The sequence below is a fragment of the Scyliorhinus torazame genome, chromosome 1 (genome assembly GCF_047496885.1).
Source record: "Scyliorhinus torazame isolate Kashiwa2021f chromosome 1, sScyTor2.1, whole genome shotgun sequence".
Lineage (NCBI taxonomy): Eukaryota > Metazoa > Chordata > Chondrichthyes > Carcharhiniformes > Scyliorhinidae > Scyliorhinus > Scyliorhinus torazame.
Window position 1 is genome coordinate 2005525 of NC_092707.1, and position 144179 is coordinate 2149703.

The following is a 144179-nucleotide window of genomic DNA, read 5'->3' on the forward strand; positions in this document are numbered from 1 at the left end:
GGGAACCCCCCCCTGCACCCGGGGAACCCCCCCCTCCAGGGAACCCCCCTCCCGGGCAACCCCCCTGCCCCCGGGGCACCACTCCCTCCGGGGAACCCCCCCCCCCCCGGTTTACCCCCTTGCCCCCGGGGAAACCCCCCCTCCGGGGAACCCCCCCCCCAGGAACCCCCCACCACGGGGAACCCCCCCCCCGGGAACCCCCCTGCACCCGGGGAACCCCCCTGCACTCGGGGAACCCCCCTGCACCCGGGGAACCCCCCCACCCCCCGGGGAACCCCCCCCCCGGGGAACCCCCCTGCCCCCGGGGAACCCCCCCCCCGGGGAACCCCCCCCGGGGAACCCCCCCCCCCCCCAGGGAACCCCCCTGCCCCCGGGGAAACCCCCCCCCGGGGAACCCCCCCCGGGGAACCCCCCCCCCTCAGGGAACCCCCTCCCACGCAGCCTGGTGGGCTCGGTTCACATTGAAATGGATGGATTGAGCTGCCTGGGCACACGGGGCCACTGGGCTGATACACCCGTCCGCCGAGCTCTGTGAGACCCGGACAGATCCCCCCCCCCCCCCTCTCTCCCCCTCAGCCGCCACGGCGCCAGATTCACGATTTTTAAAAGTGAGCCGCGCCGTCAGGACCTCGCCCCATCGGAGAATCAGGGAGACCCCGGGGAATACCGGACCGGCGCACCGCGTTCCAGAACGGGGCGACGGGGAATCGGCGGCGGCTGTGATTCCAGCCTCGGCCAATTGAGAACCCCGCACAGAGTGTGGGCTAAATCATTGAATAGCCGCAGAACAGGCGGGAAACTCCCTGGAAAACTGGGCACAAATTCTCTTGGAAATGTTTGGGGAGAATGTCAGGAACGGAGAATTCTGCCGTCTGTGATTGGTCGTGGTGACATTACCAGTGTCAACCTGCTGGTGGTGCCACTGAGCAAGGTGGTCTTTGATCTTTGGTCTTGTGGTCACTGATAGTACTGCAGAGTTTGAGATTTGCAGCAAATTTAACCAAGTCCCAGTTGTAATTTAATAATAAGAATCTTTATTATTGCCACAAGTGCGCTTACATTAACGCTGCAATGAAGTTACTGTGAAAAGCCCCTAGTTGCCACACTCCGGTGCCTGTTCGGGGACACAGAGGGAGAATTCAGAATGTCCAAATCACCTAACAGCACGTCTTTCGGGACTTGTGGGAGGAAACCGGAGCCCCCGGAGGAAACCCACGCAGACACGGGGAGGATGTGCAGACTCCGCACAGTGACCCAAGCCGGAATCGAACCTGGGGCCCTGGGGCTGTGAAGCAGCAGTGGATTATTATTACCTGTGGTCACAAAGTGCCCGGTTGATCACTTCTCACAGACCAATGCAATCAGCAGATTTAGAAGATGACTGTTCCGAGCACTCCAACATCACTAACGATCTGCTTAGAAATCTCTGGCTGCGAATCTCCAGAAACATTTCTAAGTGTGGTAGCGAGCGGAAATTGGAAGATAGAACAGACAGTGCAAAAGGAGGCCATTCGGCCCATCGAGTCTGCACCGACCCATTTAAGCCCTCACTTCCATCCTATCCCCATAACCCAGTAACCCCTCCTAACCTTTTTGGACACACTAAGGGCAATTTATCACGGCCAATTCACCTAACCTGCACATCTTTGGACTGTGGGAGGAAACCGGAGCACCTGGAGGAAACCCACGCACACACGGGGATGCGCAGACTCCGCACAGACGGTGACCCAAGCCGGGAATCGAACCTGGGACCCTGGAGCTGTGAAGCAACAGTGCTAACCACTGTGCTACTGTGCCGCCCTCCTGCGCGCTTACTTTCAGCGACTGATGCACGAGGACACCAAGGTCTCGCTGAGTGTCCGCCTCTCTCAATTTATACAGATTTACCGCTTTGGATACTGTTGAGGGGAACGGCCTCTCAGGAGAAAACAGCAACAGCCAAACTCATGGCACCACGGTTGGTTCTGCTGCAGAGGGGAGGGGGGATAAGTGTGACAGCGCAATAGTTATTGGGGATTCAATTGTAAGGGGAATAGACAGGCCTTTCTGTGGCCGCAAACAAGACTCCAGGATGGTATGTTGCCTCCCTGGTGCTAGGGTCAAGGATGTCTCGGAGCGGGTATAGGACATTCTGAAGGGGGAGGGTGAACAGCCAGTGGTCGTGGTACACATCGGTACAAACGACATAGGTAAAAAAAGGGATGAGGTCCTAAAAGCAGAATACAGGGAGCTAGGAAGGAAAGGTAGTGATCTCAGGATTACTACCGGTGTCACGTGCTAGTCTGAGTAGAAATGACAGGATATATAGGAAGAATACGTGTCTGAAGAGATAGTGTCAGGGGGAGGGTTTCAGATTCGTGGGGCATTGGGACCGGTTCTGGGGGAGGTGGGACCTGTACAAACTGGATGGGTAACACCTGAGCAGGACTGGAACTGATGTCCTAGGGGGGCTATTTGCTACAGCAGTTCGGGAGGGTTTAAACTAATATGCCAGGGGGATGGGAATATATGCAAGAAGTCAGAGAAAGAGGGAACAAGGACAAGCAAACGGTAGAAAAGTGATAGGTGGAGAAACCAAGGGCAAAATTCAAACCGGTCAATAGAGAAAAATATTGGGAGCGAGCCGAGCAGTGAAAAACATAAAGGCTCTGTGCCTTAATGCACGGAGCATTCGCAAAAGTGGATGAACTAATCGCGCAGATAGATATAAATGGGTCTGATACAATTGGGATTACGGAGACATGGCTGCAGGGTGACCGGGTATGGGAACTGAATGTCCCAGGGTTCTCAGTATTTAGGAAGGACAGGCATAAAAGAAAAGGTGGTGGTGTAGCCCCGCTGGTTAAAGAGGAAATTAACACAGTAGTAAGAAAGGATATTCGCGCCGACAATGTGGAATCTGTTCGGGTAGAGTTGCGAAATGCCAAGGGACAAAAAACATTAGTGGGTGTCATATGTAGACCCCCAAACTGCAGTGGTGAGGTTGGGAATGGCATTAAACAAAAAATTAGAGATGCCTGTAATGGAGAGTGAAGTAGTCGATTCGGAGACTAGGGTGCTGTTGACCGTGATAGATTGGGGAGAGTTACTTAAAGGGATGACAGTGGATAGACAATGGCAAACATTCAAGAAACGAATGGAGGAACTACAGCAACTGTTCATTCCTGACTGGCACAAAGGCAAAGGGGGTAGGAGGGCCAATCCATGGCTCACAAAGGAAATTAGAAATAGTATCCGCCCCAAGGAAGAAGCGTACAGATTGGCCAAGAAAAACACTAGGTGGAATTCTCCGACCCCGCCACCGGGCCGGAGAATCGGCACATCGCCACACGGCTCGCACCCCCCCGCCGGGCCGGAGAATCGGCACATCGCCACACGGCTCGCACCCCCCCGCCGGGCCGGAGAATCAGCACAGCGCCACACGGCTCGCACCCCCCCGCCGGGCCGGAGAATCGGCACAGCGCCACACGGCTCGCACCCCCCCGCCGGGCCGGAGAATCGGCACAGCGCCACACGGCTCGTACCCCCCTGCCGGGCCGGAGAATCGGCACAGCGCCACACGGCTCGCACCCCCCCGCCGGGACGCAATTCTCCACAATGCGGAGTGTCGGTGCCAGTCGGGCTATGCTCCGCCTCTCTGGCCCCGGGCCGGCACGCTGGTTCTCCGGGCCGGATGGGCTGAGTGGCCATCAATAAAACTCCGAGTCCCGCCGGCGGCGCTCTAACATCCTCTGAGCCGGCGGGACCTCGGGGTGGATGGGTCCGGGGGCGGCCTCTGGGGGGGACGGTGGGTCTCTGTAGTGGCCTGGCCCGCGATCAGGGCCCACCAATCGGCGGACCGGCCTCTGTCGGGGGGGGCCTCCGCCTGGGTCCTGTAGCCTGGCGCCATTTGGAGTCAGGGCCGGCGCGGTGGAGAAGGCCACTGGACATGTGCAGACCCCACGGAGCCCCGCTCAGGCCGCGGTCAGCAGCTGGGGTGACGGAGGCCGCTCCAGCATCGTCCTAGCCCCTGTGGGGTCTCGGAAAGGGCAGCGATGCCGGAGTGAAACACTCCGGTTTTTACTCCAGCGTCCACACTTAGCTGCCCGTTGGGAGAATCCCACCTTAGGTCTGAGGATTAGGAGCAGTTTAGAATTCAGCAAAGAAGGACAAAGGGATTGATTAAGAAGGGGAAAGTACAGTACGAAAGGAAGCTTGCAGAGAACATAAAGACTGACACTAAGAGTTTCTACAGATATGTGAAGAGAAAGAACATAGAACATAGAAAATACAGCACAGAACAGGCCCTTCGGCCCACGATGTTGTGCCGAACCTTTGTCCTAGATTAATCATAGATTATCATTGAATTTACAGTGCAGAAGGAGGCCATTCGGCCCGTTGAGTCTGCACCGGCTCTTGGAAAGAGCACCCTACCCAAACTCAACACCTCCACCCAACACCAAGGGCAATTTGGACATTAAGGGCAATTTATCATTGGCCAATTCACCTAACCCGCACATCTTTGGACTGTGGGAGGAAACCGGAGCACCCGGAGGAAACCCACGCAGACACGGGGAGGACGTGCAGACTCCGCACAGACAGTGACCCAAGCCGGAATCGAACCTGGGACCCTGGAGCTGTGAAGCAATTGTGCTATCCACAATGCTACCGTGCTGCCCTTAAGAACAAATAAATCTACACTATATCATTTTACCGTAATCCATGTATCTATCCAATAGCTGCTTGAAGGTCACTAATGTTTCCGACTCAACTACTTCCACAGGCAGTGCATTCCATGCCCCCACTACTCTCTGGGTAAAGAACCTACCTCTGATATCCCTCCTGTATCTTCCACCTTTCACCTTAAATTTATGTCCCCTTGTAATGGTGTGTTCCACCTGGGGAAAAAGTCTCTGACTGTCTACTCTATCTATTCCCCTGATCATCTTATAAACCTCTATCAAGTCGCCCCTCATCCTTCTCCGCTCTAATGAGAAAAGGCCTAGCACCCTCAACCTTTCCTCGTAAGACCTACTCTCCATTCCAGGCAACATCCTGGTAAATCTTCTTTGCACCTTTTCCAGAGCTTCCACATCCTTCCTAAAATGAGGCGACCAGAACTGTACACAGTACTCCAAATGTGGCCTTACCAAAGTTTTGTACAGCTGCATCATCACCTCACGGCTCTTAAATTCAATCCCTCTGTTAATGAACGCGAGCACACCATAGGCCTTCTTCACAGCTCTATCCACTTGAGTGGCAACTTTCAAAGATGTATGAACATAGACCCCAAGGTCTCTCTGCTCCTCCACAATGCCAAGAACTCTACCATTAACCCTATATTCCGCATTCATATTTGTCCTTCCAAAATGGACAACCTCACACTTTTCAGGGTTAAACTCCATCTGCCACTTCTCAGCCCAGCTCTGCATCCTATCTATGTCTCTTTGCAGCCGACAACAGCCCTCCTTACTATCCACAACTCCACCAATCTTCGTATCGTCTGCAAATTTACTGACCCACCCTTCAACTCCCTCATCCAAGTCATTAATGAAAATCACAAACAGCAGAGGACCCAGAACTGATCCCTGCGGTACACCACTGGTAACTGGGATCCAGGCTGAATATTTGCCATCCACCACCACTCTCTGACTTCTATCGGTTAGCCAGTTCGTTATCCAACTGGCCAAATTTCCCACTATCCCATGCCTCCTTACTTTGTGCAGAAGCCTACCATGGGGAACTTTATCAAATGCCTTACTAAAATCCATGTACACTACATCCACTGCTTTACCTTCATCCACATGCTTGGTCACCTCCTCAAAGAATTCAATAAGATTTGTAAGGCAAGACCTACCCCTCACAAATCCGTGCTGACTATCCCTAATCAAGCAGTGTCTTTCCAGATGCTCAGAAATCCTATCCTTCAGTACCCTTTCCATTACTTTGCCTACCACCGAAGTAAGACTAACTGGCCTGTAATTCCCAGGGTTATCCCTAGTTCCTTTTTTGAACAGGGGCACGACATTCGCCACTCTCCAATCCCCTGGTACCACCCCTGTTGACAGTGAGGACGAAAAGATAATTGCCAACGGCTCTGCAATTTCATCTCTTGCTTCCCATAGAATCCTTGGATATATCCCGTCAGGCCCGGGGGACTTGTCTATCCTCAAGTTTTTCAAAATGCCCAGCACATCTTCCTTCCTAACAAGTATTTCCTCGAGCTTACCAATCTGTTTCACACTGTCCTCTCCAACAATATCGCCCCTCTCATTTGTAAATACAGAAGAAAAGTACTCATTCAAGACCTCGCCTATCTCTTCAGACTCAATACACAATCTCCCGCTACTGTCCTTGATCGGACCTACCCTCGCTCTAGTCATTCTCATATTTCTCACATATATGAGAAAAGAGATTGATGAAGAGAAATGTCCCCTACAGACAGAAACAAGGGAATGCATAATAAGGGACAAAGAAAGGGCTGAGCAATTGAATACAAACTTTGGTTCTGTCTTCACAAATGAGGACACAAATCAGATCCCAGAAATGTTGGAGAATGAAAGGTTTAGTGAGAGGGAAGAACTGAGGGAGATCAACATTAGTAGAGAAATGGTGCTGGGAAAACTGATGGGATTGAAGGCGGATAAATCCCCAGGGCCTGAGAATCTGCATCCCAGAGAGCTTAAGGAGGTGGCTCTGGAAATAGTGGATGTATTGGTGGTCACCTTCCGGGATTCTATAGACTCTGGAACTGTCCCTGCAGATTGGAGGGTAGCTCACGTCACTCCGATATTCAAAACGGGAGGTAGAGAGAAAGCAGGGAATTATAGACCAGTAAGCCTAACATCGGTAGTGGGGAAAATGCTTGACTCCATTATCAAGGACTTTAGAGCGGAACATTTAGAAAGCAGTGGCAGGATCCGTCAGAGTCAGCATGGATTTATGAAGGGAAAATCATGCTTGACAAATCTGCTGGAATTCTTTGAAGATGTAACCAGTACAGTCGACAAGGGGGAGCCAGTCGATGTGGTATATTTGGACTTTCAGAAGGTGTTTGACAAAGTCCCGCATAAGAGATTATTGTGCAAAATTAAAGTGCATGGGATTGGGGGAAATGTATTGAGGTGGATAGAAAACTGGTTGGCAGAGAGGAAACAAAGAGTAGGGATGAAGGGGTCCTTTTTGGTCTCCTTACTTGAGAAAGGACGTACTGGCGCTGGAGGGTGTGCAGAGGAGATTCACTAGGTTAATCCCAGAGCTGAAGGGGTTGGATTACGAGGAGAGGTTGAGTAGACTGGGACTGTACTCGTTGGAATTTAGAAGGATGAGGGGGGAATCTTATAGAAACATATAAAATTATGAAGGGAATAGATAGGATAGATGCGGGCAGGTTGTTTCCACTGGTCGGGGAAAGCAGAACTAGGGGGCATAGCCTCAAAATAAGGGGAAGTAGATTTAGGACTGAGTGTAGGAGGAACTTCTTCACCCAAAGGGTTGTGAATCTATGGAATTCCTTGCCCAGTGAAGCAGTAGAGGCTCCTTCATGAAATGTTTTTAAGATAAAGATAGATAGTTTTTTGAAGAATAAAGGGATTAAGGGTTATGGTGTTCGGGCCGGAAAGTGGAGCTGAGTCCACAAAAGATCAGCCATGATCTCATTGAATGGTGGAGCAGGCTCGAGGGGCCAGATGGCCTACTCCTGCTCCTAGTTCTTATGTTCTTATGTTCTTTTCAAATTGGCAGGCAGTAACCAGTGGGGTACCACAGGGATCGGTGCTGGGACCCCAGCTATTCACAATACATATTATCGCCGCATTATAGGAAGGATGTGGAAGCATTGGAAAGAGAGCAGAGGAGATTTACCAGAATGTTGCATGGTATGGAGGGAAGATCTTATGAGGAAAGGCTGAGGGACTTGAGGCTGTTTTCCTTAGAGAGAAGAAGAACAAAGAACAAAGAAAAGTACAGCACAGGAACAGGCCCTTCGGCCCTCCAAGCCCGTGCCGACCATGCTGCCCGACTAAACTACAATCTTCTACACTTCCTGGGTCCGTATCCCTCTATTTCCATCCTATTCATATATTTGTCAAGATGCCCCTTAAATGTCACTATCGTCCCTGCCTCCACCACCTCCTCCGGTAGCGAGTTCCAGGCACCCACTACCCGCTGTGTAAAAAACTTGCCTCGTACATCTACTCTAAACCTTGCCACTCTCACCTTAAACCTATGCCCCCTAGTAATTGACCCCTCTACCTTGGGGAAAAGCCTCTGACTATCCACTCTGTCTATGCCCCTCATAATTTTGTAGACCTCTATCAGGTCACCCCTCAACCTCCTTCGTTCCAATGAGAACAAACCGAGTTTATTCAACCGCTCCTCATAGCTAATGCCCTCCATACCAGGCAACATTCTGGTAAATCTCTTCTGCACCCTCTCTAAAGCCTCCACATCCTTCTGGTAGTGTGGCGACCAGAATTGAACACTATACTCCAAGTGTGGCCTAACTAAGGTTCTATACAGCTGCAACATGACTTGCCAATTCTTATACTCAATGCCCCGGCCAATGAAGGGAAGCATGCCGTATGCCTTCTTGACTACCTGCTCCACCTGTGTTGCCCCTTTCGGTGACCTGTGGACCTGTACACCTAGATCTCTCTGACTGTCAATACTCTTGAGGGTTCTACCATTCACTGTATATTCCCTACCTGCATTAGACCTTCCAAAATGCATTACCTCACATTTGTCCGGATTAAACTCCATCTGCCATCTCTCCGCCCAAGTCTCCAAACAATCTAAATCCTGCTGTATCCTCTGACAGTCCTCATCGTTATCCGCAATTCCACCAACCTTTGTGTCGTCTGCAAACTTACTAATCAGGATTCAGGGTAAACCATTTCGGACAGAGATAAGAAGACATTTCTTCACCCAAAGAGTGGTGAGCCTGTGGAATTCATTACCACGGGCAGTAGTTGATGCTAAAACTTTGGAATATATTCAAGAGGCGGCTGGATATAGCACTTGGGGAGAATGGGATCAAAGGCTAGGGGGAGAAAGCAGGATTAGGCTATTGAGTTGGATGATCAGCCATGATGGTGATGAATGGCGGAGCAGGCTCGAAGGGCCAAAAGGCCTCCTCCTGCTCCTATCTTCTATGTATTTATGTATCTATGTATTTCCTTCTTAAATATATTCAGTGACTTGGTCTCCCCAGCTTTCTGTGGTCAAGGATTCCACACTTTCACCACCTTCTGAGTGAAGACGTTTCTCCTCGTGTCAAGTTCCAAATGGCTGACTCGGTATTCTGAGACTGTGACCCCTGGTTCTAGATGCCCCCAAACACAGGAAACGACATCCCGTCCCCAGTCAGTGCTGCCCGTCACAATGTCAGACCTTTCACATCCCTCATCTTTCTAAATCCGTGTAAACAATCCGCTGTAATAAAGATGAAATCTGTTGGTTGTGGACCAGATCCGGTAAGATCTACCCACCACCCAATCAGATCCAACTGCCGTCCAATCAGAGCCACCCAATCAGATCCAACTGCCGTCCAATCAGAGCCACCCAATCAGATCCACTCACTTGCCAATCAGATCCGCCCACCACCCTATCAGATCCACCCGATCAGATCCACCCCCCCATGCCCTTTTTCTGCAATGAGATGTGAAAGATTTGTCTACAGTTGTGATACTTTCTGAGTTCTGAATTATTTCGTTAATCTACAATTGGCTCCTTCGGATTCTGAATGTGGTGATTCCGGGGAGCGAATAACATTTTCCAATTTCAATAATTACACAAAGCAGATTAATGAGAGCCTGTGGACAGAGGTCATGAACCCGCAAAGCTTCCTAAGAATGGACGCTTGGTACGTGGCAGACTGGGGGGTCACAGGTCCTCCATGTAGATGAGGCACGGATTCGCTCTGTCCACAGTCTGTAGCTGGACACTGGAGATGAAGTGTTGCTGCCGGCTGGCCGCATTGTAGTTCAGCGTAGTTCTGTAAATGTTCTTGACATGTTTCGGGAAGATGATGGTCGTGCTCGCAAAGCGGACAGCTTTCGGTCTTGGCTCAAACCGGAGTTGTGATTTATAATTTCTCCAGGTGCAGTTGGGGATGATGGTGACTGTCTCGCTGTACGAGGTGACTGTTGGCATTGTTTGGTAATCGACACAAGCCCGATAGTGTTTGTCGGAATTATAATTCACGAGCGAGTTCCACCTGTAAACACACAATGAACACGGTGTATCCCGCTGTGAGATACACCTTCCTTAAATAGTCACGAGTCAGATAACATAACCTGGGGGAAGGACAGCGAAGATTCACCTGAATAATATCCTGGCCTCAGAGTAAAATTACAATGAATAATTACACAAACTGGGATTGTACTGCCTGGAACACAGAAAATAGGAGCAGGAGGAGGCCATTCGGCCCTTCCAGCCAGTTCCACCTTCATTATGATCCTGGCTGATCATCAAGTTCAATACCCTGATCCCACCTCCCCCCATATCCCTCGATCACTTTATCCCCAAGAGCTGTATCTAATTCCTTCTTGAAATTACACAACGTTCTCCTCAGCTACTTTCTGTGGGTGTGAATTCCACAGATTCCCCGCTCTCTGGGTGAAGAAATTCCTCCTCCCCTCAGTCCTAAAAGGTTTCCCCCTTATCCTCAAACTATGACCCCTAGTTCTGGACGCCCCCCACCATCGGGAACGTTCTTCCTGAATCTACCCTGTCTAATCCTGTTAGAATTTTGTAAGTTTCTCTGAGATCCCCTCTCACTCTTCTAAACTCCAATCAATATAATCCTAACCGAGGGACACTCAGAGCGAGGGTGACTCAGAGCGAGGGTGATTCAGAGCGGGGGTGATTCAGAGCGAGGGACATTCAGAGAGAGGGTGAGCCAGAGCGAGGGACATTCAGAGAGAGGGTAACTCAGAGCGAGGGTGACTCAGAGCGGGGGTGATTCAGAGCGAGGGTGAGCCAGAGCGAGGGTGACTCCAAGCGAGGGTGATTCAGAGCGAGGGACATTCAGAGAGAGGGTAACTCAGAGCGAGGGTGATTCAGAGCGGGGGTGATTCAGAGCGAGGCTGATTCAGAGTGAGGGACACTCAAAGTGAGGCTGATTCAGAGTGAGGGACACTCAGAGCGAGGGTGACTCAGAGCGAGGGTGATTCAGAGCGAGGGTGATTCAGAGCGAGGGTGAGCCAGAGCGAGGGTGACTCCAAGCGAGGGTGATTCAGAGCGAGGGTAACTCAGAGCGAGGGTGATTCAGAGCGAGGGTGAGCCAGAGCGAGGGTGACTCCAAGCGAGGGTGATTCAGAGCGAGGGTAACTCAGAGCGAGGGTGATTCAGAGCGAGGGTGAGCCAGAGCGAGGGTGACTCCAAGCGAGGGTGATTCAGAGCGAGGGTGATTCAGAGCGAGGCTGATTCAGAGTGAGGGACACTCAGAGCGAGGGTGACTCAGAGCGAGGGTGACTCAGAGCGAGGGTGACTTAGAGCGAGGGTGATTCAGAGTGAGGGTGATTCTGAGCGAGGGACACTCAGAGCGAGTGACACTCAGAGCGAGGGTGATTCAGAGAGAGGGACACTCAAAGTGAGGCTGATTCAGAGTGAGGGACACTCAGAGCGAGGGTGACTCAGAGCGAGGGTGACTCAGAGCGAGGGTGACTCAGAGCGAGGGTGACTCAGAGCGAGGGTGATTCAGAGCGAGGGTGATTCTGAGCGAGGGACACTCAGAGCGAGTGACACTCAGAGCGAGTGACACTCAGAGCGAGTGACACTCAGAGCGAGGGTGATTCAGAGAGAGGGACACTCAAAGTGAGGCTGATTCAGAGTGAGGGACACTCAGAGCGAGGGTGACTCAGAGCGAGGGTGACTCAGAGCGAGGGACATGAGAGCGAGGGTGACTCAGAGCGAGGGACACTCAGAGCGAGGGTGACTCAGAGCGAGGGTGACTCAGAGCGAGGGTGACTCAGAGCGAGGGTGATTCAGAGTGAGGGTGATTCTGAGCGAGGGACACTCTGAGCGAGGGACACTCTGAGCGAGGGACACTCAGAGCGAGGGTGACTCAGAGCGAGGGTGACTCAGAGAGAGGGTGACTCAGAGCGAGGGACACTCAGAGCGAGGGTGACTCAGAGCGAGGGACACTCAGAGCGAGGGTGACTCAGAGCGAGGGTGACTCAGAGCGAGGGTGATTCAGAGTGAGGGTGATTCTGAGCGAGGGACACTCTGAGCGAGGGACACTCAGAGCGAGGGACACTCAGAGCGAGGGACACTCAGAGCGAGGGTGACTCAGAGCGAGGGACACTCAGAGCGAGGGTGACTCAGAGCGAGGGTGACTCAGAGCGAGGGTGATTCAGAGTGAGGGTGATTCTGAGCGAGGGACACTCTGAGCGAGGGACACTCAGAGCGAGGGACACTCAGAGCGAGGGACACTCAAAGCGAGGGACACTCAGAGTGAGGACCGGCTGCTGCCTCGCGGTGAATTTACTGACTTTACATTTGATGCGGATTCTGTGCCGAGTTGGAGATAAACATTCTGATGAACAATGACCGTTTCCCCCTGGCTGCTAACGTCGCCGGATAGTGTGGCTGTTTACTGAGTGTCCTTTAATAGCCGCTCACTGCGTCAGCCTGAACATGGAGTGGAATTTTCACGGTCAAAACTGTTGTGTTTCTGTGTCTGAGTGAGTGACGGCTCAGATCGAAATTGGCTCAAAAACATTTCACTTGTGTCTTTGTCCCCTTTAAGAGGCAATCTTAAGAGGGGGAAGTTGCTGGTAACCAATCAGTGACCAGGGTGGGGATCGCCGGGGAAAGTTTACTCACAGACACAAGGCTCTGTCTGTAGTTATTGTAAATAAACAGAGAGTTATTTACCGAGCTGGTGAACAGGAAACATTACATTGGCGACGAGTATAAACAAAAAAACTGGTCCTAAGATGGTGAGTATTATTATCGGATTCGGACGGACACTCGGATTCGGACGGATACCCGGATTCGGACGGACACTCGGATTCGGACGGATACCCGGATTCGGACGGACACCCGGATTCGGACGGACACTCGGATTCGGACGGATACCCGGATTCGGACGGACACTCGGATTCGGACGGACACCCGGATTCGGACGGATACCCGGATTCGGACGGACACTCGGATTCGGACGGACACCAGGATTCGGACGGACACTCGGATTCGGACGGACACCAGGATTCGGACCCGGATTCGGACGGACACTCGGATTCGGACGGACACTCGGATTCGGACGGACACTCGGATTCGGACGGACACTCGGATTCGGACGGACACCAGGATTCGGACGGACACTCGGATTCGGACGGACACCCGGATTCGGACGGACACCCGGATTCGGACCCGGATTCGGACGGACACCCGGATTCGGACGGACACTCGGATTCGGACGGACACCCGGATTCGGACGGACACTCAGATTCGGACGGACACCCGGATTCGGACGGACACCCGGATTCGGACGGACACCCGGATTCGGACGGACACTCTGATTGGACGGACACTCGGATTGGACGGACACTCGGATTCGGACGGACACTCGGATTCGGACGGACACTCTGATTGGACGGACACTCGGATTGGACGGACACTCGGATTCGGACGGACACCCGGATTCGGACGGACACCCGGATTCGGACGGACACTCGGATTCGGACGGACACTCGGATTGGACGGACACTCGGATTCGGACGGACACTCGGATTCGGACGGACACCCGGATTCGGACGGACACCCGGATTCGGACGGACACTCTGATTGGACGGACACTCGGATTGGACGGACACTCGGATTCGGACGGACACTCGGATTCGGACGGACACTCTGATTGGACGGACACTCGGATTGGACGGACACTCGGATTCGGACGGACACCCGGATTCGGACGGACACTCGGATTCGGACGGACACCCGGGGCGTCATTCTCCGACCCCCCGCCGGGTCGGAGAATGGCCGTTGGCCGCCGTGAATCCCGCCCCCGCCCCCGCCGAAGTCTCCGCTCCCGGAGATTGGGCGGGGGCGGGAATCCAGCCGCGCCGGTTGGCGGGACCCCCCGCTGGATTCTCCGGCCCGGATGGGCCGAAGTCCCGCCCAGGAATTGCCTGTCCCGCCGACGTAAATCAAACCTGGTATTTACCGGCGGGACCAGGCGGCGTGGGCGGGCTCCGGGGTCCTGGGGGGGGCGCGGGGCGATCTGACCCCGGGGGGTGCCCCCACGGTGGCCTGGCCCGCGATGGGGGCCCACCGATCCGCAGGCGGGCCTGTGCCATGGGGGCACTCTTTCCCTTCCGCCTCCGCTACGGCCTCCACCATGGCGGAGGCGGAAGAGACCCTCCCCACTGCGCATGCGCGGGAAACTTTCAGCGGCCGCTGACGCTCCCGCGCATGCGCGGGGAAACTGACAGCGGCCGCTGACGCTCCCGCGCATGCGCCGCATTTCCGCGCCAGCTGGCGGGGCAACAAACGCCATTTCCGCCAGCTGGCGGGGCGGAAATCCCTCCGGCGTCGGCCTAGCCCCTCAATGTTGGGGCTAGGCCGCCAAAGATGCGGAGACTTCCACACCTTTTTGCCGGCGCGATGCCCGTCTGATTGGCGCCAGTCGGCGGGCATCCCGCCGTTGGGGGAGAATTTCGCCCCCGGATTCGGACGGACACCCGGATTCGGACGGACACCCGGATTCGGACCCGGATTCGGACAGACACTCGGATTGGACGGACACCCGGATTCGGACGGACACTCGGATTCGGACGGACACTCGGATTGGACGGACACCCGGATTCGGACGGACACCAGGATTCGGACGGACACTCGGATTCGGACGGACACCCGGATTCGGACCCGGATTCGGACAGACACTCGGATTGGACGGACACCCGGATTCGGACGGACACTCGGATTCGGACGGACACTCGGATTGGACGGACACCCGGATTCGGACGGACACCCGGATTCGGACGGACACCCGGATTCGGACGGACACTCGGATCGGACGGACACCCGGATTCGGACGGATACTCGGATTCGGACGGACACCCGGATTCGGACGGACACTCGGATCGGACGGACACCCGGATTCGGACGGATACTCGGATTGGACGGATACCCGGATTCGGATGGACACTCGGATTCGGACGGACACTCGGATCGGACGGACACCCGGATTCGGACGGATACTCGGATTCGGACGGACACTCGGATTCGGACGGACACCCGGATTCGGACGGACACCCGGATTCGGACGGACACTCGGATTCGGACGGATACTCGGATTGGACGGATACCCGGATTCGGACGGACACTCGGATTCGGACGGACACACGGATTCGGACGGACACTCGGATTCGGACGGACACCCGGATTCGGACGGACACCCGGATTGGACGGACACCCGGATTCGGACCCGGATTCGGACGGACACTCGGATTCGGACGGATACCCGGATTCGGACGGAGACCCGGATTCGGACGGACACTCGGATTCGGACGGATACTCGGATTGGACGGATACCCGGATTCGGACGGACACTCGGATTCGGACGGACACTCGGATTGGACGGACACCCGGATTCGGACGGATACTCGGATTCGGTCGGACACTCGGATTGGACGGACACTCGGATTGGACGGACACTCGGATTGGACGGACACTCGGATTCGGACGGACACCCGGATTCGGACGGACACCCGGATTCGGACGGACACTCGGATTCGGACGGACACCCGGATTCGGACGGACAACCGGATTCGGACGGACACTCGGATTGGAAGGACACTCGGATTGGACGGACACCCGGATTCGGACGGATACTCGGATTGGACGGATACCCGGATTCGGATGGACACTCGGATTCGGACGGACACTCGGATTGGACGGACACCCGGATTCGGACGGACACCCGGATTCGGATGGACACTCGGATTCGGACAGACACTCGGATTGGACGGACACCCGGATTCGGACGGACACCCGGATTCGGACGGACACTCGGATTCGGACGGACACTCGGATCGGACGGACACCCGGATTCGGACGGATACTCGGATTGGACGGACACTCGGATTGGACGGACACTCGGATTGGACGGACACTCGGATTCGGACGGACACCCGGATTCGGACGGACACCCGGATTCGGACGGACACTCGGATTGGACGGACACTCGGATTGGACGGACACTCGGATTGGACAGACACCCGGATTCGGACGGACACCCGGATTCGGACGGACACTCGGATTCGACGGACACCCGGATTCGGACGGACACCCGGATTCGGACGGACACCCGGATTCGGACGGACACTCGGATTCGGACGGATACTCGGATTGGACGGATACCCGGATTCGGACGGACACTCGGATTCGGACGGACACTCGGATCGGACGGACACTCGGATCAGACGGACACCCGGATTCGGACGGATACTCGGATTGGACGGACACTCGGATTGGACGGACACTCGGATTCGGACGGACACCCGGATTCGGACGGACACCCGGATTCGGATGGACACTCGGATTGGACGGACACTCGGATTCGGACGGACACTCGGATTCGGACGGACACCCGGATTCGGACGGACACCCGGATTCGGACGGACACTCGGATTCGGACGGACACCCGGATTCGGACGGACACCCGGATTCGGACGGACACTCGGATTGGACGGACACTCGGATTGGACGGACACTCGGATTGGACGGACACTCGGATTCGGACGGATACTCGGATTGGACGGATACCCGGATTCGGACGGACACTCGGATTCGGACGGACACTCGGATTCGGACGGACACTCGGATTCGGACGGACACTCGGATTCGGACGGATACCCGGATTCGGACGGATACCCGGATTCGGACGGACACCCGGATTCGGACGGACACCCGGATTCGGACGGACACCCGGATTCAGACGGACACTCGGATTCGGACGGACACCCGGATTCGGACGGACACTCGGATTCGGACGGACACCCGGATTCGGACGGACACTCGGATTCGGACGGATACTCGGATTGGACGGATACCCGGATTCGGACGGACACTCGGATTCGGACGGACACTCGGATTCGGACGGACACTCGGATTTGGACGGACACTCGGATTCGGACGGACACCCGGATTCGGACGGACACCCGGATTGGACGGACACCCGGATTCGGACCCGGATTCGGACGGACACTCGGATTCGGACGGATACCCGGATTCGGACGGAGACCCGGATTCGGACGGACACTCGGATTCGGACGGATACTCGGATTGGACGGATACCCGGATTCGGACGGACACTCGGATTCGGACGGACACTCGGATTGGACGGACACCCGGATTCGGACGGATACTCGGATTCGGTCGGACACTCGGATTGGACGGACACTCGGATTGGACGGACACTCGGATTGGACGGACACTCGGATTGGACGGACACTCGGATTCGGACGGACACCCGGATTCGGACGGACACCCGGATTCGGACGGACACCCGGATTCGGACGGATACTCGGATTGGACGGATACCCGGATTCGGACGGACACTCTGATTCGGACGGACACCCGGATTGGACGGACACTCGGATTCGGACGGACACTCGGATTCGGACGGACACTCGGATTCGGACGGACACCCGGATTCGGACGGACACCCGGATTGGACGGACACTCGGATTCGGACGGACACCCGGATTCGGACGGACACCCGGATTGGACGGACACCCGGATTCGGACCCGGATTCGGACGGACACTCGGATTCGGACGGTACTCGGATTCGGACGGACACTCGGATTCGGACGGACACCCGGATTCGGACGGACACCCGGATTGGACGGACACCCGGATTCGGACCCGGATTCGGACGGACACTCGGATTCGGACGGTACTCGGATTCGGACGGACACTCGGATTCGGACGGACACCCGGATTCGGACGGACACCCGGATTCGGACGGACACTCGGATTCGGACGGATACTCGGATTGGACGGATACCCGGATTCGGACGGACACTCTGATTCGGACGGACACCCGGATTGGACGGACACTCGGATTCGGACGGACACTCGGATTCGGACGGACACTCGGATTCGGACGGACACCCGGATTCGGACGGACACCCGGATTGGACGGACACTCGGATTCGGACGGACACCCGGATTCGGACGGACACCCGGATTGGACGGACACCCGGATTCGGACCCGGATTCGGACGGACACTCGGATTCGGACGGTACTCGGATTCGGACGGACACTCGGATTCGGACGGACACCCGGATTCGGACGGACACCCGGATTGGACGGACACCCGGATTCGGACCCGGATTCGGACGGACACTCGGATTCGGACGGTACTCGGATTCGGACGGACACTCGGATTCGGACGGACACCCGGATTCGAACGGACACTCGGATTCGGACGGATACCCGGATTCGGACGGATACCCGGATTCGGACGGACACTCGGATTCGGACGGATACCCGGATTCGGACGGACACCCGGATTCGGACGGACACTCGGATTCGGACGGACACTCGGATTCGGACGGACACTCGGATTCGGACGGACACTCGGATTGGACGGATACCCGGATTCGGACGGACACCCGGATTCGGACGGACACCCGGATTCGGACGGACACTCGGATTGGACAGACACTCGGATTCGGACCCGGATTCGGACGGACACCCGGATTCGGACGGACACCCGGATTCGGACGGACACCCGGATTCGGACGGACACCCGGATTGGACGGACACCCGGATTCGGACGGACACCCGGATTCGGACGGACACCCGGATTCGGACGGACACCCGGATTCGGACGGACACTCGGATTGGACGGATACCCGGATTGGACGGACACTCGGATTCGGACGGACACTCGGATTCGGACGGACACTCGGATTCGGATGGACACTCGGATTGGACGGATACCCGGATTCGGACGGACACCCGGATTGGACGGACACTCGGATTCGGACGGACACCCGGATTCGGACGGACACCCGGATTCGGACGGACACCCGGATTCGGACGGACACCCGGATTCGGACGGACACTCGGATTCGGACGGTACTCGGATTCGGACGGACACTCGGATTCGGACGGACACTCGGATTCGGACGGACACCCGGATTCGGACGGACACCCGGATTCGGACGGATACCCGGATTCGGACGGACACTCGGATTCGGACGGACACTCGGATTCGGACGGACACTCGGATTGGACGGATACCCGGATTCGGACGGACACCCGGATTGGACGGACACTCGGATTCGGACGGTACTCGGATTCGGACGGTACGCGGATTCGGACGGACACCCGGATTCGGACGGACACCCGGATTCGGACGGACACTCGGATTCGGACGGACACCCGGATTCGGACGGACACTCGGATTCGGACGGACACTCGGATTGGACGGATACCCGGATTCGGACGGACACCCGGATTCGGACGGACACCCGGATTCGGACGGACACTCGGATTCGGACGGACACTCGGATTCGGACGGACACTCGGATTGGACGGACACTCGGATCGGACGGACACTCGGATTCGGACGGACACTCGGATTGGACGGACACTCGGATTCGGACGGACACTCGGATTCGGACGGACACACGGATTGGACGGATACCCGGATTGGACGGACACTCGGATTCGGACGGATACTCGGATTCGGACGGTACTCGGATTCGGACGGACACTCGGTATCGGACGGACACCCGGATTCGGACGGACACTCGGATTCGGACGGACACTCGGATTCGGACGGACACTCGGATTCGGACCCGGATTCGGACGGACACCCGGATTGGACGGACACTCGGATTCGGACGGTACCCGGATTCGGACGGACACCCGGATTGGACGGACACCCGGATTCGGACTCGGATTCGGACGGACACTCGGATTGGACGGACACCCGGATTCGGACGGACACCCGGATTCGGACGGACACCCGGATTGGACGGACACTCGGATTCGGACGGACACTCGGATTCGGACGGACACTCGGATTGGACGGATACCCGGATTCGGACGGACACCCGGATTCGGACGGACACTCGGATTCGGACGGACACTCGGATTCGGACGGACACTCGGATTCGGACCCGGATTCGGACGGACACCCGGATTGGACGGACACACGGATTCGGACGGTACCCGGATTCGGACGGACACCCGGATTGGACGGACACCCGAATTCGGACCCGGATTCGGACGGACACCCGGATTCGGACGGACACCCGGATTCGGACGGACACCCGGATTCGGACGGACACCCGGATTGGACGGACACTCGGATTCGGACGGACACTCGGATTCGGACGGACACTCGGATTGGACGGATACCCGGATTCGGACGGACACCCGGATTCGGACGGACACTCGGATTCGGACAGACACTCGGATTCGGACGGACACTCGGATTGGACGGACACCCGGATTCGGACGGACACCCGGATTCGGACGGACACCCGGATTCGGACGGACACTCGGATTCGGACGGACACTCGGATTCGGACGGACACTCGGATTCGGACGGACACCCGGATTGGACGGATACCCGGATTCGGACGCGGATTCGGACGGACACTCGGATTCGGACGGACACTCGGATTCGGATGGACACCCGGATTCGGACGGACACCCGGATTCGGACGGTACTCGGATTCGGACGGTACTCGGATTCGGACGGACACTCGGATTGGACGGACACTCGGATTCGGACGGACACTTGGATTCGGACGGACACTCGGATTCGGACGGACACCCGGATTCGGACGGACACCCGGATTCGGACGGACACTCGGATTCGGACGGATACTCGGATTGGACGGATACCCGGATTCGGACGGACACTCGGATTCGGACGGACACTCGGATTGGACAGACACCCGGATTCGGACGGACACTCGGATTCGGACGGACACCCGGATTCGGACGGACACTCGGATTCGGACGGACACTCGGATTCGGTCGGACACTCGGATTCGGACGGACACCCGGATTCGGACGGACACTCGGATTGGACGGACACTCGGATTGGACGGACACTCGGATTCGGACGGACACTCGGATTGGACGGACACTCGGATTGGACGGACACTCGGATTCGGACGGACACTCGGATTCGGACGGACACTCGGATTCGGACGGACACTCGGATTCGGACGGACACCCGGATTCGGACGGACACTCGGATTCGGACGGACACCCGGATTCGGACGGACACTCGGATTGGACGGACACTCGGATTGGACGGACACTCGGATTGGACGGACACTCGGATTCGGACGGACACTCGGATTCGGACGGACACCCGGATTCGGACGGATACTCGGATTGGACGGAGACCCGGATTCGGATGGACACTCGGATTCGGACGGACACTCGGATTCGGACGGACACTCGGATTCGGACGGACACTCGGATTCGGACGGACACCCGGATTCGGACGGACACCCGGATTCGGACGGACACTCGGATTCGACGGACACCCGGATTCGGACGGACACCCGGATTCGGACGGACACCCGGATTCGGACGGATACTCGGATTGGACGGATACCCGGATTCGGATGGACACTCGGATTCGGACGGACACTCGGATCGGACGGACACCCGGATTCGGACGGATACTCGGATTCGGACGGACACTCGGATTGGACGGACACTCGGATTGGACGGACACTCGGATTCGGACGGACACCCGGATTCGGACGGACACCCGGATTCGGACGGACACTCGGATTCGGACGGATACTCGGATTGGACGGATACCCGGATTCGGACGGACACTCGGATTCGGACGGACACACGGATTCGGACGGACACTCGGATTCGGACGGACACCCGGATTCGGACGGACACCCGGATTGGACGGACACCCGGATTCGGACCCGGATTCGGACGGACACTCGGATTCGGACGGATACCCGGATTCGGACGGAGACCCGGATTCGGACGGACACTCGGATTCGGACGGACACTCGGATTCGGACGGACACCCGGATTCGGACGGATACCCGGATTCGGACGGAGACCCGGATTCGGACGGACACTCGGATTCGGACGGACACTCGGATTGGACGGACACCCGGATTCGGACGGATACTCGGATTCGGTCGGACACTCGGATTGGACGGACACTCGGATTGGACGGACACTCGGATTGGACGGACACTCGGATTCGGACGGACACCCGGATTCGGACGGACACCCGGATTCGGACGGACACTCGGATTCGGACGGACACCCGGATTCGGACGGACAACCGGATTCGGACGGACACTCGGATTGGACGGACACTCGGATTGGACGGACACCCGGATTCGGACGGATACTCGGATTGGACGGATACCCGGATTCGGATGGACACTCGGATTCGGACGGACACTCGGATTGGACGGACACCCGGATTCGGACGGACACCCGGATTCGGATGGACACTCGGATTCCGACAGACACTCGGATTGGACGGACACCCGGATTCGGACGGACACCCGGATTCGGACGGACACTCGGATTCGGACGGACACTCGGATCGGACGGACACCCGGATTCGGACGGATACTCGGATTGGACGGACACTCGGATTGGACGGACACTCGGATTGGACGGACACTCGGATTCGGACGGACACCCGGATTCGGACGGACACCCGGATTCGGACGGACACTCGGATTGGACGGACACTCGGATTGGACGGACACTCGGATTGGACAGACACCCGGATTCGGACGGACACCCGGATTCGGACGGACACTCGGATTCGACGGACACCCGGATTCGGACGGACACCCGGATTCGGACGGACACCCGGATTCGGACGGACACTCGGATTCGGACGGATACTCGGATTGGACGGATACCCGGATTCGGATGGACACTCGGATTCGGACGGACACTCGGATCGGACGGACACTCGGATCGGACGGACACCCGGATTCGGACGGATACTCGGATTGGACGGACACTCGGATTGGACGGACACTCGGATTGGACGGACACTCGGATTCGGACGGACACCCGGATTCGGACGGACACCCGGATTCGGATGGACACTCGGATTGGACGGACACTCGGATTCGGACGGACACTCGGATTCGGACGGACACCCGGATTCGGACGGACACCCGGATTCGGACGGACACTCGGATTCGGACGGACACCCGGATTCGGACGGACACCCGGATTCGGACGGACACTCGGATTGGACGGACACTCGGATTGGACGGACACTCGGATTGGACGGACACTCGGATTCGGACGGATACTCGGATTGGACGGATACCCGGATTCGGACGGACACTCGGATTCGGACGGACACTCGGATTCGGACGGACACTCGGATTCGGACGGACACTCGGATTCGGACGGATACCCGGATTCGGACGGATACCCGGATTCGGACGGACACCCGGATTCGGACGGACACCCGGATTCGGACGGACACCCGGATTCAGACGGACACTCGGATTCGGACGGACACCCGGATTCGGACGGACACTCGGATTCGGACGGACACCCGGATTCGGACGGACACTCGGATTCGGACGGATACTCGGATTGGACGGATACCCGGATTCGGACGGACACTCGGATTCGGACGGACACTCGGATTCGGACGGACACTCGGATTTGGACGGACACTCGGATTCGGACGGACACTCGGATTCGGACGGACACCCGGATTCGGACGGACACCCGGATTGGACGGACACCCGGATTCGGACCCGGATTCGGACGGACACTCGGATTCGGACGGATACCCGGATTCGGACGGAGACCCGGATTCGGACGGACACTCGGATTCGGACGGATACTCGGATTGGACGGATACCCGGATTCGGACGGACACTCGGATTCGGACGGACACTCGGATTGGACGGACACCCGGATTCGGACGGATACTCGGATTCGGTCGGACACTCGGATTGGACGGACACTCGGATTGGACGGACACTCGGATTGGACGGACACTCGGATTCGGACGGACACCCGGATTCGGACGGACACCCGGATTCGGACGGACACTCGGATTCGAACGGACACCCGGATTCGGACGGACACTCGGATTCGGACGGATACTCGGATTGGACGGATACCCGGATTCGGACGGACACTCTGATTCGGACGGACACCCGGATTGGACGGACACTCGGATTCGGACGGACACTCGGATTCGGACGGACACTCGGATTCGGACGGACACCCGGATTCGGACGGACACCCGGATTGGACGGACACTCGGATTCGGACGGACACCCGGATTCGGACGGACACCCGGATTGGACGGACACCCGGATTCGGACCCGGATTCGGACGGACACTCGGATTCGGACGGTACTCGGATTCGGACGGACACTCGGATTCGGACGGACACCCGGATTCGGACGGACACCCGGATTGGACGGACACCCGGATTCGGACCCGGATTCGGACGGACACTCGGATTCGGACGGTACTCGGATTCGGACGGACACTCGGATTCGGACGGACACCCGGATTCGGACGGACACCCGGATTCGGACGGACACTCGGATTCGGACGGATACTCGGATTGGACGGATACCCGGATTCGGACGGACACTCTGATTCGGACGGACACCCGGATTGGACGGACACTCGGATTCGGACGGACACTCGGATTCGGACGGACACTCGGATTCGGACGGACACCCGGATTCGGACGGACACCCGGATTGGACGGACACTCGGATTCGGACGGACACCCGGATTCGGACGGACACCCGGATTGGACGGACACCCGGATTCGGACCCGGATTCGGACGGACACTCGGATTCGGACGGTACTCGGATTCGGACGGACACTCGGATTCGGACGGACACCCGGATTCGGACGGACACCCGGATTGGACGGACACCCGGATTCGGACCCGGATTCGGACGGACACTCGGATTCGGACGGTACTCGGATTCGGACGGACACTCGGATTCGGACGGACACCCGGATTCGGACGGACACTCGGATTCGGACGGATACCCGGATTCGGACGGATACCCGGATTCGGACGGACACTCGGATTCGGACGGATACCCGGATTCGGACGGACACCCGGATTCGGACGGACACTCGGATTCGGACGGACACTCGGATTCGGACGGACACTCGGATTCGGACGGACACTCGGATTGGACGGATACCCGGATTCGGACGGACACCCGGATTCGGACGGACACCCGGATTCGGACGGACACTCGGATTGGACGGACACTCGGATTCGGACCCGGATTCGGACGGACACCCGGATTCGGACGGACACCCGGATTCGGACGGACACCCGGATTCGGACGGACACCCGGATTGGACGGACACCCGGATTCGGACGGACACCCGGATTCGGACGGACACCCGGATTCGGACGGACACCCGGATTCGGACGGACACTCGGATTGGACGGATACCCGGATTGGACGGACACTCGGATTCGGACGGACACTCGGATTCGGACGGACACTCGGATTCGGATGGACACTCGGATTGGACGGATACCCGGATTCGGACGGACACCCGGATTGGACGGACACTCGGATTCGGACGGACACCCGGATTCGGACGGACACCCGGATTCGGACGGACACCCGGATTCGGACGGACACCCGGATTCGGACGGACACTCGGATTCGGACGGTACTCGGATTCGGACGGACACTCGGATTCGGACGGACACTCGGATTCGGACGGACACCCGGATTCGGACGGACACCCGGATTCGGACGGATACCCGGATTCGGACGGACACTCGGATTCGGACGGACACTCGGATTCGGACGGACACTCGGATTGGACGGATACCCGGATTCGGACGGACACCCGGATTGGACGGACACTCGGATTCGGACGGTACTCGGATTCGGACGGTACGCGGATTCGGACGGACACCCGGATTCGGACGGACACCCGGATTCGGACGGACACTCGGATTCGGACGGACACCCGGATTCGGACGGACACTCGGATTCGGACGGACACTCGGATTGGACGGATACCCGGATTCGGACGGACACCCGGATTCGGACGGACACCCGGATTCGGACGGACACTCGGATTCGGACGGACACTCGGATTCGGACGGACACTCGGATTGGACGGACACTCGGATCGGACGGACACTCGGATTCGGACGGACACTCGGATTGGACGGACACTCGGATTCGGACGGACACTCGGATTCGGACGGACACACGGATTGGACGGATACCCGGATTGGACGGACACTCGGATTCGGACGGATACTCGGATTCGGACGGTACTCGGATTCGGACGGACACTCGGTATCGGACGGACACCCGGATTCGGACGGACACTCGGATTCGGACGGACACTCGGATTCGGACGGACACTCGGATTCGGACCCGGATTCGGACGGACACCCGGATTGGACGGACACTCGGATTCGGACGGTACCCGGATTCGGACGGACACCCGGATTGGACGGACACCCGGATTCGGACTCGGATTCGGACGGACACTCGGATTGGACGGACACCCGGATTCGGACGGACACCCGGATTCGGACGGACACCCGGATTGGACGGACACTCGGATTCGGACGGACACTCGGATTCGGACGGACACTCGGATTGGACGGATACCCGGATTCGGACGGACACCCGGATTCGGACGGACACTCGGATTCGGACGGACACTCGGATTCGGACGGACACTCGGATTCGGACCCGGATTCGGACGGACACCCGGATTGGACGGACACACGGATTCGGACGGTACCCGGATTCGGACGGACACCCGGATTGGACGGACACCCGAATTCGGACCCGGATTCGGACGGACACCCGGATTCGGACGGGCACCCGGATTCGGACGGACACCCGGATTCGGACGGACACCCGGATTGGACGGACACTCGGATTCGGACGGACACTCGGATTCGGACGGACACTCGGATTGGACGGATACCCGGATTCGGACGGACACCCGGATTCGGACGGACACTCGGATTCGGACAGACACTCGGATTCGGACGGACACTCGGATTGGACGGACACCCGGATTCGGACGGACACCCGGATTCGGACGGACACCCGGATTCGGACGGACACTCGGATTGGACGGACACTCGGATTCGGACGGACACTCGGATTCGGACGGACACTCGGATTCGGACGGACACCCGGATTGGACGGATACCCGGATTCGGACGCGGATTCGGATGGACACTCGGATTCGGACGGACACTCGGATTCGGATGGACACCCGGATTCGGACGGACACCCGGATTCGGACGGTACTCGGATTCGGACGGTACTCGGATTCGGACGGACACTCGGATTGGACGGATACCCGGATTCGGACGGACACTCGGATTGGACGGACACCCGGATTGGAAGGATACCCGGATTCGGACGGAGACCCGGATTCGGACGGACACTCGGATTCGGACGGACACTCGGATTCGGACGGACACCCGGATTGGACGGACACCCGGATTCGGACCCGGATTCGGACGGACACTCGGATTCGGACAGACACTCGGATTGGACGGACACCCGGATTCAGACGGACACCCGGATTCGGACGGACACTCGGATTGGACGGACACCGGGATTCGGACGGACACTCGGATTCGGACGGACACCCGGATTGGACGGACACTCGGATTCGGACGGACACTTGGATTGGACGGACACTCGGATTCGGACGGATACCCGGATTGGACGGACACTCGGATTCGGACGGATACCCGGATTGGACGGACACTCGGATTCGGACAGACACTCGGATTGGACGGACACCCGGATTCGGACGGACACCCGGAATCGGACGGACACTCGGATCGGACGGACACTCGGATTCGGACGGACACCCGGATTCGGACGGACACCCGGATTGGACGGACACCCGGATTCGGACCCGGATTCGGACGGACACTCGGATTCGGACGGACACTCGGATTGGACGGACACTCGGATTGGACGGACACTCGGATTCGGACGGACACCCGGATTCGGACGGACACTCGGATTCGGACGGACACCCGGATTCGGACGGACACTCGGATTCGGACGGACACTCGGATTCGGACGGACACTCGGATTCGGACGGACACTCGGATTGGACGGATACCCGGATTCGGACGGACACTCGGATTCGGACGGACACTCGGATTCGGACGGATACCCGGATTCGGACGGACACTCGGATTGGACGGATACCCGGATGCGGACGGACACTCGGATTCGGACGGACACTCGGATTCGGACGGACACTCGGATTGGACGGACACCCGGATTCGGACGGACACTCGGATTGGACGGACATTCGGATTCGGACGGACACTCGGATTCGGACGGACACCCGGATTCGGACGGACACTCGGATTCGGACGGACACTCGGATTCGGACGGACACTCAGATTCGGACGGACACCCGGATTCGGACGGACACTCGGATTCGGACGGACACTCGGATTCGGACGGACACCCGGATTGGACGGACACTCGGATTCGGACGGACACTCGGATTCGGACGGACACTCGGATTCGGACGGACACTCGGATTCGGACGGACACTCGGATGGGACGGATACTCGGATTCGGACGGACACCCGGATTCGGACGGACACCCGGATTCGGACGGACACCCGGATTCGGACGGACACTCGGATTCGGACGGACACTCGGATTCGGACGGACACTCGGATTCGGATGGACACCCGGATTCGGACGGACACTCGGATTCGGACGGTACTCGGATTCGGACGGACACTCGGATTCGGACGGACACCCGGATTCGGACGGACACCCGGATTGGACGGACACCCGGATTCGGACCCGGATTCGGACGGACACTCGGATTCGGACGGTACTCGGATTCGGACGGACACTCGGATTCGGACGGACACCCGGATTCGGACGGACACTCGGATTCGGACGGATACCCGGATTCGGACGGATACCCGGATTCGGACGGACACTCGGATTCGGACGGATACCCGGATTCGGACGGACACCCGGATTCGGACGGACACTCGGATTCGGACGGACACTCGGATTCGGACGGACACTCGGATTCGGACGGACACTCGGATTGGACGGATACCCGGATTCGGACGGACACCCGGATTCGGACGGACACCCGGATTCGGACGGACACTCGGATTGGACGGACACTCGGATTCGGACCCGGATTCGGACGGACACCCGGATTCGGACGGACACCCGGATTCGGACGGACACCCGGATTCGGACGGACACCCGGATTGGACGGACACCCGGATTCGGACGGACACCCGGATTCGGACGGACACCCGGATTCGGACGGACACCCGGATTCGGACGGACACTCGGATTGGACGGATACCCGGATTGGACGGACACTCGGATTCGGACGGACACTCGGATTCGGACGGACACTCGGATTCGGATGGACACTCGGATTGGACGGATACCCGGATTCGGACGGACACCCGGATTGGACGGACACTCGGATTCGGACGGACACCCGGATTCGGACGGACACCCGGATTCGGACGGACACCCGGATTCGGACGGACACCCGGATTCGGACGGACACTCGGATTCGGACGGTACTCGGATTCGGACGGACACTCGGATTCGGACGGACACTCGGATTCGGACGGACACCCGGATTCGGACGGACACCCGGATTCGGACGGATACCCGGATTCGGACGGACACTCGGATTCGGACGGACACTCGGATTCGGACGGACACTCGGATTGGACGGATACCCGGATTCGGACGGACACCCGGATTGGACGGACACTCGGATTCGGACGGTACTCGGATTCGGACGGTACGCGGATTCGGACGGACACCCGGATTCGGACGGACACCCGGATTCGGACGGACACTCGGATTCGGACGGACACCCGGATTCGGACGGACACTCGGATTCGGACGGACACTCGGATTGGACGGATACCCGGATTCGGACGGACACCCGGATTCGGACGGACACCCGGATTCGGACGGACACTCGGATTCGGACGGACACTCGGATTCGGACGGACACTCGGATTGGACGGACACTCGGATCGGACGGACACTCGGATTCGGACGGACACTCGGATTGGACGGACACTCGGATTCGGACGGACACTCGGATTCGGACGGACACACGGATTGGACGGATACCCGGATTGGACGGACACTCGGATTCGGACGGATACTCGGATTCGGACGGTACTCGGATTCGGACGGACACTCGGTATCGGACGGACACCCGGATTCGGACGGACACTCGGATTCGGACGGACACTCGGATTCGGACGGACACTCGGATTCGGACCCGGATTCGGACGGACACCCGGATTGGACGGACACTCGGATTCGGACGGTACCCGGATTCGGACGGACACCCGGATTGGACGGACACCCGGATTCGGACTCGGATTCGGACGGACACTCGGATTGGACGGACACCCGGATTCGGACGGACACCCGGATTCGGACGGACACCCGGATTGGACGGACACTCGGATTCGGACGGACACTCGGATTCGGACGGACACTCGGATTGGACGGATACCCGGATTCGGACGGACACCCGGATTCGGACGGACACTCGGATTCGGACGGACACTCGGATTCGGACGGACACTCGGATTCGGACCCGGATTCGGACGGACACCCGGATTGGACGGACACACGGATTCGGACGGTACCCGGATTCGGACGGACACCCGGATTGGACGGACACCCGAATTCGGACCCGGATTCGGACGGACACCCGGATTCGGACGGGCACCCGGATTCGGACGGACACCCGGATTCGGACGGACACCCGGATTGGACGGACACTCGGATTCGGACGGACACTCGGATTCGGACGGACACTCGGATTGGACGGATACCCGGATTCGGACGGACACCCGGATTCGGACGGACACTCGGATTCGGACAGACACTCGGATTCGGACGGACACTCGGATTGGACGGACACCCGGATTCGGACGGACACCCGGATTCGGACGGACACCCGGATTCGGACGGACACTCGGATTGGACGGACACTCGGATTCGGACGGACACTCGGATTCGGACGGACACTCGGATTCGGACGGACACCCGGATTGGACGGATACCCGGATTCGGACGCGGATTCGGATGGACACTCGGATTCGGACGGACACTCGGATTCGGATGGACACCCGGATTCGGACGGACACCCGGATTCGGACGGTACTCGGATTCGGACGGTACTCGGATTCGGACGGACACTCGGATTGGACGGATACCCGGATTCGGACGGACACTCGGATTGGACGGACACCCGGATTGGAAGGATACCCGGATTCGGACGGAGACCCGGATTCGGACGGACACTCGGATTCGGACGGACACTCGGATTCGGACGGACACCCGGATTGGACGGACACCCGGATTCGGACCCGGATTCGGACGGACACTCGGATTCGGACAGACACTCGGATTGGACGGACACCCGGATTCAGACGGACACCCGGATTCGGACGGACACTCGGATTGGACGGACACCGGGATTCGGACGGACACTCGGATTCGGACGGACACCCGGATTGGACGGACACTCGGATTCGGACGGACACTTGGATTGGACGGACACTCGGATTCGGACGGATACCCGGATTGGACGGACACTCGGATTCGGACGGATACCCGGATTGGACGGACACTCGGATTCGGACAGACACTCGGATTGGACGGACACCCGGATTCGGACGGACACCCAAAATCGGACGGACACTCGGATCGGACGGACACTCGGATTCGGACGGACACCCGGATTCGGACGGACACCCGGATTGGACGGACACCCGGATTCGGACCCGGATTCGGACGGACACTCGGATTCGGACGGACACTCGGATTGGACGGACACTCGGATTGGACGGACACTCGGATTCGGACGGACACCCGGATTCGGACGGACACTCGGATTCGGACGGACACCCGGATTCGGACGGACACTCGGATTCGGACGGACACTCGGATTCGGACGGACACTCGGATTCGGACGGACACTCGGATTGGACGGATACCCGGATTCGGACGGACACTCGGATTCGGACGGACACTCGGATTCGGACGGATACCCGGATTCGGACGGACACTCGGATTGGACGGATACCCGGATGCGGACGGACACTCGGATTCGGACGGACACTCGGATTCGGACGGACACTCGGATTGGACGGACACCCGGATTCGGACGGACACTCGGATTGGACGGACATTCGGATTCGGACGGACACTCGGATTCGGACGGACACCCGGATTCGGACGGACACTCGGATTCGGACGGACACTCGGATTCGGACGGACACTCAGATTCGGACGGACACCCGGATTCGGACGGACACTCGGATTCGGACGGACACTCGGATTCGGACGGACACCCGGATTGGACGGACACTCGGATTCGGACGGACACTCGGATTCGGACGGACACTCGGATTCGGACGGACACTCGGATTCGGACGGACACTCGGATGGGACGGATACTCGGATTCGGACGGACACCCGGATTCGGACGGACACCCGGATTCGGACGGACACCCGGATTCGGACGGACACTCGGATTCGGACGGACACTCGGATTCGGACGGACACTCGGATTCGGACGGACACCCGGATTCGGACGGACACCCGGATTCGGACGGACACCCGGATTCGGACGGACACTCTGATTCGGACGGAGACTCGGATTCGGACGGACACTCGGATTCGGACGGACACTCGGATTCGGACGGACACTCGGATTCGGACGGTCACTCGGATTCGGATGGTACTTGGATCGGACGGATACCCGGATTCGGACGGACACCCGGATTCGGACGGACACTCGGATTGGGCGGACACTCGGATTCGGACGGACACCCGGATTCGGACGGACACTCGGATTCGGACGGATACCCGGATTCGGACGGACACCCGGATTGGACGGACACCCGGATTCGGACGGACACTCGGATTCGGACGGACACCCGGATTCGGACGGACACTCGGATCGGACGGACACCCGGATTCGGACGGACACTTGGATTCGGACGGACACTCGGATTCGGACGGACACTCGGATTCGGACGGTCACTCGGATTCGGACGGTACTTGGATCGGACGGATACCCGGATTCGGACGGACACCCGGATTCGGACGGACACTCGGATTCGGACGGTACTCGGATCGGACAGATACCCGGATTCGGACGGACACCCGGATTCGGACGGACACTCGGATTCGGACGGACACTCGGATTCGGACGGACACTCGGATTCGGACGGTCACTCGGATTCGGACGGACACTCGGATTGGACGGTACTTGGATCGGACGGATACCGGATTCGGACGGACACCCGGATTCGGACGGACACTCGGATTGGACGGACACTCGGATTCGGACGGATACCCGGATTCGGACGGACACTCGTATTCGGACGGATACCCGGATTCGGACGGACACCCGGATTGGACGGACACCCGGATTCGGACGGACACTCGGATTCGGACGGACACCCGGATTCGGACGGACACTCGGATCGGACGGACACCCGGATTCGGACGGACACTTGGATTCGGACGGACACTCGGATTCGGACGGACACTCGGATTCGGACGGTCACTCGGATTCGGACGGTACTTGGATCGGACGGATACCCGGATTCGGACGGACACCCGGATTCGGACGGACACTCGGATTCGGACGGTACTCGGATCGGACAGATACCCGGATTCGGACGGACACCCGGATTCGGACGGACACTCGGATTCGGACGGACACTCGGATTCGGACGGACACTCGGATTCGGACGGTCACTCGGATTCGGACGGACACTCGGATTGGACGGTACTTGGATCGGACGGATACCGGATTCGGACGGACACCCGGATTCGGACGGACACTCGGATTGGACGGACACTCGGATTCGGACGGATACCCGGATTCGGACGGACACTCGTATTCGGACGGATACTCGGATTTGGACGGTACTCGGATTCGGACGGTACTCGGATTCGGACGGACACCCGGATTCGGACGGACACTCGGATTCGGACGGACACGCGGATTCGGATGGACACCCGGATTCGGACGGACACCCGGATTCGGACGGACACTCGGATTCGGACGGACACCCGGATTCGGACGGACACTCGGATTCGGACGGACACTCGGATTCGGACGGACACTCGGATTCGGACCCGGATTCGGACGGACACCCGGATTGGACGGACACTCGGATTCGGACGGTACCCGGATTCGGACGGACACCCGGATTGGACGGACACCCGGATTCGGACCCGGATTCGGACGGACACTCGGATTGGACGGACACCCGGATTCGGACGGACACCCGGATTCGGACGGACACCCGGATTGGACGGACACTCGGATTCGGACGGACACTCGGATTCGGACGGACACTCGGATTGGACGGATACCCGGATTCGGACGGACACCCGGATTCGGACGGACACCCGGATTCGGACGGACACTCGGATTCGGACGGACACTCGGATTCGGACCCGGATTCGGACGGACACCCGGATTGGACGGACACTCGGATTCGGACGGTACCCGGATTCGGACGGACACCCGGATTGGACGGACACCCGGATTCGGACCCGGATTCGGACGGACACCCGGATTCGGACGGACACCCGGATTCGGACGGACACTCGGATTCGGACGGACACTCGGATTGGACGGATACCCGGATTCGGACGGACACCCGGATTCGGACGGACACTCGGATTCGGACAGACACTCGGATTCGGACAGACACTCGGATTGGACGGACACCCGGATTCGGACGGACACCCGGATTCGGACGGACACCCGGATTCGGATGGACACTCGGATTGGACGGACACTCGGATTCGGACGGACACTCGGATTCGGACGGACACCCGGATTGGACGGACACCCGGATTTGGACCCGGATTCGGACGGACACTCGGATTCGGACGGACACCCGGATTCGGACGGACACCCGGATTCGGACGGTACTCGGATTCGGACGGTACTCGGATTCGGACGGACACTCGGATTGGACGGATACCCGGATTCGGACGGACACTCGGATTGGACGGACACTCGGATTGGACGGATACCCGGATTCGGACGGACACCCGGATTCGGACGGACACCCGGATTCGGACGGACACTCGGATTCGGACGGACACTCGGATTCGGACGGACACCCGGATTGGACGGACACTCGGATTCGGACCCGGATTCGGACGGACACTCGGATTCGGACAGACACTCGGATTGGACAGACACCCGGATTCGGACGGACACCCGGATTCGGACGGACACTCGGATTGGACGGACACCCGGATTCGGACGGACACCCGGATTGGACGGACACTCGGATTCGGACGGACACTCGGATTGGACGGACACTCGGATTCGGACGGATACCCGGATTGGACGGACACTCGGATTCGGACGGATACCCGGATTGGACGGACACTCGGATTCGGACAGACACTCGGATTGGACGGACACCCGGATTCGGACGGACACCCGGATTCGGACGGACACTCGGATCGGACGGACACTCGGATTCGGACGGACACCCGGATTCGGACGGACAGCCGGATTGGACGGACACCCGGATTCGGACCCGGATTCGGACGGACACTCGGATTCGGACGGACACTCGGATTTGACGGACACTCGGATTCGGACGGACACCCGGATTCGGACGAACACTCGGATTCGGACGGACACCCGGATTCGGACGGACACTCGGATTCGGACGGACACTCGGATTCGGACGGACACTCGGATTCGGACGGACACTCGGATTGGACGGATACCCGGATTCGGACGGACACTCGGATTCGGACGGACACTCGGATTCGGACGGATACCCGGATTCGGACGGACACTCGGATTGGACGGATACCCGGATGCGGACGGACACTCGGATTCGGACGGACACTCGGATTCGGACGGACACTCGGATTGGACGGACACCCGGATTCGGACGGACACTCGGATTGGACGGACACTCGGATTCGGACGGACACTCTGATTCGGACGGACACCCGGATTCGGACGGACACTCGGATTCGGGCGGACACTCGGATTCGGACGGACACCCGGATTCGGACGGACACTCGGATTCGGACGGACACTCGGATTCGGACGGACACCCGGATTGGACGGACACTCGGATTCGGACGGACACTCGGATTCGGACGGACACTCGGATTCGGACGGACACTCGGATTCGGACGGACACCCGGATTCGGACGGACACCCGGATTCGGACGGACACTCGGATTCGGACGGACACTCGGATTCGGACGGACACTCGGATTCGGACGGACACTCGGATTCGGACGGTCACTCGGATTCGGACGGTACTTGGATCGGACGGATACCCGGATTCGGACGGACACCCGGATTCGGACGGACACTCGGATTGGACGGACACTCGGATTCGGACGGATACTCGGATTCGGACGGACACTCGGATTCGGACGGACACTCGGATTCGGACGGACACCCGGATTCGGACGGACACCCGGATTGGACGGACACCCGGATTCGGACCCGGATTCGGACGGACACTCGGATTCGGACGGACACTCGGATTCGGACGGACACTCGGATTGGACGGACACTCGGATTCGGACGGATACTCGGATTCGGACGGACACTCGGATTCGGACGGACACTCGGATTCGGACGGACACCCGGATTCGGACGGACACCCGGATTGGACGGACACCCGGATTCGGACCCGGATTCGGACGGACACTCGGATTCGGACGGACACTCGGATTGGACGGACACTCGGATTCGGACGGACACCCGGATTCGGACGGACACCCGGATTCGGACGGACACTCGGATTCGGACGGACACCCGGATTCGGACGGACACTCGGATTCGGACGGACACTCGGATTCGGACGGACACTCGGATTGGACGGATACCCGGATTCGGACGGACACTCGGATTCGGACGGACACTCGGATTCGGACGGATACCCGGATTCGGACGGACACTCGGATTGGACGGATACCCGGATGCGGACGGACACTCGGATTCGGACGGACACTCGGATTCGGACGGACACTCGGATTGGACGGACACCCGGATTCGGACGGACACTCGGATTGGACGGACACTCGGATTCGGACGGACACTCGGATTCGGACGGACACCCGGATTCGTACGGACACCCGGATTCGGACGGACACTCGGATTGGACGGACACTCGGATTCGGACGGACACTCTGATTCGGACGGACACTCTGATTCGGACGGACACCCGGATTCGGACGGACACTCGGATTCGGGCGGACACTCGGATTCGGACGGACACCCGGATTCGGACGGACACTCGGATTCGGACGGACACTCGGATTCGGACGGACACCCGGATTGGACGGACACTCGGATTCGGACGGACACTCGGATTCGGACGGACACTCGGATTCGGACGGACACTCGGATTCGGACGGACACCCGGATTCGGACGGACACCCGGATTCGGACGGACACTCGGATTCGGACGGACACTCGGATTCGGACGGACACTCGGATTCGGACGGACACTCGGATTCGGACGGACACTCGGATTCGGACGGACACTCGGATTCGGACGGTCACTCGGATTCGGACGGTACTTGGATCGGACGGATACCCGGATTCGGACGGACACCCGGATTCGGACGGACACTCGGATCGGACGGACACTCGGATTCGGACGGATACTCGGATTCGGACGGACACTCGGATTGGACGGACACCCGGATTGGACGGACACTCGGATTCGGACGGACACTCGGATTCGGACGGACACTCGGATTCGGACGGACACCCGGATTCGGACGGACACTCGGATTGGACGGACACTCGGATTCGGACGGTCACTCGGATTCGGACGGTACTTGGATCGGACGGATACCCGGATTCGGATGGACACCCGGATTCGGACGGACACTCGGATTGGACGGACACTCGGATTCGGACGGATACCCGGATTCGGACGGACACTCGGATTCGGACGGACACTCGGATTCGGACGGACACTCGGATTCGGACGGATACCCGGATTCGGACGGACACTCGTATTCGGACGGATACTCGGATTTGGACGGTACTCGGATTCGGACGGTACTCGGATTCGGACGGATACCCGGATTCGGACGGACACTCGGATTCGGACGGACACTCGGATTCGGACGGACACTCGGATTCGGACGGATACCCGGATTCGGACGGACACCCGGATTCGGACGGACACTCGGATTCGGACGGTACTCGGATTCGGACGGATACCCGGATTCGGACGGACACTCGGATCGGACGGACACTCGGATTCGGACGGACACTCGGATTCGGACGGACACTCGGATTCGGACGGTACTCGGATTCGGATGGATACCCGGATTCGGACGGACACTCGGATTCGGACGGATACCCGGATTCGGACGGACACTCGGATTCGGACGGTACTCGGATTGGACGGATACCCGGATTCGGACGGACGCTCGGATTCGGACGGACACTCGGATTCGGACGGACACTCGGATTCGGACGGATACCCGGATTCGGACGGACACTCGGATTCGGACGGTACTCGGATCGGACGGACACTCGGATTCGGACGGACACTCGGATTCGGACGGTACTCGGATCGGACGGATACCCGGATTCGGACGGACACTCGGATTCGGACGGACACTCGGATTCGGACGGTACTCGGATCGGACGGATACCCGGATTCGGACGGTACTCGGATCGGACGGATACCCGGATTCGGACGGACACTCGGATTCGGACGGTACTCGGATCGGACGGACACTCGGATTCGGACGGACACTCGGATTCGGACGGTACTCGGATCGGACGGATAGATCCTTGTGAAGCCTCTGTGGAGAACTGGATGCAACATATTGAATTTTTGGACCATCTTTTTCAGGCCAACGAAATAGAGGAGGAGGAGAAGTGAAAGGCACCCCTTGTGAGCGGAGTCAGTGACAGAGTCAGTAACTACGGGCCAGATTCACCCATTCTCAGGCCAAGTGCGAAGAATCTGTGGCGTTTTACGTGGAGGCAAATCGGCGGTGGCCCCTCCCCGATGCTGCGACTGGTGAGGGGCGAACAGCTGTGCCACCAAAAACCTCCGGCCTCCATGAAATAAACCTGCCGGAGAATTGCCGGGTCCGTGGCCGCGCAAGACGACAACCTGCAGCGGTCGCGCTGTACAACGTGGCACCGGCCTTGGTGTTGCAGCGGAAATTTGCAAACCTCCGTCGTGGTCACCCTAACTTGAAGGTGGTTTGTGGAGGAGCTGTTGTCAAGTGACACTTAAACCCGAAACACTTCTTCAGTGTTTCCCTCCCTACCCCCTCCTCTAACCCAAAAAAACCAACCGCTGTGAAGATCAAGAGGGAGGCTCGAGGTCAGTGGCTGGTAAGTAGTGTTTCAGTTTTCTTTTCATTGGTATATTGATATATTTTTTTCTTCGTTGTTTATTTATTTATTTAATTTTTGGGGGTGAATTGTAATTGTTCAAGTTAACCAAAGGTTTAAGACATGGCAGGAGATCTCAGACCCGTGTCATGCTCCTCGTGTGCGATGTGGGAGCTCAGGGACACGTCCACTGGCTCCTTCATGTGCAAGAAGTGTGTCCAGCTGCAGCTCCTGTTAGACCGCTTGACGGCTCTGGAGCTGCGGATGGACCCACTTTGGAGCATCGCGATGCTGAGGACGTCGTGAATAGCACGTTTAGCGAGTTGGTCACACCGCAGGTGAAAGGTACTAAGGGAGATAGAAAATGGGTGACCAAAAGACAGAGCTAGAGGAGGAAGGCAGTGCAGGTGTCCCCTGCGGTCATCTCCCTGCAAAACAGATATACCGCTTTGGATACTGTTGAGGGAGATGGCTCACCAGGGGAAGGCAGCAGCAGCCAGGTTCATGGCACCGTGGCTGGCTCTGCTGCGCAGCTGGGCAGGAAGAAGAATGGCAGGGCTATAGTGATAGGGGACTCAATTGTAAGGGGAATAGACAGGCGGTTCTGCGGACACAATCGAGACTCCAGGATGGTATGTTGCCTCCCTGGTGCAAGGGTCAAGGATGTCTCGGAGCGGCTGCAGGGCATTCTGGGGGGGGAGGGTGAACAGCCAGCTGTCGTGGTGCACATAGGCACCAACGATATAGGTAAAAAACGGGACGAGGTCCTACAAGCTGAATTTAGGGAGTTAGGGGTTAAACTAAAAAGTAGGACCTCAAAGGTAGTAATCTCAGGATTGCTACCAGTGCCACGAGCTAGTCAGAGTAGGAATGTCAGGATAGAGAGGATGAATGCGTGGCTCGAGAGATGGTGCAAGAGGGAGGGATTCAAATCCCTGGGACATTGGAACCGGTTCTGGGGGAGGTGGGACCAGTACAAACCGGACGGTCTGCACTTGGGCAGGACTGGAACCGATGTGCTAGGGGGGGTATTTGCTAGAGCTGTTGGGGAGAGTTTAAACTAATGTGGCAGGGGGATGGGAACCGATGCAGGAAGTTGGAAGGTAGTAAAACAGAGACAGAAACAAAAGGCAGTAAGGGGGAAAGTGTAAGGCAGAGAAGCCATAGTCAAAAATCAAAAAGGGCGACAGTACATGGTACAGTGACTGAGGGGAGCTCAGTGAATAGGACCAGGAATACTAAAAGGAATAAAACGGGAAGTGAAAACATTAATGGTAAGCGACGCGGCAGGTTGTTACATGAAGATATGGGTTCAACGACAAGAAAAATTAGGAGAAAAGTTAAGAGGAAATATAACTTACGAGAGGTTACTGATCGAGGTGTTAAGATTCAGAACAGAGGTAAAAAAGCCAACATAAGTGTACTTTACCTGAATGCTCGTAGTATTCGGAATAAGGTAAATGAGTTGATGGCGCAAATCATCGTGAATGACTATGATTTAGTGGCCATTACTGAAACATGGTTAAAGGATGGTCACGACTGGGAGTTAAATATCCGAGGGTATCAAACTATTCGGAAGGACAGAGTGGATGGTAAGGGAGGTGGTGTAGCTCTGTTATTTAAGGATGACATCCGGGCAACAGTAAGGGATGACATCGGTGCTATGGAGGATAAGGTTGCATCCATTTGGGTGGAAATCAGGAATAGTAAGGCGAAAAAGTCACTGATAGGAGTAGTCTATAGGCCACCAAATAGTAACATTATGGTGGGGCAGGCAATAAACAAAGAAATAACTGATGCATGTAGAAATGGTACAGCAGTTATCATGGGGGATTTTAATCGACATGTCGATTGGTTTAACCAGGTCGGTCAAGGCAGCCTTGAGGAGGAGTTTATAGAATGTATCCACGATAGTTTCCTAGAACAGTATGTAATGGAACCTACGAGGGAACAAGCGGTCCTAGATCTAGTCCTGTGTAATGAGACAGGATTGATTCAGGATCTTATAGTTAGGGATCCTCTCGGAAGGAGCGATCACAATATGGTGGAATTTAAAATACAGATGGAGGGTGAGAAGGTAAAATCAAGCACTAGTGTTTTGTGCTTAAACAAAGGAGATTACAATGGGATGAGAGAAGAACTAGCTAAGGTAGACTGGGAGCAAAGACTTTATAGCGAAACAGTTGAGGAACAGTGGAGAACCTTCCAAGTGATTTTTCACAGTGCTCAGCAAAGGTTTATACCAACAAAAAGGAAGGACGGTAGAAGGAGGGAAAATCGACTGTGGATATCTAAAGAAATAAGGGAGAGTATCAAATTGAAGGAAAAAACATACAAAGTGGCAAAGATCAGTGGGAGACTAGAGGACTGGGAAATCTTTAGGGGGCAACAGAAAGCTACTAAAAAGCTATAAAGAAGAGTAAGATAGATTATGAGAGTAAACTTGCTCAGAATATAAAAACAGATAGTAAAAGTTTCTACAAATATATAAACCAAAAAAGAGTGGCTAAGGTAAATATTGGTCCTTTAGAGGATGAGAAGGGAGATTTAATAATGGGAGATGAGGAAATGGCTGAGGAACTGAACAGGTTTTTTGGGTCGGTCTTCACAGTGGAAGACACAAATAACATGCCAGTGATTGATGGAAATGAGGCTATGACAGGTGAGGGCCTTGAGAGGATTGTTATCACCAAGGAGGTAGTGATGGGCAAGCTAATGGGGCTAAAGGTAGACAAGTCTCCTGGACCTGATGGAATGCATCCCAGAATGCTAAAAGAGATGGCTAGGGAAATTGCAAATGCACTAGTGATAATTTACCCAAATTCACTAGACTCTGGGGTGGTCCCGGCGGATTGGAAATTAGCAAACGTGACACCACTGTTTAAAAAAGGAGGTAGGCAGAAAGTGGGTAATTATAGGCCAGTGAGCTTAACTTCGGTAGTAGGGAAGATGCTGGAATCTATCATCAAGGAAGAAATAGCGAGGCATCTGGGTGGAAATTGTCCCATTGGGCAGACGCAGCATGGGTTCATAAAGGGCAGGTCGTGCCTAACTAATTTGGTGGAATTTTTTGAGGACATTAACAGTGCGGTAGATAACGGGGAGCCAATGGATGTGGTATATCTGGATTTCCATAAAGCCTTTGACAAGGTGCCACACAAAAGGTTGTTGCATAAGATAAAGATGCATGGCATTAAGGGGAAAGTAGTAGCATGGATAGAGGATTGGTTAATTAATAGAAAGCAAAGAGTGGGGAGTAATGGTGCTTCTCTGGTTGGCAATCAGTAGCTAGTGGTGTCCCTCAGGGATCAGTGTTGGGCCCACAACTGTTCACAATTTACATAGATGATTTGGAGTTGGGGACCAAGGACAATGTGTCCAAGTTTGCAGACGACACTAAGATAAGTGGTAAAGCAAAAAGTGCAGAGGATACTGGAAGTCTGCAGAGGGATTTGGATAGGCTAAGTGAATGGGCTAGGGTCTGGCAGATGGAATACAATGTTGACAAATGTGAGGTTATCCATTTTGGTAGGAACAACAGCAAAAGGGATTATTATTTGAATGATAAAATATTAAAACATGCTGCTGTGCAGAGAGACCTGGGTGTGCTAGTGCATGAGTCGCAAAAAGTTGGTTTACAGGTGCAACAGATGATTAAGAAGGCAAATGGAATTTTGTCCTTCATTGCTAGAGGGATGGAGTTTAAGACTAGGGAGGTTCTGCTGCAATTGTATAAGGTGTTAGTGAGGCCACACCTGGAGTATTGTGTTCAGTTTTGGTCTCCTTACTTGAGAAAGGATGTACTGGCACTGGTGGGTGTGCAGAGGAGATTCACTAGGTTAATCCCAGAGCTGTAGGGGTTGGATTACGAGGAGAGGCTGAGTAGACTGGGACTGTACTCGTTGGAATTTAGAAGGATGAGGGGGGATCTTATAGAAACATATAAGATTATGAAGGGAATAGATAGGATAGATGCGGGCAGGTTGTTTCCACTGGCGGGTGAAAGCAGAACTAGGGGGCATAGCCTCAGAATAAGGGGAAGTAGATTTAGGACTGAGTTTAGGAGGAACTTCTTCACCCAAAGGGTTGTGAATCTATGGAATTCCTTGCCCAGTGAAGCAGTAGAGGCTCCTTCATTAAATGTTTTCAAGATAAAGATAGAGAGTTTTTTGAAGAATAAAGGGATTAAGGGTTATGGTGTTCGGGCCGGAAAGTGGAGCTGAGTCCACAAAAGATCAGCCATGATCTCATTGAATGGTGGAGCAGGCTCGAGGGGCCAGATGGCCGACTCCTGCTCCTAGTTCTTATGTTCTTATGTTCTTACACGGACCCGACCTACCAGACAGTACCCCCCTGGACACCCCCTGGACACCCCTCACCACCCCCTCCCACCCCACACCAATCCCCCCAGCTCTTACCAAAGCCCCCCCCCCCCCCCCCCGGGCAGCCACGCCAGAGCGAAGGTGGGTCCATACGCCTCCTGCGCCGTCGGGAACTCAGCTCATCGCGGTAGGGCCTTCAGGTGATGGCCTGAGGCCGTCCCACCGCCGCGATGACACCTTCAGAGTGGGCGGAGCATACAAAACCTGCCTCAAACAGGCGCCGCCCCCGATTCCATCCTAAAAATGGATTCTCTGCCCGATCACCGATTACGAAATCGGTGTTGGAAACGGAGAATCTTGCCCAGAGTCAGTGACAGAGACATAACTGAGTCACAAGTGTTTACGATGGAAGGGTCTAGTACTATGGATTTAAATATTCACTCCTTGTTCAACGTGAAGGCGGTAAAGTCGCCCTATCTATCTGATGTTTTTGGTAGGTGGTGGGCCCTTAAAGATAGAAGTTCACACGGGAGCTTCTGCCATGGTGAGAGAACACGCATTTTAATAATTACAAGGAGGTGTACGGGCATTGGGTTTGAGGGGTACCGCAACAAAACTAACTTACACAGGAGAAGCCATTATGATAAAGGTTACTAACACAGTATCTGTAAACTAGCAGCAACCGTCCACTCAGTTCCCAATAATTATACTATCAGGCCAGGAGACAAGTCATTTGGACTCTGATTGACTCAATGTAATCAGGTTAAACTGGGTGGAGATTTTCCAAGTACAGGAATAGGGACTGTTTAAGTTAATGAAGTAGTATGAGAACGTTTTTCACAATTAATTTGGTAAAATAAAGGGCCTTCAGGTGAAAATCTATATAGATCCAGAGGCAACTACTAGTTTTTTAGTGCGAGACCGATACCATCGGCTTGCAAGAAAGGTTGGACATGGAATGGAAGAAATTGGGAGCACTGGGTATTATCCTGCCAGTTCAATTTGCAGAGTGGGCAGCACCCACAGTCCACGTGATAAAACCTGACAAGACCGTGCTGTGGAGACTACAAATTAACAGTTAATCAGTCTGCGAAGTTAGATAAGTATACACTCCCCAAGATTGAAGACTTGTACGCAAAGCTGGCTGGAGGTTAGTCTTATACAAAGCGGGATGTGAGCTACACATATAAGCAACTTGAGTTAGATGAGGCTTTATTTTACGATAAACACGCACAATGGTTTGTTTTAGTATACGCGCCTAACCTTTGGTGTGTTGTCAGCATGTGTTATTTTCCAGAGAACAATGGAACGTCCATTGCCAGGTCTGTTGTGGGTTGTAGTATTCCTGCAGCATCTTTTGATATCTGAATCATCACAAGCTGAGCACCCAGATAACTTAGAGGATAAGTGAGCACCGTGGTCACCTATCTGGGGCATCGCGTGATTGACCAGCAGGAAACCGCATGGAAGGCAAGGTTGCAGCAGCAAAGGAGGCACCGGCTCCCAGTAACACATCTGAACTCAAGTCATTCTTCAAAATGGTTTAATTACTTTGGCTGTTTTCTAACAAATTTGTCCACATAATTAACCTCTTTGCATTTGCCCCTCAATAAGTACTAACGTTAGGTTTGGAACTTTCCCCCAAAAGAAGTTTTTAAGAGAGTAAAACAATTGTTACATTCATCAAGTTTAGTGTAGCATTCCGACCCATCGAAGGAATTGGTTTTAACCTCTCACATTCTCCCTATGGCACCGGAGTTGTATTGTCCCACAGGGTGGATTGTCCCACAGGGTGGATTGTCCCACAGGATGGATTGTCCCACAGGATGGATTGTCCCACAGGATGGATTGTCCCACAGGATGGATTGTCCCACAGGGTGGATTGTCCCACAGGATGGATTGTCCCACAGGGTGGATTGTCCCACAGGATGGATTGTCCCACAGGATGGATTGTCCCACAGGGTGGATTGTCCCACAGGGTGGATTGTCCCACAGGGTGGATTGTCCCACAGGATGGATTGTCCCACAGGATGGATTGTCCCACAGGGTGGATTGTCCCACAGGATGGATTGTCCCACAAGGTGGATGACGGAGCTCAAAGGCCAATTGGGAATTTCTCGAGAAGCCTATCAGGAGGCTGAAAAAGGCAACGTGTCAATAGTGTGTGGGGTGAAGGGGGCGACGTGTCAATAGTGTGTGGGGTGAAGGGGGCGACGTGTCAATAGTGTGTGGGGTGAAGGGGGCGACGTGTCAATAGTGTGTGGGGTGAAGGGGGCGACGTGTCAATAGTGTGTGGGGTGAAGGGGGCGACGTGTCAATAGTGTGTGGGGTGAAGGGGCGACGTGTCAATAGTGTGTGGGGTGAAGGGGCGACGTGTCAATAGTGTGTGGGGTGAAGGGGTGACGTGTCAATAGTGTGTGGGGTGAAGGGGCGACGTGTCAATAGTGTGTGGGGTGAAGGGGTGACGTGTCAATAGTGTGTGGGGTGAAGGGGCGACGTGTCAATAGTGTGTGGGGTGAAGGGGCGACGTGTCAATAGTGTGTGGGGTGAAGGGGTGACGTGTCAATAGTGTGTGGGGTGAAGGGGCGACGTGTCAATAGTGTGTGGGGTGAAGGGGTTCCACCAGAGGGTATATGGCAGACATTTTACCATTGTTACGGACCACCTTGCTATTCCACCTTGGGTGTTAATTCTATCTCCACGAATATGCATTGAAACACCCTCCTGGAAACCCAAATCCAAATGTGGAGGCGGTTAGTCTCGTGCCTTTACCAGAGAGCTTAGCCCTCCCCAGCACCGCAGGAAATTGGTGGATTTCTCGGTCACGTTGCCAGTTTAGGGCAGCAAATCAAATATTGGAGGAGCAGGAGCCCGCTGTTGTCCAAAGTTAAGCCCAGGACAGAGGCTGGGCCAGTTTCTGAAGAGATACTTACCGTATTCCCTCAGTCCTTACCGTATTTCTCCCAGTCCTTACCGTATTTCCTGTGTGGATTCACAATTGACTTCAATGCTTTCACCAAAGAGCACAGGGTGCATTCTGGGCCTTGGTTCCAACGGGGCAGAATTCAGAACGATATAGGGAATCTGGAATCAAATCACAGCACATTAGCAAGAATGGCTAGACATCCCCAGAACACACCTAGACACCCCCAAAAGGAGGATAAACCACCTGGGTCGGATGGACTACACCCCAGGGTTCTAAAAGAGATAACTGAGGAAATTGTGGAGGTCTTAGTGATGATCTTTCAGGATCACTGGAGGCAGGAAGGGTCCCAGAGAACAGGAAAGTGGCTCATGTAACACCGCTGTTTAAGAATTGAGGGAGGCAGAAGGCGGGAAATTATCGGCCGGTTAGCTTGACTTCGGTCCTTGGTAAGATTTTAGAGTCTGTTATCAAAGATGAGATCGCGGAGTACTTGGCAGTGCATGGTAAAATAGGACTGAGGCAGCACGGCTTCGTCAAAGGGAGGTCGTGTCTGACAAATCTGTTAGTTTCTTTGAGGAGGTAACAAGGAAGTTAGACAAAGGAGAACCAGTGGACGTGATTTATTTAGATTTCCAGAAGGCCTTTGACAAGGTGCCGCATAGGAGATTGTTAAATTAGTTAAGAGCCCATGGTGTTCAGGGTAAGATCCTGGCATGGATAGAGGATTGGCTGACAGGCAGAGAGTGGGGATAAAGGGATCTTTTTCAGGATGGCAGCCGGTGACTAGTGGTGTGCCTCAGGGGTCGGTGCTGGGACCACAACTTTTCACAATATACATTAATGATCTGGAAGAAGGAACTGAAGGCACTGTTGCTAAGTTTGCAGATGATACAAAGATCTGTAGAGGGACAGGTAGTATTGAGGAAGCAGGCAGGCTGCAGAAGGATTTGGACAAGCTAGGAGAGTGGGCAATGAAGTGGAAAATGAAAAACAATGTGGAAAAGTGTGAGGCACTTTGGAAGGAGGAATTTAGGCATAGACTATTTTCTAAATGGGGAAAAGTTTAGGAAATCAGAAGCACAAAGGGACTTGGGAGTCCTTGTTCACGATTCTCTTAAGGTTAATGTGCAGGTTCAGTCGGCAGTTAGGAAGGCAAATGCAATGTTAGCATTCATGTCAAGAGGGCTAGAATACAAGACCAGGGATGTACTTCTGAGGCTGTATAAGGCTCTGGTCAGACCCCATTTGGAGTATTGTGAGCAGTTTTGGGCCCCGTATCTAAGGAAGGATGTGCTGGCCTTGGAAAGAGTCCAGAGGAGGTTCACAAGAATGATCCCTGGAATGAAGAGCTTGTCGTGCGAGGAACGGTTGAGGACTCTGGGTCTGTACTCGTTGGAGTTTAGTAGGATGAGCGGGGGGGGGTCTTATTGAAACTTCCCAGTAAACAAGGCCGATTTCCCAGTGAACCAGCCTCCATTTCTGAGGGAAGGGGAGAGTTTGAGGAAAGTGGAGCAGATAAGGGAGGGAGAAAGGTAGAGGGGCGAGAGGGGTTGAAAGAGGGGGAGGTTGAGGCCGAGGGTAGGTGACAGTTGGGGGAGGGGAAGGTTTGAGGTTGGGTGCTGTTTTTTCAAAAATATTCTTTTATTGTCACAAGTAGGCTTACATTAACGCTGCAATGAAGTTACTGTGAGAATCCCCTCGTCACCACACTCTGGCACCTGTTCGGGTACACAGAGGGAGAATTCAGAATGTCCAATTCACCTAACAGCACGTCTTTCGGGACTTGTGGGAGGAAACCAGAGCGCCCGGAGGAAACCCACGCAGACACGGGGAGAACGTGCAGACTCCGCACAGACAGTGACCCAAGCCGGAATCGAACCTGGGACCCTGGTTGAGGGAGCAGAGAGGTTGAAAGGAGGGATCGAAATAGAGAGAAGTTGAATGAGGGAGAGGGGTCGAGCGTGGGGGGCGGTTGAGTAATAGGAAGGGGCAGACGGAACGGGGAGGGGTGGAAGAAAAGGAGGAGTCGAGAGTGAGAGAGAGAGAGGGGAGGGGGAGTGGTCGATTGAGGGAGGAGGGTTAAAGGAGAGGCAGAGGTTGCGTCTGAGGGAGGGGTAGAGGGGTTAAGGGACGGATTGGAGGTTGAGGCAGAGATTGAGGGAGGGGTGGAGGTTGAGGGAGGGGTAGAGGGATGGGTTGAGGTCGGGGTAGAGGTAGATGTAGAGAGGGGTTGGAGGTTGAGGGAGGGGTTGAGGTAGGGGTTGGAGGTTGAGGGAGGGGTTGGAGGTTGAGGGAGGGATTGGAGGTTGAGGGAGGGGTTGGAGGTTGAGGGAGGGGTTGAACATAGAACATAGAAAACATAGAAAATACAGCACAGAACAGGCCCTTCGGCCCACGATGTTGTGCCGAACCTTTGTCCTAGATTAATCATAGATTATCATTGAATTTACAGTGCAGAAGGAGGCCATTCGGCCCTTTGAGTCTGCACCGGCTCTTGGAAAGAGCACCATACCCAAACTCAACACCTCCACCCAACACCAAGGGCAATTTGGACACGAAGGGCAATTTATCATTGGCCAATTCACCTAACCCGCACATCTTTGGACTGTGGGAGGAAACCGGAGCACCCGGAGGAAACCCACGCAGACACGGGGAGGACGTGCAGACTCCGCACAGACAATGACCCAAGCCGGAATCGAACCTGGGACCCTGGAGCTGTGAAGCAATTGTGCTATCCACAATGCTACCGTGCTGCCCTTAAGAACAAATAAATCTACACTATATCATTTTACCGTCATCCATGTACCTATCCAATAGCTGCTTGAAGGTCCCTAATGTTTCCGACTCAACTACTTCCACAGGCAGTGCATTCCATGCCCCCACTACTCTCTGGGTAAAGAACCTACCTCTGATATCCCTCCTATATCTTCCACCTTTCACCTTAAATTTATGTCCCCTTGTAATGGTTTGTTCCACCCGGGGAAAAAGTCTCTGACTGTCTACTCTATCTATACCCCTGATCATCTTATAAACCTCTATCAAGTCGCCCCTCATCCTTCTCCGTTCTAATGAGAAAAGGCCTAGCACCCTCAACCTTTCCTCGTAAGACCTATTCTCCATTCCAGGCAACATCCTGGTAAATCTTCTTTGCACCTTTTCCAGAGCTTCCACATCCTTCCTAAAATGAGGCGACCAGAACTGTACACAGTACTCCAAATGTGGCCTTACCAAAGTTTTGTACAGCTGCATCATCACCTCACGGCTCTTAAATTCAATCCCTCTGTTAATGAACGCGAGCACACCATAGGCCTTCTTCACAGCTCTATCCACTTGAGTGGCAACTTTCAAAGATGTATGAACATTGACCCCAAGATCTCTCTGCTCCTCCACATTGCCAAGAACTCTACCGTTAACCCTATATTCCGCATTCATATTTGTCCTTCCAAAATGGACAATCTCACACTTTTCAGGGTTAAACTCCATCTGCCACTTCTCAGCCCAGCTCTGCATCCTATCTATGTCTCTTTGCAGCCGACAACAGCCCTCCTTACTATCCACAACTCCACCAATCTTCGTATCGTCTGCAAATTTACTGACCCACCCTTCAACTCCCTCATCCAAGTCATTAATGAAAATCACAAACAGCAGAGGACCCAGAACTGATCCCTGCGGTACGCCACTGGTAACTGGGATCCAGGCTGAATATTTGCCATCCACCACCACTCTCTGACTTCTATCGGTTAGCCAGTTCGTTATCCAACTGGCCAAATTTCCCACTATCCCATGCCTCCTTACTTTGTGCAGAAGCCTACCATGGGGAACTTTATCAAATGCCTTACTAAAATCCATGTACACTACATCCACTGCTTTACCTTCATCCACATGCTTGGTCACCTCCTCAAAGAATTCAATAAGATTTGTAAGGCAAGACCTACCCCTCACAAATCCGTGCTGACTATCCCTAATCAAGCAGTGTCTTTCCAGATGCTCAGAAATCCTATCCTTCAGTACCCTTTCCATTACTTTGCCTACCACCGAAGTAAGACTAACTGGCCTGTAATTCCCAGGGTTATCCCTAGTTCCTTTTTTGAACAGGGGCACGACATTCGCCACTCTCCAATCCCCTGGTACCACCCCTGTCGACAGTGAGGACGAAAAGATCATTGCCAACGGCTCTGCAATTTCATCTCTTGCTTCCCATAGAATCCTTGGATATATCCCGTCAGGCCCGGGGGACTTGTCTATCCTCAAGTTTTTCAAAATGCCCAACACATCTTCCTTCCTGACAAGTATTTCCTCGAGCTTACCAATCTGTTTCACACTGTCCTCTCCAACAATATCGCCCCTCATTTGTAAATACAGAAGAAAAATACTCATTCAAGACCTCTCCTATCTCTTCAGACTCAATACACAATCTCCCGCTACTGTCCTTGATCGGACCTACCCTCGCTCTAGTCATTCTCATATTTCTCACATATGTGTAAAAGGCCTTGGGGTTTTCCTTGATCCTACCCGCCAAAGATTGTTCATGCCCTCTCTTAGCTCTCCTAATCCCTTTCTTCAGTTCCCTCCTGGCTATCTTGTATCCCTCCAATGCCCTGTCTGAACCTTGTTTCCTCAGCCTTACATAAGTCACCTTTTTCCTCTTAACAAGACATTCGACCTCTCTTGTCAACCATGGTTCCCTCACTCGACCATCTCTTCCCTGCCTGACAGGGACATACATATCAAGGACACGTAGCACCTGTTCCTTGAACAAGTTCCACATTTCACTTGTGTCCTTCCCTGCCAGCCTATGTTCCCAACTTATGCACTTCAATTCTTGTCTGACAACATCGTATTTACCCTTCCCCCAATTGTAAACCTTGCCCTGTTGCACGTACCTATCCCTCTCCATTACTAAAGTGAAAGTCACAGAATTGTGGTCACTACCTCCAAAATGCTCCCCCACTAACAAATCTATCACTTGCCCTGGTTCATTACCAAGTACTAAATCCAATATTGCCCCTCCTCTGGTCGGACAATCTACATACTGTGTTAGAAAAGCTTCCTGGACACACTGCACAAACACCACCCCATCCAAACTATTTGATCTAAAGAGTTTCCACTCAATATTTGGGAAGTTAAAGTCGCCCATGACTACTACCCTATGACTTCTGCACCTTTCCAAAATCTGTTTCCCAATCTGTTCCTCCACATCTCTGTTACTATTGGGGGGCCTATAGAAAACTCCTAACAAGGTGACTGCTCCTTTCCTATTTCTGACTTCAACCCATACTACCTCAATAGGGTGATACTCCTCGAACTGCCTTTCTGCAGCTGTTATACTATCTCTAATTAATAATGCCACCCCCCCACCTCTTTTACCACCCTCCCTAATCTTATTGAAACATCTATAACCAGGGACCTCCAACAACCATTTCTGCCCCTCTTCTATCCAAGTTTCCGTGATGGCCACCACATCGTAGTCCCAAGTACCGATCCATGCCTTAAGTTCACCCACCTTATTCCTGATGCTTCTTGCGTTGAAGTATACACACTTCAACCCATCTCCGTGCCTGCAAATACTCTCCTTTGTCAGTGTTCCCTTCCCCACTGCCTCATTACACGCTTTGGCGTCCTGAATATCGGAAAGGTTGAGGGAGGGTTTGGAGGTTGAGGGAGGGGTTGGAGGTTGAGGGAGGGGTTGGAGGTTGAGGGAGGGGTTGGAAGTTGAGGGAGGGGTTGGAGGTTGAGGGAGGGGTTGGAGGTTGAGGGAGGGATTGGAGGTTGAGGGAGGGGTTGGAGGTTGAGGTAGGGGTTGGAGGTTGAGGGAGGGATTGGAGGTTGAGGGAGGGATTGGAGGTTGAGGGAGGGATTGGAGGTTGAGGGAGGAGTTGGAGGTTGAGGGAGGGGTTGGAGGTTGAGGGAGGAGTTGGAGGTTGAGGGTGGGGTTGGAGGTTGAGGGAGGGGTTGGAGGTTGAGGGAGGGATTGGAGGTTGAGGGAGGAGTTGGAGGTTGAGGGAGGAGTTGGAGGTTGAGGGAGGGGTTGGAGGTTGAGGGAGGGATTGGAGGTTGAGGGAGGGGTTGGAGGTTGAGGGAGGAGTTGGAGGTTGAGGGAGGGGTTGGAGGTTGAGGGAGGGATTGGAGGTTGAGGGAGGGATTGGAGGTTGAGGGAGGGGTTGGAGGTTGAGGGAGGAGTTGGAGGTTGAGGGAGGGGTTGGAGGTTGAGGGAGGGGTTGGAGGTTGAGGGAGGGATTGGAGGTTGAGGGAGGAGTTGGAGGTTGAGGGAGGGATTGGAGGTTGAGGGAGGGATTGGAGGTTGAGGGAGGAGTTGGAGGTTGAGGGAGGGATTGGAGGTTGAGGGAGGGATTGGAGGTTGAGGGAGGGGTTGGAGGTTGAGGGAGGAGTTGGAGGTTGAGGGAGGGATTGGAGGTTGAGGGAGGGATTGGAGGTTGAGGGAGGAGTTGGAGGTTGAGGGAGGGATTGGAGGTTGAGGGAGGAGTTGGAGGTTGAGGGAGGGATTGGAGGTTGAGGGAGGAGTTGGAGGTTGAGGGAGGGATTGGAGGTTGAGGGAGGGATTGGAGGTTGAGGGAGGGATTGGAGGTTGAGGGAGGGATTGGAGGTTGAGGGAGGGGTTGGAGGTTGAGGGAGGGGTTGGAGGTTGAGGGAGGGGTTGGAGATTGAGGGAGGGGTTGGAGGTTGAGGGAGGGATTGGAGGTTGAGGGAGGAGTTGGAGGTTGAGGGAGGGGTTGGAGGTTGAGGGAGGAGTTGGAGGTTGAGGGAGGAGTTGGAGGTTGAGGGAGGGGAAGAAGGTTGAGGGAGGGGTTGGAGGTTGAGGGAGGAGTTGGAGGTTGAGGGAGGAGTTGGAGGTTGAGGGAGGGGTTGGAGGTTGAGGGAGGAGTTGGAGGTTGAGGGAGGGGTTGGAGGTTGAGGGAGGAGTTGGAGGTTGAGGGAGGGGTTGGAGGTTGAGGGAGGGGTTGGAGGTTGAGGGAGGGGTTGGAGGTTGAGGGAGGGGTTGGAGGTTGAGGGAGGGGTTGGAGGTTGAGGGAGGGGTTGGAGGTTGAGGGAGGGATTGGAGGTTGAGGGAGGGGTTGGAGGTTGAGGGAGGGGTTGGAGGTTGAGGGAGGGGTTGGAGGTTGAGGGAGGGATTGGAGGTTGAGGGAGGGGTTGGAGGTTGAGGGAGGGGTTGGAGGTTGAGGGAGGGGTTGGAGGTTGAGGGAGGGGTTGGAGGTTGAGGGAGGGGTTGGAGGTTGAGGGAGGGGTTGGAGGTTGAGGGAGGGGTTGGAGGTTGAGGGAGGGGTTGGAGGTTGAGGGAGGAGTTGGAGGTTGAGGGAGGGGTTGGAGGTTGAGGGAGGGGTTGGAGGTTGAGGGAGGGGTTGGAGGTTGAGGGAGGGGTTGGAGGTTGAGGGAGGGGTTGGAGGTTGAGGGAGGGGTTGGAGGTTGAGGGAGGGATTGGAGGTTGAGGGAGGGGTTGGAGGTTGAGGGAGGGGTTGGAGGTTGAGGGAGGGGTTGGAGGTTGAGGGTATGGCTGCGGGGGATGTCCTGGATGGCACGGTAGCACAGTGGTCAGCACAGTTGCTTCACAGCTCCAGGGTCCCGGGTTCGATTCCCGGCTTGGGTCACTGTCTGTGCGGAGTCTGCACATCCTCCCCGTGTCTGCGTGGGTTTCCTCCGGGTGCTCCGGTTTCCTCCCACAGTCCAAAGATGTGCAGATTATGCTAAATTGCCCTAATTGTCGAAAAAGGTTGGGTCGTGTTAATGGATTGCGGGGTTAGGGTGGAAGTGTGGGCTGCTGGTGCGGATTCGATGGGCTGAATGGCCTCCTTCTGCACTGTAAATTCTATGATTCCTGGGGCCATTTTACACCAAACCCGGATCTGGGGTCACAGAAGCAGCCACAGAGGACGTGTTGGGAATGAAAGGTTTATTTACACAGCGACAGGTCCCAGGGGGGAATCACCCACTCCCAGAGCTCTCTCGGCCCAGTATTTATATTCAGGTGCCCTCGCCCGCTGATACGGAGGGTCTCGACCCCTCACAGGAGGCCCCGCCCCTCACAGGGGGCCCCGCCCCTCACTGGGTGCCCCGCCCCTCAGCGTTCATCATCCGCGTCCCAAGGTGGCGTTCCTCCACAAGAGGGCCTGTCATCGTGACTGGTCCTGCCCTGTCCTCCTTGGACAACCCCAGCAGCAACTTGTGATTGGCCAACACTGTGAACCAATGCCTGTAGACGTACTGGTGCAACTTGTTTATGGTGAAGACCACGGCCAGACCCTCCTCTATCAGCTGCGGCCAGCGCCCACGAGGCGACTGGCTGATCCTTGCCATCGGCCGTCCATTGAGACAACACGGTGCTGATGCGTATGGCGTGACAGGTGACCCAGAGCGATTGAACGGGATCAAAGTGGTCAGCAGCGGAGCAGGAGTGAGCTACCCTCAGCGAATGCCGCCTCTTACAGTGCCCTCCAAGCCCACTCTGGTTCTTTGAGTAAATCCTGTAGGGGCCAACATAGTCACACGGCCGGGGAGGAATTTCCCAGAGTAAGTACGAGCCCCAGGAGCAAATGGAGCTCTGTCACGCCTCCCGGCGCGGGGGCTTGTCGGATGCTCACCACCTTGTCTTCAACCAGGTGGAGGCCCTCCCGATCCACACAATAACCCAGATCGGACACGTCTTGGGCGTGAAGGACGCTGTTCTCTCTGCGGCGACGCACACCGGACTCCTCAAAGGGTCGGAGCACCTCGTCCTCGTTATTCAGGTGGTCCTGTTCAGATGTTCCCGTGACCGAGACGTCATCCAGATAGACTGCCATGAGTGGTAGCAGAATATTCTCCATTACGCGCTGGAAAATAGCGCAGACCGACAATGCACCAAAAGGCAACCTCACACAACCCCCGACGTGTGTTCACCTTCACATACCCGCGAGGCTCCGGGTCCAGCACCAACGGAAGGTACCTCGCGGCTCAGGTTGAGCTTGGTGAACGAGTGCGACAGGTCCTCAATTCGTGGCATTGGATACGGGACCAGCTGGGAGGCTGTGTTCACCGTCAATTTATAATCACCGTAGAGGCAAATTGTGCCGATGAGCTTTATGAGAGGGATGACCGTGCTGCCCAATCCGCAAACTTCACCAACGGGATGATCCCCAGGTCTTCAAGCTTCACCGCTACTTCAGCAATGCTGCCTCGGCACCAGAAGTTAGGCTCTTATTTTACCTTCTACCGAGAGTTGGTAGCCTGATTGGTTGGAGGTGCCAAAAATACGACTTTGTGGCCAATTACACACGCGAATACCGTTGAATAAGATCTGAATCAAAACTTAGAAACAAAATATCAAACAAATCATAAAATAGTCAAGCACATGGCAAAAAGCATAAAAGAAATCACTTTAACACAAACAAACAGACAGATGATTCACAAATTCAGAAACAGATGGATGTCTGATACTGAGAGGATGATTTGTTAATCAAACATTGGACCTTACTTAAGATTGACTGGTGCCTATTGTCACGTGAGAGTACCTTTAAGAAATGGGTGTTTAAGAAATGTACCTTTAAGAAATGGGTGTTTATCAGTGATGTCAGAGAGTGGGTGGAGCTGAGCTGTCTGTCAGCTTTTTACTTTCGTTTTAGGCTGTTTGCTGCAGGGTGTGTTTTAGTTTCATTTTCAGTGTTGGAGCTGAAGCCAGACAGAGCAGGTGTACTGTTGTTCTCTCTGCCATCAAAAGACTATCTCTTGATCATTTGGTGAATTGAGGATTATAAATATTATCAGAAGTGAATGTAAACCTGATGTGCTTCTGGTAAAAGGTGTTTCTTAAGTCAAAAGGACAGCTTACGGATTACTTCGTCTTGTATTCTTTGGAGGTTCTATTTGAATTAATGGTTGCTAAGATGTTCACTGTACGTTTAAAAAGGTTAACTTGAGTTCATAGAATAAACATTGTTTTGCTTTAAAAAATACTTTTCCATTTCTGCTGTCCCACACCTGTAGAGTGGGCCGTGTGCTCCCCACACCACAATCTAGTAAAAGTTGTGGGTCAGGTGAACTCCATGAAACACTTTGGGGTTCTCTAAACCCTGGCCCATAACACTATCAAAACTAGTTTAGTGTCTGCATGCGCAGCCTTCGCAAAATTACTGCATATGTTTCCCACGCTTGCGATGTTTTCTTCAAAATTGAGAGTACCCAATTCATCTTTTTCAATTAAGGGGCAATTTAGCATGGCCAATCCTGCACATCTTTGGGTTGTGGGGGTGAGACCCACGCAGACACGGGGAGAATGTGCAAACTCCACACGGACAGTGACCCAGAGCCGGGATCGAACCTGGGACCTCGGTGCCGTGAGGCAGCAGCGCTGCCCAATGCTTGCCATGTTACACAGCGGAGACCTTACTGTGATGATTGTTGTTGAGATAGAGAACAATGCAGTAGTGCTGAATGCGCTGGAATACAATGGTTAATTCATTATGTGAGACAATGACTGGATTCCTAGACTCAAGACACTTTTAATAATTTTACCTCTCAGCCACATGAACTCAACTAGCACCGAAAAGAATAAACTATGAATAAATCAATACGGTATCACCGGGTTGTCACGGATATACCTCGGTTGCACCATAGGGTCCACATGGATCTTTGCCATGGAACGACGGGTCAGCCCGTCTTGAAGCTTGGGTACTTTGCCAGCACCACATTGAGGCTCCTGAACCCATTCACAGAACCTGCTGCCCGTCATCGTGGAGGCGCTCTGACCAGTAGCGGCTGAGAAAACCGGGGCCGTCACCTTTCACCTTTAACCACGATCAGGTGCTGCCCGGCCAGCTGGTCCCGAGCCTCAATGTCCCGTACGGAGCTGCACTCCCATCCGGAATCCCTTAGAAATGTGCCGACTGACAACTGAGATGGCGACACCAGTATCTAACTCCGTTAGTAATGGGTGGCCAATCACCCGAACGGTGACCCGAATGGGGGGCACTTTGGCAATGAAAGACCATTCAGCTGCAGACTATCCTCTGTGGGTCCTTCCACAAAAAAGGTTTGGGACTGGGGCAGACGGATCATCCCGTGATCACCGTCCCCTGTGGCCTCTCCGACCACACGTCTCACAATGCCCAGTGTTTTCCTCATCCGGATCGGGAAGGGGTGGACCCCCAATTAGCGGGGTCCTAGGCCACCAGCCTGACCCCTGGCAGGCTGCTGCCCACGGCGGAGAACCAGGGTGATCTGGCCGAGGGGTGCGGCACTCCAGGGAGGGGTGCGGCGCTCAGGGAGGGGTGCGGCGCTCAGGGAGGGGTGCGGCGCTCAGGGAGGGGTGCGGCGCTCAGGGAGGGGTGTGTCCTAAGCTGAGCACTTCCATTATTGTCATTCCTGGATGTCCTGCTTTGCGCTGTCCTGTGACAGGGCGACTTCCACAGCTCGTTTGAGGTGCGGCTGAGTCTCACCGAACAACCTCCGCCAGGTCACCGTGTTACGCATGCCGCAGACCATTCTATCCTGTAACATCTCAGAGAGGGCAGCACCATATCTGCAGAATTCCGCAAACTTCCTGAGAGGCATCAAGAATTCCAGGCGTCCTCTCGGCCATATTGATAGCAGTAGCGGTGGACAATGACCGAATGGTTCAGGGCTGAAATGATCTGCTACAAGCACTGCCAATCTGCGAACGTCTTCGAATCCAGGGCGGCGGGTATGTCGGGTATCCCACAGGCCGTCAAGAGAAAAACTAACCCATCCACTCCACATATTGTGACTGATCTTCAATACCGGCATCAAATGTGTTCAACTTCCCAAAGTGCAGCATCGCTGTGACAGGCGAACCAACCTCCAGAGGTCAGTGGAGAGCGGACTGAGTCCAGCGAAAATGGCATCGTCTGCAGCTCCACTAAATCCTTGTTGCCAGTGTTGAGTTCACAGAGAAGGCACTTGGGAATGAAAGGTTTATTTACACAGCTACAGAAATATTCGGGTCCCAGGAGGGACCCCCACTCGTGCAGCACACTCGGCCGGGAGATTACATTCACATTTCCTCCCCCACTGATACGAGGGGGCCTCGAACCTCGCGGGGAAGCTTGTCCTCCAGGGGGCGCCTCGCCCCTCACGGGGAAGCTCGTCCTCCAGGGAGGCCTCATGAGAAGTCTAATTGGCCCGGCCCCCCCCGGACCCCAGCCCCCCCGGACCCCAGCCCCCCCGGACCCCAGCCCCCCCAGACCCCAGCCCTCCGGCCCTGTGCAGGTTACAATATTCAAAATGCCAGAATTGTGAAACTCCTCCACCACCTCCTCTCCCTTCCCCCATCACCGATCAATTAAATGTTCTTCCTACCAGTTTTCCCCTTGGGCTTGGTGCAGCAATTGCTGGGTTAACTCCAGAGATTCCTGGGCTTCCGTTATCCTCCGGAATCCTGGGACAAAGTGTGAAGAAAGGCAGGCTGGGACTCGGTGGAAGGCCAGAGTCAGGACTGTCCAAAAAACTCTCCCGGTTCTTACATTTCATTTCAAAGTTCTCCTGCATTCCTGCCAAGTTGAGTTGACCCACCATCGCTGGGTTGGAGCAGATTAATCTCAATGGTTAATCAGAAGCCAGAGCTCCAGACAGATCCGGAATCTCAATCAGCAGTCTGCAAATAGAGGACAGAATGAGAAAAAACTGCAACCCAACTTTCTGAGGGAGCTGGGAAGAGAGGGGGAAAGAAATAGAGAGACAGACAGAGAGGGAGACAGAGAGAGAGGGAGGGAGACAGACAGAGAGAGAAGGAGACAGACAGAGAGGGAGACAGACAGAGAGGGAGACAGACAGAGAGACAGAGAGAGAGGGAGACAGACAGAGAGACAGAGAGAGAGGGAGACAGACAGAGAGGGAGACAGACAGAGAGACAGACAGAGAGGGAGACAGACAGAGAGACAGACAGAGAGGGAGACAGACAGAGAGGGAGACAGACAGAGAGACGGAGACAGACAGAGAGACGGACAGAGAGACAGACAGACAGGGAGGGAGACAGACAGGGAGACAGACAGAGAGGGAGACAGACAGAGAGGGAGACAGACAGGGAGACAGAGAGAGAGAGGGAGACAGACAGAGAGGGAGACAGACAGAGAGGGAGACAGACAGGGAGGGAGACAGACAGGGAGACAGACAGACACAGAGAGAGACAGACACACTGCGGTAAACCACTGTTAGTACTTTATATGTATTGTGGTAACCTGTTACTGTACTACATGTATTGTGGTAAACCACTGCCAGATGGCTCCGCCTCCCCTGGGGCTCGGTATAAAGGTGGCTGACCTCCAGCCTGCCCCAGTTCAGGATCAGAGGTCAGGAGGCTTCCTGTTTAGCTATAATGATGCTTAGAGATTAAACTGTAAAGAAGGCTTTATTAAGCTAATAACAATGCTACAGATTTGGACGAGAGCTGACTGCTATACAGACCATGAGGCAGGCCTTTATGTATGGCTCCCAGATGGGCGGAGCCAGAGGCGGAGTCCCCAGGGTTCCAAGCCTGGTCTTAAAGGGGACATCACCTTACATGATGATAAGGCAGTAACCGTTCATCACATTCACCCCCTGTTTAAAAAGGAGTCCGGCGGGGGTGAAGTGCCATCATAGGTCCCTCCGTCTCGGCGGCCGGATCGTCCTCCTCGATCTCCTCAGTTCGGGCGGTGGTGCGGCGGGCACGGACGTCCCGGTTGAGGGCACATCCGGGAGCACAGCGGTCAGAGCTTCGGTCCGGGTCGGGGCAGAGGAACTAGGCAGGGCCGGGGGTAGCGGAGCCGGCGCCGGCGGGGTGTGTAAAGGGGGGGCACACGGTAGGAGCTCACCAACGGGTGGTAGGGCCGGAAGGGGGTGTGTTGTAGGGGGCGACGGGTCCTGCAGGGGAGCGGCGCGGGAAGGGGCGTCTGTGGTGGAGGATCCAGCGGGCGCCAGATCCCGGAGGGAAACCGTATCTTGCCTGCCGTCGGAGTACTCCACGTAGGCGTAACTGGGGTTGGCGTGGAGCAGTCGGACCTTTTCAACTAGGGGGTCCGTTTTATGGCTCCTCGCGTGCCTCCGGAGAAGAACAGGTCCCGGAGCCGTCAGCCAAGGTGGAAGCGAGACCCCGGAGGTAGACTTCCTGGGGAAGCGAAACAATCGCTCATGAGGGGTCTCATTTGTGGCCGTGCAGAGGAGTGACCTAATGGAGTGTAGGGCATCGGGTAGGACCTCCTGCCAGCGGGTGGTTGGGAGATTTCTCGACCGCAGGGCCAGAAGGACAGCCTTTCACACGGTCGCGTTCTCCCTCTCCACCTGCCCGTTTCCCCGTGGGTTATAGCTGGTCGTTCTGCTTGAGGCGATGCCTTTGCTGAGCAGATACTGACGCAGTTCATCGCTCATGAACGATGTACCCCGGTCGCTGTGGATATAAGCAGGGAAACCGAACAGGGTGAAGATGCTGTGCAGTGCCTTCATCACCGTGGCTGAGGTCATGTCGGTGCAGGGAATGGCGAATGGGAAACGGGAGAACTCATCGATCACGGTGAGGAAATAGGCATTGCAGTTGGTGGACGGGAGGGGCCCCTTGAAGTCCACGCTCAGTCGCTCAAAGGGGCCCGAGGCCTTCACGAGCCGAACCTTGTCTGGCCGATAGAAGTGCGGTTTGCACTCCGCACAGACCTGGCAGGCCCTGACCATGGCCTTGACCTCCTTGGTTGAGTAAGGTAGGTTGCGGGACTTGATGAAATGGACGAGCCGGGTAACCCCCGGGTGGCAGAGGTCATTGTGGATGGCTTGCAGGCGGTCCTCCTGCGCGTTGGCGCATGTGCCGCGGGACAGGGCATCTGGGGGCTCGTTGAGCTCCCCTGGACGATACCTGATATCGTACGTGTAGGTGGAGAGTTCGATCCTCCACCTCAAAATTTTATCATTTTTTATTTTGCCCCGTTGCGTGTTATCGAACATATAGGCGACTGACCGTTGGTCGGTGACGAGGGTAAACCTCCTACCGGCGAGGTAGTGTCTCCAGCGCCGCACAGCCTCCACAATGGCTTGTGCCTCCTTTTCGAATCTCGGAGGCGGTGAGGGTCCAGGAGAAGAATGCTACTGGTCTGCCTCCTTGATTGAGGGTAGCAGCCAGGGCGATGTCTGATGCATCGCTCTCTACCTGGAAAGGGATGGTTTCGTCCACCGCGTGCATGGCGGCCTTGATGATGTCGGCCTTGATGCGGTTGAAGGCCAATTGAGCCTCGGCCGAGAGGGGAAAAGTGGTGGTCTTTAGGAGTGGGCGGGCTTTGTCCGCATACTTGGGGACCCACTGGGCGCAATAGGAGAAAAGCCCCAAGCACCGTTTGAGGGCCTTGAGTGTGCGGGGGAGAGGGAGTTCATTAAGGGGGAGCATGCGGTCGGGGTCGGGACCTAGGACCCCGTCTTCCACGACATAGCCGAGGATGGTGTGGAAAACGCATTTGCCCTCGTTATAGGTCAGGTTAAGGGCTCGGGCGGTCTGGAGGAACTTTTTGAGGTTAGCGTCATGGTCCTGCTGATCATGGCCGCAGATGGTGACATTGTCCAAGTACGGGTATGTAGCCCGCAAACCGTACTGGTCCACCATTTGGTCCATCGCCCTTTGAAAGACGGAGACCCCATTTGTGACACCAAAGGGGACCCTGAGGAAGTGGAACAGCCGGCCGGCTGCTTCGAAGGCAGTATAGAGGCGGTCTTTTGGTCGGATGGGGAGCTGGTGGTAGGCAGATTTGAGGTCGACCACTCACTCACACACTCACTCACACACTCACCCACCCACTCACTCACACACTCACTCACACACTCACCCACTCACCCACTCACCCACTCACAAACTCACACACTCACTCACCCGCTCACACACTCACCCACTCACTCACCCACTCACTCACCCACTCACCCACTCACAAACTCACACACTCACTCACCCGCTCACACACTCACACACTCACTCACTCACACACTCACACACTCACCCACCCACACACTCACACACTCACACACTCACTCACTCACTCACCCACTCACCCACTCACACACTCACACACTCACCCACCCACACACTCACACACTCACACACTCACTCACTCACACACTCACACACTCACCCACCCACACACTCACACACTCACACACTCACTCACTCACTCACCCACTCACCCACTCACACACTCACACACTCGCTCACACACTCACCCACTCACACACTCACACACTCACACACTCACCCACTCACACACTCACCCACTCACACTCTCACACATTCACACACACATTCACACTCTCACACACTCACCCTCTCACACACTCACTCACTCACCCACTCACACACTCACACTCTCAGACACTCACCCTCTCACACACTCACACTCTCACACACTCACACTCTCACCCACTCACACACTCACCCACTCACCCACTCACCCACTCACCCACTCACACTCTCACACTCTCACACTCTCACACTCTCACACTCTCACACACTAACCCACTCACCCACTCACCCACTCACACATTCACACTCTCACACACTCACCCACACTCACACACTCACACACTCACCCACTCACCCACTCACCCACTCACCCACTCACCCACACTCACACACTCACCCACACTCACACACTCACCCACTCACACACACACACACTCACACACTCACCCACTCACACACTCACACACTCACACACTCACCCACTCACCCACTCACACACTCACCCACTCACCCACTCACACACTCACACACTCACACACTCACACACTCACACACACACTCACACACTCACTCACCCACTCACCCACTCACACACTCACCCACCCACTCACACACTCACTCACACACTCACCCACACACTCACACACTCACCCACTCACACACTCACCCACTCACACACTCACCCACACACTCACACACTCACTCACACACTCACTCACCCACTCACACACTCACACACTCACACACTCACACACACACTCACACACTCACTCACCCACTCACCCACTCACACACTCACCCACCCACTCACACACTCACTCACACACTCACCCACACACTCACACACTCACCCACTCACACACTCACCCACTCACACACTCACCCACACACTCACACACTCACTCACACACTCACTCACTCACCCACTCACTCACTCACTCACACACTCACCCACTCACCCACTCACCCACTCACACATTCACACATTCACACTCTCACACACTCACCCACACTCACACACTCACACACTCACCCACTCACCCACTCACCCACTCACCCACACTCACACACTCACCCACACTCACACACTCACCCACACACACACACACACACTCACACACTCACCCACTCACACACTCACACACTCACACACTCACCCACTCACCCACTCACACACTCACACACTCACACACTCACCCACTCACACACTCACACACTCACACACTCACACACTCACTCACACACTCACTCACCCACTCACCCACTCACACACTCACCCACCCACTCACACACTCACTCACACACTCACCCACACACTCACCCACTCACCCACTCACACACTCACCCACTCACACACTCACCCACACACTCACACACTCACTCACACACTCACTCACTCACCCACTCACTCACTCACACACTCACCCACACACTCACACACTCACTCACACACTCACTCACACACTCACCCACTCACTCACCCACTCACCCACTCACAAACTCACACACTCACTCACCCGCTCACACACTCACCCACTCACAAACTCATACACTCACACACTCACCCACTCACACACTCACCCACTCACACTCTCACACACTCACCCACTCACCCACTCACACATTCACACATTCACACACACACTCACACTCTCACACACTCACCCTCTCACTCACTCACCCACTCACACACTCACACACTCACACACTCACACACTCACACACTCACACACTCACCCTCTCACACACTCACCCTCTCACACACTCACACACTCACACACTCACACTCTCACACTCTCACACTCTCACACTCTCACACTCTCACACACTAACACACTCACACACTCACACATTCACACACTCACTCACTCACTCACTCACCCACTCACCCACTCACTCACGCACTCACTCACACACTCACTCACTCACTCACTCACTCACTCACTCAACCCACTCACTCACACACTCACTCACACACTCACACACTCACACACTCACACACTCACACACTCACACTCACACACACTCACACACACACACTCACACTCACACTCTCACACACCCACTCACTCACTCACACACTCACACACTCACACACTCACCCACTCACCCACTCACCCACTCATCCACTCACACACTCACCCACTCACTCACCCACTCACCCTCTCACCCGCTCACCCGCTCACTCGCCCACTCGCCCACTCACCCACTCACCCACTCACCCACTCACCCACTCACACACTCACACACTCACACACTCACACACGCACACACGCACACACACACACACTCACACACTCACACACTCACACACTCACACACTCACCCTCTCACACACTCACACACTCACACACTCACCCTCTCACCCTCTCACCCTCTCACCCTCTCACACACTCACCCACTCACCCACCCACTCACCCACTCACCCACTCACCCACTCACCCACTCACCCACTCACCCACTCACCCACTCACACACTCACCCACACACACACTCACTCACCCACTCACCCACTCACCCACTCACCCACTCACCCACTCACACACTCACACACTCACCCACACACTCACACACTCACACTCACACTCACTCACCCACTCACCCACTCACCCACTCACTCACTCACACTCACACACTCACATACTCACACACTCACACACTCACACACTCTCACACACTCTCACACACACACACTCACACACCCACTCACTCACTCACTCACCCACTCACCCACTCACCCACTCACTCACACACTCACACACTCACACACTCACACACTCACCCACTCACACACTCACACACTCACACACTCACTCACTCACCCACTCACCCACTCGCCCACTCGCCCACTCACACACTCACACACTCACTCACTCACCCACTCACTCACTCACCCACTCACCCACTCACACACTCACCCACTCACACACTCACACACGCACACACTCACTCGCACACTCACCCACTCACCCACTGACCCACTCACCCACTCACACACTCACACACTCACCCACCCACTCACACACTCACACACTCACACACCCACTCACACACTCACTCACACACTCACACACTCACCCACTCACCCACTCACACACTCACCCACACACACACTCACCCACACACTCACACACTCACTCACACAGTCACTCACTCACCCACTCACTCACCCACTCACCCACTCACTCACCCACTCACCCACACACTCACACTCTCACACACTCACACACTCACACACTCACACACTCACCCACTCACACACTCACACACACACTCACTCACTCACCCACTCACTCACTCACCCACTCACCCACTCACCCACTCACCCACTCACTCACACTCACACACTCACTCACACTCACCCACTCACCCACTCACCCACTCACCCACTCACACACTCACCCACCCACTCACTCACACACTCACTCACACACTCACTCACACACTCACCCACTCACCCGCTCACCCACTCACACACTCACACACTCACACACTCACACACTCACACACTCACCCACACACTCACTCACCCACTCACCCACTCACACACTCACCCACACACTCACACACTCACTCAAACACTCACTCACTCACCCACTCACCCACACACTCACACTCTCTCACACTCACCCACCCACTCACCCACCCACTCACTCACCCACCCACTCACTCACACACTCACCCACGCACACACTCACTCACACACTCACCCACTCACCCACTCACGCACTCACACACTCACACACCCACTCACTCACACACTCACTCACACACTCACACACTCACACACTCACCCACTCACCCACTCACACACTCACACACTCACCCACTCACCCACTCACACACCCACTCACACACTCACTCACTCACCCACACACTCACACACTCACACACTCACACACTCACACACTCACACACTCACACACTCACACACTCACTCACCCACTCACCCACTCACCCACTCACCCACTCACCCACTCACACACTCACACACTCACCCACACACTCACTCACCCACTCACCCACTCACACACTCACCCACACACTCACACACTCACTCAAACACTCACTCACTCACCCACTCACTCACACACTCACTCACCCACACACTCACACTCTCTCACACTCACCCACCCACTCACCCACCCACTCACTCACCCACCCACTCACTCACACACTCACCCACGCACACACTCACTCACACACTCACCCACTCACCCACTCACGCACTCACACACTCACACACCCACTCACTCACACACTCACTCACACACTCACTCACACACTCACACACTCACACACTCACCCACTCACCCACTCACACACTCACACACTCACCCACACACTCACTCACCCACTCACACACTCACCCACACACTCACCCACTCACCCACTCACCCACTCACACACCCACTCACACACTCACTCACTCACCCACACACTCACACACTCACACACTCACACACTCACACACTCACTCACCCACTCACCCACTCACCCACTCACCCACTCACACACTCACACACTCACACACTCACACACGCACCCACTCACACACTCACACACTCACTCACTCACCCACTCACTCACTCACCCACTCACCCACTCACCCACTCACCCACTCACACACTCACACACTCACACACTCACACACGCACACACAAAGAACAAAGAACAAAGAAATGTACAGCACAGGAACAGGCCCTTCGGCCCTCCAAGCCCGTGCCGACCATACTGCCCGACTAAGCAAAAATCTTCTACCCTTCCTGGGTCCGTATCCTTCTATTCCCATCCTATTCATATATTTGTCAAGATGCCCCTTAAATGTCCCTATCGTCCCTGCCTCCACTACCTCCTCCGGTAGTGAGTTCCAGGCACCCACTACCCTCTGCGTAAAAAACTTGCCTCGTACATCTACTCTAAACTTTGCCCCTCTCACCTTAAACCTATGCCCCCTAGTAATTGACCCCTCTACCCTGGGGAAAAGCCTCTGACTATCCACTCTGTCTATGCCCCTCATAATTTTGTATACCTCTATCAGGTCGCCCCTCAACCTCCTTCGTTCCAGTGAGAACAAACCGAGTTTATTCAATCGCTCCTCATAGCTTATGCCCTCCATACCAGGCAACATTCTGGTAAATCTCTTCTGCACCCTCTCTAAAGCCTCCACATCCTTCTGGTAGTGTGGCGACCAGAATTGAACACTATACTCCAAGTGTGGCCTAACTAAGGTTCTATACAGCTGCAACATGACTTGCCAATTCTTATACTCAATGCCCCGGCCAATGAAGGCAAGCATGCCGTATGCCTTCTTGACTACCTTCTCCACCTGTGTAGCCCCTTTCAGTGATCTGTGGACCTGTACTCCTAGATCTCTTTGACTTTCAATACTCTTGAGGGTTCTACCATTCACTGTATATTCCCTACCTGCATTAGCCCTTCCAAAATGCATTACCTCACATTTGTCCAGGTTAAACTCCATCTGCCATCTCTCCGCCCAAGTCTCCAAACAATCTAAATCCTGCTGTATCCTCAGACAGTCCTCATCGCTATCCGCAATTCCACCAACCTTTGTGTCGTCTGCAAACTTACTAATCAGACCAGTTACATTTTCCTCCAAATCATTTATATATACTACAAAGAGCAAAGGTCCCAGCACTGATCCCTGTGGAACACCACTGGTCACAGCCCTCCAATTAGAAAAGCATCCCTCCATTGCTACCCTCTGCCTTCTATGGCCTAGCCAGTTCTGTATCCACCTTGCCAGTTCACCCCTGATCCCGTGTGACTTCACCTTTTGTACTAGTCTACCATGAGGGACCTTGTCAAAGGCCTTACTGAAGTCCATATAGACAACATCTACTGCCCTACCTGCATCAATCATCTTAGTGACCTCCTCGAAAAACTCTATCAAGTTAGTGAGACACGACCTCCCCTTCACAAAACCGTGCTGCCTCTCACTAATACGTCCATTTGCTTCCAAATGGGAGTAGATCCTGTCTCGAAGAATTCTCTCCAGTAATTTCCCTACCACTGAAGTAAGGCTCACCGGCCTGTAGTTCCCGGGATTATCCTTGCTACCCTTCTTAAACAGAGGAACAACATTGGCTATTCTCCAGTCCTCCGGGACATCCCCTGAAGACAGCGAGGATCCAAAGATTTTTGTCAAGGCCTCAGCAATTTCCTCTCCAGCCTCCTTCAGTATTCTGGGGTAGATCCCATCCGGCCCTGGGGACTTATCTACCTTAATATTTTTTAAGACACCCAACACCTCGTCTTTTTGGATCACAATGTGACCCAGGCTATCTACACCCCCTTCTCCAGACTCAACATCTACCAATTCCTTCTCTTTGGTGAATACTGATGCAAAGTATTCATTTAGTACCTCGCCCATTTCCTCTGGCTCCACACATAGATTCCCTTGCCTATCCTTCAGTGGGCCAACCCTTTCCCTGGCTACCCTCTTGCTTTTTATGTACGTGTAAAAAGCCTTGGGATTTTCCTTAACCCTATTTGCCAATGACTTTTCATGACCCCTTCTAGCCCTCCTGACTCCTTGCTTAAGTTCCTTCCTACTTTCCTTATATGCCACACAGGCTTCGTCTGTTCCCAGCCTTTTAGCCCTGACAAATGCCTCCTTTTTCTTTTTGACGAGGCCTACAATATCACTCGTCATCCAAGGTTCCCGAAAATTGCCGTATTTATCTTTCTTCCTCACAGGAACATGCCTGTCCTGTATTCCTTTCAACTGACACTTGAAAGCCTCCCACATGTCAGATGTTGATTTGCCCTCAAACATCCGCCCCCAATCTATGTTCTTCAGTTCCCGCCTAATATTGTTATAATTAGCCTTCCCCCAATTTAGCACATTCATCCTCGGACCACTCTTATCCTTGTCCACCAGTACTTTAAAACTTACTGAATTGTGGTCACTGTTACCGAAATGCTCCCCTACTGAAACATCTACCACCTGGCCGGGCTCATTCCCCAATACCAGGTCCAGTACCGCCCCTTCCCTAGTTGGACTGTTTACATATTGTTTTAAGAAGCCCTCCTGGATGCTCCTTACAAACTCCGCCCCGTCTAAGCCCCTGGCACTAAGTGAGTCCCAGTCAATATTGGGGAAGTTGAAGTCTCCCATCACCACAACCCTGTTGTTTTTACTCTTTTCCAAAATCTGTCTACCTATCTGCTCCTCTATCTCCCGCTGGCTGTTGGGAGGCCTGTAGTATACCCCCAACATTGTGACTGCACCCTTCTTATTCCTGATCTCTACCCATATAGCCTCACTGCCCTCTGAGGTGTCCTCTCGCCGTATAGCTGTGATACTCTCCTGAACAAGTAGCGCAACTCCGCCTCCCCTTTTACATCCCCCTCTATCCCGCCTGAAACATCTAAATCCTGGAACGTTTAGCTGCCAATCCTGCCCTTCCCTCAACCAGGTCTCTGTAATGGCAACAACATCATAGTTCCAAGTAGTAATCCAAGCTCTAAGTTCATCTGCCTTACCCGTAATGCTCCTTGCATTAAAACATATGCACTTCAGGCCACCAGACCCGCTGAGTTCAGCAACTTCTCCCCGTCTGCGCTGCCTCAGAGCCACACTGTCCCTATTCCCTAGTTCTCCCTCAACCCTCTCACCTTCTGACCTATTGCTCCCGTGCCCACCCCCCTGCCATACTAGTTTAGTATGGCACTCACTCACCCACTCACACACTCACCCACACACTCACCCACTCACTCAAACACTCACTCACTCACCCACTCACTCACACACTCACACTCTCCCACACTCACTCACACACTCACCCACTCACCCACTCACACACTCACACACTCACACACTCACCCACCCACTCACTCACACACTCACTCACACACTCACTCACACACTCACACACTCACCCACTCACCCACTCACCCACTCACCCACTCACACACTCACCCACACACTCACTCACCCACTCACACACTCACACTCTCTCACACTCACCCACCCACTCACTCACACACTCACTCACTCACACACTCACCCACACACTCACACACTCACTCACACACTCACACACACACTCACCCACTCACCCACTCACACACTCACACACTCACCCACACACTCACTCACCCACTCACACACTCACCCAAACACTCACTCACTCACCCACTCACTCACACACTCACCCACACACTCACACTCTCTCACACTCACCCACCCACTCACTCACACACTCACTCACTCACACACTCACTCACTCACACACTCACTCACTCACCCACTCACTCACTCACTCACTCACACACTCACCCACACACTCACTCACCCACCCACTCACTCACCCACCCACTCACTCACACACTCACTCACACACTCACTCACACACTCACTCACACACTCACCTACTCACCCACTCACACACTCACTCACCCACTCACACAATCACCCACACACTCACTCACTCACCCACTCACTCACCCACTCACCCACTCACACACTCACTCACCCACTCACACACTCACCCACACACTCACTCACTCACCCACTCACTCACACACTCACACACTCACTCACACACTCACACACTCACACACTCACATACTCACCCACACACTCACACACTCACTCACACACTCACTCACTCACTCACCCACTCACTCACCCACTCACCCACTCACCCACTCACCCACTCACCCACTCACTCACCCACTCACACACTCACCCACACACTCACACACTCACTCAAACACTCACTCACTCACCCACTCACTCACACACTCACACTCTCCCACACTCACTCACACACTCACCCACTCACCCACTCACACACTCACACACTCACCCACCCACTCACTCACACACTCACTCACACACTCACTCACACACTCACTCACACACTCACCCACTCACCCACTCACCCACTCACACACTCACCCACACACTCACTCACCCACACACTCACTTACCCACTCACACACTCACACTCTCTCACACTCACCCACCCACTCACTCACACACTCACTCACTCACACACTCACCCACACACTCACACACTCACTCACACACTCACTCACACACTCACCCACTCACCCACTCACACACTCACACACTCACCCACACACTCACTCACCCACTCACACACTCACCCAAACACTCACTCACTCACCCACTCACTCACACACTCACTCACTCACCCACTCACTCACACTCACCCACACACTCACTCACCCACCCACTCACTCACCCACCCACTCACTCACACACTCACTCACACACTCACTCACACACTCACTCACACACTCACTCACACACTCACCTACTCACCCACTCACACACTCACCCACACACTCACTCACTCACCCACTCACTCACCCACTCACCCACTCACACACTCACTCACCCACTCACACACTCACCCACACACTCACTCACTCACCCACTCACTCACACACTCACACACTCACACACTCACTCACACACTCACACACTCACACACTCACATACTCACCCACACACTCACACACTCACTCACACACTCACTCACTCACTCACTCACTCACTCACCCACTCACTCACCCACTCACCCACTCACCCACTCACCCACTCACCCACTCACACACTCACACACTCACTCACCTACTCACACTCTCACACACTCACCCACTCACCCACTCACTCACTCACTCACTCACTCACTCACACTCTCACACACTCACACACTCACACACTCACACACTCACACACTCACACACTCACCCACCCACTCACCCACTCACCCACTCACCCACTCACACACTCACACACTCACACACTCAACCAAACACTCTCACACTCTCACACTCTCACACTCTCACACACTCGCCCACTCGCCCACTCACACATTCACACACACTCTCACACTCTCACACACTCACTCACTCACCCACTCACCCACTCACCCACTCACACACCTCACACACTCACCATCTCACACACTCACATTCTCACACTCTCACACACTCACACACTCACCCACTCACCCACTCACCCACTCACACTCTCACACACTCACACACTCACCCACTCACCCACTCACACACTCACACACTCACCCACTCACCCACTCACCCACTCACCCACTCACCCACTCACCCACTCACACACCTACTCACACTCTCACACACTCACACACTCACCCACTCACCCACTCACCCACTCACTCACCTACTCACACACTCACCCACTCACCCACTCACCCACTCACACACTCACTCACTCACCCACTCACCCACTCACACACTCACACACTCACCCACTCACCCACTCACCCACTCACACACTCACACACTCACACACTCACACACTCACCCACTCACCCACTCACTCACACACTCACACACTCACCCACTCACCCACTCACCCACTCACACACTCACACACTCACACACTCACCCACTCACCCACTCACCCACTCACACACTCACACACTCACACACTCACACACTCACACACTCAAACACTCAAACACTCAAACACTCACCCACTCACCCACTCACCCACTCACTCACTCACTCACACACTCACCCACTCACCCACTCACTCACCCACTCACTCACTCACCCACTCACCCACTCACACTCTCACACTCTCACACACTCACACACTCACACACTCACACACTCACTCACCCACTCACCCACTCACCCACTCACCCACTCACCCACTCACACACTCACACACTCACACACTCACTCACTCACCCACTCACTCACTCACTCACCCACTCACCCACTCACTCACTCACACACTCACACACACACTCACACACTCACACACTCACCCACTCACCCACTCACCCACTCACCCACTCACTCACCCACTCACCCACTCACTCACACACTCACACACTCACACACTCACACACTCACACACTCACCCACTCACCCACTCACTCACTCACGCACTCACGCACTCACGCACTCACGCACTCACACACTCACACACTCACACACTCACCCACTCACCCACTCACTCACCCACTCACCCACTCACCCACTCACCCACTCACACACTCACACACTCACACACTCACACACTCACTCACTCACTCACTCACACACTCACACACACTCACACACTCACACACTCACACACTCACCCACTCACTCACCCACTCACTCACACACTCACTCACACACTCACCCACTCACACACACACTCACTCACTCACTCACTCACACACTCACCCACTCACACACTCACACACTCACACACACACTCACTCACTCACCCACTCACCCACTCACCCACTCACCCACTCACCCACTCACTCACCCACTCACCCACTCACTCACACACTCACACACTCACACACTCACACACTCACCCACTCACCCACTCACCCACTCACTCAATCACACACTCACGCACTCACACACTCACACACTCACACACTCACACACTCACACACTCACCCACTCACCCACTCACTCACTCACTCACCCACTCACACACTCGCACACTCGCACACTCACCCACTCACCCACTCACCCACTCACCCACTCACACACTCACACACTCACCCACTCACTCACACACTCACACACTCACACACTCACTCACCCACTCACACTCACACACTCACACACTCACCCACTCACACACTCACACACTCACACACTCACACACTCACACTCTCACTCACTCACCCACTCACCCACTCACCCACTCACCCACTCACTCACCCACTCACCCACTCACACTCACACACTCACACTCTCACCCACTCACACACTCACCCACTCATCCATTCACACACTCACACACTCACTCACCCACTCACACACTCACTCACACACTCACTCACACACTCACACACTCACACACTCACTCACACACTCACTCACTCACACACACACTCACTCACACACTCACTCACACACTCACGCACTCACGCACTCACAGACTCACTCACTCACTCACACACTCACCCACTCACCCACTCACCCACTCACCCACTCACGCACTCACTCACTCACTCACACACTCACCCACTCACCGACTCACTCCCCCACACACTCACACATTCAAACACTCAAACACTCAAACACTCAAACACTCACCCACTCAAACACTCACCCACTCACCCACTCACACACTCACACACTCACACACTCACTCACACACTCACACACTCACCCACTCACCCACTCACCCACTCACCCACTCACACACTCACACACTCACCCACTCACCCACTCACCCACTCACACACTCACACACTCACCCATTCACACACTCACCCACTCACCCACTCACAGACTCACAGACTCACTCACTCACTCACCCACTCACCCACTCACACACACACCCACTCACACACTCACACACTCACCCACTCACCCACTCACCCACTCACACACTCACACACTCACCCATTCACACACTCACCCACTCACCCACTCACAGACTCACAGACTCACTCACACACTCACCCACTCACCCACTCACAGACTCACAGACTCACTCACTCACTCACACACTCACCCACTCACCCACTCACCCACTCACACACTCACACACTCACCCATTCACACACTCACCCACTCACCCACTCACAGACTCACAGACTCACTCACTCACTCACACACTCACCCATTCACACACTCACTCACTCACGCACTCACAGACTCACAGACTCACTCACTCACTCACCCACTCACCCACTCACACACACACCCACACACACACTCACCCACTCACCAACTCACCCACTCACCCACTCACCCACTCACTCACTCACTCACCCACTCACCCTCTCACACACTCACACACTCACTCACACACTCACACACTCAAACACTCAAACACTCACCCACTCACCCACTCACCCACTCACTCACTCACACACTCACACACTCACTCACACACTCACACACTCACCCACTCACTCACTCACTCACTCACACACTCACTCACACACTCACTCACACACTCACTCACACACTCACCCACTCACTCACCCACTCACAGACTCACTCACCCACTCACACACTCACCCACTCACCCACTCACCCACTCACCCACTCACTCACCCACTCACACACTCACACACTCACACACTCGCCCACTCACTCACTCACTCACTCACCCACTCACACACACACTCACACACACACTCACACACTCACACACTCACCCACTCACCCACTCACCCACTCACCCACTCACACTCTCACCCACTCACACACTCACACACTCACCCACTCACACTCTCACTCACTCACCCACTCACCCACTCACCCACTCACTCACCCACTCACCCACTCACACTCACACACTCACACACTCACACTCACACTCTCACCCACTCACACACTCACCCACTCACCCACTCACACACTCACTCACCCACTCACCCACTCACCCACTCACCCACTCACCCACTCACCCACTCACCCACTCACCCACTCATCCACTCACCCACTCACCCACTCACACACTCACACACTCACACACGCACTCACGCACTCACAGACTCACAGACTCACTCACCCACTCACCCACTCACCCACTCACACACTCACACACTCACACACTCAAACACTCAAACACTCAAACACTCAAACACTCAAACACTCACCCACTCACCCACTCACACACTCACTCACACACTCACCCACTCACCCACTCACCCACTCACCCACTCACCCACTCACCCACTCACCCACTCACACACTCACACACTCACCCACTCATCCATTCACACACTCACCCACTCACTCACGCACTCACAGACTCACTCACTCACTCACCCACTCACCCACTCACACACACACCCACACACACACTCACCCACTCACCCACTCACCCACTCACCCACTCACCCACTCACTCACTCACTCACCCACTCACCCACTCACCCTCTCACACACTCACACACTCACACACTCACACACTCACACACACACTCACACACTCACACACTCAAACACTCAAACACTCACCCACTCACCCACTCACTCACTCACACACTCACCCACTCACACACTCACTCACACACTCACACACTCACCCACTCACTCACTCACACACTCACTCACACACTCACTCACACACTCACCCACTCACTCACCCACTCACAGACTCACTCACACACTCACACACTCACACACTCACACACTCACTCACCCACTCACAGACTCACTCACGCACTCACACACTCACACACTCACACACACACTCACACACACACACTCAAACACTCACCCACTCACCCACTCACTCACTCACACACTCACCCACTCACCCACTCACACACTCACTCACACACTCACACACTCACCCACTCACTCACTCACACACTCACTCACACACTCACTCACACTCTCACTCACTCACTCACCCACTCACCCACTCACCCACTCACTCACTCACCCACTCACTCACACTCACTCACACACTCACTCACACACTCACTCACACACTCACCCACTCATCCATTCACACACTCACACACTCACTCACCCACTCACACACTCACTCACACACTCACTCACACACTCACACACTCACACACTCACTCACACACTCACTCACTCACACACACACTCACTCACACACTCACTCACACACTCACGCACTCACGCACTCACAGACTCACTCACTCACTCACACACTCACCCACTCACCCACTCACCCACTCACCCACTCACCCACTCACTCACTCACTCACACACTCACCCACTCACCGACTCACTCACCCACACACTCACACATTCAAACACTCAAACACTCAAACACTCAAACACTCACACACTCACTCACACACTCACACACTCACCCACTCACCCACTCACCCACTCACCCACTCACACACTCACACACTCACCCACTCACCCACTCACCCACTCACACACTCACACACTCACCCATTCACACACTCACACACTCACTCACGCACTCACAGACTCACAGACTCACTCACTCACTCACCCACTCACCCACTCACACACACACCCACACACACACTCACCCACTCACCAACTCACCCACTCACCCACTCACCCACTCACTCACTCACTCACCCACTCACCCTCTCACACACTCACACACTCACTCACACACTCACACACTCAAACACTCAAACACTCACCCACTCACCCACTCACCCACTCACTCACTCACACACTCACACACTCACTCACACACTCACACACTCACCCACTCACTCACTCACTCACTCACACACTCACTCACACACTCACTCACACACTCACTCACACACTCACCCACTCACTCACCCACTCACAGACTCACTCACACACTCACACACTCACACACTCACACACACTCACCCACTCACCAACTCACCCACTCACCCACTCACCCACTCACTCACTCACTCACCCACTCACCCTCTCACACACTCACACACTCACTCACACACTCACACACTCAAACACTCAAACACTCACCCACTCACCCACTCACCCACTCACACACTCACACACTCACTCACACACTCACACACTCACCCACTCACTCACTCACTCACTCACACACTCACTCACACACTCACTCACACACTCACTCACACACTCACCCACTCACTCACCCACTCACAGACTCACTCACACACTCACACACTCACACACTCACACACACTCACACACTCAAACACTCACTCACTCACCTACTCACACTCTCACACACTCACCCACTCACACACTCACCCACTCACACACTCACCCACTCACCCACTCACCCACTCACACACTCACACACTCACACACTCACCCACTCACTCACCTACTCACACTCTCACACACTCACACACTCACCCACTCACCCACTCACCCACTCACCCACTCACTCACCTACTCACACACTCACACACTCACACACTCACACACTCACTCACCCACTCACACACTCACCCACGCACCCACTCACCCACTCACCCACTCACCCACTCACTCACTCACTCACTCACACACTCACTCACCCACTCACACACTCACACACTCACACACTCACTCACCCACTCACACACTCACACACTCACACACTCACACACTCACACACTCACTCACCCACTCACACACTCACCCACTCACCCACTCACCCACTCACCCACTCACCCACTCACTCACTCACTCACTCACCCACTCACACACTCACACACTCACACACTCACTCACTCACACACTCACTCACCCACTCACACACTCACACACTCACTCACTCACCCACTCACCCACTCACCCACTCACTCACCCACTCACCCACTCACACACTCACTCACCCACTCACCCACTCACACTCTCACACACTCACACACTCACACACTCACACACTCACACACTCACTCACCCACTCACCCACTCACACACTCACACACTCACACACTCACACACTCACTCACTCACCCACTCACTCACTCACTCACCCACTCACCCACTCACCCACTCACCCACTCACACACTCACACACTCACACACACACTCACACACTCACACACTCACACACTCACCCACTCACTCACCCACTCACCCACTCACTCACTCACACACTCACCCACTCACACACACACTCACTCACTCACTCACCCACTCACACACACACTCACTCACTCACTCACTCACACACTCACCCACTCACACACTCACACACACACTCACTCACTCACCCACTCACCCACTCACCCACTCACTCACTCACCCACTCACTCACACTCACTCACACACTCACTCACACACTCACCCACTCATCCATTCACACACTCACACACTCACTCACCCACTCACACACTCACTCACACACTCACTCACACACTCACACACTCACACACTCACTCACACACTCACTCACTCACACACACACTCACTCACACACTCACTCACACACTCACGCACTCACGCACTCACAGACTCACTCACTCACTCACACACTCACCCACTCACCCACTCACCCACTCACCCACTCACCCACTCACTCACTCACTCACACACTCACCCACTCACCGACTCACTCACCCACACACTCACACATTCAAACACTCAAACACTCAAACACTCAAACACTCACACACTCACTCACACACTCACACACTCACCCACTCACCCACTCACCCACTCACCCACTCACACACTCACACACTCACCCACTCACCCACTCACCCACTCACACACTCACACACTCACCCATTCACACACTCACACACTCACTCACGCACTCACAGACTCACAGACTCACTCACTCACTCACCCACTCACCCACTCACACACACACCCACACACACACTCACCCACTCACCAACTCACCCACTCACCCACTCACCCACTCACTCACTCACTCACCCACTCACCCTCTCACACACTCACACACTCACTCACACACTCACACACTCAAACACTCAAACACTCACCCACTCACCCACTCACCCACTCACTCACTCACACACTCACACACTCACTCACACACTCACACACTCACCCACTCACTCACTCACTCACTCACACACTCACTCACACACTCACTCACACACTCACTCACACACTCACCCACTCACTCACCCACTCACAGACTCACTCACACACTCACACACTCACACACTCACACACACTCACACACTCAAACACTCACTCACTCACCTACTCACACTCTCACACACTCACCCACTCACACACTCACCCACTCACACACTCACCCACTCACCCACTCACCCACTCACACACTCACACACTCACACACTCACCCACTCACCCACTCACCCACTCACTCACCTACTCACACTCTCACACACTCACACACTCACCCACTCACCCACTCACCCACTCACCCACTCACTCACCTACTCACACACTCACACACTCACACACTCACACACTCACTCACCCACTCACACACTCACCCACGCACCCACTCACCCACTCACCCACTCACCCACTCACTCACTCACTCACTCACACACTCACTCACCCACTCACACACTCACACACTCACACACTCACTCACCCACTCACACACTCACACACTCACACACTCACACACTCACACACTCACTCACCCACTCACACACTCACCCACTCACCCACTCACCCACTCACCCACTCACCCACTCACTCACTCACTCACTCACCCACTCACACACTCACACACTCACTCACTCACACACTCACTCACCCACTCACACACTCACACACTCACTCACTCACCCACTCACCCACTCACCCACTCACTCACCCACTCACCCACTCACACACTCACTCACCCACTCACCCACTCACACTCTCACACACTCACACACTCACACACTCACACACTCACACACTCACTCACCCACTCACCCACTCACACACTCACACACTCACACACTCACACACTCACTCACTCACCCACTCACTCACTCACTCACCCACTCACCCACTCACCCACTCACCCACTCACACACTCACACACTCACACACACACTCACACACTCACACACTCACACACTCACCCACTCACTCACCCACTCACCCACTCACTCACTCACACACTCACCCACTCACACACACACTCACTCACTCACTCACCCACTCACACACACACTCACTCACTCACTCACTCACACACTCACCCACTCACACACTCACACACACACTCACTCACTCACCCACTCACCCACTCACTCACTCACCCACTCACCCACTCACTCACCCACTCACCCACTCACTCACCCACTCACACACTCACACACTCACACACTCACCCACTCACACACTCACACACTCACACACTCACCCACTCACCCACTCACCCACTCACTCACCCACTCACACACTCACACACTCACACACTCGCCCACTCACTCACTCACTCACCCACTCACACACACACTCACACACACACTCACACACTCACACACTCACCCACTCACCCACTCACCCACTCACACTCTCACCCATTCACACACTCACACACTCACCCACTCACACTCTCACTCACTCACCCACTCACCCACTCACCCACTCACTCACCCACTCACCCACTCACACTCACACACTCACACACTCACACTCTCACCCACTCACACACTCACCCACTCACCCACTCACCCACTCACACACTCACTCACCCACTCACCCACTCACCCACTCACCCACTCACCCACTCACCCACTCATCCACTCACCCACTCACCCACTCACACACTCACACACGCACTCACGCACTCACAGACTCACAGACTCACTCACCCACTCACCCACTCACCCACTCACACACTCACACACTCACACACTCAAACACTCAAACACTCAAACACTCAAACACTCAAACACTCACCCACTCACCCACTCACACACTCACTCACACACTCACACACTCACCCACTCACCCACTCACCCACTCACCCACTCACCCACTCACCCACTCACACACTCACACACTCACACACTCACCCACTCATCCATTCACACACTCACCCACTCACTCACGCACTCACAGACTCACTCACTCACTCACCCACTCACCCACTCACACACACACCCACACACACACTCACCCACTCACCCACTCACCCACTCACCCACTCACCCACTCACTCACTCACTCACCCACTCACCCACTCACCCTCTCACACACTCACACACTCACACACTCACACACACACTCACACACTCACACACTCAAACACTCAAACACTCAAACACTCACCCACTCACCCACTCACTCACTCACACACTCACCCACTCACACACTCACTCACACACTCACACACTCACCCACTCACTCACTCACACACTCACTCACACACTCACTCACACACTCACCCACTCACTCACCCACTCACAGACTCACTCACACACTCACACACTCACACACTCACACACTCACTCACCCACTCACAGACTCACTCACGCACTCACACACTCACACACTCACACACACACTCACACACACACACTCAAACACTCACCCACTCACCCACTCACTCACTCACACACTCACCCACTCACCCACTCACACACTCACTCACACACTCACACACTCACCCACTCACTCACTCACACACTCACTCACACACTCACTCACACTCTCACTCACTCACTCACCCACTCACCCACTCACCCACTCACTCACTCACCCACTCACTCACACTCACTCACACACTCACTCACACACTCACTCACACACTCACCCACTCATCCATTCACACACTCACACACTCACTCACCCACTCACACACTCACTCACACACTCACTCACACACTCACACACTCACACACTCACTCACACACTCACTCACTCACACACACACTCACTCACACACTCACTCACACACTCACGCACTCACGCACTCACAGACTCACTCACTCACTCACACACTCACCCACTCACCCACTCACCCACTCACGCACTCACTCACTCACTCACACACTCACCCACTCACCGACTCACTCACCCACACACTCACACATTCAAACACTCAAACACTCAAACACTCAAACACTCACCCACTCAAACACTCACCCACTCACCCACTCACACACTCACACACTCACACACTCACTCACACACTCACACACTCACCCACTCACCCACTCACCCACTCACCCACTCACACACTCACACACTCACCCACTCACCCACTCACCCACTCACACACTCACACACTCACCCATTCACACACTCACACACTCACTCACGCACTCACAGACTCACAGACTCACTCACTCACTCACCCACTCACCCACTCACACACACACCCACACACACACTCACCCACTCACCAACTCACCCACTCACCCACTCACCCACTCACTCACTCACTCACCCACTCACCCTCTCACACACTCACACACTCACTCACACACTCACACACTCACACACTCAAACACTCAAACACTCACCCACTCACCCACTCACCCACTCACTCACTCACACACTCACACACTCACTCACACACTCACACACTCACCCACTCACTCACTCACTCACTCACACACTCACTCACACACTCACTCACACACTCACTCACACACTCACCCACTCACTCACCCACTCACAGACTCACTCACACACTCACACACTCACACACTCACACACACACTCACACACTCAAACACTCACTCACTCACCTACTCACACTCTCACACACTCACCCACTCACACACTCACCCACTCACACACTCACACACTCACCCACTCACCCACTCACCCACTCACACACTCACACACTCACACACTCACCCACTCACCCACTCACCCACTCACCCACTCACTCACCTACTCACACTCTCACACACTCACACACTCACCCACTCACCCACTCACCCACTCACCCACTCACTCACCTACTCACACACTCACACACTCACACACTCACACACTCACTCACCCACTCACACACTCACCCACTCACCCACTCACCCACTCACCCACTCACCCACTCACTCACTCACTCACTCACACACTCACTCACCCACTCACACACTCACACACTCACACACTCACTCACCCACTCACACACTCACACACTCACACACTCACACACTCACACACTCACACACTCACTCACCCACTCACACACTCACCCACTCACCCACTCACCCACTCACCCACTCACCCACTCACTCACTCACCCACTCACCCACTCACCCACTCATCCACTCACCCACTCACACACACACACACGCACTCACGCACTCACAGACTCACAGACTCACTCACCCACTCACCCACTCACCCACTCACACACTCACACACTCACACACTCAAACACTCAAACACTCAAACACTCAAACACTCAAACACTCACCCACTCACCCACTCACACACTCACTCACACACTCACACACTCACACACTCACACACTCACACACACACTCACACACTCACACACTCAAACACTCAAACACTCACCCACTCACCCACTCACTCACTCACTCACTCACACACTCACCCACTCACACACTCACTCACACACTCACACACTCACCCACTCACTCACTCACACACTCACTCACACACTCACTCACACACTCACCCACTCACTCACCCACTCACAGACTCACTCACACACTCACACACTCACACACTCACACACTCACTCACCCACTCACAGACTCACTCACGCACTCACACACTCACACACTCACACACACACTCACACTCAAACACTCACCCACTCACCCACTCACTCACTCACACACTCACCCACTCACCCACTCACACACTCACTCACACACTCACACACTCACCCACTCACTCACTCACACACTCACTCACACACTCACTCACACAGTCACCCACTCACTCACCCACTCACAGACTCACTCACACACTCACACACTCACACACTCACACACTCACTCACCCACTCACAGACTCACTCACGCACTCACACACTCACACACTCACACACACACTCACACACTCACACACTCAAACACTCAAACACTCAAACACTCACCCACTCACCAACTCACTCACTCACACACTCACACACTCACTCACACACTCACAGACTCACTCACCCACTCACACACTCACCCACTCATCCACTCACACACTCACCCACTCACCCACTCACACACTCACCCACTCACCCACTCGCACACCCACTCACACTCTCACACACTCACACACTCACACACTCACACACTCTCACACGCTCACACTCTCACACACTCAAACACTCAAACACTCAAACACTCAAACACTCACCCACTCACCCACTCACACACTCACACACTCACTCACACACTCACACACTCACCCACTCACTCACTCACACACTCACTCACACACTCACCCACTCACTCACCCACTCACTCACCCACTCACAGACTCACTCACTCACACACTCACACACTCACACACTCACACACTCACACACACACTCACACACTCACACACTCACACACTCAAACACTCACCCACTCACCAACTCACTCACTCACACACTCACACACTCACACACTCACTCACACACTCACAGACTCACTCACCCACTCACACACTCACACACTCATCCACTCACACACTCACCCACTCACCCACTCACTCACCCACTCACTAACCCACTCACCCACGCACACACTCGCACACCCACTCACACTCTCACACACTCACACACTCACACACTCTCACACTCTCACACTCTCACACACTCACACACTCACACACTCACTCACTCACTCACGCACTCACTCACTCACACACACACTCACCCACACACACACTCACTCACCCACTCACCCACGCACACACTCGCACACCCACTCACACTCTCACCCACTCACCCACTCACCCACTCACCCACTCACCCACTCACTCACTCACCCACTCACCCACTCACCCACTCACACACTCACTCACACACTCACACACTCACCCACTCACTCACTCACACACTCACTCACACACTCACTCACACAGTCACCCACTCACTCACCCACTCACAGACTCACTCACACACTCACACACTCACACACTCACACACTCACTCACCCACTCACAGACTCACTCACGCACTCACACACTCACACACTCACACACACACTCACACACTCACACACTCAAACACTCAAACACTCAAACACTCACCCACTCACCAACTCACTCACTCACACACTCACACACTCACTCACACACTCACAGACTCACTCACCCACTCACACACTCACCCACTCATCCACTCACACACTCACCCACTCACCCACTCACACACTCACCCACTCACCCACTCGCACACCCACTCACACTCTCACACACTCACACACTCACACACTCACACACTCTCACACGCTCACACTCTCACACACTCAAACACTCAAACACTCAAACACTCAAACACTCACCCACTCACCCACTCACACACTCACACACTCACTCACACACTCACACACTCACCCACTCACTCACTCACACACTCACTCACACACTCACCCACTCACTCACCCACTCACTCACCCACTCACAGACTCACTCACTCACACACTCACACACTCACACACTCACACACTCACACACACACTCACACACTCACACACTCACACACTCAAACACTCACCCACTCACCAACTCACTCACTCACACACTCACACACTCACACACTCACTCACACACTCACAGACTCACTCACCCACTCACACACTCACACACTCATCCACTCACACACTCACCCACTCACCCACTCACTCACCCACTCACTAACCCACTCACCCACGCACACACTCGCACACCCACTCACACTCTCACACACTCACACACTCACACACTCTCACACTCTCACACTCTCACACACTCACACACTCACACACTCACACACTCACTCACTCACTCACGCACTCACTCACTCACACACACACTCACCCACACACACACTCACTCACCCACTCACCCACGCACACACTCGCACACCCACTCACACTCTCACCCACTCACCCACTCACCCACTCACCCACTCACCCACTCACTCACACACTCACCCACTCACCGACTCACTCATCCACTCACCCACTCACACACTCACCCACTCATCCATTCACACACTCACACACTCACTCACCCACTCACAGACTCACTCACAGACTCACTCACCCACTCACCCACTCACCCACTCACCCACTCACACACTCACACACTCACTCACTCACTCACTCACACACTCACACACTCACTCACCCACTCACTCACCCACTCACCCACTCACCCACTCACACACTCACTCACTCACTCACTCACACTCTCACTCACTCACTCACACACTCACCCACACACACACTCACTCACCCACTCACCCACTCACCCACTCACTCACTCACACACTCAGTCACACACTCAGTCACACACTCACTCACACACTCACACACTCACACACTCACTCACATACTCACCCACTCATCCATTCATCCATTCACACACTCACACACTCACTCACACTCTCACACACTCACACACTCACACACTCACACACTCACTCACTCACTCACCCACACACACACTCACTCACCCACTCACTCACTCACTCACCCACTCACCCACTCACCCACTCACCCACTCACCCACTCACCCACTCACACACTCACTCACACACTCACTCACTCACTCACACACTCACTCACACACTCACTCACACACTCACCCACTCATCCATTCACACACTCACACACTCACACACTCACTCGCACTCTCACACACTCACACACTCACACACTCACACACTCACTCACTCACACACTCACTCACTCACACACTCACTCACACACTCACTCACCCACTCACAGACTCACTCACTCACTCACCCACTCACCCACTCACCCACACACCCACACACTCACACACTCACACACTCACCCACTCACCCACTCACTAACCCACTCACTAACCCACTCACCCATGCACACACTCACACACTCGCACACCCACTCACACTCTCACACACTCACACACTCTCACACTCTCACACACTCACACACTCACACACTCACTCATTCACTCACTCACACACTCACTCACTCACACACTCACTCACACACTCACTCACACACTCACACACTCACTCACACACTCACTCACACACTCACTCACACACTCACCCACTCACCCACTCATACATTCACACACTCACACACTCACTCACCCACTCACAGACTCACTCACTCACTCACACACTCACCCACACACACACTCACCCACTCACCCACTCACCCACTCACACACTCACACACTCACACTCTCACACTCTCACACACTCACACACTCACACACTCACCCACTCACCCACTCCCCCACTCACACACTCACCCACTCACACACTCACCCACTCACCCACTCACCCACTCACACACTCACTCACTCACTCACTCACTCACTCACCACACACTCACACACTCACTCACACACTCACACACTCACCCACGCACACACTCACACAATCGCACACTCGCACACCCACTCACTCACACGCTCACACACTCACCCACTCACTCACCCACTCACACACTCACACACTCACCCACTCACACACTCGCACACCCACTCACACTCTCACACACTCGCACACCCACTCACACACTCACACAATCACTCACCCACTCACCCACTCACCCACTCACCCACTCATTCACTCACCCACCCACTCACTCACCCACTCACCCTCTCACACTCTCACTCACTCACCCACTCACCCACTTACCCACTCACCCACTCACCCACTCACACTCTCACACTCTCACACACTCACCCACTCACCCACTCACCCACTCACCCACTCACACACTCACCCACTCACAGACACACTCACTCACACACTCACTCACACACTCACTCACACACTCACCCACTCATCCATTCACACACTCACACACTCACCCACTCACCCACGCACCCACTCACTCACTCACACACTCACACACTCACCCACTCATCCATTCACACACTCACACACTCACCCACTCACCCACGCACCCACTCACTCACTCACACACTCACTCACACACTCACTCACACACTCACTCACACACTCACTCACACACTCACTCACACACTCACCCACTCATCCATTCACACTCTCACACTCTCACATACTCACCTACTCACCCACTCACACACTTACCCACTCACACACTCACTCACTCACTCACTCACACACTCACTCACACACTCACACACTCACCCACACTCACTCACCCACTCACACACTCACCCACACACACACCCACTCACTCACACACTCACTCACTCACACACTCACTCACACAGTCACCCACACACTCACACTCTCACACACTCACACACTCACCCACTCACACACTCACACACTCACCCACTCACCCACTCACCCACTCACCCACTCACACACTCACTCACACACTCACTCACTCACTCACACACTCACTCACACACTCACTCACACACTCACCCACTCATCCATTCACACACTCACACACTCACACACTCACTCACACTCTCACACACTCACACACTCACACACTCACACACTCACTCACTCACACACTCACTCACTCACACACTCACTCACTCACTCACTCACCCACTCACAGACTCACTCACTCACTCACCCACTCACCCACTCACCCACACACCCACACACTCACACACTCACACACTCACCCACTCACCCACTCACTAACCCACTCACTAACCCACTCACCCATGCACACACTCACACACTCGCACACCCACTCACACTCTCACACACTCACACACTCTCACACTCTCACACTCTCACACACTCACACACTCACACACTCACTCATTCACTCACTCACACACTCACTCACTCACACACTCACTCACACACTCACTCACACACTCACACACTCACTCACACACTCACTCACACACTCACTCACACACTCACCCACTCACCCACTCATACATTCACACACTCACACACTCACTCACCCACTCACAGACTCACTCACTCACTCACACACTCACCCACACACACACTCACCCACTCACCCACTCACCCACTCACACACTCACACACTCACCCACTCACACTCTCACACTCTCACACACTCACACACTCACACACTCACCCACTCCCCCACTCACACACTCACCCACTCACACACTCACCCACTCACCCACTCACCCACTCACACACTCACTCACTCACTCACTCACTCACTCACTCACCACACACTCACACACTCACTCACACACTCACACACTCACCCACGCACACACTCACACAATCGCACACTCGCACACCCACTCACTCACACAATCACTCACCCACTCACCCACTCACCCACTCACCCACTCATTCACTCACCCACCCACTCACTCACCCACTCACCCTCTCACACTCTCACTCACTCACCCACTCACCCACTTACCCACTCACCCACTCACCCACTCACACTCTCACACTCTCACACACTCACCCACTCACCCACTCACCCACTCACCCACTCACCCACTCACACACTCACCCACTCACAGACACACTCACTCACACACTCACTCACACACTCACTCACACACTCACCCACTCATCCATTCACACACTCACACACTCACACTCTCACCCACTCACCCACTCACCCACTCACACACTCACCCACTCACACACTCACACACTCACACACTCACCCACGCACACACTCACTCACTCACTCACTCACACACTCACCCACTCACCCACTCACACACTCACACACTCACACACCCACTCACTCACACACTCACTCACCCACTCACACACTCACACACCCACTCACCCACTCACCCACTCACCCACTCACACACTCACTCACTCACTCACTCACTCACTCACCCACTCACCCACTCACACTCACACACTCACACACTCACCCTCTCACACTCTCACCCACTCACACACTCACCCACTCACACTCTCACACTCTCACCCACTCACCCACTCACCCACTCACACACTCACACTCTCACACACTCACACACTCACACACTCACACACTCACCCACGCACACACTCACTCACTCACACACTCACCCACTCACCCACTCACCCACTCACACACTCACACACTCACACACCCACTCACTCACACACTCACTCACACACTCACACACTCACCCACTCACCCCTCACACACTCACACACTCACCCACACACTCACTCACCCACTCACACACTCACCCACACACTCACCCACAAACTCACCCACTCACTCACTCACCCACTCACTCACCCACTCACCCACACACTCACACTCTCCCACACTCACACACTCACACACTCACACACTCACACACTCACACACTCACTCACCCACTCACCCACTCACCCACTCACCCACACACTCTCACACTCTCACACTCTCACACACTCACCCACTCGCCCACTCACACATTCACACAAACTCTCACCCACTCACTCACTCACCCACTCACCCACTCACCCACTCACACACTCACACACTCACCATCTCACACACTCACATTCTCACACTCTCACACTCTCACACACTCACCCACTCACTCACCCACTCACCCACTCACCCACGCACACACTCACTCACTCACTCACTCACACACTCACCCACTCACCCACTCACACACTCACACACTCACACACCCACTCACTCACACACTCACTCACCCACTCACACACTCACACACCCACTCACCCACTCACCCACTCACCCACTCACACACTCACTCACTCACTCACTCACTCACTCACCCACTCACCCACTCACACTCACACACTCACACACTCACCCTCTCACACTCTCACCCACTCACACACTCACCCACTCACACTCTCACACTCTCACCCACTCACCCACTCACCCACTCACACACTCACACTCTCACACACTCACACACTCACACACTCACACACTCACCCACGCACACACTCACTCACTCACACACTCACCCACTCACCCACTCACCCACTCACACACTCACACACTCACACACCCACTCACTCACACACTCACTCACACACTCACACACTCACCCACTCACCCCTCACACACTCACACACTCACCCACACACTCACTCACCCACTCACACACTCACCCACACACTCACCCACAAACTCACCCACTCACTCACTCACCCACTCACTCACCCACTCACCCACACACTCACACTCTCCCACACTCACACACTCACACACTCACACACTCACACACTCACACACTCACTCACCCACTCACCCACTCACCCACTCACCCACACACTCTCACACTCTCACACTCTCACACACTCACCCACTCGCCCACTCACACATTCACACAAACTCTCACCCACTCACTCACTCACCCACTCACCCACTCACCCACTCACACACTCACACACTCACCATCTCACACACTCACATTCTCACACTCTCACACTCTCACACACTCACCCACTCACTCACCCACTCACCCACTCACCCACCCACTCACTCACACACTCACACACGCACACACGCACACACGCACACACTCACTCACACACTCACCCACTCACACACTCACCCACTCACACACTCACACTCTCACACACTCACCCACCCACTCACTCACACACTCACTCACACACTCACACACTCACCCACTCACCCACTCACCCACTCACACACTCACCCACTCACACACTCTCACACACTCGCCCACTCGCCCACTCACACATTCACACAAACTCTCACACACTCACCATCTCACACACTCACCATCTCACACACTCACACACTCACACACTCACCCACTCACACATTCACACATTCACACACACATTCACACACTCACACACTCACACTCTCACACTCTCACACACTCACACACTCACCCACTCACCCACTCACCCACTCACCCACTCACCCACTCACCCACTCACACACTCACACACTCACACACTCACTCATTCACACACTCACTCACCTACTCACACTCTCACACACTCACACACTCACCCACTCACCCACTCACACACTCACACACTCACACACTCACACACTCACCCACCCACTCACTCACTCACCCACTCACACATTCACACACTCACCCACTCACCCACTCACACTCTCACACACTCACACACTCACACACTCACACACTCACCCACTCACCCACTCACACACTCACCCACTCACCCACTCACTCACCTACTCACACACTCACACACTCACCCACTCACCCACTCACACACTCACACACTCACACACTCACACACTCACACACTCACCCACTCACCCACTCACCCACTCACCCACTCACACACTCACACACTCACCCACCCACTCACTCACTCACCCACTCACACATTCACACACTCACCCACTCACCCACTCACACTCTCACACACTCACACACTCACACACTCACACACTCACACACTCACCCACTCACCCACTCACACACTCACCCACTCACCCACTCACTCACCTACTCACACACTCACACACTCACACACTCACCCACTCACACACTCACACACTCACACACTCACACACTCACCGACTCACCCACTCACCCACTCACCCACTCACACACTCACACACTCACACACTCACACACTCAAACACTCACCCACTCACCCACTCACCCACTCATTCACTCACTAACTCACACACTCACCCACTCACTCACACACTCACCCACTCACTCACCCACTCACACACTCACACACTCACACACTCACTCACTCACACACTCACCCACTCACACACTCACACACTCACCCACTCACCCACTCACACACTCACTCACTCACACACTCACTCACCCACTCACACTCACACACTCACACTTTCACCCACTCACCCACTCACCCACTCACTCACCCACTCACCCACTCACCCACTCACACACTCACACTCACACACTCAAACACTCAAACACTCAAACACTCACCCACTCACCCACTCACCCACTCACCCACTCACACACTCACCCACTCACCCACTCACCCACTCGCACACTCGCCCACTCACACACTCGCCCACTCACTCACTCACCCACTCACTCACCCACTCACACACACACTCACACACACACTCACACACACACTCACACACTCACACACTCACACACTCACCCACTCACCCACTCACTCACCCACTCGCCCACTCACACACTCGCCCACTCACACACTCGCCCACTCACTCACTCACCCACTCACTCACCCACTCACACACACACTCACACACACACTCACACACACACTCACACACTCACACACTCACACACTCACCCACTCACCCACTCACCCACTCACTCACTCACACACTCACACACTCACACACTCACTCACACTCACACACTCACACTCTCACCCACTCACCCACTCACCCACTCACCCACTCACTCACCCACTCACCCACTCACACACTCACACTCACCCACTCACCCACTCACCCACTCACCCACTCACCCACTCACCCACTCACCCACTCACACACTCACCCACTCACACACTCACTCACTCACACGCTCACACACTCACCCACTCACACTCTCACTCACCCACTCACCCACTCACCCACTCACACACTCACTCACTCACCCACTCACCCACTCACACTCACACACTCACACACTCACACACTCACCCACTCACACACTCACACTCACACACTCACTCACTCACCCACTCACCCACTCACTCACCCACTCACCCACTCACTCACCCACTCACACACTCACACACTCACACACTCACACACTCACACACTCACCCACTCACCCACTCACACACTCACACACTCACACAATCACTCACTCACCCACTCACCCACTCACACTCACACACTCACCCACTCACCCACTCACCCACTCACCCACTCACACACTCACCCACTCACACACTCACTCACTCACACGCTCACACACTCACCCACTCACACTCTCACTCACCCACTCACCCACTCACCCACTCACACACTCACTCACTCACCCACTCACCCACTCACACTCACACACTCACACACTCACACACTCACCCACTCACACACTCACACTCACACACTCACTCACTCACCCACTCACCCACTCACTCACCCACTCACCCACTCACTCACCCACTCACACACTCACACACTCACACACTCACACACTCACCCACTCACACACTCACACACTCACACACTCACACAATCACTCACTCACCCACTCACCCACTCACACTCACACACTCACCCACTCACACTCTCACACACTCACACACTCACACACTCACCCACTCACCCACTCACCCACTCACCCACTCACACACTCACACACTCACCCACTCACCCACTCACACACTCACTCACACACTCACACACTCACACACTCACTCACCCACTCACACTCACACACTCACACTCTCACCCACTCACACACTCACCCACTCACACTCACACACTCACCCACTCACCCACTCACACACTCACCCACTCACACACTCACTCACTCACCCACTCACCCACTCACACTCACACACTCACCCACTCACACTCTCACCCACTCACCCACTCACCCACTCACCCACTCACACTCTCACACACTCACCCACTCACCCACTCACCCACTCACCCACTCACCCACTCACCCACTCACCCACTCACACACTCACCCACTCACCCACTCACCCACTCACACACTCACTCACTCACACACTCACACACTCACTCACCCACTCACACTCACACACTCACACTCTCACCCACTCACACACTCACCCACTCACACTCTCACTCACTCACTCACCCACTCACCCACTCACCCACTCACTCACCCACTCACACACTCACGCACTCACCCACTCACCCACTCACCCACTCACCCACTCACCCACTCACTCACTCACTCACTCACTCACTCACCCACTCACCCACTCAGACACTCACACACTCACACACTCACACACTCACCCACTCACACACTCACACACTCACACTCACACACTCACTCACTCACCCACTCACCCACTCACACACTCACACACTCACACACTCACCCACTCACCCACTCACACACTCACCCACTCACACACTCACTCACTCACCCACTCACCCACTCACACTCACACACTCACCCACTCACACTCTCACCCACTCACCCACTCACCCACTCACCCACTCACCCACTCACACTCTCACACACTCACACACTCACCCACTCACCCACTCACCCACTCACCCACTCACCCACTCACACTCTCACACACTCACTCACACGCTCACCCACTCACCCACTCACACACTCACACACTCACACACTCACTCACTCACCCACTCACCCACTCACACTCACACACTCACACACTCACACACTCACCCACTCACACTCTCACCCACTTACACACTCACCCACTCACACACTCACACACTCACTCACACACTCACTCACACACTCACTCACACACTCACACACTCACACACTCACACACTCACACACTCACACACCCACTCACCCACTCATCCATTCATCCATTCACACACTCACACACTCACTCACCCATTCACAGACTCACTCACTCACTCACACACTCACCCACACACACACTCACTCACCCACTCACCCACTCACCCACTCACACACTCACCCACACACTCACTCACACACTCACTCACACACTCACCCACTCACCCACTCACACTCTCACACTCTCACACTCTCACACACTCACACACTCACCCACTCACCCACTCTCACACTCTCACACTCTCACACTCTCACACTCTCACACTCTCACCCACTCACCCACTCACCCACTCACACACTCACCCACTCACACACTCACCCACTCACACACTCACCCACACACTCACTCACACACTCACTCACACACTCACTCACACACTCACTCACACACTCACCCACTCATCCATTCACACACTCACACACTCACTCACCCACTCACAGACTCACTCACACACTCACCCACACACTCACTCACACACTCACTCACCCACTCATCCATTCACACACTCACACACTCACTCATCCACTCACAGACTCACTCACACACTCTCACACTCACACACTCGCACACTCACTCACCCACTCACCCACTCACACCTTCACACACTCACTCACACACACACACTCACACACTCACTCACTCACTCACTCACCCGCTCACCCACTCACCCACTCACCCACTCACTCACACACACTCACCTACTCACACACTCACACACCCACTCACACTCTCACACACTCACCCACTCACGCACCCTCTCACACACTCACCCACTCACACTCACCCACTCACTCACCCACTCACACTCTCACACACTCACTCAGCCACACACACACTCACACACTCAGCCACTCACACTCAGCCACTCACCCACTCGCCCACTCGCCCACTCACACACTCACACACTCACACACTCACCCACTCGCACTCTCACACTCTCACTCACACACACACTCACTCACCCACTCACACACTCACACACTCACTCACTCACTCACTCGCCCACTCACACACTCACACACTCACCCACTCGCACTCTCACACTCTCACTCACACACACACTCACTCACCCACTCACACACTCACACACTCACTCACTCACTCACTCACTCACCCACTCACTCACCCACTCACTCACACACTCACACACTCACCCACTCGCACTCTCACACTCTCACTCACACACACACTCACTCACCCACTCACACACTCACACTCTCACTCACACACACACTCACTCACGCACTCACACACTCACACACTCACTCACTCACTCACTCGCCCACTCACACACTCACACACTCACACACTCACCCACTCGCACTCTCACACTCTCACTCACACACACACTCACTCACCCACTCGCACTCTCACACTCTCACTCACACACACACTCACTCACCCACTCACACACTCACACACTCACTCACTCACTCACTCGCCCACTCACACACTCACACACTCACACACTCACCCACTCGCACTCTCACACTCTCACTCACACACACACTCACTCACCCACTCACACACTCACACACTCGCACTCTCACTCACTCACCCACTCACACACTCACACACTCACTCACTCACTCACTCGCCCACTCACACACTCACACACTCACACACTCACCCACTCGCACTCTCACACTCTCACTCACTCACACACTCTCACACACACTCACACACTCACACACTCACACACTCACCCACTCACCCACTCACTCACTCACACACTCACACACTCACACACTCACTCACCCACTCACACTCACACACTCACACTCTCACCCACTCACCCACTCACCCACTCACCCACTCACTCACCCACTCACCCACTCACACACTCACACTCACCCACTCACCCACTCACCCACTCACCCACTCACCCACTCACCCACTCACCCACTCACACACTCACCCACTCACACACTCACTCACTCACACGCTCACACACTCACCCACTCACACTCTCACTCACCCACTCACCCACTCACCCACTCACACACTCACTCACTCACCCACTCACCCACTCACACTCACACACTCACACACTCACCCACTCACACACTCACACTCACACACTCACTCACTCACCCACTCACCCACTCACTCACCCACTCACCCACTCACTCACCCACTCACACACTCACACACTCACACACTCACACACTCACACACTCACCCACTCACCCACTCACACACTCACACACTCACACAATCACTCACTCACCCACTCACCCACTCACACTCACACACTCACCCACTCACCCACTCACCCACTCACCCACTCACACACTCACCCACTCACACACTCACTCACTCACACGCTCACACACTCACCCACTCACACTCTCACTCACCCACTCACCCACTCACCCACTCACACACTCACTCACTCACCCACTCACCCACTCACACTCACACACTCACACACTCACACACTCACTCACTCACCCACTCACCCACTCACTCACCCACTCACCCACTCACTCACCCACTCACACACTCACACACTCACACACTCACACACTCACCCACTCACCCACTCACACACTCACACACTCACACACTCACACAATCACTCACTCACCCACTCACCCACTCACACTCACACACTCACCCACTCACACTCTCACACACTCACACACTCACACACTCACCCACTCACCCACTCACCCACTCACCCACTCACACACTCACACACTCACCCACTCACCCACTCACACACTCACTCACACACTCACACACTCACACACTCACTCACCCACTCACACTCACACACTCACACTCTCACCCACTCACACACTCACCCACTCACACTCACACACTCACCCACTCACCCACTCACACACTCTCCCACTCACACACTCACTCACTCACCCACTCACCCACTCACACTCACACACTCACCCACTCACACTCTCACCCACTCACCCACTCACCCACTCACCCACTCACCCACTCACACTCTCACACACTCACCCACTCACCCACTCACCCACTCACCCACTCACCCACTCACCCACTCACCCACTCACCCACTCACACACTCACACACTCACTCACTCACACACTCACACACTCACTCACCCACTCACACTCACACACTCACACTCTCACCCACTCACACACTCACCCACTCACACTCTCACTCACTCACTCACCCACTCACCCACTCACCCACTCACTCACCCACTCACACACTCACGCACTCACGCACTCACGCACTCACGCACTCACCCACTCACCCACTCACCCACTCACCCACTCACCCACTCACTCACTCACTCACTCACTCACTCACCCACTCACCCACTCAGACACTCACACACTCACACACTCACACACTCACCCACTCACACACTCACACACTCACACTCACACACTCACTCACTCACCCACTCACCCACTCACACACTCACACACTCACACACTCACCCACTCACACACTCACCCACTCACACACTCACTCACTCACCCACTCACCCACTCACACTCACACACTCACCCACTCACACTCTCACCCACTCACCCACTCACCCACTCACCCACTCACACTCTCACACACTCACACACTCACCCACTCACCCACTCACCCACTCACCCACTCACCCACTCACCCACTCACCCACTCACACACTCACACTCTCACACACTCACTCACACGCTCACCCACTCACCCACTCACACACTCACACACTCACCCACTCACTCACTCACCCACTCACCCACTCACACTCACACACTCACACACTCACACACTCACCCACTCACACTCTCACCCACTTACACACTCACCCACTCACACACTCACACACTCACTCACACACTCACTCACACACTCACTCACACACTCACACACTCACACACTCACACACTCACACACTCACACACCCACTCACCCACTCATCCATTCATCCATTCACACACTCACACACTCACTCACCCATTCACAGACTCCCTCACTCACTCACACACTCACCCACACACACACTCACTCACCCACTCACCCACTCACCCACTCACACACTCACCCACACACTCACTCACACACTCACTCACACACTCACCCACTCACCCACTCACACTCTCACACTCTCACACTCTCACACACTCACACACTCACACACTCACCCACTCTCACACTCTCACACTCTCACACTCTCACCCACTCACCCACTCACCCACTCACACACTCACCCACTCACACACTCACCCACTCACACACTCACCCACACACTCACTCACACACTCACTCACACACTCACTCACACACTCACTCACACACTCACCCACTCATCCATTCACACACTCACACACTCACTCACCCACTCACAGACTCACTCACACACTCACCCACACACTCACTCACACACTCACTCACCCACTCATCCATTCACACACTCACACACTCACTCATCCACTCACAGACTCACTCACACACTCTCACACTCACACACTCACACACTCACTCACCCACTCACCCACTCACCCACTCACACCTTCACACACTCACTCACACACACACACTCACACACTCACTCACTCACTCACTCACCCGCTCACCCACTCACCCACTCACACTCACTCACACACACTCACCTACTCACACACTCACACACCCACTCACACTCTCACACACTCACCCACTCACGCACCCTCTCACACACTCACCCACTCACACTCACCCACTCACTCACCCACTCACACTCTCACACACTCACTCAGCCACACACACACTCACACACTCAGCCACTCACACTCAGCCACTCACCCACTCGCCCACTCGCCCACTCACACACTCACACACTCACACAGTCACCCACTCGCACTCTCACACTCTCACTCACACACACACTCACTCACCCACTCACACACTCACACACTCACTCACTCACTCACTCGCCCACTCACACACTCACACACTCACACACTCACCCACTCGCACTGTCACACTCTCACTCACACACACACTCACTCACCCACTCACACACTCACACACTCACTCACTCACTCACTCACTCACCCACTCACTCACCCACTCACTCACACACTCACACACTCACCCACTCGCACTCTCACACTCTCACTCACACACACACTCACTCACACACACACTCACTCACCCACTCACACACTCACACACTCACTCACTCACTCACTCGCCCACTCACACACTCACTCACACACACACTCACTCACCCACTCGCACTCTCACACTCTCACTCACACACACACTCACTCACCCACTCACACACTCACACACTCGCACTCTCACTCACTCGCCCACTCACACACTCACACACTCACACACTCACCCACTCGCACTCTCACACTCTCACTCACACACACACTCACTCACCCACTCGCACTCTCACACTCTCACTCACACACACACTCACTCACCCACTCACACACTCGCACTCTCACTCACTCACACACTCACTCACTCACTCACTCACCCACTCACACACTCACACACTCACTCACTCACACACTCACTCACTCACTCACTCACCCACTCACCCACTCACACACTCACCCACTCACACACTCACCCACTCACAGACACACTCACTCACACACTCACACACTCACTCACTCACACACTCACTCACTCACTCACTCACACACTCACACACTCACTCACTCACTCACTCACTCACTCACCCACTCACCCACTCACACACTCACACACGCACACACTCACACACTCACTCACTCACTCACTCACCCACTCACCCACTCACACACTCACACACTCACTCACTCACCCACTCACACTCACACACCCTCCATAAGACATAGGAGCAGAATTACGCCACTCAGCCCATCGAGTCTGCTCCGCCATTCAATCATGGCTGATATTTTTCTCATCCCCATTCTCCTGCCTTCTCCCCATAACCCCTGATCCCCTTATTAATCAAGAACCTATCTATCTCTGTCTGGAAGACACTCAGTGATTTGGCCTCCACAGCCTTCTGCGGCAAAGAGTTCCACAGATTCACCACCCTCTGGCTGAAGAAATTCCTCCTCATCTCGGCTTTAAAGGATTGTCCCTTTAGTCTGAGATTGTGACCTCTGCTTCTAGTTTTTCCTACAAGTGGAAACATCCTCTCCACGTCCACTCTATCCAGGCCTCGCAGTATCCTGTAAGTTTCAATAAGATCACCTCTCATCCTTCTAAACTCCAACGAGTACAGACCCAGAGTCCTCAACCGTTCCTCATATGCCACACTACCAGAAGGATGTGGAGGCTTTAGAGAGGGTGCAGAAGAGATTTACCAGAATGTTGCCTGGTATGGAGGGCATAAGCTATGAGGAGCGATTGAATAAACTCGGTTTGTTCTCACTGGAACGAAGGAGGTTGAGGGACGACCTGATAGAGGTCTACAAAATTATGAGGGGCATAGACAGAGTGGATAGTCAGAGGCTTTTCCCCAGGGTAGAGGGGTCAATTACTAGGGGGCATAGGTTTAAGGTGAGAGGGGCAAGGTTTAGAGTAGATGTACGAGGCAAGTTTTTTACGCAGAGGGTAGTGGGTACCTGGAACTCGCTACCGGAGGAGGTGGTGGAAGCAGGGACGATAGTGACATTTAAGGGGCATCTTGACAAATACATGAATAGGATGGGAATAGAAGGATACGGACCCAGGAAGTGTAGAAGATTGTAGTTTAGACGGGCGGCATGGTCGGCACGGGCTTGGAGGGCCGAAGGGCCTGTTCCTGTGCTGTGCATTTCTTTGTTCTTTGTTCTTTGACAAGCTCTTCATTCCAGGGATCATTCTTGGGAACCTCCTCTGGACTCTTTCCAAGGCCAGCACATCCTTCCTTAGATACGGGGCCCAAAACTGCTCACATTACTCCAAATGGGGTCTGACCAGAGCCTTATACAGCCTCAGAAGTACATCCCTGGTCTTGTATTCTGGCCCTCTCGACATGAATGCTAACATTGCATTTGCCTTCCTAACTGCCTCCATTCCTCCTTCCAAAGTGCAGAGCCTCACACTTTTCCACATTGTATTCCATCTGTCACTTCTTTACCCACTCTCCTAGCCTGTCCAAGTCCTTCTGCAGACCCCTGACACACTCACACACACTCTGACACACACACTCTGACACACACACTCACACACACTCTGACTCACACACACTCTGACACACACACAGTTATACACACTCTGACACACACTCACACACACTCTGACACACACACACTCTGACTCACACACTCTGACACACACACAGTTACACACACTCTGACACACACTCTGACACACACTCACACACACTCTGACACACACACAGTTACACACACTCTGACACACACACTCACACACACTCTGACTCACACACACTCTGACACACACACAGTTACACACACTCTGACACACACACACTCTGACACACACACACTCTGACACACACACAGGTACACACACTCTGACACACACACACTCTGACTCACACACACTCTGACACACACACACTCTGACACACTCACACACACTCTGACACACACACACTCTGACACACACACACTCTGACACACACACACACAGGTACACACACTCTGACACACACACACTCTGACTCACACTCGCACACACTCTGACACACACACAGGTACACACACTCTGACACACACACGCTGACTCACACACACTCTGACACACACACAGTTACACACACTCTGACACACACTCACACACACTCTGACACACACACACTCTGACACACACACACACAGGTACACACACTCTGACACACACACACTCTGACTCACACTCGCACACACTCTGACACACACACAGGTACACACACTCTGACACACACACGCTGACTCACACACACTCTGACACACACACAGTTACACACACTCTGACACACACTCACACACACTCTGACACACACACACTCTGACACACACACAGGTACACACACTCTGACACACACATGCTGACTCACACACACTCTGACACACACACAGTTACACACACTCTGACTCACACACACTCTGACACACACACAGGTACAAAGTGGCACTCACTGTGAGAATGATCCCCTCAGTAATTCGGTGTTCGGAGTTTGGAACCATGCAGCCTGTCAGTTCAGCTCTGTGCTCCCAGGCACACGATAGCTATTAAAGAAAGGCTCCCGTAAGGCTGGCGGAGAGCCAGCCAACCAGGACTGTGGGCACACTGGCAGCTTGTTAACCATTTCAACATCAGTGCACAGTCAGAGCCACTGTGCACACTGCAACTCGAACCATCACCTCTCCCCCCCCCCCTGCTGCACTTAATTCACTTTCTGACTGATGAGGAGTGGTGTCAGAGGAAGGTGATCGAAAACAGGAACGTGCACTGAGTGTATGTGTGTGTATATGGTCAGTGTGAATGTGCATGTGTGTGATGTGTATATGTGTATGCGTTTATATGTAAGTATGTGTGCATATTTACATAGGTGCATGTGTGTATGTATGTGTGTAAATGTATGTGTGTGTATTTGTCCAGATGATCAGCCATAATCATAATGAATGGCGGAGGGGCTCGAAGGGACGGTCAGCCTCTCCTGCTCCTGTTTTCTACGTATGTGTGTATCTGTTTACATTGGTTTATGGGTGTGTGTGAGTGTGTGTGAGAGTTTGAGTGTGTGTCTGAGTGCTTGTATGTATGTGTTTGTATCTGTGAGAGAGTGTGTGTGTCTGTTTGCGAGATTGCGTGTGTGAGAGCGAGTGTGTGTGCGAGTGTGAGAGAGTGTGTGTGTCTGTCTGAGTATGTGTGTGTGAGGGTGTATGTGTATGTGTGTATTGTGATGATATGCATAAGGCAAGTTTGTACATAATGTTATGCACAACATCTGACCACTAGGTGGCAGTGTAAACCCATCACATGACTCTGTGGCTCGGGAGTTGGGAGTAGGTTGTGCTGGAGGATAGACGTATTTTGCAGTAGTGTCACAATAGTTAATTAGTGTTAGTAGTTTATTATTTTATTTATGCTAGTGTGGTATTATCAGGTATTACAGTACCCAAGAGGCTGAAGACCATTGATTAAACCAAGGAGTTTACCATTGGCTGTTGATACGTAGCTCCGCCCTGACAGGCGGGGTATAAGAACCGGTGCCGTCCCAGCAGCCTTCACTTTCTGTACCGAAGCTGCTGGGGAACAGTTCTAGTCGATTAAAGCCTCAGTTATGTTACTACCTCATCTTTAATTGTAATTGATCGCGCATCAATTTAATCGACTAGATTTAAGCTGAAAGGATGGATCTCCGAATCAAGCCGGAGTGTCTACAACTCAGCCCCCACGCGGAGTACTCGGCGGCGATATTTAAGCACTTACTGGCGTGCTTTAAAGGCTACCTCGAGACGGCCGAAGGCACCCCCTCAGGAGAACAGAAACTGCATCTCCTGCACTCAAGGGTAAGCCCTGGGATCTACACCCTCATCGAGGAGGCGGAGGACTTCGATACTGCGATCGAACTGTTAAAAGGGCATTATATCCGCCCTGTAAATCAGGTCTACGCAAGTCACCTGCTTGCAACTAGACAGCAAAGCCCCGGGGAATCGTTGGAGGAGTTCTACCGTGCGCTACTGGTGCTGGGCAGAAACTGTGGCTGCCCGCAAGTTTCGGGGGAACGAGCACATGGAACTTCTAATTCGGGATGCCTTCGTAGCAGGTATGAGCTCCTCAGAGATCCACCAAAGACTCTTAGAAAAGGACGCCCTGGGACTTAGAGAGGCACGGGCCCTGGCAGGGTCTATGGATGTTGCCTCCAGAAACGCGCAGTCCTATGCGCCCGACCGTACAACAGCCCCCTGGGCTGCGTGGCACCCCGCAGCGGCAGCCCCACAGACCTTCGCCCTGACCCCGCAGGCCTGCGCGGCGAGACAGCCCGCTAACGCCGCCGGGCCCCGCTGTTTCTTTTGCGTGCAGGTGGATCATCCCCTCCCGCGCTGCCCGGCTCGCACCGCCACCTGCAAAGAGTGCGGCAAGAAGGACCACTTTGTGGGGGTCTGCCTGGCCCGCGCCGTGGCCGCGGTCTCCAGCGACTCCAGACCGCCGCGGCCCCCCTCCCGCTTCAGGCCCCAGGCGGCCAGCACTCACCGCCACCCCCCTATCCTCGGGCCACGTCCGACCCACGGGCACGGCCATCTTGCCCCCCGGACACCACGCTGGACGGAGGATGCATTTTGTCCATCCTCGTCGCCATTTTGTCCATCCCCGACCACCATGTGCGACCCATGGGAGACGCCATCTTGGATGGGGCCCCAGGCCCCCAGCACGGCTGACTACACGCTGCCCGATCACAACCCACAACTGCTCCATCTGGCCTCGGTGACGCTGGACCAAAATCGACCTCGGACACTCAAAGAACAAAGAACAAAGAAATGTACAGCACAGGAACAGGCCCTTCGGCCCTCCAAGCCTGTGCCAACCAGGAGGTGGTGGGTGAACACAAGGAACAGCTCACCTCGATGGCAGCCGGGATGGGGCTTATGCACGATCAGCAGAAGCAGCTTCAGGAGAAGGTCAAGAACCCAGAGAACCGGTCACGCAGGCAGAACATGGGGATCGTGGGCCTGCCGGAGGGGAGTGAAGGAGCCGATGCTGGCGCGCATGTGGGGAGGATGCTGGAGAAGCTGCTCGGAGAGGGCGTGTTTGCAAGGCCGTTGGAGGTGGATCGAGCACACAGGGCGCTAATGAGGAGGGTAGCCACGCAGAGGTGCGGCAGGACGTAAAGGCGGAACTTGTTGAATTTCCTGCCCTGGACAGTGAGGTTCGCTGGGCAGAACCCCTTTATCTCCACCGAGTGTGACCCGGAGGCCAGGGAGATCCTTTGGTTTACAGGGTGGGTAACAAGTGAACAGCGCCTTTCCGTGTCGGGGTGAACAAAGCTCTCCGTGCTCCCAGAGTCAATCAGGCAAGACGTCTCGTGGCCGTTGATGAACACCGTCGTCGTTGCTGTTGCGAGTTTAAACTAGTATGGCAGGGGGGTGGGCACGGGAGCAATAGGTCAGAAGGTGAGAGCATTGAGGGAGAACTAGGGAATAGGTTGGTGGAATTGCAGATAGCGATGAGGACTGTCGGAGGATACAGCAGGATTTAGATTGTCTGGAGACTTGGGCGGAGAGATGGCAGATGGAGTTTAATTGGGACAAATGTGAGGTAATGCATTTTGGAAGGGCTAATGCAGGTAGGGAATATACAGTGAATGGTAGAACCCTCAAGAGTATTGAAAGTCAGAGAGATCTAGGTGTACAGGTCCACAGGTCACTGAAAGGGGCAACATTGGTGGAGAAGGTAGTCAAGAAGGCATACGGCATGCTTGCCTTCATTGGCCGGGGCATTGAGTATAAGAATTGGCAAGTCATGTTGCAGCTGTATAGAACCTTAGTTAGGCCACACTTGGAGTATAGTGTTCAATTCTGGTCGCCACACTACCAGAAGGATGTGGAGGCTTTAGAGAGGGTACAGAAGAGATTTACCAGAATGTTGCCTGGTATGGAGGGCATTAGCTATGAGGAGCGGTTGAATAAACTCGGTTTGTTCTCACTGGAACGAAGGAGGTTGAGGGGCGACCTGGTAGAGGTCTACAAAATTATGAGGGGCATAGACAGAGTGGATAGTCAGAGGCTTTTCCCCAGGGTAGAGGGGTCAATTACTAGGGGGCATAGGTTTAAGGTGAGAGGGGCAAGGTTTAGAGTAGATGTACGAGGCAAGTTTTTTACGCAGAGGGTAGTGGGTGCCTGGAACATGCTGCCGGAGGAGGTGGTGGAAGCAGGGACGAAGTGTAGAAGATTGTAGTTTAGTCGGGCAGCATGGTCGGCACGGGCTTGGAGGGCCGAAGGGCCTGTTCTTGTGCTGTACATTTCTTTGTTCTTTGTTCTTTGTTCTAAGGAGACCAAAACTGAACACAATACTCCAACTGGAGTTTAGCTCGGGGCTGGTTTAGCTCACTGGGCTAAATCGCTGGCTTTTAAAGCAGACCAAGGCAGGCCAGCAGCACGGTTCAATTCCCGTTCCAGCCTCCCCGAACAGGCGCCGGAATGTGGCGACTAGGGGCTTTTCACAGTAACTTCATTGAAGCCTACTTGTGACAGTAAGCGATTTTCATTTCATTTTTCATTTCATTTCATTTCATTTCAAGTGTGGCCTCACTAACACCTTATACAATTGCAGCAGAACCTCCCTAGTCTTAAACTCCATCCCTCTAGCAATGAAGGACAAAATTCCATTTGCCTTCTTAATCACCTGTTGCACCTGAAAACCAACTTTTTGCGACTCATGCACTAGCACACCCAGGTCTCTCTTCACAGCAGCATGTTTTAATATTTTATCATTTAAATAATAATCCTTTTTGCTGTTATTCTTACCAAAATGGATAACCTCACATTTGTCAACATTGTATTCCATCTGCCAGACCCGAGCCCATTCACTTAGCCTATCCAAATCCCTCTGCAGACTTCCAGTATCCTCTGCACTTTTTGCTTTATCCCTCATTTTAGTGTCGTCTGCAAACTTGGACACATTGCCCTTGGTCCCCAACTCCAAATCATCGATGTAAATTGTGAACAATTGTGGGCCCAACACTGATCCCTGAGGGACACCACTAGCTACTGATTGCCAACCAGAGAAACACCCATTAATCCCCACTCTTTGCTTTCTATTAATTAACCAATCCTCTATCCATGCTACTACTTTCCCCTTAATGCCATGCACCTTTATCTTATGCAACAACCTTTTGTGTGGCACTTTGTCAAAAGCTTTCTGAAAATCCAGATATACCACATCCATTGGCTCCCCGTTATCTACCGCACTGGTAATGTCCACAGAAAATTCCACTAAATTAGTTAGGCACGACCTGCCCTTTATGAACCCATGCTGCGTCTGCCCAATGGGACAATTTCCATCCAGATGCCTCGCTATTTCTTCCTTGATGATAGATTCCAGCATCTTCCCTACTACCGAAGTTAAGCTCACTGGCCTATAATTACCCGCTTTCTGCCTACCTCCTTTTTTAAACAGTGGTGTCACGTTTGCTAATTTCCAATCCGCCGGGACCACCCCAGAGTCCAGTGAATTTTGGTAAATTATCACTAGTGCATTTGCAATTTCCCTAGCCATCTCTTTTAGCACTCTGGGATGCATTCCATCAGGTCCAGGAGACTTGTCTACCTTTAGCCCCATTAGCTTGCCCATCACTACCTCCTTGGTGATAACAATCCTCTCAAGGTCCTCACCTGTCATAGCCTCATTTCCATCAGTCACTGGCATGTTATTTGTGTCTTCCACTGTGAAGACCGACCCAAAAAACCTGTTCAGTTCCTCAGCCATTTCCTCATCTCCCATTATTAAATCTCCCTTCTCATCCTCTAAAGGACCAATATTTACCTTAGCCACTCTTTTTTGTTTTATGTATTTGTACAGACACATAGGGACACACACACAGACACACATACAGACACACACACAGACACACAGGCATATGCACACACGATACAAACATAGAGGCATACACGCAAGGACACACACAAGCACACTTACACAGATATGCAAACACAAAGACGGAGCACACACACACTCAAGCACACATCGGGACACACATATGGGGCCGCACGGTAGCACAGTGGTTAGCTCTGTTGCTTCACAGCTCCAGGGTCCCAGGTTCGATTTCCGGCTTGGGTCACTGTCTGTGCGGAGTCTGCACGTTCTCCCCGTGTCTGCGTGGGTTTCCTCCGGGTGCTCCGGTTTCCTCCCACAAGTCCCGAAAGACGTGCTGTTAGGTGAATTGGACATTCTGAATTCTCCCTCTGTGTACCCGAGCAGGTGCCGGAATGTGGCGACTAGGGGCTTCATTGCAGTGTTAATGTAAGCCTAGTTGTGACAATGAAGATTGTCATCACACAGACACATACTCTTACACACAAACACATGCACACACACGGACACATGTACAAAGTTTTGAAGTTTTAAAAAGAAGTCAGCAAATTTTTAAAAGCAGTGGCCCCTCGGAGATCGAGAGCCCCGGGCCTCCCAGTGAAATTGACAAAAAAACAGCACATCAAAAAAAAACAATCGCGAAAACGGACTCTCCAAACGGCCAGAATGGGAAAAAACTCCAGAAATCGCTGAAGTGACCTGCCCTTCGAAAAGGAGAAGTTTGAACGTTCAAAACCGAGCAGCCAGCTTTGCGCCAAAATTTCAAAACCAGAGAAAAAACGCAGAGCGGAAGTCGGCTGCTGGTGACAGCTCAGTTAAAGATGATGCCAGTCTGAATGCGGTAATGCATTTAAACAGGTAAATGCACTTGACGTTGTAACCACGAGGCGGACCAAATGGCTACGGACATGAGACTTGGAGAAGGTCCCAAGGTAGTGTGCAACTCTCAAAAAAGGTGCTTCAGCAATGAAGACCTGAAGGAAGAGTCCTGGTTCGATGCCAAGTGGTCTGTCCCGTTTCATGCCAGTTTTTGTGTTTTCGTAGCGGTTGAATACGATTGAGTGTCTTGTTGGGACATTTCAGAGGGTGTTTAAGAGTTGATCACATTTCTGTGAGTCTGGAGTCCCATGTAGGCCAGACCAGGTAAGGACGGCAGATTTCCTTCCCTAAAGGACATTAGTGAACCAGATGGGTTTTTACAACAATCGATTCATGGTCATCATTAGACTTTTAATTCCAGATATTTTATTGAGTTTAAATTCCATCACCTGCCGGGGTGGGTTTCGAACCCAGGACCCCAGATCATTACCCAGGGTCTCGGGATTACTCGTCCAGCGACAATATTGGCAGTATTGGGGACAATTTGGGGCAGCATGGTAGCATTGTGGATAGCACAATTTCTTCACAGCTCCAGGGTCCCAGGTTCGATTCCTGCTTGTGTCACTGTCTGTGAGGAGTCTGCACATCCTCCACGTGTGTGCGTGGGTTTCCTCCGGCTGCTCCGGTTCCCTCCCACAGTCCAAAGATGTGCGGGTTAGGTGGATTGGCCATGATAAATTGCCCTTAATGTCCAAATTGCCCTTAGTGTTGGGTGGGGTTACTGGGTTATGGGGATAGGGTGGAGGTGTGGACCTTGGGTAGGGTGCTCTTTCCAAGAGCCGGTGCAGACTCGATGGGCCGAATGGCCTCCTTCTGCACTGTAAACTCTATGAATAACACTACACCACAGCCTCCCAATTCCACTGACTTCATCAGAAACACAAAATGATTTATTAATAAGAGCTGTACATCAGTACAGCAGCCACGGGCAGCCCTTAACCCCCCCCCCACACTCACACTGATCGGGGCCGCAAAGCTGGGACAGGTTGTGCTGGAGCGCCCCTACAGCTGATAGGTCAGCTGGGGTCAGAGGGCACCCGGGGGGAGTGCCCCGGGGGAAAGGGGGGGGGGGGGGGTCACCTATACAACCCAGGGCACCAGGCTTATCGCGGGCTGTCAGCGACATGTGCAGCTCCATGGTTGCCATGCCGACTGCGGTTATGGTGTAGAGTCCCCGCTCACCCCGACCCCGCAGCCCACCTCCTGGCCAGCCCCCCCCCCCCCCACCGGCCCTGGCAGAAGCCCCCCGATAATCAGATGCGAGCAAGGTTGCAATTAACCGTGGCCTGCGTCGCAATGATGGTGTTTTCGGGGAGGTGTTTTACTGTGCCTCCCACCTGAATGTGACCTGAATGGGGGAGCATGATTGGGAAATTTGCAGGTGACACACAGATTGGCCGAATGGTGGACAGTGTAGAGGATAGCTAATGGGCAGCACGGTAACACAGTGGTTAGCACTGCTGCTTCACAGCTCCAGGGTCCCAGGTTCGATTCCCCGCTGGGTCACTGTCTGTGCGGAGTCTGCACGTTCTCCCCGTGTCTGCGTGGGTTTCCTCCGGGTGCTCCGGTTTCCTCCCACAAGTCCCGAGATACGTGCTTGTTAGGTGAATTGGACATTCTGAATTCTCCCTCCGTGTACCCGAACAGGCGCCGGAATGTGGCGACTAGGGGCTTTTCACAGTAACTTCATTGCAGTGTTAATGTACGCCCACTTGTGACACGAATAAAGATTATTATTATTATTATTATTAATAATCTTTAAAATTATATAGGTGGGTTGGTGACGTGGGCATATGGAATTTAACACCGAGAAGTGTGAGGTTATGCATTTAGGGAGGTCAAACAGTTGTAGGGAGCACACAATAAATGGAAATTTACAAAGCGACTAGATGAAGTGAACGATCTTGGCGTACAGGTACATGGTCCCTAAAGGCAGCAGTTCAAGTAGACAAGATTATGAAGAAAGTGTATAGAATGCTCTCCTTCATTGGCAGAGATATAGAATATAAAATTAAAGAATTGTATAAAACATTGGTGAGGCCACAATTGGAGTAATATGTGCAATTCTGGTCGCCACATTACAGGAAGGACGTTATTGCTCTGGAGAGAGGACACAGGAGGTTTACAAGAATGTTGCCAGGGCTGTGGCTACGAGAAGAGGTTGGGTAGGTTGGGGTTATTTTCCTTGGAACAAAGAAGGCTGAGGGGGACTTAATTGAGGTGAACAAAATTATGAGGGGAAGTGATAGAGTGGACAGGAGAAAATTGTTTCCCTTGGTGGGGAATTCTAGAACCAGATGACATAGATTCAAGATACGTGGCAGAAGGTGTAGCAGGGACATGAGGGGAAATCTTTGTAGAGGGCAGTGGGAGTCTGGAATTCGCTGCCCGTGTTGGTGGTGGAGGCAGGGACGATAGTGACATTTAAGGGGCATCTTGACAAATACATGAATAGGATGGGAATAAAGGGATACGGACCCAGGAAGTGTAGAAGATTGTAGTTTAGACGGGCAGCATGGTCGGCACAGGCTTGGAGGGCCGAAGGGCCTGTTCCTGTGCTGTACTTTCCTTTATTCATAGAATTTACAGTGCAGAAGGAGGCCATTAGGCCCATCGAGTCTGCACCGGCTCTTGGAAAGAGCACCCTACCCAAGGTCAACACCTCCACCCTATCCCCATAACCCAGTAACCCCACCCAACATAAAGGGCAATTTTGGACACTAAGGGCAATTTATCATGGCCAATCCACCTAACCTGCACATCTTTGGACTGTGGGAGGAAACCGGAGCACCCGGAGGAAACCCACGCACACACGGGGAGGATGTGCAGACTCCGCACAGACAGTGACCCAAGCCGGAATCGAACCTGGGACCCTGGAGCTGTGAAGCAATTGTGCTATCCACAATGCTACCGTGCTGCCCTTTGCTTTCAGGAAGTTGACTGACTAGCCTGTGAGACATTGCTCCCCGCTTTGTCACAAACCCCCACACTGATTACTGAGAGGATTTTGGGGGGGTTCTGCTGATATCTCCTCCCATGTTGGTACAATAGTTTCTGGAAAGCAGACAGGGCTTTAGGGAAGCTGGATTGAAGCCAAAGAGATCTCTGTTCTGCAGGAGAATATCCTGCCTTTTCAATTATTATTCCTCACATTTATGCCGAATTTATCAAAACATTTTTTACATTTTTCAGAAGCTACTTCACTTACAAAAGGCCAGTGTGAGATTGACTGCGAATGGGATATTGTCGCTCAAGCAGAAAGCAAGACAAGGCTCTCACTGTGCTTTGGTTTTATTGATTCCAAATGCTTCATTAAGCTGTGTTAACAGATCAAAATCAATAAATAGAGTAAAGATCCCCAGAATTAGAGCAACGCGAAGCCCACATTAATGAACCCGATTAAAGTTCACAGCCGCTGTTGTGTTGCTGTTAGGGAAGTGAATCTTGAGAATCACTTTAACCAGACATATCAGAGACAATCGTGTGGGGTCAGACAATTGCCTAATGTCCACCCATAAGACCATAAGACGCAGGATCAGTATTAGGCCACTCGGCCCATCGAGTCTGCTCCGCCATTCAATCATGGCTGATATTTTTCATCCCCATTCTCCTGCCTTCTCCCCATAACCCCTGATCCACTTATTGATCAGTAACCTATCTATCTCTGTCTTAAAGACACTCAGTGATTTGGCCTCCACAGCCTTCTGCGGCAAAGAGTTCCACAGATTCACCGCCCTCTGGCTGAAGAAATTCCTCCTCATCTCTGTTTTAAAGGATCGTCTCTTCAGTCTGAGATTGTGCCCTCTGCTTCTAGTTTTTCCTACAAGTGGAAACATCCTCTCCACGTCCACTCTATCCAGGCCTCGCAGTATCCTGTAAGTTTCAATACGATACCCCCTCATCCTTCTAAACTCCAACGAGTACAGACCCAGAGTCCTCAACCGCTCCTCATACGACACCCTGCTCAATCTTACATGGAATTCAATGAAGCATAAACATGGACTGATCATAAACACCCACAGCTTCCCAATCACTGGGTCAAGTTCAAATCAGCCCCTAACTTCTTGTGGTGTAAATTCTATGACATACACATGGTGTAGTCTGAAGATCAGCCCCTGCTGATAGACAAGGAGCCAATTTCGATCCAAAAATCCTTTTCTTCCCCTATAGAACGTTCAATGAGGAATTGACAAGGCAAATAAGAGGCAACGAGAGAGTATTGCACGTGACCGGAATCCAGCAATGAATCCGCAGCCTTCCGGGGATATTGAAATAGCAAATGGATGGTCAAAGGAGGAGTGAGGCTAATTAGGATCCAAAAAGGGGTTTTACTCCTGGAGGCAGGGGCATGGCTCAGGTGTCCAATAAATACTTTGCATCTGTCTTTACCAAGGAAGGTGATGCTGCCCAGTTCCTGGAGAATGAGGAGGTCGGGGCATGCATGTCCACCAATCACTGAACATAGAACATAGAACAGTACAGCACAGTACAGGCCCTTCGGCCCACAATGTTGTGCCGACCATTTATCCTAATCTAAGATCAGCCCCTTCAATTTACTGCTGTCCATGTGCCTGTCCAAGAGTCGCTTAAATGTCCCTAATGACTCTGACTCCACCACCTCTGCTGGCAGTGCATTCCACACACCCACCACTCTCTGTGTAAAGAACCTACCTCTGACATCTCCCCTATACCTTCCTCCAATCACCTTAAAATTATGTCCCCCTCGTGACAGCCATTTCCACCCTGGGGAAAAGTCTCTGGCTATCCACTCTATCCATGCCTCTCATCACCTTGTACACCTCTATCAAGTCACCTCTCTGCCTTCTTCGCTCCAGTGAGAAAAGCCCTAGCTCCCTCAACCTTTCTTCATAAGACATGCCCTCCAGTCCAGGCAGCTTCCTGGTAAATCTCCTCTGCACCCTCTCCAAAGCATCCACATCCTTCCTATAATGAGGCGACCAGAACTGGACACAATATTCCAAGTGTGGTCTAACTAGGGTTTTATAAAGCTGCAGCAAAACCTCGCGGCTCTAAAACTCAATCCCCCTGTTAATGAAAGCCAGCACACCATACGCCTTCTTAACAACCCTATCTACCTGGGTGGCAACTTTGAGGGATTGCATGTGGATAAGATGGTCAAGAAGGCATACGGCCTGCTTGCCTTCATTGGCCGGGGCATTGAGTATAAGAATTGGCAAGTCATGTTGCAGCTGTATAGAACCTTAGTTAGGCCACACCTGGAGTATAGTGTTCAATTCTGGTCGCCACACTACCAGAAGGATGTGGAGGCTTTAGAGAGGGTGCAGAAGAGACCCTCTTCCAGAATGTTGCCTGGTATGGAGGGCATAAGCTATGAGGAGCGGTTGAATAAACTCGGTTTGTTCTCACTGGAACGAAGGAGGTTGAGAGGCGACCTGATAGACAAAATTATGAGGGGCATAGACAGAGTGGAGAGAGCAGCGGTTGAGAGCCCTGTCGACTACAATGGGTGGGAAACCACGATTAAGGAAGAATGGAGACTTCCGGTGGCGGCTATGAAGGAGTAAGTCGCACATTTGGCGGCTCCCGCTCGGGTCCTGCTGCCGCTCTTTTCCCCCGATCTTTTAACGGACTTGAATTGTAGAAAGATATCAGTGGCAATTCTCTATTGAATTCCCACTTCAGTGCATGGAGAAAAGGAAAAGTGTTCGTCAGGGCAGAATCCGTACCAGCCTCTAGGGGCTTTTCACAGTAACTTCATTTGAAACCTACTTGTGACAATAAGCGATTTTCATTTCATTTTCAAACAAGAAGACAGAGAAGGCTTGGGCTGTTGCTGCAACAGAAGACAGCATGGCGGAGGTTCGGACCTCGGGCTTGTCTACCCAGCAGTCTGTGGAGCAGTGATGCAAGTCATTCAGGAAGGCTTTGCTATGCAGAAACGGGACTGCTTGGACCCGATAAAAGCATCGATTGAGCGGCTGGAGCATAGATTGGACGCCCAGGATCGGGCGATCCAGAAAGTAGAGAAGGCGCTGGCTGGCCAGGAGGAACATCAGACTGCGGTGGAGCTGGAGGTGGGGATGCTGAGGGACCAGCAGAAGTAGCTCCTGGAGAAGATGGAGGACCTGGAGAGTAGGTCCCGCCGGCAGAACCGAAGAATCGTCGGACTCCCGGAGGGGTCCGAAGGAACGGACGCTGGGGCATACATCGCAGGCATGTTTGTGAAGCTGCTGGGGGATGGGGCATTCTCCCGGCCTTTGGAGGTGGAAGGGCTCACAGAGCACTCGCGAGGAAGCCGCGAATGGGAGACTTCCCACCCCCCCGAGGGCAATGGTGGTGAGATTCCACAGGTTCTCGGAAAGGAGCGTATTCTGCAAATTTACTCACCCACCCTTCTGCGCCTTCCTCTAGGTCATTGATAAAAATGACAAACAGCAACGGCCCCAGAACAGATCCTTGTGGTACTCCACTTGTGACAGAACTCCATTCTGAACATTTCCCATCAACCACCACCCTCTGTCTTCTTTCAGCTAGCCAATTTCTGATCCACATCTCTAAATCACCCTCAATCCCCAGCCTCCGTATTTTCTGCAATAGCCTACCGTGGGGAACCTTATCAAACGCTTTGCTGAAATCCATATACACCACATCAACTGCTCTACCCTCGTCTACCTGTTCAGTCACCTTCTCAAAGAACTCGATAAGGTTTGTGAGGCATGACCTACCCTTCACAAAGCCATGCTGACTATCCCTGATCATATTATTCCTATCTAGATGATTATAAATCTTGTCTCTTATAATCCCCTCCAAGACTTTACCCACTACAGACGTGAGGCTCACCGGTCTATAGTTGCCGGGGTTGTCTCTGCTCCCCTTTTTGAACAAAGGGACCACATTTGCTATCCTCCAGTCCTCTGGCACTATTCCTGTATCCAATGATGACATAAAAATCAAAGCCAATGGTCCAGCAATCTCTTCCCTGGCCTCCCAGAGAATCCTAGGATAAATCCCATCAGGTCCCGGGGACTTATCTATTTTCAGCCTGTCCAGAATTGCCAACACCTCTTCCCTACGTACCTCAATGCCATCTAATCTCTTTACCTGGAGCTCAGCATTCTCCTCCACAACATTATCTTTTTCCTGAGTGAATACTGACGAAAAATATTCATTTAGTATCTCGCCTATCTCTTCAGACTCTACACACAACTTCCCATCCCTGTCCTTGACTGGTCCTACTCTGTCCCTAGTCATTCGCTTATTCCTGACATACCTATAGAAAGCTTTTGGGTTTTCCTTGATCCTTCCTGCCAAATACTTCTCATGTCCCCTCCTTGCTCGTCTTAGCTCTCTCTTTAGATCCTTCCTCGCTACCTTGTAACTATCCATCGCCCCAACTGAAACTTCACACCTCATCTTCACATAGGCCTCCTTCTTCCTCTTAACAAGAGATTCCACTTCTTTGGTAAACCACGGTTCCCTCGCTCGACGCCTTCCTCCCTGCCTGACCGGTACATACTTATCAAGAACACGCAGTAGCTGATCCTTGAACAAGCTCCACTTATCCAGTGTGTCCAACACTTGCAGCCTACTTCTCCACCTTATCCCCCCCAAGTCACGTCTAATGGCATCATAATTTCCCTTCCCCCAGCTATAACTCTTGCCCTGCGGTGTATACTTATCCCTTTCCATCCTTAACGTAAACGTCACCGAATTGTGGTCACTGTCCCCAAAGTGCTCACCTACCTCCAAATCCAACACCTGGCCTGGTTCATTACCCAAAACCAAATCCAATGTGGCCTCGCCTCTTGTTGGCCTGTCAACAAACTGTGTCAGGAAACCCTCCTGCACACACTGTACAAAAAACGACCCATCTAATGTACTCGAACTATATCTTTTCCAGTCAATATTTGGAAAGTTAAAGTCTCCCATAATAACTACCCTATTACTTTCGCTCTTATCCAGGATCATCCTCGCCATCCTTTCCTCTACATCCCTAGAACTATTTGGAGGCCTATAGAAAACTCCCAACAGGGTGACCTCTCCTTTCCTGTTTCTAACCTCAGCCCATACTACCTCGGAAGATGAGTCCCCATCTAGCATCCTCTCCGCCACCGTAATAATGCTCTTGACTAGCAGCGCCACACCTCCCCCTCTTTTGCCTCCTTCTCTGAGCTTACTAAAACACCTAAACCCCGGAACCTGCAACATCCATTCCTGTCCCTGCTCTATCCATGTCTCCGAAATGGCCACAACATCGAAGTCCCAGGAACCAACCCATGCTGCCAGTTCCCCTACCTTGTTTCGTATACTCCTGGCATTGAAGTAGACACACTTCAAACCACCTACCTGAACACTGGCCCCCTCCTGCAACGTCAAATCTGAGCTCCTGACCTCTATACTCTCATTCTCCCTTACCCTAAAACTACAATCCAGGTTCCCATGCCCCTGCTGCATTAGTTTAAACCCCCCCCAAAGAGCACTAACAATTCTCCCCCCCAGGATATTTGTGCCCCGCAGGTTCAGATGTAGACCATCCTGTCTGTAGAGGTCCCACCTTCCCCAGAAAGAGCCCCAGTTATCCAGAAATCTGAATCCCTCCCGCCTGCACCATCCCTGTAGCCACGTGTTTAATTGCTCTCTCTCCCTATTCCTCATCTCACTATCACGTGGCACGGGCAACAACCCAGAGATAACAACTCTGTTTGTTCTAGTTCTGAGCTTCCATCCTAGCTCCCTGAAAACCTGCCTGACATCCTTATCCCCTTTCCTACCTATGTCGTTAGTGCCAATGTGGACCACGACTTGGGGTGCTCCCCCTCCCCCTTAAGGACCCGGAAAACACGATCCGAGACATCACGTACCCTTGCACCTGGGAGGCAACATACCAAACGTGAGTCTCTCACGCTCCCACAAAATCTCCTATCTGTGCCCCTGACTATAGAGTCCCCAATTACTAATGCTCTGCTCCTCTCCCCCCTTCCCTTCTGAGCAACAGGGACAGACTCTGTGCCAGAGGCCTGTACCCCATGGCTTACCCCTGGTAAGTCGTCCCCCCCTCAAGTATCCAAAGCGGTATACTTGTTTCTCAGGGGAACGACCGCAGGGGATCCCTGCACTGACTGCTTTTTCCCAGTCCCTCTTACAGTTACCCATCTATCTCCAATCTTTGGTGTAACTAATTCCCTGAAGCTGCTATCTATGACCCCCTCTGCCTCCCGAATGATCCGAAGTTCTTCCAACTCCAGCTCCAGTTCCCTAACTCGGTCTTGGAGGAGCTGGAGATGGCAGCACTTCCTGCAGGTAAAATCAGCAGGGACACTAACGGCATCCCTCACCTCAAACATCCTGCAGGAGGAACATTGCACTCCCTTCCCTGCCATTCCTCTAACTTTCTACCAAGATCTGGCTAACAACTAAATTAAATTTTTTTATATATAAAAAAAAAATTATTAATAACAATAATAAAATATGGTACTTACCTCACACCAAAGGGTTTTATTATTAGGTTAGAGGAGGAGGGCGGGTGGGAGACACTACACGTGTAGTGTCTCGGGTTTCCTCTCCACCAGAATTTATTGGTGAGGGTCTTCCCAGAGGTCCGCGGGTCGACTTCCTGTTCCCACCTTAAACACTAAATTTTTTTTAAAAAATTTAAAGGAGAAACTTACCTCCCAGAAATCACTTCCGCACTGCCCCCGCAGAAATGGACTAGCCTGCTCCGCTCCTGCTGAAATCGACTTGACCTGCAAGGTAAGCAAGTTAATCTGTACTCACCTCACCACAGACAGCGACCTTTTAAATGGTCCCCTCTGCCTCGCAGCCCCCGCGCTTTTTCAAAATTCCCGCGCTGATTCCAAGGTCCCAGCTCTCACTCCCGAACTCAACAGCTGACCTGCAAGGTAAGCAAGTTAATCTTGCTTACCTTGCAAATGATCTATGACCTCGGGAGCACCGTCACCTTCACCGACTGTACCCTACCCGCCAGGGAGAGTGGCAGCATATCCCACCTTTTAAACTCCTCCTCCATCTGCTCCACCAGCCTCGTCAAGTTGAGCTTGTGCAGGGCCCCCCAGCTCCTAGCTACCTGGATCCCCAGGCACCGAAAACTCCTTTCCGCCCTCTTCAGTGGAAGCTCGTCTATCCCCCGTCCCTGGTCCCCTGGGTGTATCACAAACAGCTCACTCTTCCCCATGTTGAGCTTATACCCGGAAAAGTCCCCAAACTCCCTGAGGATCCGCATCACCTCCGGCATCCCCCCCACTGGGTCCGCCACATACAGGAACAGGTCGTCGGCATACAGCGATACCCGGTCCCCCCCCCCGACCAGCCCCCTCCAGTTCCCGGACTCCCTCAAAGCCGTAGCCAAAGGCTCAATTGGCAACGCAAATAGCAAGGGGGACAGGGGGCACCCCTGCCTCGTCCCCCGGTACAGCCGAAAGTATTCCGACCTCCTCCGATTTGTGGCCACACTCGCCACCGGGGCTTCGTACAGTAACCTAACCCAGCTAACGAACCCCTCCCCGAACCTCCTCAACACTTCCCACAGGTACCCCCACTCCACCCTATCGAAGCCCTTCTCCGCATCCATAGCCGCCACTATCTCCGCCTCCCCCTCCACTGCAGGCATCATGATTACATTTAAGAGCCTCTGCACATTGGTGTTTAGCTGCCTTCCCTTCACGAAACCCGTCTGGTCCTCGTGAATCACCCCGGGACACAGTCCTCAATTCTGGTCGCCAACACCTTCGCTCACAGCTTCGCGTCCACGTTGAGGAGAGAGATTGGCCTATACGACCCACACTGTAATGGGTCCTTGTCCCGCTTCAAGATCAGCAAGATCAGTGCCCTGGACATCGTCGGGGGTAGGACCCCCCCCCCCTCCCTCGCCTCATTGAAAGTCCTCACTAGTCGTGGGCCCAACAGGTCCATATACTTCCTGTAAAATTCCACCGGGAACCCATCTGGCCCCGGTGCCTTCCCCGCCTGCATACTCCCCAGCTCCTTAGTCAGCTCCTCCAGCCCTACCGGTGCCCCAAGCCCCGCCACCTGCCCCTCCTCCACCCTCGGGAACCTCAGCTGGTCCAGAAAACGACACATCCCCCCCTCCTCCGTCGGGGGCTCAGATCTTTACAGCCCCTCATAGAAATCTCCAAATACCCCATTTATTCCCACCGCACTCTGCACCGTGTTCCCCCCTTTATCCCTAACTCCCCCAATCTCCCTCGCCGCCTCCCGCTTCCGAAGCTGGTGTGCCAACATCAGGCTAGCCTTCTCCCTGTACTCATACACCGCCCCTTGCGCCTTCCTCCACTGCACCTCTGCCTTCTTGGTAGTCAACAGGTTGAACTCGACCTGGAGGCTTTGTCGCTCCTCGAGTAGTCCCTCCTCAGGGACATCTGCATACCTCCTATCTACCTTTAAAATCTCCCCCACCAACCTCTCCCTCTCTCTCCTCTCCTTCCCCTCCTTGTGGGCCCTAGTGGAGATTAGCTCTCCCCTAATCACCGCCTTCAGCGCCTCCCAGACCACCCCTACCTGCACCTCCCCATTATCGTTGGCCTCTCGGTATCTTTCAATGCACCCCCGGATCCGCCCGCTCACCACCTCATCCGCCAGCAAGCCCATCTCCAGGTGCCACAGCGGGCGCTGGTCCCTCTCCTCCCCTAGCTCCAGTTCCACCCAGTGCGGGGCATGGTCTGAGATGGCTGTGGCCGAATACTCCGTGTCCTCCACCCTCGGGATCAGCGCCCTGCTCAAAACGAAAAAGTCAATCCGGGAGTAGGCTTTATGGACGTGGGAAAAGAAAGAGAATTCCCTGGCCCCCCGCCTAACAAACCTCCATGGGTCTACTCCTCCCATCTGGTCCATAAACCCCCTCAACACCTTGGCCGCCGCCGGCCTCTTACCCGTCCTGGACCTAGAGCGGTCCAATGCTGGATCCAATACCGTATTAAAGTCTGTAGCCATCTGGGATGGCCGCATCCCGATTACAAAATGGACACTTGCAAAGACTGCAGGGAAAATTGGACAATGCTAAGAAACAAGCAGTTGCAAGCTCTGTCTGTTGATTAGAACCTTAAACGCTCAGACAGGACAGAAACTACCAAACGATTTACATACTAAATACACGGAACCCCAAGATAACTAGCTCAGCGACAGCTAGCAACACCCCGACCTGGTGTGATACGTTTATCACCTGGTACTCACTCTCATATGTAATCGAAGCACTCTTCGTGCTGGCGATACTTTACAGTGTCGTGCAAACGTTTAGAGTCAGGAAATGGCGAAACAGAGCATATCGCTCTCGCACCCCGGTATACAGATTTAGGTCCCCCATTTTCGGATTTCACCAGACCCCCGAACCCATTGGGACGGATTAAAAAGCATCCATTTTGTTTAATGTATTCTGTGGAATAAAGAGATGTAAACCTCTGTGTCTGACTGCCAGGCCAGAGAAATTTGTGTGCTGCTATTTTGTACAGTTTAAGATGTATAGATTACTTTTGGATTGTTTGTATTTATGATTGTTTGAATGAGGATAGTTTATTGAGAATAGTTAGAGGTTCCAGTTTTTCATGTTTCTGTAATGCATGTATTAATGTCATAGCGCCCCGTAGACTTTTTTGATAATGAATGTATTTAAAATGGTTTATGTAAAATTGTGTTGCATAGGATAGGACAGTGTAAAGCCTAAGCATGGGTGCCCTGGGGATCAGAGGATGAAGACGCCATGGTAATGTGATCCTTCACACTTCGCGTTGAGGATCACAAGGAGGGTGTGTAGCCATCTGGGATGGCCACGTCCCGATTACAAAATGGACACTTGCAAAGACTGCAGGGAAAATTGGACAATGCTAAGAAACAAGCAGGTGCAAGCTCTGTCTGTTGATTAGAACCTTAAACGTTCAGACAGGACAGAAACTACCAAACGATTTACATACTAATGAGCCATCTCCGGGGACAAAAGGGAAACATTTAGATGCACAATGTTAGGACAGACTCCCCGGCGCCAGAAGAAGCTAAGACAAAGCTGACTGACAGTCACCAGGACACGCCCAGCGATCAGGGAACCACCCCTCTATTGGAGGAAAATCGATACCGATGATTGGGAAAGACCCAATTAGTTGAGACCAAGTTCAAGACCCGCCCAAAAGAGCACGAAGCCCTTTGCAGTATAAGAGCACAGTAAGAAGTCTTACAACACCAAGTTAAAGTCCAACAGGTTTGTTTTGATGTCACTAGCTTTCGGAGCGCTGCTCCTTCCTCAGGTGAATGAAGAGGTCTGTTCCAGAAACATATATATAGACAGATTCAAAGATGCCAAACAATGCTTGGAATGCGAGCATTAGCAGGTGATTAAATCTTTACAGATCCAGAGATGGGGTAACCCCAGGTTAAAGAGGTGTGAATTGTGTCAAGCCAGGACAGTTGGTAGGATTTTGAAGGCCAGGTGGTGGGGGATGAATGTAATGCGACATGAATCCAGGTCCCGGTTGAGGCCGCACTCATGTGTGCGGAACTTGGCTATAAGTTTCTGCTCGGATATTCTGCGTTGTCGCGTGTCCTGAAGGCTGCCTTGGAAACGCTTACCCGGAGATCAGAGGCTGAATGCCCTTGACTGCTGAAGTGTTCTCCGACTGGAAGGGAACATTCCTGCCTGGTGATTGTCGCACGATGTCCGTTCATTCGTTGTCGCAGCGTCTGCATGGTCTCACCAATGTACCACGCTTCGGGACATCCTTTCCTGCAGCGTATGAGGTAGACAACGTTGGCCGAGTCGCACGAGTATGTACCGCGTACCTGGTGGGTGGTGTTCTCACGTGTAATAGTGGTATCCATGTCGATGATCTGGCACGTCTTGCAGAGATTGCCATGGCAGGGTTGTGTGGTGTCGTGGTCACTGTTCTGAAGGCTGGGTAGTTTGCTGCAAACAATGGTTCGTTTGAGGTTGCGCGGTTGTTTGAAGGCAAGTAGTGGGGGTGTGGGGATGACCTTGGCAAGATGTTCATCTTCATCGATGACGTGTGGAAGGCTGTGAAGAAGATGTCGTAGTTTCTCCGCTCCAGGAAGGTACTGGACGACGAAGGGTATTCTGTCGGTTGTGTCCCATGTTTGTCTTCTGAGGAGGTCGGTGCGTTTTTTTGCTGTGGCGCGTTGGAACTGTCGATCGATGAGTCGAGCGCCATATCCCGTTCGTACGAGGGCATCTTTCAACGTCTGTAGATGTCTGTTACGCTCCTCCTCGTCTGAGCAGATCCTGTGTATACGGAGCGCTTGTCCATAGGGGATGGCTTCTTTAATGTGTTTAGGGTGGAAGCTGGAGAAGTGGAGCATCGCGAGGTTATCCGTGGGTTTGCGGTAAAGCGAAGTGCTGAGGTGACCGTCCTTGATGGAGACGAGTGTGTCCAAGAATGCAACTGATTTTGGAGAGTAGTCCATGGTGAGTCTGATGGTTGGATGGAATTTATTGATGTCATTGTGTAGTCGTTTCAGTGATTCTTCGCCGTGGGCCCAAAGGAAAAAAATGTCATCGATGTATCTGGTGTATAACGTTGGTTGAAGGTCCTGTGCGGTGAGTAGTCTTGTTCAAACTTGTGCATGAAGATGTTGGCGTATTGAGGTGCGAATTTGGTCCCCATGGCTGTTCCGTGCATCTGGATGAAGAACTTGTTGTCGAAGGTGAAGACGTTGTGATCCAGAATGAAGCGGATGAGTTGCAGAATTGCGTCTGGAGATTGGCAGTTGTCGGTGTTGAGTACTGAGGCTGTTGCAGCAATGCCGTCGTCATGGGGGATGCTGGTGTAGAGTGCCGAGACGTCCATTGTGACGAGGAATGTTCCTGGTTCAACTGGTCCATGGGTGCTGAGTTTCTGTAGGAAGTCCGTCGTGTCGCGACAGAAGCTGGGTGTACCTTGTACGATGGGTTTCAAGATGCCCTCGATGTGGTCGAGATAGCTGTGGGAGTTGGTAGGTTTGTAGAAGGCAGTGGATGTTGTCTATATGGACTTCAGTAAAGTCTTTGACAAGGTGCCTCATGGCAGACTGGAACAGAAGATGAAGTCACACGGGATCAGGGGTGAGCTGGCAAGATGGATACAGAAGGCAGAGAGTAATAATAATAATAATCGCTTATTGTCACAAGTCGGCTTCAATGAGGTTACTGTGAAAAGCCCCTAGTCACCACATTCTGGCGCCTGTTCGGGGTGGCTGGTACGGGAATTGAACCCGCGCTGCTGGCTGTGTTCTGCATTACAAGCCAGCGATTTAGCCCACTGTGCTAAACCAGCCCCTATGTAGCAATGGAAGGGTGCGTTTCTGATTGGAGGGCTGTGACTAGCGGATAGCGATGAAGACTGTCTGAGGATACAGCAGGATTTAGATTGTTTGGAGACTTGGGCGGAGAGATGGCAGATGGAGTTTAATCCGGACAAATGTGAGGTAATGCATTTTGGAAGGCCTATGCAGGTAGGGAATATACAGTGAATGGTAGAACCCTCAAGAGTATTGAAAGTCAAAGAGATCCAGGAGTACAGGTCCACAGGTCACTGAAAGGGGCAACACAGGTGGTGAAACGTAGCAAATAGGAGCAGGAGGAGGCCATTCGGCCCTTCGAGCCTGCTCCGCCATTCATTATGATCATGGCTGATCATCAGGTTCAATACCCTGATCCCGCCTTCCCCCCCATATCCCTCGATCACTTTAGCCCCAAGATCTGTATCCAATTCCTTCTTGAAATTACACAATGTTTTGGCCTCAACTACTTTCTGTGGGAGTGAATTCCACAGATTTCCCAGATAAAAGCAAATTACGAGGAAAGGTTGAGGGTGCTAGGCCTTTTCTCATTAGAACGGAGAAGGATGAGGGGCGACTTGATAGAGGTTTATAAGATGATCAGGGGTATAGATAGAGTAGACAGTCAGAGACTTTTTCCCCGGGTGGAACAAACCATTACAAGGGGACATAAATTTAAGGTGAAAGGTGGAAGATATAGGAGGGATATCAGAGGTAGGTTCTTTACCCAGAGAGTAGTGGGGGCATGGAATGCACTGCCTGTGGAAGTAGTTGAGTCGGAAACATTAGGGACCTTCAAGCAGCTATTGGATAGGTACATGGATTACGGTTAAATGATATAGTGTAGATTTATTTGTTCTCAAGGGCAGCACGGTAGCATTGTGGATAGCACAATTGCTTCACAGCTCCAGGGTCCCAGGTTCGATTCCGGCTTGGGTCACTGTCTGTGCGGAGTCTGCACGTCCTCCCCGTGTCTGCGTAGGTTTCCTCCGGGTGCTCCGGTTTCCTCCCACAATCCAAAGATGTGCGGGTTAGGTGAATTGGCCAATGATAAATTGCCCTTAATGTCCAAATTGCCCTTGGTGTTGGGTGGAGGTGTTGAGTTTGGGTATGGTGCTCTTTCCAAGAGCCGGTGCAGACTCGGGGGGGCCGAATGGCCTCCTTCTGCACTGTAAATTCAATGATAATCTATGATTAATCTAGGACAAAGGTTCGGCACAACATCGTGGGCCGAAGGGCCTGTTCTGTGCTGTATTTTCTATGTTCTATGTTCTATGTACTGTGGATGCTGGAATCTGAAACGAAAACAGAAAATACTGGGCAATCTCAGCAACTCTGATGACATCTGTGGAGACAAAGAATCATTCAGACTCTGTTCTTGTCCACATTTCTCCACTCTCCGGGTGAAGAAATTCCTCCTCCCCTCAGTCCTAAAAGGTTTCCCCCTTATCCTCAAACTATGACCCCCTAGTTCTGGACTCCCCCACCATCGGGAACATTCTATCTGAATCTACCCTGACTAATCCTGTTAGAATTTTGTAAGTTTCTGAGATCCCCCTCACTCTTCTAAACTCCAAGGAATATAATCCTCACCCACTTAGCCTCTCCTCATATGACAGTCCCGTCATCCCAGGAATCAGTCTTGTAAACCTTCGCTGCACTCTCTCGAGAGCAAGAACATCCTCCCTCAGAGAAGGAGACCGATACTGCCCACAATACTCCAGGTGTAGCCTCACCAAGGCCTTATAAAATTGCATTAAAGCATGTCTATTCCTAAACTCAAATCCTCTCGCTATGAAGGCCAACATACCATTTGCCTTCTTTACTGCCGGCTGTACCTGCGCGCTTACTTTCAGCGACTGATGCACGAGGACACCGAGATCTCGCTGAGTATCCACCTCTCTCAATTTACACCCATTCAAATAATAATCAGCCATCCTGTTTTTGCCACCAATGCCAAGAACCTCACATTTATCCACATTATACTACCCAGGTCCACAGGTCACTGAAAGGGGCAACACAGGTGGAGAAGGTAGTCAAGAAGGCATACGGCATGCTTGCCTTCATTGGCCGGGGCATTGAGTATAAGAATTGGCAAGTCATGTTGCAGCTGTATAGAACCTTAGTTAGGCCACACTTGGAGTATAGTGTTCAATTCTGGTCGCCACACTACCAGAAGGATGTGGAGGCTTTGGAGAGGGTACAGAGGAGGTTTACTAGGATACTGCCTGGTATGGAGGGTATTAGCTATGGGGAGAGGTTGGAAAAACCTGGTTTATTCTCACTGGAACGACGGAGGTTGAGGGGCGACCTGATAGAGGTCTACAAAATTATGACGGGCATAGACAGAGTGGATACTCAGAGGCTATTCCCCAGGGTAGAGGGGTCAATTACTAGGGGGCATAGGTTTAAGGTGAGAGGGGCAAGGTTTAGAGTAGATGTACGAGGCAGGTTTTTTACACAGAGAGTAGTGGGTGCCTGGAACTCGCTACCGGAGGAGGTGGTGGAGGCAGGGACGATAGTGACATTTAAGGGGCATCTTGACAAATACATGAATAGGATGGGAATAGAGGGATACGGACCCAGGAAGTGTAGAAGATTGTAGTTTAGTCGGGCAGCATGGTCGGCACGGGCTTGCAGGGCCGAAGGGCCTGTTCCTGTGCTGTACATTTCGTTGTTCTTTGTCGCTATTGGTGGATTGAGCAGTGGTGGTCACAGAATCGAGCGTTTCTATTGGAGGATCAAGCGGTGTTGGTCACAGAATCGAGCGTTTCTATTGGTGGATCAAGCGGTGTGGGTCACAGAATCGAGCGTTTCTATTGGTGGATCAAGCGGTGTTGGTCACAGAATCGAGCGTCTCTATTGGTGGATCAAGCGGTGTTGATCACAGAATCGAGCGTTTCTATTGGTGGATCAAGCGGTGTTGGTCACAGAATCGAGCGTCTCTATTGGTGGATCAAGCGGTGTTTGTCACAGAATCGAGCGTTTCTATTGGTGGATCAAGCGGTGTTGGTCACAGAATCGAGCGTCTCTATTGGTGGATCAAGCGGTGTTGGTCACAGAATCGAGCGTCTCTATTGGTGGATCAAGCGGTGTTGGTCACAGAATCGAGCGTCTCTATTGGTGGATTGAGCAGTGTTGGTCACAGAATCGAGCGTCTCTATTGGTGGATCAAGCGGCGTTGGTCACAGAATCGAGCATTTCTATTGGTGGATCAAGCGGTGTTGGTCACAGAATCGAGCGTCTCTATTGGTGGATCAAGCGGTGTTGGTCACAGAATCAAGCGTCTCTATTGGTGGATCAAGCGGTGTTGGTCACAGAATCGAGTGTTTCTTTTGCTGACAGTTCTCAAAGACATATTAAATTACTAACAGCTGAGGTAAACTGAGATTAAATCGGCATCAACATATTTGCAAATTCCACAACCAGATGTTGCTTTCCAAGATGAAAACGTTTTGGTGGTTTCTGCATGAATCAACACTGACAATAGAGAAAATCAGTCCAATGGTTGGCCGTAGAAAGTCGCTGAAACAAAATGGCAATCTCCCCTCTGAGCCCGACTAATCCTGGAACTGGACATCACCCTTCCACACAGAGCCTGGAACCAAACTGGCCACACCTCCTGAGGCTCAGGGTTCTGCCTCGAATCTGTTAACATGTCCGTCCAATGAAAGGATCGTCCATGAAGCAGAGGAACTCCCATTTCAATACCAGCTGAAGAATGAAATGACTATAATGAAAGCTCCCCAAAACCCCACAGGAGCAATTCTCAAACACAGATTAACACAAAGTCACTGAGGGAGATATCAGGGCTGGTGGGCAGAAGCCTAGTCAAACAGGTGCTTTTTTGAGGAATGTGTAAAAGACGGGAAATTAGAGCGAGGATTCCTAAGGGAAGTCCAGAGCTTAGGGCCCAGCGAGCTGAAGGCACGCCTGACAAAGGTGGAATGATTTCACAGTACAGTGCAGCAACCGGAAACCATGGCTCAATCGCGAGATTGACTCCCTACTGAAGGACAGATCTGAGGCGTTCAAGGCAGACGACCCTGACCTGTACAAGAAATCCAGGTCCGACCTCCGCAAAGCCATCCGGAATGCCAAGCTAGAGTCACAGACAGACTCTCGGCGGTTGTGGCAAGGATTAAGCAGCTTAACGGGCTACAAAGCGAAGCCGAACAGTATCTTTGGCAGCAGCGCACCCCCCTCCCCGATGAACTCTATGCATTCTATGCTCGGTTCGAGCAGGTAACCAACAATCCGCTGTCGAGTGCCCCAGCAGCCCATAATTCGCCCATACCCACCATCACAGCTTCCGAAGTCAGATTGGCCTTCCTGAAAGTGAACCCTCGGAAGGCGACGGGCCCAGACGGGATCCCTGGTCGTGCACTCAGAGCCTGCGCGGACCAGCTGGCAGAGGTATTCACGGACATCTTTAACCTGTCCCTACTCCACTCCGAGGTTCCCACCTGCTTCAAGAAGACCACCATCATACCGGTACCAAAGAAGAACCAGGCAACGTGCCTCAATGACTACCGTCCAGTGGCCCTGACTCCAGTCGTAATGAAGTGCTTCGAGAGGTTGATCATGAAGCGCATCACCTCCATACTCCCAGAATGCCTTGATCCACTGCAATTCGCACACCGCTGCAACCGGTCCACATCAGACACCATTTCCCTGGCCCTACACTCATCCCTAGAGCATCTCGAAAACAAAGACTCCTACATTAGACTCCTATTTATTGACTACAGCTCCGCCTTCAACACCATAATCCCAGCCAAGCTCATATCAAAGCTCCAAAACCTAGGACTTGGCTCCCCACTCTGCGACTGGATCCTCGACTTTCTGACCCACAGACCATAATCAGTAAGAATGAACAACAACACCTCCTCCACAATAGTCCTCAACAGCAGGGCCCCACAAGGCTGCGTACCTAGCCCCCTACTCTACTCCCTGTACACACACGACTGCGTGGTAAAACTTGGTTCCAACTCCATCTACAAGTTTGCTGACGATACGACCATAGTGGGCCGGATCTCGAATAACGACGAGTCAGAATACAGGGGGGAGATAGAGAACCTAGTGGAGTGGTGCAGCGACAACAATCTCTCCCTCAATGCCAGCAAAACTAAAGAGCTGGTCATTGACTTCAGGAAGCAAAGTACTGAACACACCCCTGTCAGCATCAACGGGGCCGAGGTGGAGATGGTTAGCAGATTCAAATTCCTAGGGGTGCACATCTCCAAAAATCTGTCCTGGTCCACCCACGTCGACGCTACCACCAAGAAAGCACAACAGCGCCTATACTTCCTCAGGAAACTAAGGAAATTCGGGATGTCCACATTAACCCTTACCAACTTTTACAGATGCACCATAGAAAGCATCCTATCGGGCTGCATCATAGCCTGGTATGACAACTGCTCGGCCCAGGACCGCAAGAAACTTCAGAGAGTCGTGAACACCGCCCAGTCCATCACACGAACCTGTCTCCCATCCATTGACTCCATCTACACCTCCCGCTGCCTGGGGAAAGCGGGCAGTATAATCAAAGACCCCTCCCACCCAGCTTACTCACTCTTCCAACTTCTTCCATCGGGCAGGAGATACAGAAGTCTGAGAACACGCACAAACAGACTCAAAAACAGCTTCTTCCCCACTGTCACCAGACTCCTAAATGACCCTCTTATGGACTGACCTCATTAACACTACACCCTGTATGCTTCACCCGATGCCAGTGTTATGTAGTTACATTGTATATGTTGTGTTGCCCTATTATGTATTTTCTTTTATTCCCTTTTCTTCTCATGTACTTAATGATCTGCTGAGCTGCTCGCAGAAAATATTTTTCACTGTACCTCGGTACACGTGACAATAAACAAATCCAATCCAAACCAATCCAATGATGGAAGTCCGAGGACTGTCAAGAGGCCACCATTGGAAGAGTGAAGAGACCTCAGAGGACTGCGAGGCTGGAGGAGGTTACAGAGATAGGGAGGGGCATGGAGGGGCTGGAGGAGGTTACAGAGATAGGGATGGGGTGTAGGGGCTGGAGGAGGTTACAGAGATAGGGAGGGGCACGGAGGGGCTGGAGGAGGTTTCAGAGATAGGGAGGGGTGTAGCGGCTGGAGGAGGTTAGAGAGATAGGGAGGGGTGTAGCGGCTGGAGGAGGTTACAGAGATAGGGAGGGGTGAAGGGGCTGGAGGAGGTTACAGAGATAGGGAGGGGTGTAGGGGTTGGAGGGGGTTACAGATATAGGGAGGGGTGTGGGGGCTGGAGGAGGTTACAGAGATACGGAGGGGTGTAGGGGCTGGAGGAGGTTACATGGAGGGGTGTGGGGGCTAGAGGAGGTTACAGAGATAGGGAGGGGTGTGGGGGCTGGAGGAGGTTACAGGGATAGGGAGGCGTGTAGGGGCTGGAGGACGTTACAGAGATAGGGAGGGGTGTAGGGGCTGGAGGAGGTTACAGAGATAGGGAGGGGGTGTGGGGGCTGGAGGCGGTTACAGAGATAGGGATGGGGTGTGGAGGCTGGAGGAGGTTACAGGGATAGGGAGGCGTGTAGGGGCTGGAGGAAGTTACAGAGATAGGGAGGGGTGTAGGGGCTGGAGGAGGCTACAGAGATAGGGAGGGGCTGTGGGGGCTGGAGGCGGTTACAGAGATAGGGATGGGGTGTGGGGGCTGGAGGAGGTTACAGGGATAGGGAGGCGTGTAGGGGCTGGAGGACGTTACAGAGATAGGGAGGGGTGTAGGGGCTGGAGGAGGTTACAGAGATAGGGAGGGGCTGTGGGGGCTGGAGGAGGTTACAGAGATAGGGAGGGGGTGTGGGGGCTGGAGGAGGTTACAGGGATAGGGAGGGGTGTGGGGGCTGGAGGAGGTTACAGGGATAGGGAGGGGGTGTGGGGGCTGGAGGAGGTTACAGGGATAGGGAGGAGTGTGGGGGCTAGAGGACGTTACAGAGATAGGGAGGGGTGTAGGGGCTGGAGGAGGTTACAGAGATAGGGATGGGGTGTGGGGGCTGGAGGAGGTTACAGGGATAGGGAGGCGTGTAGGGGCTGGAGGACGTTACAGAGATAGGGAGGGGTGTAGGGGCTGGAGGAGGTTACAGAGATAGGGAGGGGCTGTGGGGGCTGGAGGAGGTTACAGAGATAGGGAGGGGGTGTGGGGGCTAGAGGAGGTTACAGGGATAGGGAGGCGTGTAGGGGCTGGAGGACGTTACAGAGATAGGGAGGGGTGTAGGGGCTGGAGGAGGTTACAGAGATAGGGAGGGGCAAGGAGGGATTCGAAAACAAGGATGAAAATCGAGGCAGAGCGTAAGTGTAAGACACTCACCCCCTCCCATCTCCCTCTCCTGCCCCAGCCCCTCCCGCCCCACCGTAGCCAACTGTCGAAGCCCAACGGGATTATCCATTCAATTCCATGTTTTGGTTGTTGCATTTTGGGACTAATTCAGCACACCCGAGTTCAAATATAGAATAATTTTGAAATAAATATACTAATAATAATAAATGTTATTATTGTCACAAGTATTGGGCGGCACGGTGGCACAGTGGTTAGCACTGTGGCTTCACAGCGCCAGGGTCCCAGGATCGATTCCCCGCTGGGTCACTGTCAGTGCGGAGTCTGCACGCTCTCCCCAGCCCCGCGTCGAAACTGCGGCCGGCGCAGGGGCCGGGAATCCACTTTCACCGGGCCCGGTGCCAGTCCGGAACCCGAAAAGCAGCGTGACCGCGGAGTGCGCCGCATCGCCGGGGGGCCATTGACAGAGGCACGCTCACCAATCCTCCGCTCCCGATCGGCCGAATTCCCGACGATGTGGAACTGACCACCGATTGCCGGTCGGGATGCTGGCGTGGCGACTGTGGACTCAGTCCGCGGTTCCCCTGTTGGGGGACGTGGGGATCAGACACTGGGGGAGGCCTGAAAGGGCGCCGGGGATTAAATCCACGCGGTTAGATGCTCGGGCGCACGGCCGATCGGGGGAGGGTCTCATTTTTCTGTCTGGCTCCGCGGTCCGAGTCCACCATAGAGCCCGGCGCGACCGCAGGAGGCAGCCGCTGTGCGCATGCGCGTACCCCAAAACGGGAGAGCGGGGGACCGTATCCGCAGCGAAAGCTGCGAGATTCACTCGCTCCCGGCTCGCCCCCTGCAGGGCATTGAATTAGCTCAACTTCTTTATTGGAATTTCGGTAGTACAATTCCACCGTTTTTACACTGGCGTGGGGACATAGTCCCATTTTGGGAAAATCCAGCCCCACATCTTTCGGGACTTGTGGGCGGAAACCGGAGCACCCGGAGGAAACCCACGCAGACACGGGGAGAACGTGCAGACTCCGCACAGACAGTGACCCAAGCCGGGAATCGGACCCGGGACACTGGTGCTGTGAAGCAACAGTTCTAACCACTGTGCTACCAGATACTAATCGGTAGATCACTCCCTCTGTCTGAGGACAGACAGATCGCTCACTATCTCTGCACCTGGGTAGATCACTCACGACATATCTGCCCAGGTAGATCACTCACAATCTACCTCCCCAGGAAGTTCACTCACTATCTATCTGCCCAGGTAGATCACTCAATATCTGCCCAGGCAGATCACTCACTATCTATCTGCCCAGATAGATCACTCACTATCTACCTACTCAGGTAGATCACTCACTATCAACCTCCCCAGGTAGATCACTCACTATCTATCTGCCCAGGTAGATCACTCAATATCTGCCCAGGCAGATCACTCACTATCTATCTGCCCAGATAGATCACTCATTATCTACCTACTCAGGTAGATCACTCACTATCAACCTCCCCAGGTAGATCACTCACTATCTACCTGCTCAGGTAGATCACTCACTATCTACCTGCCCAGGTAGATCACTCAATATCTGCCCAGGTAGATCACTCACTATCTATCTGTCCAGGCAGATCAGTCACTATCTATCTGCCCAGGTAGATCACTCACTATCTACCTCCCCAGGTAGATCACTCACTATCTATTTGCCCAGGTAGATCACTCACTATCTATCTGCCCAGGTAGATCACTCATTATCTATCTGCACAGGTAGATCACTCATTTTCTCCCAGGTAGATCAGTCACTATCTATCTGCTCAGGTAGAGCACTCACTATCTACCTGACCAGGTAGATCACTCACTATCTACCTGCTCAAGTACATCACTCACTATCTGCCCAAGGAGATCAGTCACTATCTATCTGCTCAGGTAGATCACCCACTAACTATCTGCCCAGGTAGATCACTCACTATCTAAATGCCTAGATAGATCACTCACTACTTCTCTGCCCAGGTAGATCACTCACTATCTATCTGCCCAGGTAGATCACTCACTATCTATCTGCCCAGGTAGATCACTCACTATCTATATGCCTAGGTAGATCACTCACTACCTCTCTGCCCAGGTAAATCACTCACTAGTCATGGAAAGGCTACTGAAGGATAGGATTTCTGAGCATCTGTCGTGGTGCATATAGGCAAAAAACGGGATGAGGTCCTACAAGCTGAATTTAGGGTGTTAGGAGTTAAACTAAAAAGTAGGACCTCAAAGGTAGTAATCTCAGGATTGCTACCAGTGCCATGTGATAGTCAGAGTAGGAATGACAGGATAGCTAGGATGAATACGTGGCTTGAGAGATGGTGCAAGAGGGAGGGTTTCAAATTCCTGGGACATTGGGACCGATTCTGGGGGAGGTGGGACCTGTACAAATCGGACGGTCTGCATCTGGGTGGGACCGGAACCAATGTTCTCGGGGGGGGGTGTTTGCTAGTGCAGTTGGGGAGGGTTTAAACTAATGTGCCAGGGGGATGGGAACCGATGTAGGAAGTCAGTGGGGACAGAAACAAAAGGCAGGAAGGGGGAGTGTGTAAAGCATGACCAGAGAAAGCAGGGCAGAGAGCAAGGAAGGTCTACATTAAACTGCATTTATTTCAATGCAAGGGGCCTGACGGGCAAAGCGGATGAACTCAGGGCATGGATGGGCACATGGGACTGGGATATTATAGCTATGACTGAAACATGGCTAAGGGAGGGGCAGGACTGGCAGCTCAATGTTCCGGGGTACAGATGCTATAGAAAGGATAGAACAGGAGGTAAGAAAGGAGGGGGAGTGGCGTTTTTGATTAGGGAGAACATCACGGCAGTACTTAGAGGGGATATATCCGAGGGTTCGCCCACTGAGTCTATATGGGTGGAACTGAAAAATAAGAAGGGAGAGATCACCTTGGTAGGACTGTACTACAGGCCCCCAAATAGTCAGCGGGAAATTGAGGAGCAAATATGTAAGGAGATTACAGATAGCTGCAAGAATAATAGGGTGGTAGTAGTAGGGGACTTTAACTTTCCCAACATTGACTGGGACAGCCATAGCATTAGGGGCTTGGATGGAGGGAAATTTGTTGAGTGTATTCAGGAGGAATTCCTCATTCAGTATGTGGATGGACCGACTAGAGAGGGGGCAAAACTTGACCTCGTCTTGGGAAATAAGGAAGGGCAAGTGACAGAAGTGCTAGTGAGGGATCACTTTGGGACATTTGTTTTAAGATAGCTATGGAGAATGATAGATCTGGCCCAAGAATTAAAATTCTTAATTGGGGCAAGGCCAATTTTGATGATATCAGACAGGAACTTGCAGAGGGAGATTGGGGGAGACTGTTGGCAGGCAAAGGGACGGCTGGTAAATGGGAGGCTTTTAAAAATGTGTTAACCAGGGTGCAGGGTAAGCACATTCCCTTTAGAGTGAAGGGCAAGGCTGGTAGAAGTAGGGAACCCTGGATGACTCGAGATATTGAGACTCTGGTCAAAAAGAAGAAGGAGGCATATGACGTACATAAGCAACTGGGATCAAGTGGATCCCTTGAAGAGTATAGAGATTGTTGAAATAGAGTTAAGGGGGAAATCAGGAGGGCAAAAAGGGGACATGAAATTGCTTTGGTAAATAATGCAAGGGAGAATCCAAAGAGATTCTACAGATACATAAAGGGGAAAATAGTAACTAAGGACAGAGTAGGGCCTCTTAAGGATCAACAAGGACATCTATGTGCAGAGCCACAAGAGTTGGGTGAGATCCTGAATGAATATTTCTCATCGGTATTCACGGTGGAGAAAGGCATGGATGTTAGGAAACTAAGGGAAATAAATAGTGATGTCTTGAGAAGTGTGCATATTACAGAGGAGGAGGTGCTGGAAGTCTTAAAGCGCATCAAGGTAGATAAATCACGGGACCTGATGAAATGTATCCCAGGATGTTGTGGGAGGCTAGGGAGGAAATTGCGGGTCCCCTAACAGAGATATTTGAATCATCGGCAGCCACAGGTGAGGTGCCTGAAGATTGGAGAGTGGCGAATGTTGTGCCATTGTTTAAGAAGGGCAGCAGGGAAAAGCCTGGGAACTACAGACCGGTGAGCCTAACATCTGTAGTAGGTAAGTTGCTAGAAGGTATTCTGAGAGACAGGATCTACAAGCACTTAGAGAGGCAAGGACTGATTCGGGGCAGTCAGCATGGCTTTGTGCGTGGAAAATCATGTCTCACAAATTTGATTGAGTTTTTTGAGGGAGTGACCAAGAAGGTAGATGAGGGCAGTGCAGTAGACGTTGTCTACATGGACTTTAGCAAAGCCTTTGACAAGGTACCGCATGGTAGGTTGTTGCAGAAGGTTAAAGCTCACGGGATCCAGGGTGAGGTTGCCAATTGGATTCAAAATTGGCTGGACGACAGAAGGCAGAGGGTGGTTGTAGAGGGTTGTTTTTCAAACTGGAGGCCTGTGACCAGTGGTGTGCCTCAGGGATCGGTGCTGGGTCCACTGTTATTTGTGATTTATATTAATGATTTGGATGAGAATTTAGGAGGCATGGTTAGTAAGTTTGCAGATGACACCAAGATTGGTGGCACAGTGGATAGTGAAGAAGGTTATCTAGGATTGCAACGGGATCTTGATTAATTAGGCCAGTGGGCCGACGAATGGCAGATGGAGTTTAATTTAGATAAATGTGAGGTGATGCATTTTGGCAGATCGAATCAGGCCAGGACCTACTCAGTTAATGGTATGGCGTTGGGGAGAGTTATAGAACAAAGAGATCTAGGAGTACAGGTTCATAGCTCCTTGAAGGTGGAGTCGCAGGTGGACAGGGTGGTGAAGAAGGCATTCGGCATGCTTGGTTTCATTGGTCAGAACATTGAATACAGGAGTTGGGACATCTTGTTGAAGTTGTACAAGACATTGGTACGGCCACACTTGGAATACTGTGTGCAGTTCTGGTCACCCTATTATAGAAAGGATATTATTAAACTAGAAAGAGTGCAGAAAAGATTTACTAGGATGTTGCCGGGACTTGATGGTTTGAGTTATAAGGAGAGGCTGGATAGACTGGGACTTTTTTCCCTGGAGCGTAGGAGGCTCAGAGGTGATCTTATAGAGGTCTATAAAATAATGAGGGGCATAGCTAAGGTAGATAGTCAACATCTTTTCCCAAAGGTAGGGGAGTCTAAAACTAGAGGGCATAGGTTTAAGGTGAGAGGGGAGAGATTCAGAAGGGCCCAGAGGGGCAATTTCTTCACTCAGAGGGTAGTGAGTGTCTGGAATGGGCTGCCAGAGGTAGTAGTAGAGGTGGGTAAAATTGTAACTTTTAAAAAGCATTTAGATAGTTACATGGGTAAGATGGGTATAGAGGGTTATGGGCCAAGTGCGGGCAACTGGGACTAGCTTAATGGTAAAATATTCAGCCTGGATCCCAGTTACCAGTGGCGTACCGCAGGGATCAGTTCTGGGTCCTCTGCTGTTTGTGATTTTCATTAATGACTTGGATGAGGGAGTTGAAGGGTGGGTCAGTAAATTTGCAGACGATACGAAGATTGGTGGAGTTGTGGATAGTAAGGAGGGCTGTTGTCGGCTGCAAAGACACATAGATAGGATGCAGAGCTGGGCTGAGAAGTGGCAGATGGAGTTTAACCCTGAAAAGTGTGAGGTTGTCCATTTTGGAAGGACAAATATGAATGCGGAATACAGGGTTAACGGTAGAGTTCTTGGCAATGTGGAGGAGCAGAGAGATCTTGGGGTCTATGTTCATACATCTTTGAAAGTTGCCACTCAAGTGAATAGAGCTGTGAAGAAGGCCTATGGTGTGCTAGCGTGAATTAACAGAGGGATTGAATTTAAGAGCCATGAGGTGATGATGCAGCTGTACAAAACTTTGGTAAGGCCACATTTGGTGTACTGTGTACAGTTCTGGTCGCCCCATTTTAGGAAGGATGTGGAAGCTTTGGAAAAGGTGCAAAGGAGATTTACCAGGATGTTGCCTGGAATGGAGAGTAGGTCTTACGAGGAAAGGTTGAGGGTGCTAGGCCTTTTCTCATTAGAACGGAGAAGGATGAGGGGCGACTTGATAGAGGTTTATAAGATGATCAGGGGACTAGATAGAGTAGACAGTCAGAGACTTTTTCCCCGGGTGGAACAAACCATTACAAGGGGACATAAATTTAAGGTGAAAGGTGGAAGATATAGGAGGGATATCAGAGGTAGGTTCTTTACCCAGAGAGTAGTGGGGGCATGGAATGCACTGCCTGTGGAAGTAGTTGAGTCGGAAACATTAGGGACCTTCAAGCAGCTATTGGATAGGTATATGGATTACAGTAAAATGATATAGTGTAGATTTATTTGTTCTCAAGGGCAGCACGGTAGCATTGTGGATAGCACAATTGCTTCACAGCTCCAGGGTCCCAGGTTCGATTCCAGCTTGGGTCACTGTCTGTGCGGAGTCTACAAGGGGATATAAATTTAAGGTGAATGGTGGAATATATAGCGGGGATGTCAGAGGTAGGTTCTTTACCCACTATCTAACTGTGTAGGTAGATCACTCACTATCTACCTGCCCAGGTAGATCACTCAATATCTGCCCAGGCAGATCACTCACCATCTCTCTGCCCAGGTAGATCACTCACTATCTATCTGCCCCGGTATATCACTCAGTATCTACCTGCCAAGGTAGATCACTCACCACCTATCTGTCCAGGTAGACCACTCACTATCTATGTGCCAAGGTAGATCACTCACTATCTATCTGCCCAGGTAGATCACTCATATCTATCTGCCCAGGTAGAGCACTCACTATCTATCTGCCCAGGTAGATCACTCATATCTATCTGCCCAGGGGGATCACTCACTATCTATCTGCCCAGGTAGATCACTCACTATCTATGTGCCCAGGTAGATCACTCACTATCTACCTGCACAGGTAGATCACTCACTATCTAGCTGCCCAGGTAGACCACTCACTATCTATCTGTGCAGGTAGATCACTCACTATCTCTCTGCCCAGGTAGAACACTCACTATCTATCTGTCCAGGTAGATCACTCACTATCTATCTGCCCAGGTAGATCACTCACTATCTATCTGTCCAGGTAGATCACTCACTATCTATCTGTCCAGGTATACCACTCACTATCTATCTGCCCAGGTAGATCACTCACTATATATCTGCCCAGGTAGATCACTCACTACATAACTGCCCCACTAGATCACTCGCCATCTATCTGCCCAAGTAGATCACTCACTATCTACCTGTCCAGATAGAACACCCACCATCTACCTGCGCAGATAGATCACTCACTGTGTATCTGTCCAGGTAGATCACTCTATCTATCTGCCCAAGTAGATCACTCGCTATCTATCTGCCCAAGTAGATCACTCACTAACTATTTGCCCAGATAGATCACTCACTATCTATCTGTCCTGGTAGATCACTCTATCTATCTGTCCAGGCAGATCACTCACTATATATCTGCCCAGGTAGATCACTCACTATCTATCTGTCCGGTTATCTCACTCACTATCTATCTGCCGAGGTAGATCACACACTATCTATCTGCCTGGATAGATCACTCGCTATCTATCTGCCCGGATAGATCACTCGCTATCTATCTGTCCAGGTAGATCTCACACTATCTATCTGCCCAGGTAGATCACTCACTATTTATCTGCCCAAGTAGATCACTCATTAACTATCTGCTCAGGAAGATCACTCACTATCTATCTGCCCAGGTAGATCACTCACTAATTATCTGCCAAGGTATATCATTCCCTAACTATCAGCCCAGGTAGACCACTCACTAACTATCTGTCCAGGTAGATCACTCGCTATCTATCTGTCCAGGTAGATCACTCACTATCTCTCTGTCCAGGTAGATCACTCACTATCTATCTGCCCAGGTAGATTACTCACTATCTATCTGTCCGGATAGATCACTCTATCTATCTGCCCAGGTGGATCACTCACTGTCTGTCTGTCCAGGTAGATCACTCACTATCTATCTGTCCAGGTAGATCACTCACTATCTATCTGTCCAGGTAGATCACTCACTATCTATCTGCCGAGGTAGATCACTCACTATCTGCCTGCCCAGGTAGACCACTCACTATCTATCTGTCCAGGTAGATCACTCACTATCTATCTGTCCAGGTAGATTACTCACTATCTACCTGCCCAGGTAGACCACTCACTATCTATCTGCCCAGGTAGATCACTCACTATCTACCTGCCTAGGTAGACCACTCACTATCTACCTGTCCAGGTAGATCACTCACTATCTACCTGCCCAGGTAGACCACTCACTATCTACCTGCCCAGGTAGATCACTCACTATCTACCTGCCCAGGTAGATCACTCACTATCTACCTGCCCAGGTAGATCACTCACTATCTACCTGTCCAGGTAGATCACTCACTATCTATCTGCCCAGGTAGATCACTCATTATCTACCTGCCTAGGTAGACCACTCACTATCTACCTGTCCAGGTAGATCACTCACTATCTACCTGCCCAGGTAGACCACTCACTATCTACCTGCCCAGGTAGATCACTCACTATCTACCTGTCCAGGTAGATCACTCACTATGTATCTGTCCAGGTAGATCACTCACTATCTACCTGCCCAGGTAGATCACTCACTATCTACCTGCCCAGGTAGATCACTCACTATCTACCTGTCCAGGTAGATCACTCACTATCTATCTGCCCAGGTAGATCACTCACTATCTACCTGCCTAGGTAGACCACTCACTATATACCTGTCCAGGTAGATCACTCACTATCTACCTGCCCAGGTAGACCACTCACTATCTACCTGCCCAGGTAGATCACTCACTATCTATCTGTCCAGGTAGATCACTCACTATCTACCTGTCCAGGTAGATCACTCACTATGTATCTGTCCAGATAGATCACTCACTATCTACCTGCCCAGGTAGATCACTCACTATCTACCTGCCCAGGTAGATCACTCACTATCTACCTGCCCAGGTAGATCACTCACTATCTACCTGTCCAGGTAGATCACTCACTATCTATCTGTCCAGGTAGATCACTCACTATCTACCTGCCCAGGTAGATCACTCACTGTCTACCTGCCCAGGTAGATCACTCACTATCTACCTGCCCAGGTAGACCACTGACTATCTACCTGCCCAGGTAGATCACTCACTATCTATCTGTCCAGGTAGATCACTCACTATCTACCTGTCCAGGTAGATCACTCACTATGTATCTGTCCAGGTAGATCACTCACTATCTACCTGCCCAGGTAGATCACTCACTATCTACCTGCCCAGGTAGATCACTCACTATCTATCTGTCCAGGTAGATCACTCACTATCTACCTGTCCAGGTAGATCACTCACTATCTACCTGCCCAGGTAGATCACTCACTATCTACCTGCCCAGGTAGATCACTCACTATCTACCTGCACAGGTAGATCACTCACTATCTACCTGCACAGGTAGATCACGCGTTCTGCCTGTGCCCAGGTTGATCACTCACAATTTCTGTTCACAGGTAAGTTTCTCCATGGGTGCGAACTTCCGGAAAGGTGCTTTAGTGAGCAGGAATTACCGCGTGTTTGCCGACTCTCATCCCAGCGAGGCCGACAACGCTATTCAACATTAATTGGTCCACTCAAAGAGGCCTCACGGAGCTCCCGCCCCGAATGCTGGATCGGCAGCTGATTTGCCGGGAAGTCGCTCGCCAGCCCCCCACTAACATCGTCACCCCAGCAGATCCGTAGCCGATTGGAGGAGTTCCAGAGGCTATGGGTGCAGGACATGGTGCCGGCAATGCGTGGCACCAAGACCAACACTGCGAGGGTGACCGCAGCGGGGAGCCTGGTGCACGACGTCGGCACCATGAGTGAAGGTGTCCAAGGCGTCGTGCGGTCAGTGACAGCCGTGGCTGAGGGTGTCGGCAGAATGTCCCACTCACTGGGGGATCTGACCCATTACCAGGCCAACCTTGATGAGGTTCTGCGGGACATGTCCCGCTCTCAGATGGGAATAGCCAAGATGCTGTGCTGCTCGCCCAAGTCGCAGGTGGGCATTGTCGAGGCGCTGCAGAGCATGGCCCAATCACTGAGGAGCATCGCCGAGGGCGTCGACACAATGGTGCGGACCGTGGGGAACCGCGGGGGCTGGCAGAGCCTGATGGTGCAGGAGCAGCCGGGGTTAGAACCCGCTGCCCTCTCTCCCAGGTGAACCCCGGTACTCCGGGTACCGGCCGAGAGGAGAGGTCGCTGAGTGCCAACCCGGGCCTGTCCCATGTGGCGGTGACGGTGGCTACCAGCACTCCCGAGTTTCACCCCTCTGATGAGGCCACGTCTCGGGGTCAGCACACGGGACAGGGTGGCACGGCTATGCACGTGCTGCCGACCAGTGAGCCGTGCCCTCCGGCCCCAGAGCCCCCAGAGGATGCCCGCCAGGGGCATCAAAGGCCACGGGACGAGGTAAGCAGCTGGCTGCCTCCAACTCAGACGTGCATCCTGGGG

General features: G+C 53.7%; 1 protein-coding gene across 1 annotated transcript; it reads right to left on the reverse strand.

Annotated features, from left to right (window-relative positions):
* Positions 1 to 8454: 8454 nt before the first annotated feature.
* rflna (refilin A) lies at positions 8455 to 104880 on the reverse strand. Its single transcript, XM_072510839.1, has 4 exons — positions 104823 to 104880; positions 59002 to 59296; positions 46744 to 46853; positions 8455 to 10195 (listed from the first exon to the last, which is right to left on the reverse strand). The coding sequence occupies exons 2-4, from the start codon at positions 59215 to 59217 to the stop codon at positions 9862 to 9864; spliced, it is 660 nt and encodes a 219-aa protein (XP_072366940.1). The 5' UTR covers positions 59218 to 59296; positions 104823 to 104880; the 3' UTR covers positions 8455 to 9861.
* Positions 104881 to 144179: the final 39299 nt, after the last annotated feature.

Bases quoted from the DNA above. Each gene is read 5' to 3' on its own strand.
- rflna (XM_072510839.1), bottom strand. From the start codon at position 59,217: ATGGTGGGTCAACTCAACTTGGCAGGAATGCAGGAGAACTTTGAAATG. The intron at 46,854-59,001 runs GTAGGAAGAACA...ATTTGATTCCAG, and splicing joins CAAGCCCAAGGGGAAAACTG to ATTCCCTATATCGTTCTGAA. The intron at 10,196-46,743 runs GTAAGGACTGGG...GTGTGTTTACAG, and splicing joins GAATCCACACAGGAAATACG to GTGGAACTCGCTCGTGAATT.